The 109,545-nt window shown below is 36.7% G+C and overlaps 1 protein-coding gene and 2 long non-coding RNA genes across 6 annotated transcripts; 2 read left to right on the forward strand and 1 right to left on the reverse strand.

Annotated features, from left to right (window-relative positions):
• Window positions 1-6,993: 6,993 nt before the first annotated feature.
• LOC136849153 (uncharacterized) lies at window positions 6,994-19,686 on the forward strand. Its single transcript, XR_010856245.1, has 4 exons — window positions 6,994-7,109; window positions 14,213-15,072; window positions 16,169-16,275; window positions 18,064-19,686. It is a non-coding gene; the product is annotated as an uncharacterized lncRNA (long non-coding RNA).
• A 121-nt stretch (window positions 19,687-19,807) lies between these two features.
• On the forward strand, window positions 19,808-29,487 carry LOC136849154 (uncharacterized). The gene is made up of 3 exons (XR_010856246.1): window positions 19,808-20,075; window positions 21,234-21,323; window positions 21,935-29,487. It is a non-coding gene; the product is annotated as an uncharacterized lncRNA (long non-coding RNA).
• Window positions 29,488-44,556: 15,069 nt separating this feature from the next.
• Window positions 44,557-83,385, reverse strand: LOC136849155 (patched domain-containing protein 3-like). 4 transcript variants are annotated; one of them, XR_010856247.1, is made up of 5 exons: window positions 82,567-83,128; window positions 76,236-78,913; window positions 75,233-75,509; window positions 57,335-57,536; window positions 44,557-46,417 (listed from the first exon to the last, which is right to left on the reverse strand). XR_010856247.1 is itself a non-coding variant. In XM_067122234.1 (4 exons), the coding sequence occupies exons 2-4, from the start codon at window positions 78,873-78,875 to the stop codon at window positions 46,392-46,394; spliced, it is 2,943 nt and encodes a 980-aa protein (XP_066978335.1). In that variant the 5' UTR covers window positions 78,876-78,913; window positions 82,567-83,128; the 3' UTR covers window positions 44,557-46,391. The 4 variants fall into 4 exon arrangements, 3 of the variants coding, with proteins under 3 accessions (XP_066978335.1, XP_066978334.1, XP_066978337.1); XM_067122234.1 differs by lacking the exon at window positions 57,335-57,536; XM_067122233.1 differs by lacking the exons at window positions 44,557-46,417; window positions 57,335-57,536 and adding an exon at window positions 58,672-66,647.
• Between the last annotated feature and the right edge of the window lie 26,160 nt (window positions 83,386-109,545).

Genomic DNA, 109,545 nt, shown 5'->3' on the forward strand with positions numbered 1-109,545 from the left:
CTGAAAAGTTGTGATTCATCCCAGGAGTTGTTCAAGAATAATTTGTCACCTGTTATACCACACCTAGATTTGAAGACAGAATTCTTGTTTTTAGAGGTAAAGTGTTTCATTTTGCATTTTATATTTTCAAACTTAGCACTAGCATGCTAGTTGTTTGAATTTTTGGTAGATAATCAAGTTTATATTCTTCATAATGGCTTCTGTTACTAAAGGGATGATTGAAAGATACCATGTAAGCCAAGAAAGGTTTAGTGATACATGTAACAGGAGGATTAATATAAAAATGGATTATTTCTGTGCATGTAACAGTTTGTGGATATTGATATAAACTGACCATTGTACTGTACTTTACTTTGTGTATTATAGTTGGTTTAGGAAACCTGTTTGAAACTTTTGTAATGTTAATATGAAGCTCAGTAAAGTAGATACATTTGAATTGCCTTACAAGTCAGTGACTTGAATATATGGAGTATCCAGGAACTTGAAATATCTATTTCATTTTCTTTTTTTGAAAGTAAGATCCAATAAATTTTGTGAATTCCAAAACCTTTTATACTCTATTATGGGTAGATTAAATATCCTTAAGCATGTGGTAGTATTATTGCATGTGCATTTTTGCAGGATTGTCCTGTAATTTTTGGCAAGGGAAGAAATGTTGATTGAGTTTCATCAGGTGCCCTCTGTATATAAAACACACATTGGTAGGCCTTCTGTTAACTGCAGTGTGATGTGGCTACTGAACTGTAGAAATTTTTGTATCATAGACTTCATACACAGTAATTGTCTTCATAACCGGTGATTTTGATATTTCGAAGAGGTTTCTTGACTGGTAGGCCTCAATTCATATATGACAAATTACTTAGATAAGCAGCTTATTGTTGATGTACATCTGTTATGTTAGAGTAATGTCACTATATGTCTTGTGTACAATAATTGTCCATACTTAATGTTATATTTAAGTAGTCTGTCACCCTTGAGAGAGAAAGAGAGCTACACAAATCATGCATTTCTTAACTTTTAGTCTCAATGCACAGTACAGCATGCATTTTTCATTTTCCTTAATTTTGTTGTTTAATTACTGCATGCTGTTTTTTTCTTTTTATATCATTATTGTTTGAATAAAACCAGTTTTGCTTTATATTTTTTGTGTAAATATAAGTTGAAAAATTAAAGATGTTTACACAGATTAATGTTGTGATTAGTTTTATAATATAAAACAAAGTAGTTATTAATTTTGTTAACATGCTGTCCTCTCAAAATAGAAGAATGCTTGAACCAACATAATGCCAATAGGAATGCTTCAGGTGTAGCTGCTTCGCTATTTCTTAAACCTTTGTAGAAGTATATCGTATAATTATTACTCGTAAGATACTATTTTGTATATTCCAAAGACTTAGATATATTAGTTTTGTACCGATATTTCTTTGCAAGCACTGTACTACTGTATTATGGCATGTTACTGTATGTTTCAAAATAAGATAAAGATACCCAAATTTTTGTAAATTGCATTTCAACACTTTTGGATTAAAAGCAGAATAACCATTTCACTGAGAAGTGTTCATACTTCTGTTTAAACATGCTTTTCTCATCTTTTTTTTCTGTGCCTAGTCATGACATTGGTACAAATAAGAGGTGACATAAGTCTAATTTGTAATGACTTTACTTCTTGCAGAAGTGAAAGTGCTTTGTTAAATTCCAGCCAGAAACAAGCTTCTTTTGCTGTAGCAGAGCTGCCATTATTTCAAAAGCATTACTCAAACCTCGCTTCCTGAGTAGCATAAGAGTTATATTTATATTGTACATGAGCACTGTTTACATTTGTGAAAATCATGTTTATGATTTCTTGTGTGTATTTATGAATTAGTTCATCTCCACAATATTGATTATTGGTAATTAAGACTAGATGCAAAGTTATCACACAAAATTAAGAATTATGAACTAGTTTTGATGGCATTTGGCAAAGCATGTTTTTCGTTTCATTTCTGAAATGTATTATGAGTATGTTAGATGGATTTTATGTATTCTACTTCATTTCTCAAGTAAGAACATTTGGTTTTCCCCAAATGCAAGTGTGTTAGAATTATGTTGAAGAAGTATTGTCATACAAAGTACCAGATTTTATGGAAATATTTTGTTAAGGCATAACAGTCAAGAGGAATCAAAGCCTATTTGTTCCCACAGAAATACAAACCTAGGGCTTTTATATAGGAGTACCCTCGAGCACAAGCTGAAATTGGTCACTGAAAACTTGGTAATAAGATCTTTAATAGGTGTAGATTGGGATAAATGGGTGAGCATCCTTCACTCGCTAACCATTACATGTACACATACTTTTCTTTCAGCCATTGTAGAGTACAGATATGCTGCACTCTTCTGTCCCTACTTGGTTGTTAAGAACTTTGATAAGTACTAGATCATTACTTTTTAATTGTGTGTTTGTTCCTTTCTTTTGTTGTTGCCTTGCTGTTGGTTTTTAATCCGTATGGAGAAAAAGGTGAGCAACATTGGTGTGAGGAACATGGTTGTCCTTGTGTGCAGTTTATGTCACCTGTATTGAATAACCCTCATATTTACTGGGCTGCTTGAAGGAGGAAGTTGTGTACTAGGGATTTTTGAGGGAGTGTGCAGCGTGGATTTGCCTCAGTGGCTTAGGTTTGGGGAGAGGATGAGGAAGGATAAGAAACATTCACTGACTTAGTTAAAGGGAGGAGTTGGGTAGAGCAATACACCTCAGTGATGCTGTTGAATCCTTCAAATTCCTTCCTTCCTCTATCTTCCATGCTTCTTCCACCTCTAATGAGTGCTACCCCTTCTAGGAGGGATAGGCCTATTAAACCTGATTGTGACATTTCATCAGAGGACAAAACATCTGAGGGAGGTGCTCTTTCAGCAGCTGTCTTGCCCTCTTACTCACCAGGTACACAAGTTGTCAACATCATTGCAGTACCTGCGAAAGATTTGTCATACCTTGAATATTCCAGATAGACCTTTTGCAGCCTTCCCCGATAACCTGAATGAGGAAAAGGATGACACCTGAGCCTTCTGCAAATAAATAGTTGCTGATGTGTTCACAGCTCCTTCTGCAAATAAGTAGTTGCTGATGTGTTCACAGCTGCACTGGCTTTGTCAACTGCTACAAAGAAGGGGAATCCTCCTGGTACAGTAATTCTTCCTATAGCAGATCGTTTGGTAGGTGTGACTTCACCTTTAGTTGCAGCCTTAACCAGCCCTTCAGCGAGAGGAAGGAGAAGAAGCACTTTCAGCACTTCTTTGTTGTTGTCAGACTTGTCTTCCTTTCCTCATCCCCAGACCCTCTCCCACCACTCAGGTGGAAGAAGAAGCAGACTTCTTCCATACACTCTCCCCTCTTGGGGAAGGATCTGATGGGACTGTGCAGTCCCGCGCCTCTGGAATCGCAACAGGCCAAATTGAATCAGTACTTCAGGGAGATTATTTCACTCATTTGTGAGCTGAATAACTTCAGAGAGGCAGCCTTGGGTTTTTTGTATTTTTATTTTTCATTGGCATACAAAGAAGGGAGTTTATACATTGTACTTTAATCACCCCAGCCATCCTACTTAATCCCTGGGGCCAAAGGGAAAGTGAATGTGATGGCGAGTGAGGGATACTTCCCCATTCACCCTCATCTCTACTTATTAACTGCCTTGTTACCAAGTTTTCAGTGACCAATGCCAGCTCACACTAAAGGATACTCCTATATATATAAAAGGGTTTGGTTTGTATAACTATGAAAAATACAAATTCCTTTTAAAATTTGTTATGTTGTAATGATATTTTTTCATGCATTTTTGTCACAATATGAAGCAGACAAGGCAGTAATAGCTTTTAGTAACCTTGTATTTAGTAGAGTTTTATTTTTCCTTTTATACCTAGCTTTGCAGTAATGTTAAGAGTTATATTTGCTGTCTTTTGTGTCAGTACTTTTAATTTGTGATTTAAGCATCCTGAAATTATAATTTTCCTAAGGATTTTGTTAGAAAATGTATTTTATTGTATTAAACTGTTTATTAATATACTAGTCATTAACAAAATCACTGTTTCATTGTCAAAATAAAAGAGAGGGTAGTTTGCCTCTTTGTGGAAACAATCTTCACTAATACATGTGCACCAAGTACTTGTGAAAAAGTTGAGGACATAGTATGTACCACAAAATTCATCATAGAACAACTAGGGTATGCTCTGTCGATAAATAGCAGTTCAGCCCAGGAAAAGATGGAATCTTTTGAAATAATGAAGCATATAACATATTTATTGATGTCATACTCATTATAGTTCTACAATCACCTTGTTGATACATGCCACTACTGTGATGTTATTGCTCATTAGAACCACACACATATCTTTTACTTTGTTCTGAAAAGAAAGTGGAGGTAGCCACACAGCTAGCATCAACATGTTGATGTGCAAGGGGAGGGGCTAGGTCTTCTGTCTACCACCCCAAGATAAATTCCCCTTTCAGGTTAGCCCTGACCCCTCCTTGAGGCATCCAAGAATAGGAGCATATCTGGAGGAGAAGAGGAGAATAGGGGGAATGCCCTCCAGGAGATGTTTGTCATTTAACCACCATTGGAGATCTTCCCTCACTTCTTGGTTCAATGGAACAAGATGGGAGCGGGAGGTGAAGGTGGGCTGATCAAAATTGTTTCAGTTGCCATTAAAGAAATTGAAGATGACATCAAGTTTGAAGTGCCAGCTTCTCTAGAAACAAAATTACTGATCCAGCATGAACTAGACATTAACATGATGAGGCTAGGATTAACCAATTGTTGAGGTACCTCTGTAGACAAATAACTCTTGAATGGGTCCAAGCCAAAACCAAATTGAACACTTGTGAAACTTGAGGAGCTGTATCAAGGCTGAAACAAAGTGCTATGAATTGAGGGACTGCCCCCAAAACGAAGCGTAGAAATTACTGTGAAAACTGATGAATGGGTATGTAGAAGTATACATCTGAAGATCATATGAAAGTGATGTGCAAAGAATCATTGCTCAAAACTAGTTTTTTCCTGCTAAGGAAATTCACAGTAGAAGTTGTTTTCCTTAGCTGCATCTCCAAATTGGTATAGCCTTGATCAAGATTAAATTTAAAAGATTTACAATGTTGATACTCGATGGCCACTGAAAAGTTGCGAAATGGCAACTTTTAACAATCTTAAACTAGAGGAACTTTAGACAATATATTGCATCATGTGCTATACATCGAACTGAAAATCCTAGACTTAAATCATTTTTCATCCTTTGATGCTGTTTGTGAATAATTAATTATTTATAGTAACATATTACAGCTTATTTTCATGTCGGTAATCCTACAAACTTTATGGCCAAGAAATTATTCTGATTTCAGACTGGACTGTCTAGCCACCACCTGGATGGTGGAGGCAATGAGGAATTTAAAGGAGAAAATATCTATTGGTCTAATCAACTCATCTTGGTTGGTTATGCTGAATCCTGGGGTCCATGCTCGGCTTCTTAATAATTTTGACACGATGTCACTTTGACAACCTTGCGAAAGGGCCAGTGCTGATTTGAGTCATTGGAATCAATATTTGAAGTGGGCTAGAAACTCGGAAAGATTGCCCTTATAAAAATCAGTGAATCCCTCTCCCTGTTACCAAACCTTTGAATTTTATACGACTATTATAACAGCCTTTCTTTACCCTCTCAGCCTCCTCCGTTCCTTTCTGTTTTTTCTCCTTTTTACGTGTCTGGGCTGAAAAACTAAAACGTAATTTTCCTGTTGGGGGTTAGTGCCGTCAGTGCACCTCACAGGGTACACTGTAGGCATTACTAAAGGTTCTTTGTAGCATACCTGCAGCCCCTAGCTGCAACCCCTTTCATTCCTTTTACTGTACCTCCATTCATATAACCTTTCTTCCATCTTGCTATCCACCTTCTCCTAACAATTATTTCATAGGCAACTGCAAGGTTTTCTTCCTGTTCCACCTTGCAAACTTACCTACTCTCATTTTCTTTTCCAGCGCGGAATGACCTCATAGTGCCCAATGCTTGGCCTTTGGCCTAAACTATATTCCATTCCATTCATAAAGATTCATCCAGGGTGCATCGCAATGAGAGAAATCAAATGGCGATGGTTGGGCAGTTCCCAGGTGACAAGACTCTGGATATGATGGTCTGTCACAAGTCCATTGATATCACTGTCTTTGCCTCATATTTTTAATGTAGAAATTTGGGTATGTAGATATTCACCCTGCTAACACTTAGTGTTCATCTGATAGTTTAATTTTTTTTTTAATTAACTGTCGTACCCATAATGTACATTAAAAACTTGTTTTAGTATTTACTTTGCTTAATTGTTTGAGTGTATGTTTTGCGCATATCTGGTTGCATACTAAATGTCTAATGACACTAGTCAAAAGAAGTCTATATTTACTGTTGCCAAGAAAAGAACTGATATATAACTTAGATGAAAACCTTAGGAATTGGTGATCCTGTAGAAATCCTCTATAGTTTTCAAAAACTCATTTTCTTGCTAGGAAATACCAGATGGCTTTTAATATGCGCAGCATAAAGAAATCAAAAGTAAAATTCGCCTACACAGGCAAGTCTCATTTCAAATCCTTATCATCCCGATTATAATCTCATGATGGTCACACGCACTGATGGTTTATAAGTGCAAACGCGCATGTGTATGGACATGCAATTATACAGATATGTGATTGGGATACAGCCAGGATTACGTTTCCATACATTTTGACCCTCTCTCTTTCCCTGTTATTTATATTTTCCCTCTGCAATGATTTATCTATTAGCTGTTTTATTTTTTTCATGTAGTATATGCTTATATGTTCATAAACTATTCAATGGTCTCTTTAGAAATATCTTCTGAAAATCCAACTCCCAACGGAGATCGTTTACAAAGATGTTTAGCCAAAAACCAAAGTTTTCAGCCAATGAAAGAGGACGATAGAAACGTCGTGCATGGTGGAAGCCTCTGATTGGCCAAAGCAATTCCTATCTTGACACGACCGGAGTCCACCGGACCGGATCACCTCAGTGTACTTTTAAACACGAAGACCGACTGAAGTGATAAAAACAAAGGCTTATGAAATGAAGAAAAATGGATGCCGGTAAGAACAAGGCATTTAATTTCAGTTTTGTTTACTTTCTCGGGTGATTTCTCGTCTATGTAAGACGTTGAAGGTTTGATTAACCATTGGAAATCTTAAGGAAAGGAGTACTGAGGACACAACATTAACTTAGCATCTCTGAATAATGCTCGTAGGTTGTTAAGTCCCTCAAAGCTGAATGAGTTCAACCCCCTCAAAGCTGAATACTCATATTACATTATTCATGCACTGATTTTCCAAGTTTTCCCCAAAATTCTGAGGATGTGAATGGTTGGCTAGTTTAGGGTCCATAACATTTTGTTGTAAGGGTGGTTAGGCGTTGAAGGGATGAAGGGCTTGATTTGGACCTCTGGACTCCGAGCATCTGAAAGTTCCCTCCAATGCCAGGTTATGAGGAATTAGGAGTGGAGAGAGAGGATAATTCCCATAAAAGTGCAATTTAAAACATATTTGAGAACAAAATTTGAATGTCGCAAATCTCATGGTTAGTATTAAGACTGATGTCGAAAAACCTATAAAAAAATTTTGATGTATCAGTGTTTAACTAGTCATGGTAACCTTTGTGATCAACGGCTATATACTTGCTGAGCAAATATCACAAATTCTCAAAACTAACTCGTTAAATTGTTCTTTAAGGTATCAATGGCTATTAAAGTTCCTGTAGCATTATCGTCGCCGATTTAACGACAGGTCTGACTATAGTCAACGGGGTACGTTCAATTCGGGTAGTAAAAAAACTTAGAAATATCCTATTAAATGTCGGTATTCTGTCAATGTATGATATATACTTGCAAGCGAGAGGGCGTCGATGAGGTAATCCGTATCATACCAGGGTGAAACCATTTCTCTAAAAAAAAAAATCGTAAGGATTAGTGATAGTCCTGCTATTGAATGTAATTTAGCAATGTTCACATCAGTGAATTAACGCATAGGGCACAGAGTATATTGATTGAACACGTAGAGGTCATTTTGTGCTTTTATTAACGTGGATGCAGCAGTTTTTCATAACGGCAAAGCCATCGGCTAAATTTGACAGCACACTCGCACGCCCATATAGCCTACACCCTTGCGACTTCCTGGAATTTCATTCGGTAAAAGACTGACCCAAAGACTTCGTCCTTCCATAGCGTCAATTTTGACAGTTCCAAACTAACAGTTCAACAGTTTGATTTTGCATCGAAACTTTTACGCATGCTCTCTCTCTCTCTCTCTCTCTCTCTCTCTCTCTCTCTCTCTCTCTCTCTCTCTCTCGTGAACAAGATTCTTTTTGCAAGATTTGAGGCTATTTTCAGGGCTTCCATAACTGTGTGATACTTTACGGTCTGAAAGGATTTAATAGCAGATTTTTAACTGATGCATCTCATCTACCCCTTCTTTATCATCAATGGTAATTCTAAGCCGGCTGTCCGCGGTGAGCTAGACTATGGGAATTGACGTTTTCCTATGTTATTTTACTTCCTTTAGAAAAATTTAAAGTAATATGTTGTCGGCCGGCTGTAACTAAGCTGTCATTGACCTTTGAAGACTACACGACTTGTATTACCTAACGTGGGGTAGGTCTAAGCCGGCATTCTGCGGCAAGCCCCCCCACCTCCATAGCTAATACGGCAAAATTGTAACCAGTAAACCCCCCTAAAAATACCAACCTAACATACCCTAGAGGTGTTTACTGGTTACAATTTTGCCGTATTAGTTATGGAGGGGAGGTGGGGGCTTGTCGCCGGCTCTGAGTCTTCAAAGGTCAATTACAATATTTACAGCCGGCCGACAAAATATGACTTTAAATTCTTGTAAAGCAAGTAAAATAACATAGAAAAACGCCAATTGCCACAGTCTAGCTCACCGCGGACAGCCGGCTTAGAATTACCTCATCAATTACTCTCGTAGACAGAATGAGGAAACGAAATGGGCCAAAAGTAAAGACATTTTTCATATTTTCTAAGCCACACGAACAACCACTGTGCGTACACGAGTACATGCACACACCATAACCAGCCCTTTAGGATACTAAATGTATGCCTCCTGTTCCTGATCAGTATCCCGTGCGGTGTATTTGGAAATTTCTTTTATTGCAGTAAGCCAGTTTTCTTCAGCTAGTTAAATATGTTATTGGAAACCCTCTTTTGCGTGACTCTCAATAAGTCGTTCAGTCATTGCTCAGGGAAACCGATTTGAAGTTAATGCCAAGACGAAATGTTTCAGGGAGTTTCATTTATCTAATTTCATAATGGCCTGTCTCAGGCATGAGGTTGCTTTCGATATGCCCTTTATCTTCTCAGGTTGCCATTTAGCTGACTAAAACCAGGTACCCATTTCTCCATTTTGTTGTTCGTTGATAACTAACGGTCTCTCTCTCTCTCTCTCTCTCTCTCTCTCTCTCTCTCTCTCTCTCTCTCTCTCTCTCTCTCTCTCTCTCTCATATGTTGCGCCGTCTTTCCATGAGATGCAAACAAGATACCGAGGGCAGAGTGGTATGGCTAAACGGGGGAGAGAGAGAGAGAGAGAGAGAGAGAGAGAGAGAGAGAGAGAGAGAGAGAGAGAGAGAGAAAATGTGAGGTTCACCTTCTGAGACTCGCCTTTTCCCCGGCATTTTTATTTTGTGTCAATAGCCGAAGTCCAGAAGTTATTTTTGATAATTTAATGACCGTTTAGCCTCTCGGATTTAGCGCGTGGTATCAGAAGGCAAGCAAGTCTTTTGGGGTCGAGAATGCGAGCCCATGTCTTTATCAACCCTTGTTGCAACCCACCAATAGTTGCAATTTACTGGTGACGTTAACAAAGGCGCAGTGCATTTTTTTACTGAAAAATTACATAATTGCTTCACTCCCATATGTAAAACTCTTATTTATATGTTTTCATTAGAAGCTTCAAATCAGTTTCAAAAATCGCTTTTTGGTTTGTCAAAATTTTAAAAATTTATTTTGGGGCAATATACAGTCTTATATGTCTTCAGTTTTAATTTATTCGTCCATGTATTATTAAAAAAAAAAATCTGGCCTGACTTAACGTAAGTCCACCTGCCAGCAAAGTTCACCGCCATAGTTAGCAGTAACTATACAATTGTTCGGTTCGGGGGTCAGGTGGGTTAGTCACCGGTGAGGATAAAATAAGACTCTTTACCTCAGTGTAATTCTTGATGTATTGCTAAAAATACACAAAGTATTCAAGCTTTGCGAGCACTGCTGTCCTCATTGTCAGAGGGAACGTAACTTAATCACAATCTCTACATGGACAGAATATTTATATCGGGTGCCTGCTTTTGATCCTCTTGACAACTCGACCTCTCTGGTTTATTGCAGTTAAGCAGCCCATTTGCTCTTCCATGGGGGTTTAATGATCTTGGTTGTGGATCAAGACGGTCAAATATTTGGCTTTCTCTCAGTCCTAGGAACAAATCTGGATTATTAGCTTCCCTGCTGAATCTGGAGAGCTTGGTTTCGAGAAGGATGTGGCTGGCATTTGTCGTAGATAAATTAAGAGATTTTTTCCCCAGCCGCCGTAGTACTGAGTTAATTCAAGCTCCTTCCATAACCCCACAGCGTTTTACGTTACTTTTTGTGTAAAGCTTTTCTATCTTTTAAATTCATTCTGTGGCCAAAATCCCAACAATGCCCGTGCATTGATTTTGCGGCCTGCCCAACGAGCAAGAACCCGTGCCTGCACAAGGCTGGTTAAATCGAAAACGAGCGAACGAGCATGCATTATTTCTGTCATCATCATTAAAGGCTTTTTTGTGTTCCTGATACTTTCGAGATTTCTCCCAGCTTCCCCCACGTAAGCCAAATTACAATTGTTACAACAGACAAAGTATTACCCAGCCTTGTCCTTTTCATTCCTTTTCCCAGTTCTGTTATTGCAAAGGGATTTACGGATGGTACTGGGAAAATGGAAAACAAATTTGCATGGTTTTTGGTAACTTTTCACTTACTGTGATAAGGCAATTTTATCATTTTCCCTCTTTCCATTCGTTACTTTAATTTTTCGTCATTCAGATGGTAAATACGCCTTGCTGTTTTTTGAGAACATTTTCAAAGAACCAAGTTGATAGGCTAATGTATTTTCTTATGAAATTTGTCTAAAACCAGGTCATAAGTCAGCAGGCACTTAGAAAAAGACCTGCTGCTACCTCAACCCCCTTTAATATTCTAATTAAGGAAGGAAAAGTAATGAATGTGCGAGTTTGTATGCTTGACTCTACGATACACTTTAGTCTTGAAGTCCTTTGGTTCTCCTCCACTTATCTAAAAAAAAAAAGAGAGGATGTTGTCTGTCGTCTTGGGTCTTTAACAATGTGAAATCTGTGGAAAGCTCTTTAGAATTTAAAGCATCTAAGAATGAAATGAAAGTCTTCGTTATCTATTATAAATAAAGCAAAAATTTCATCTGCGTATTGTTGCATATTGATTTGATATGTTTTAATTAATACCTTACAAATTAGATATTTAAACATTTCAATGTATAAATAACCTAATATGGGTGGCGGGGGACGGGTAGGAACCCACTGCTACATCGAACGTCGTTTGTACATTTTACCCAATAAATTGAAAAAAAAAAAGAACTACCGCATAGTTTGGTCATTTAGCATATTTTACCCATTGGTATTGAAGCTATAAGCATCTTCATCCCCTGTCAATTAGATGAATTCTGGTTCTCTTATCTAATGGGATGTTTGTGAACAAGGATACCACATCAGAGCTGATCATTGACTTGAAATTGTTTTCAGTGGTTTTAAGACCAAAAAATTATAGTATGGCTTTAAATGAGCTTTGGAAACCAAACCCACCCGAGCACCCTAGACCTTAATTAGCCATGCTGACATTAATCACCGGTTTTGGACGAGAAATGACGTACTAGTGTTATTGGCCAATATCCTTTGAAGATTTTTTGGGTAGCAAAGGTATTTGGTTTTAATATGGTTTCATTTCGTACTGTTAGAGCTTGTGTCAAGTGTTCAAAAAGTGAAATTTTAAGTCGTGTAAACAACTGGGTATCTGTGGCATTGCGTCATGATAATTAGTCAAGGTACTCGAAGAGATACAAAGGTTAATTCAACTTTATTTATGCAGTTTCTTTGGCATAGGTAAGGTAAGTACATGTAGTGACTGGGACGTTTACCATGAGAAAAGGCTATAGACAGTGGCTGAGGGCAGTTTGAAAGGAAAATAAGAAATTGTTTTAAGTTCCCTTATATTAACGTGCATTCCACGTAGGCCTGTAGGGTAGGTCGCTACCAATGCGAAATTAAAATTGGCACAGTTCTATGGCCGGCTCTAAAACTGTAGTCTGTATGTTACTTCGTACTGTTAATCTTAAGTAAGAATTTTATTGCACAGATATAAAGGGAATGTTAAACCTACACAAAGTACTGGCACTACAGGGCCCAGTAAAACCACTAGGTTCTATTGCAGTTGGGTAAGGAAAGATATTTGCAGAAATCAATCATTACAACTTTGCATTTAAGCCTTAGTAATCGCAGGTTAACTGAATAAATAACCTTCAGTCTGGGGTTATGTGACTGAATCAAATGAATTTAATTCTTTGCTATTATCTAAGGTTCCTACCGTAACTGGCTTTATTAAGAAAGAAGTACACTCTTTACTTCGTGGTAGTTTGAAATGACAAAACTAAGCGTTGGTTCTATATAAGCTTTTATGTATTTTTAGTCAGGTAAGTGAGGTATATTTTGCGATTACTGCAGTGAAACTTTTCAACAAGGGAGTCATATGCAATCAGGCTATGGATGGTTACAAAGGAAGGCCCATTGCTTATGTTCACATATATAGAAAGTAAACTGTTTTATGTAAACTTATAGCAAATGGTATTAGTTAAATCTGATGGGAAATGGGCTGAGGAAGGAAATATTGGAGAATATAGGAGAGTAAAATGCTGTTCATTATCTTGAGAACTGAATTTATTGTACGTAGCTGGTGGGCTAAACTAAATCATTTTTGAGGATATAGAATATTTACGTTAATTATTCAGTTGTTACCCAAAAGTGTTGCGTTATTATCTGCTTTAGACTGGTTACTAGTTAGTTTTATCGGAGTGAAATGATCCCTGAATATATATAATACCAAAGAAAATATGAGCTTTATTTGACAAATAATTACTACTGCCCTACCGATTTGCTTCATAGTTAGGAGTGCCATTGTAAACATGGCACGTCATTAGCAAGTTTTTTCTGTACCTAGAGGTATTTATTTGTCTCTTGAGTAACTTAATTTTAGTTATGATTATAGTGAAGTTTCTTATTACTTTAAGAGTACTTTCATATACGCCTGGCTTGAGCACACTCCTGCATGTATGATTTGAGTTTTAATTGGTAAACACTCATATAAATTTCATGACTTACGAAGCTTGTGTAGATAGAATGTGTCACAGATAGCAAGAGGAACTGGTATTTTGAAAAATACCTTACATATTCCCAGGTACCCAATCTCGTTTGTGTCCGTATATTTCTAGGCTGGTGGGAAAATTTGTTAAAACTGCTTCATTTCCCTCGTTGTAGGCTACCAATTGCCCAACTAGGAAAATACCTCAAAGTGCCAAAGATTGGTTGAGTAAGTGATTGAATAGTAAACTTGGTATTATATTTTAATGTGTGGCATGGCATTATATTTTATATTACATTAAACAATGGAACAAAAAGTTGCTAAATCATGACGCCTGGATATTAGAAATGTCTTTCGAAGGTAATTTATGAAGGAAATGATACACTACCTGTCATTAGGTCAGTGTTTGTCAATGTGCACAGATTCTCAATGATTAGACATTCAAGATCATTTTAAGTATCAGAAATTGGTAGCAATAATTATCAGTTGCATCGGACATACTAGTAGTATTTAGACATTTTCCTCTTTTGTGATACTAGTAAGATGTCAGGAAGAGAAAAAATCTTACCAGTGCTAAAGCGAATGAGGGTAGTAACACGGCTCTTTACTGCAATACAACAAACTACATTTATTATAATCGCCCCTTAGCCATATAACTGAAGGAATTATACAGTCCAATTTCTCTGTAACCGGAGACGTATTCATATATTATTTGTTCCGGAACCATTTTACAAGTAAGTAATTAATGTAGATCGTTCTTTTTTTTTTCAGACAAGGTTTCTCTCAAAAGACCTACGGCCACTTCTATGCAAAGTCGTTTCAGTCCATCCATAAAGCCGATTCGATGCAACCCACGGTCTTTCGACAGATCATTTCAAGTTACTAAAAGTTACTGAATTAAACTGAAAAAAGTAGATATGATTAATGGCGATCAACCATGTTATAGTATTTAGTAAATTAGTAAACCTAATCCATGAACAGAGTAGAAACTCAGAAATGTCCCTCAATAAAGCGAAATAAAGTCCGCGTGCTGTTGTCGCAAATGTGTTTTGTAATTGGTGTCAGTGCGACGTTCAACGCTGGAGTAATCATTGTCATCAACCAATTTTTAGGCCCATTTGTTTTTTTTTTTTTGTGTTAGATTAATATCGCGAAATCATTAAGTAAGTTAACTAGAAATTTATATTTGCGAAATCAACACGGTACATCAGATAGTTTTTATATTGAGTCCCGAAAAAATTGAGTAAAAATTGAAAAATTGACAAGCTATTCATGAGTATTTTAAACAGTTTCAGAAGTCTAACTTACGTAAACTTCGATTTAGTTGTAAGAAATAAATGGTGGTTCCTATATCCCGGATGTGCGCTTAATATGATAACGTACTTACGACAATTTTGATGAGAGGAGTAATGAATGTATGAAGAGATCGACCTCATTGTTAAAATTGTTTTTGTGGAAACGAATTGGGTTGTGTAAAATCGGCTTTATGGATATATCGAAACTATTCAGTTTGAATCGAAACGACGGGAGGAAGAACCAGGAACCACTGCAACATCAAAAAATGTAAACTGGCGTCGAGGTAGAATGCTGTTCCACCTTCAAGACAGGACAGGAGTCGACCATTAAACTCGGTAAGTTTTATTTTTTCATTTGGTCACATGATCTTAAATACCTATTACATTGTCGAAAACTCAAGGGTCGTTAGGAGTGCAAAAGCATTTAGTCTACATTTGGTAAAACAAAAAGTATAAGTCAGTTTTACTACAAACACTGACATTCATGAAGGTTTTGTATGTAGTTCTGATTTAAAAGTATGAGCCTTGAGAGTAGATGGTTTATAAACTTTACACGAGAATTAGTTCTAAGCATTTTTTATCCGGTGCCATGTTAAAACAAAACGTGACTAGGGTATGGAACTGTATTCTTTCAAGTTACCTTTTACACATTAGTCTGTAAATAAATGCTTTCTCGATTCTGTAAGACAGTCAGCTTCAATTACCATTGCAGTGAATAATATAAACCGTATCCCATTTGTGATCTGATTTTTTTTGATGTTGAATGTTAGGTTTGTCATGCTTGAACATATTTTATAGATATTTTCAACCTATTAGTCTGGTTTGATTACAAAACCTATCTGCTAACATGAAGTTGATGAGGTACTTTTATGTAACACACAAGAACAAAAACAATTAGGTTTCTGGAGGTAATTAAATGGTGTTCCTCGTGAAGGTGTCCTTACTGACATACGTTGCCTGATAAAACCAGGGGTAGAGAACATATTTAGTAAAAGAGCCCTAGCATCTCGTTAAGACAGCATCACTCAGTATTCTTTGCTCAATACGCCATATTAATTCTTCAGTAATGTTGAATCCAACAGCCTGCCTCTTTTATTACACCGCTGCTGGAAAAGTTCAACGGTGTTTTTAATGGCACTTCTACCACAATTGATCCATCCTTTTAACTTGACTCTTTACATCAAGGTTTTAAAATAACCGAGTTACAGAGAGAGTGGGAACAATTCAGCTAGATGTAGTATTATGTAGTGGCATTCCTGAGTATTCTTGAAAAGACAGGCACGGTTCTAGGTCTATCTGTTCATCACATAGACTTGCTGCATTACTTGCCAAGATTTTCAGCCTCCGAATACTATACTAGGCCTGATCCATCTGTTAGGTTAGGGTTAAATTCAACGAACACTGTGTTAATATTGTATCTCTTATTTCTTAGGTTTGTGGGCGTTTTAAGTGTCTGGTCACGTCGAGTCATAGCAAGAGAACTTGAATTAAAGATATTTCCACGACAATAGCACAGTGTGGACACTTAACAGCTGAATGGTAAGGAAGTGTGTATCACTTTTTTTTTACTTAATCAATTCATATGGTTTATGTACAATGAATCAGAAAATAGCGATAATACAAACAAATATAGCTTGGTGTTTGTTGAGCGATCGAGATAGTAAAAATGGACGATAATGTCTCAATGATAAAAGTTTAGAGGTTGCACATGATAATGCACACTGATCCGTTGAATGAATCCTCCAAATATTCATGAATGAGGTGGAAATAGTTTGTAATTTTACTTTTCAATTTTTGAAATGAACCTTACGTCTGCAAATGCTGCTTTCTCAAATTTCCCAAATAATATGAGTTCACATATTTGGTTTATGAGCCTGATGACTAATTTGGAAAGAATGAATGTAAAAACCAGTTTTATTAGGGAACCAGAAACTTTTATTATACCATTATGTACATTTTATAAGAATCTAAGGTATTATTACAGTTTCGGTCAAATTCGGATATCTAATATATTTTTACTTGCTATCATATATTTTTGTCATGATTCATACGAAATACTCGCATCTTCCGCAAATTAAGAGTTACGGAGATATTTGCCGATGAATATTGTGCCTTGTTGTTATCGCAAGGATGCGTTTATGCTGCCATGTCAGTTTTTCTGCTGATGCGTTTTTGTTTTTTGTCAATGTATTGTGGGTAAAAATGCCTAATCGTCTTTTGTTTTTCGTTATGAATTATAAGTACGGTACAAATGCTGAAACCTGATTGGTTGCTTTGTTTCAAGAATATCCAATTAACTGCGATTTTGGAATAAGCCGGCTTTCTACAAAAGTGCGCTTCAGTTGACTGCCATGGATTCCGTCGTGCACGTCTGCAGTGGGTGTTCTCTGTCTTACTTTGAGGCTATTGGTCGTTTCCATGGACATTACAATGGAACTCCACAGGTTGTGAATACCTTTCTTCGTGAACATTTAGTACTACCATCTATTTAAGGTAAGTGAAGTGGTTAACAAAAAGGGTAACATTGCAGTTTCGGCCGTGAATTTCACCGAAACTGTAACTAGACGTTAGGGGTAAAATTTCGTTCCCTGTAACCCCTGTGGCAAGTGCGCGCAGCGCAATATTACCGCTTGCCAGAACATACGAACTTGCAACAATCATTTAAAATGTGCATAAGCCGCGTAGCGGCGTTGCACCACCCGAAACTGAGAGCGGTACCCATGGCGGCCATGTATCTCTAAATCTAATCATTTGCGGTAGAAATAAAGGTCAGATTCGTTGAAAGTACACTATTTAAGCTAGGGAAAATGTAATTTTATATCGGAAATGTGAATTTGACCGAAACTGTAAATTTACCGAATCTAACTTGTTTCAATGCTTCTGGTAACCAAAAAGTTTTCCATGACTACAGTAAAGTAATTATGATAAAAACTATAGAGTATTAAACTTTTCAATAAGTGTGACCTCATCTGGCGTGTTTGACAACACTGCATTTGAAAAGCCATTTGCGCAGGGTGTGTTGTAAAAGTTAATTTTCTTGAATTGGTAGAATTGCGCTGAGCTCCTGACATATGACTTATCAAGCTTCTTTTTCTAGCATATAAGTAATTTTATTAGTTACCTGCCCATAAGTATATTAATTTTACAATAGAGCTTATAGTGAGATTTTTTCACTTTGTAATTGATGTCACTTATATCTCATACCATACTGTGTGATGTCAGGAGGTATGTGGGGAAATTATATTTTGATCAGGTCATCAGGGAAGTGTTAGGGTACATCCTTTTATACGTAAGTAAGGTAATTTTTCTTATTTTTTTTCTTTGTAGACACATTGCTACAGTATTTACTGGTTGAAATTAAAGAACAAGAAATTCGAGGCATTTTGATAGTGTGTAAAGCAGGCGGAAGACGACTTAACACTCATGGAATCGATAAAAAACAAAAATATTGCATACTTAGAAAAATTATGGGGAGAAGACAATAGCCAAAATTACTGCTGCAAGAGAAAGAAGAAAAACTCAAGATTTTGAAGGCGAATATATTTTATGGTAAAAAAACAATGGTCAGATACAAGTAAATTACTTCAAGAAAGGTGGCATGGAAAATTATCATTGCAATTGCATAAATATGGAACACAGAAAATCAGGTTGCCAAGTTGCAAGTGCTGAGTAGACCCCGCCTGATACTGTCCTCAGCCGGGATCGCTATCAGGTGTATACAACCACACGGGCTGCCGAAGCAACTTCCACCAAGGCTCGGCTCTACAGGCCACCCTGGGAACCAGGCTCTAGTTCCACTTTGGCCCAGTAAAGGAAGTGTTAGATTAGTAGTATTTATCTGCCAGCCACACGATGAGACATACCACCTCTCACCTTGGCTCCACCTCAGATGTCTCGATTATATCAAGCTAGAGACAAGCTTAATAGGTTTTTTTTCCTTTGCTGCTGTGTGCAGACCCGTTATTTTGCATCTGGGTTTGCTAGATAGTAGTTAGGAGCACTGGGAATCTAGTTAATCCATTCAAGCATGCCACTAATTGGATGACAAGTCTTTTGGTTGTCTTATAGAGCCAGGAATCTATCTTACATTGTGATCCTGTCGAGGTTTCACTGGCGCACCCTCGGTTCATCACACCACAAGAACGGGTTTGTGGTTTAGCTGTTCGGGGGGTATACCCAACAGTTAGGCCAGGCTACGATCAAGTCTTATTCCAAGGAACACACACGTAATGCCAAAGATCTCTATTGCCATTTCCACCGAGTACACGTTCCCCGCCATCCCCTTTCACCCAGCACCCTACAAGAGTAGCTGGGTATTGACGTTATAGGTATGGCCTCTACACTGCAACAGGGTACCTTCTCACCATCAGTGGCTGGTAAAGGCAAGCTAGTCATCAGAGTGTAGCCAACAGAGAACCCCCTGCTTCACTGTCTCAAAATAGTCCTATAGGATAGCCACTCTTCCTAAAGGCTTTAGATCACAGTGAAAAAGACAGTGCTCAGAGGGGATACCAAACTTCTACGTGAGGCGTTACTTTAAGGGATCATCAGCCCTCTCCACCCAAGGATGACAATGGCCACTAGTATGGATCTCGCCACCTGTGGGTCGAACCCCTCTGCAAGATAACACAGATGTAAGAATCAGTACATCCCTGCACAGTATACTCAGTAAGACTCAGGGATTGCACCCAGCAATTAGTGGAGTTGGCAATCTATTATTCTGCAGGTAAGCTAATAGCTGGAGAAATAATATACCTGAACCATAGTTACTCCTGCCATTTACTTGCACTTTGTCCTTGACTAGTTGTGCTAAGCTTACATGATTGAAGGTGTGTTGGTCTGCTGCCATTTACTTATGAATTTGAATGCAAGATAAGTGTGTGAGAGACCACAGGTTAAGATATTGTAACTGTAATTAAAATTGCATTTTGCATCGTCGACCACTTGTCAAATTTATATACTACTTTAAAATAGGATCATGGAGGAAACCTGTTAAGAACAAAAAATGAAAATTAACGAAGTGGAACCAGGTTGAAATAAAGATAGAAAATTGAATGTTTCACTGCAAATTTATATACACTTAGGATCATGGAGGAGTGACAATTAGTGGAACCAGGTTGAAATAAAGATAGAAAATTGAATGTTTCAAGCACGCGCCGTCACAATAACTAAGGAGATGTGGGAAGGAGATAAAAAGGAGTGTTATGACAAAGGAGTTTTTAAGAAAATACTTGAAAACTGGTGAGACGACCTGCCTGTTGAACCGAACGAGGGCTAATAGGAAGCACTCCCTAAAACAAACAGGAAGGGGGAAACCTTCAAAACCTGGATTATCATGGGTGAGTTTTGAACTATTCAGTATTATGATATTCTGTTACAGCTTTTTAGGAGACATTTCATAGAGGGTGTAACACTTAAACTACTCTGAATGCTACTAATATATGAATATAAAAGTCGTTCATCAGGAAACTTTGTAAACCATAAATAGTAGTGAAAAAAAGATGAAAAGATTTACAGGTTGCAGTTGCATTTACTGGTCAGCACGAATAAATGAGAGACTTTGAAGGAAATGTGATTCAGAGTACGGAATAACAGTACATTATCTGGTGAGATGAAAGGCCGTTCCATTTATTAAGTGGCTGGGTATTCCCAGTTGAAGGTGCTTTGTTATTTTGCAAAGGATATGTAGTGGTTTTCCCACCTTTGAGAGTATTAGTTGCTGTACATATACCTCTCATTTATAATAATGTCAAGTTCCAAAAATAAGCTGCTGAAGATACATTTCGTTTTATTTTAGATAACTTACGAAAGTGAGCAATTTTAATATTGTATCAGAGGCAGAAAACGGCTAGGTAAAATCGTATTGAAGGAACAACTGTAGGAAAAGTTTACATAGCTGTTCTAGTAAGAAGTTATGGTGCGTGTCAGATTTGGGTACTTTTAAAAGCTACCCTGACTTGATAGAACTCAGATGTAAAAATCAATTAGAAGTATACATGTAATTTAGATGGTACAGCTAGCCTTTGCAAGTAAGACTAATTAATTTGATGGAATCAATTATGATATTAATAGGTCATAGCCCCATAGAGAAGGGTGGCTTTAGGTACATAGTCACTTTGCAGTTACTTTGTACAGCTTCAAGAAACCTATTGGATCAGTTGAAATTTTATGAACTTTTCTTACAGTAAACTTAAGGTTTAAATGATAAAGTATAAGGATGTATGTCTCTTTGCAAAATATGCATTGTAGACCAATTTCTTCATTATGAATATTCAGTATTACTGAAGTTAGATAAAATTTCAGAAAGATTTTCTTGATAAAACAGTACAGATTTCTACAATTACAAAGACCAAGTCTGCCTCCTTTTAGAAACAGACATACGTACAGGATGTCTGAAGCTTACTGTATAACTGTAGCTGATAAAATCCTTATTTTGATAGCCCTGCAAGCAAAAAGACTTCAGTTTTCCAGTGTTATCTTGTTTCTTGACTTTCCAGGTGATCTACATCCTGCAATGTTTTGGAGGAAGCTACGGACAAATTTTGATTAAGTCATTGGAAGTACTTGTGCATCGTTTAAAAAAAGGGGTAGGTTGTTTAATGAAGATGAAGTGTAGTGAACATGTATTATTTGGGTGGGTTACAGCAACTCAAATAGAGCTAAACCGACAGATATACAGTAGTGGTTTGGTTTTACAGAAACTCGAAAGTGTTGTATAATGAAAACAGTGATTTGGAGGAAAATTATGAAGTTTATGGACTATCATTGCTAATATCTTTTAGATTACTTGGAGGATTTAGAAAGAGAGAGAGATGGGTGGGACATTGTTGGTGCTAAAATATTTTACCAGTTTAAATAAAAATGTTGAAATGGGCTACAAAATGTTATAGTCAGGTCCAAGTAGCAATAATAATAGGTTTAATTAAAATATGTAACTATTTATTGTAATATAAGTGAAACTTCAACTAAGAAGCTCTGTCACTTTTAGAAATTTGCATTGTGATCCGATTTTCCGTTACGTAAAATTTCTTGTACCAGATTAAAATTTTAGTATTTCTTTAAGATGTCCTGGACAGAAGCAAAGTTAATGTTAGTCTTCAAAACACCTTGTTCCATCTGTGCCCTGTTCGTATGTGTTAATACTTCGTAGGCTAAAAGATCTCTGTGACATATCATTAACCCTTTCTCACCTTTACAGGGAAGTGGTTACAGCTCAAGCATAAATGGGACAAGTTTTGAATAGGCTTCGGTCTCACTTCGAAATTCCACAATTATCGGCTATGAAAGAAGTAGTTTAACTTCGAGTCGACTGCAGTTTTATATACCAAATCTGTACAGTGTGCCATTGTAGAAAAAAATGTTCTCGTTAACTTAGATGAAAAGTGTCATACTTTAGTAGAGAGGGATTACAGTCTTATCTCCTTTGACTTTTAAAACTTGGATAGATTTAGATTTATAACATTAGGCAAGTTAGTCACCAAGGGCCATAACAGTGCCAGTTGGCCCAAAACTGAGTCAAGTTCATCTTTGCATCTTGTAATTTCTAAATACGAACTGTAGAAGTCTTTAGAAAACAAGGTAGTTTACTGTGATTCAGGTTACATAATTTATTTCGACCTGCTGTTGGTTCAGTATAACAGCTGTCAGTTATTTTGGTATGTGCCAGGGTACATAGTTTATTATCCACTTGAACTTCACTTATTAGTTATAAAATAGCTCAGTTTTTCAGGATGTATATCGATAACTTAATTTTCTTATAGTTTAACAACAACCCTGAATACTTCAGAATACACAGTCTTCTCGTAAGATTCACAAGTTTCATGTGTTAATTACTGCAGCATATTTTGGAATACTTTTCTGTGAGCACAATATACTTTAGGATGCATAGCTTTTTAATGTAAATTTATCAGTTCGATATCAACTGTAAGTAGCTCACTTTTTCCGGATATGTAGGTGATTTAATTTTCTTATTCAATATTAGCTATCTGGCATGCTTCATGCTGTATGCTTTTGGCATTAGATTCATAACAGTTTAAGATCCGCTATAAAATAAATCCAGCTTGTTTCAGGATACATATCTTATAAGTTAACACAACTATGCTTCAGGATCCACAGTTTTCACTTAAATTTCTTATCAGTGTCATCTGCAGTTAAGTAGCTTAGTACATTTCAGGACACACTTTTTTTACCTGCAATTCTCATTAGTTTATTATCTGCTGTCAGGCAATTCAGGAAGTTTTAGGTTACGTAATATTAAATATGAATTTATCAGTGTAATATGTCATCAAATTTGAGATAAAACTAATAAATTTTGAAGTACAGTATGTCCTATCTTGAAAGTACAAACGTGTAAAAGCTTCAGACTGAGATATCTCTAATGCTTTAAACAAAATGTAGCCATTTTGAGCATCTGACATCCATTAACTTTGTTTTAATATTACTGTAAGGTAACTTATTTTTTTAGGATACATACTCACCTGGGTTTTTTTCAGTATCCAGAGGTCATTATTCAGTGTATTTTTGCCGAGTTAGGAAGGTCGCGTGAGATTAATGGTAGGTTATGCATATTAATTGCAGTAATTTTCCTGGAGCTCAAAAATTATTAGTAGCAAAAAGTTCATTAGTTAGAATAACTGGTTTTATGGAATATCTTCGTGTTGGTCAGTATAATTAGGAATAGTTTTGTGGAATAAAGGTGTGAGGTATGAACCAACATAGAATAGGTAACCTTTTCGGTTAAAGTTCTGATGATTTTTTATCTTTTCCCTAAGCCTTACAGATGTCCTTAACTAGCTTCCAGCGTAGTAGGGACTTCGAAGTTAAGCTTCTCATATGCACCTGGTAGCCTTCATCCATAGTTTGGTTCAATTATAGCTTTTTATTGGAGTTCCTTTAGAATTAATTTTGTATCTTCGAGGTCTTGCCTTATTGTGATAGTAAGCATTGGTACACCTACTTTTAAAATTTAGGTTATTGAAAGGTTTTGTCTAATGCGTTAGAGATATCTCAGCCTGAAGCATTTACACATTTGCACTGTTAACTTGGGACATACTTCAGAATTTATTTTATTAATTTTATCTCAGATTTGATGTGAGATGAAGAAATTGTCATAATTTTCAAGGAATTAAATGATTTTTTCTGAATTCTGTACAAAGGTTGCCATGAAAGTAATGCATCTTGCTCAACTTTAAATATACATCAACAAAAACTTAATACCTGTACTGTAAATATTTGAGAATATTTAATTAAGAGCATTATCGTCATGGTACGTCTACATATTTCAAGACACTGCCCGCATGTGAAGGTTTCAAACAAAGAGTCACTTTAAGGTTAGAGTGGTATTGTTGACAATAGTTTTCTTGATAAATGATTTAACAAGTAAACTAAAGAAGCTCAAAAGTGCTGCCGTAAAGGGAGTATGGCACTCCTGATTGTAGTATTTTAGGTAAATGAATATCATAAATCAAATTGTATTTCTTACTTCAAAGAAAATTTGGATTTTCTGAAAATATTGTAAGTAAATGAATCTATAAGTAAACTGAAATTTAGAATGTTGCTTTAGAGGAACTTATTTTCAAGAATGGTATTTCATGTAAGTGAATAAGTATTTTTGTTGCACGATTTAATAAGTATTCTCAGCCATAAGAAGGGTTTATTCATCTTCATTTACTTGATAGATAGACTTTCTGGAAAGAATAGAACTATCTTTAGTATTCATTAGTTTTTCACGAGAACATTAACTATTTTTTAGACTTGTTATAAGAGAAATTCTTTTCTTAATAAACTACTTAGGAATTTGGATAATAACAGTGTAATTAACTGAAATTATTAGTTAGGGACTCTTGTTATAAATATACTTTTTCAAGGAATGACTCGCAACGATGCCGTGCAAACAAGTAGCCATGTAAATTGTAAGTCATTTCATGCACCAAAGAAATTTGGTTAGTTATCAAAAGTGAGATCATGTCAGAAGGGTTGTCTCAGCTTAGGAACTAAATCAGTTTGGGCAATGCAGTTACACCATAACAAGGTATATCTCGGATATTTTTTACCTTAACATAAGCTGTTTGAGAAATTCACATTCATTGTTTCTAAGTTATCAGTTTCGTAAATTTTAGACTTCCCAATGCAACAGTGCCTTGAAATATGGAGATTTTTTTTTTATGTTAATGTAATACACATTTTTTATTTTTTAGTTTCAACATATTTCATGTAATTCCAGTCGAATTCAAGTAGTCTGTGATCAAATCAAGATTCAGTTCAATGTTATTGTTAAAAATTGAGCTTTTAATATTTAAAAATTTGGAAAATTGTAATACCAAATTGAGCATTGATTTTTTTTTTTTTGTACAAGGGCTTCTGTATTTCAGCGTTTGCTCAGTTCTCATAAAGTCTTAACCTTCATTCTTTTAGAAATGGTAATCATTATAGTAATTAGTGGCTTTATTATTTCTTTGCAGGAGACGGTCAGGAAAATTTTAACAATACAGTATTCAGTTTCTCTTAGTTTATGGTGTACCATGTAAACATTGAATTTGAATTTGGAGAGTCATAACTAAAATGTTCGCTAATGGCAGAAATCTCTAGTGCCAATATTTTTTAATGTTATTAGCTATAGAAACCGGACAGAGAAATGAGATGTCTTTTTCTAAACTGATATAGATAACTAAGACTTTGTTCTTACTACTATACCTCTCAATCATCCACTCTGACTAGGCTACCTCTTTATGATTTTGGAATCACACAGTACACATACAAGGGAATTTCTAGTGTCTCCTGTTAAAGCTGTTATATAGAAACACCAAGCATATTTAATGCACAACTTAGAAGCTGGAGAAATGCTCACTTTTGCGCTGCAGGAGCAGTTCTGATCACTTAAAGTTTAACACTTGCCAGCGGAAAGCCTGTGTTTCGTGCTGTAATGAATCTCTCTCTCTCTCTCTCTCTCTTCTTCTTTGGAGGGGTGGCAGAGCTCTCGGCTAGCACGCTGTTGGCCCAGCGTTCGAGTCTCCGGCTGGCCAATGAAGTATTAGAGGAATTTATTTCTGGTGACAAATTCATTCCTCGTCATAATGTGGTTCGGATTCCACAATAAGCTGTAGGTCCCGTTGCTAGGTAACCAACTGGTTCTTAGCCACATAAAATAAGTCTAATCCTTCGGGCCAGCCCTAGGAAAGCTGTTAATCAGCTCAGTAGTCTGGTTAAACTAAGATATACTTAACTTTCTCTCTCTCTCTTACTATACCACCTCTACACATTTTGTGCCTTTCCTAAGGCTGTACTTAGTTCTCCAAAGTGTCATTTCATACTGCATACTTTGCTGGAACTCTGTTTTACTATACCTTCTCTACACATTTTGTGCCTTTCCTAAGGCTGAACAAGTTTTCCGAACTGCATACTTTGCTGTGTACGTCTTACTATGTTTTAAATCTTCAGTGTCTGCTGGAGACTGGAGGAGTCTTGGACAACTAACATTCTCTGCTCAATCCAAGTTTTGCACACGATATTCCATCAAGGTGTTTTTGTCATTTCTCCCATACACAGGGTAAAGTAGCTCTGAACATTTTCACGCTTAAATTCTAAGTTTAAACACACTTTAAACACTTACAGTTGTTTAGCTATTCCAAGATCATAGATATCTGTATATTAGATTGTTAGGCTATGAAAATGAGGTAATTCTTGGGATGTATAGATATTTTCGTTTGTCACCAAATTCCTAAAGGAATTCTGTAGTTTTTCGTAAGTTTTGAATACATGTTTTGGAATATTATTCAAGTTGTGAATTTCATCTTTTAATTTTTGAGAAGGGAGATTTTTTGTTTTTAGTGCTATGGACAAAGTGAGAACTGGAGCAGTGTCTGTAAAAGATAAACATTAATCTGTAAAACTGAACAGTTTAAAGACAACTATGAATTGCTCATCATAAAGGGACGTAGGTTGAAGTACAGAAGTCCTCACTTATACTGTATATAAATGTACTGTGTAAACATAAAACTGGAAAGATTGTAGATAGAAAACTGGAAATATTTTAAAATAAAGGACCTCTGGGGTCAGCATTGCAGTGCCCCGAGGAGGGAGTGTCCTCAGCGGCAGGTATAGCCAGTCGGTTATCTTTGAAACTGACCCAAAGGGCTGTTTTCTAAGCTGGGAGTTGATTGCTGAGATGGGAAAAGCCTTAGATACTTACCTTGTGCTTTCCCAGACCGGTTCAAATTTTCTATCAGTACTGAAGAATTAACATGTTAAGAACCTTTCAAAGTCAAAGAAATAGTTTATGTACAGAGAGTCCTAGGAGGGTTGGTAAAGTTACTACTGAGACAAGAATTTTGTTCACTTTTCTGTCTGTGATTTCATACATAAGCAAATACTTGCTTGACATCATTTAGTGTTTTATGATCTAATGTAGCGAGCCTGTAAATTTTGTATCAAAGATGTGTAATGGCCAAAAAACCCAGTACATTTGCTCTATTGAATGACACGTATGAAAATCTGGTTTTCATACATTTTGGCATTTTTTCTTTTTCTTTGAGATTTCTGCTAGATTTTCTCTAACATCTTGTTACAGAAAATGAATCTTGTATTTATTTTCGTAGAAAACGAGAGGCAATCAAGCAAAATACGTGATTATGATGTAAATATTTTCGAATGTATGAACCATTGCACTGTTGACTTTGTAACGGACAGAATTGTTTCTTAGATCTGTGTAGAAATTTCCTTGTAAATATTTGCCGATAAGGGTATTTGATCTGTTCAGATATTTATATATGAAATCAACTTCTTTTTTTTAGATAATTGACTGAAATTGCTTCTTGTGGTTAGATGCAAAAAGTGTTCCTTGATTACTTTCTAAGAAAAGTTTTCATTTCGGGAAATTTTTGTTCTGAATTGTCACATTTTACCTGTAAATTAATCAGTAGTTTTCGTTGCTTTAAACACTGTTTCCTGGCCAAGTCTATGTAAGTTTAATGATGTAATATTGAAAATTCTAACTTGCAGAACATCATTACCATGATTGGAGAACTTATTTTTTGGGGTAGAATTTCACTTTTGCTGATGTTCTATTTGATTGGCTATATCACGAACTATTTGTTTTTTAGGGATAGTTTACATAAAATTGTTTCACTAGATTATTTTCAAATGCTGAATATCATTTATATCCTGCCAGATGTCATAAAAAATCCAAAGTAAGTCTATCAAAACATTTTAGAAATTAAAAGTTACCTTTTGGAAAGCTAAAAGTTATCCTTTTGATCAAGTATATGACACCACTTTTAATTATATTTCGGACACATCGCCGTTATTCCAAAAGGGGGTACCAGCTTGGGGCTTAAACACCTTTTCGTCTTAGTCCCGATACTTTATTCGTGTATCTGACATAAAGAAGGGATAAAATGCCACGCTAGCCAGCATTAGAAGTCTGTGTGAGACTTGCAAGTTTATAACATCGTCAGTAATTAAAAAAAAACCGGGTGTGTGTTAATACCAGAGGCATTTTTATCTAAATCTTTGGCCTAAAAGTGGAAGGAACTAAGCCATTTGACAAATGTAATGTGCAATAATGTAGTCTTTGATACTCCGGAAAGGCATGCTGGGAAAAGATTAGTTTTAGAACAGTGGGGGTTTCCTACCATTTTTGGGATGAGGTAAGGGTTTTTTTTCTTACCCTTCCAATGGAATGCTTAATTGATATGAAAGTATTCCACTGGAAAACTTGGCAAGATATAAATGAATTAGATACTATGGAGAAGCTAGTTGCTATTTTCTTGCAGAAGTTAGAGAATACTTTGTCAATTTCTGAATGTTGACGTCGGTTTATGATAGTTCATGGATTTTGGGTGTTCACAGGTTTCCTCTGAAGGTTTGTAGACAATAGCAGTGTTTTGATTTACCGAGCTTTGTGTTGGTTGTTAGAATTGGAGCTGCATACCCCTGATGCGAGGTGCTATGTGACGGGTGGTAGGTTATTCATTGCTTCAAAATGGTTTTGGCGGGCCTTACTGTGTCATGTAATCTTTAGAAGTCACTAGAATGCCAACTAGTTTTACACTTAATATACCTTATTTTGGATGACGTGATTTAAGACAATGGACATGTGGGTTGGAAATTTTCCAAAGTTTTACTTTGATGCACAATCTATCTTAAAAGAAGTCACTGTAATTGTGTAGAGGTTTTCCTGTTGTTGATAATAGTAATGTTATTCAAGTCCTGCTGACGATATGTGGTTTGGGATTAAGTTTTTTTAAGGGTTGTGTTGTAATCAAGTTCTTGCTCCTGATGCCTCTGAATTCCAAGTGTTGGATTATGATTTTAAAGTTTTGGAATATGATGAATTAAAGATTTAAGTTTAATGTTTGTACAGTATTGCTAAGAATAATTTGTAATTATTTTGGTGGATAAGAGTAGTGCTTAATGTTTTGTTAGTTCGTGATGATAAATTTTGGTTCACAGGAAAGCTTGATAATGTCTAGCTGTGATTGCCAAAGGTACACCAGATCTGCTTATTTATTAGGTCGGTAAAGGATTCACAGCATTTTGATTAGTCTGGTTTATCCAAAGTAAACGGTTGGTTTATGACAGTGAAGTATAAAATACTGACATAATTACTTCGTTACAGTGGTGCCGGACATTGAGTTGGTGTTTGTTTTTGGTAGTCTGATACGCAGATGCTATTTGACAGCAATTCGTTGATGACAATGGCTTAGGTATCCAGCAATATTCTCGTGATCATTTCGGACTATCTTACTGGCGCACGATGGTGGACTTAGGGTTTACATCATTAGTATTATTTGAGTACGTTTTAAGTTCATAGCGCTGGATAAGTTGCCGGTGTTGGAAAAAGCCCAGGATTCTGAAAAAAAATCATCAATTCGGGTTCAGGAGGTCTTTGCTCTTACTAGATTTTGGTTAAGAAATTCTGTTTATGATGGTTTTAGTTTTAGAAAGTCTGAGAGTCTGTGATACTCGCACATTTCGTTGTCTGAGGTTTCAAGAGGTTTTTTTGATACTGTGCATTCAGGAAGTTTTTGGTGACACTTTTTCTTTAAGAAAGTCGGTTATTTTGTGAAACTTAAAATGAGAAGTTGGTTTGTAGTAGTTTTTGGTTGAGAAAAATACTGGTTTTGACATTCTCTCGTAAACTGTTTGTGATGCTTTTTACCTTCATGTAGGCTGTTAGAATTGTTACTTTGGGTTTCAAGTTCTCTGGAAATGTTAGTATTCTAATAGTTTGATATATTTTTTGCTAGAAAGTCTGCTGGATTGTTATTTTTTCTGGTAGTTTGTTAGTTGTTCTTGCCACAAAATTTAAGTTTTTTTCTTTTTTGTCTTGGAAGTCTGTTTTTGTGTTTTGAGAGGCAAAAGTTTGTTAGTCTGTTATTATTTTTGGGTAGGAAGTCTGTTAGATGTATTTTTGGATGTTAAAGTCAGTGGTTTTTGCTTAGAAAGTCCGTTAGATTCTGATTTTTTATGCTAAGAAATCCTTTGGTTTTTGATGGGTTTTGCTAAAAATGTCTCTTAATCTAGGAGTTCTTAGGATTCATGAGGTATTGGGTAAAAATGCCTTTATCTCGTGAATTTAATGCTCAAAATTTTGTCTGAAAAAAGTCACTTCGAAAGTTGTTTGCCTGGAAAGGATGTTTGTTTAGTGTGTGTATCTTAAAATTTTTGCATAAAAGTTATCAGTTCAGTGTTTGTTTTAGGACAGGTTGTTGCCTAAAAAGTGTCAATAGGGAGTGTTTTTTGACATTGTATTCTTTGCTTTTTTTTATTAAAAAGTTTATTAGCTTTGGATTGTATTTTGTATTGAAAGTGTACTAGTTTGGAATTTTTTGCCTACAGTGTGTGTTAGTTTGGAAAAAAAGTGTGCTGATTCACAGGGGGCTTTTGTTTTGCCTGGAAATGTTAAGACTGAGTTTACTTAGCGTGTGTTTTTGTTGATTTGAGATCATTGCTCTTACCAGATTTTGTTAAAGAAATTCTGTTTATCATGGTTTTAGTTTTAGAAAGTCTGTGATACTCGCGCATTTCGTTGTCTGAGGTTTCGGGAGGTTTCTTTTGATATTTTGCATTCAGGAAGTTTTTGGTGACGCCTTTACTTTTAAGAAAGTCAGTTATTTTGTGAAACTTAAGTTGGTTTGTAATAGTTTAGGTTGAGAAAAATACTGGTTTTGACATTCTCCCTAAACTAATTCTGGCAGTTTGTAATAAACTCTAATTTACGATGTTTGTGATGCTTTTACCTTCATGTAGTCTGTTAGAACTGATATTAGAATTGATGCTTTGGGTTATAAGTTCTCTGGAAATGTTAGTATTCTCATAGTTTGCTATATTCTTTGCTAGAAAATTTGCTAGTTTGTGATTTTTGCTGGTAGTTTGTTACTCTTGCCATAAAATTTTTTTCTTCTATGCCTTGGAAGTCTTTTTGGTTTGCATTTTTTGAGGTAGAAATCTGTTGGTCTTTGATTATTTTTGGGTAGGAAATCTGTTTGATATATTTTTGGGTGGAAAGTTAGTGTTTTTTGCCTAGAAAGTCTGATTCTGATTTTTTATGCTAAAAGTCCTGTGGTTTTAGGAGGGTTTTGCTTAGAATGTCTAATAGTCTAGTTCTTAGGATTCGTGAGTTAGTGGGTTAAAATGCCTTTATCTCCTGAGTTTAATGCTTGAAATTTTGTCAGAAATAGGTCAGTCCGCAAGAGTTTTTTGCCCAGAAAGGGTGTTATTTTGGTGTGTACTCTTGAAATTTTTGCATAAAGGTGTGTCAGTTCATTTGTTTTAGGACAAGTGTTGCCTAAAAAGTGTGTCAGTTGGGAGTGTTTTTTGACATTGTGTTAATTCTTGTTTTTTTTTTTTTTTTTTTTTTACTAGAAAGCATATTAGCTTGGGATTGTATTTTGCACTGAAAGTGTACTAGTTTGGAATTTTTTGCTTACAGTGTGTGTGTCTGGAATAAAGTCTGTTGATTCAAGGGAGGCTTTTGTTTTTCCTGGAGATGTTTAGACTGAGTTTACCTAGTGTGTTTGTTTTTGCTGATTTTTTAGTGACAAAGAATTTCTGGCTTAGGTGGTGTCAATTGAGGAGGGAGTCTTGCCTAGAAATTCAGCCAGTTCTGGAGTCTTTTATGCCTAATAGAATTCACAGGAACAGAATTTGAACGTTCTTATGGATTTTTTGGACACAAAGAATTAGTTCAATAACCTAGAAAATGTATAGTTAGTTGCTGTTCTTTCTTGACTAGCAAACAAAAATCGCCAAACTGATTTGACTCCTTTGATAATAGTAGTACCTTTCAGCACTATAACAAATGTAAAAATCTGGTAAAATTACATGGTTTTTAAAGGTTTTTATGACGTGTTATTTAAAGAGATAGGTTAAAAGGCCAACATTTAGAGTATCAGTTATTGAAGCTGGTTTGTCAGCAGTTTAGTATTAGTGTTTTGAAGGCAAGTCTTGATGTTTGATGTCTAGATTAAAAGCAGTAAATTTCCCATAAAGTTTTCCGAACCAGTAGCCGTTTGAAATGGCAATGTTCTGTGGCCCTGTACTGGAGGAGCAATTCAAAGTCGCAGTTTTTGGTGTTTTGTAGCCCTGTTCCAGTCAGTCTGAAACAGTAATCTTAATGTGTAGGTTTGCTCTAGTGAGCAACATGAAATTGCAGTTTTCATGCCCAATTTAATCAGCAATTTTAATTTATAGGCAATATCTAGTCACGTGGCCCTTATCGGGTAAACAAAGCAAACCGGAACTTTTAACGTCTTGTATTTGGTGAGCAACATGAAACTGTTTTAAGTCTTGTAGCCTTGTTCCGGTGATCAATATAAAACAAAAAGTCTCGTGAAAACTGGAAGCTGAAAGATTTGAGAATAGATTTCATATTCAAAACACCCGAGGGAATGTTTCAATCAGGTGCTGGACATTCCTCCCTAATTACTTAGCAATGGGATGAATTTTGTAAGGTACGTCACACAGAACCTAAACTGGCCTGGTGGTCCACGTGTAAGGTGAAGGTTGACGTTAGTCCGACCTGCTGTCCTGCTGGGGGAGGAAGAACGGGGCAGGAGGACATTAGCTTTGCACGTCTCCGACCATTTACCCGACTCAATCACTTACATTGAATGGTGTCGGACCATAAGACGATTTATAAGGCATTTGGGTCACTTGTCTGCTTTTGGAGTGTCTGGATGTGTCTTGGTGTAATTAATTGCTTTTGTTGTTACAAAGAATGGGGGATGACTTGTAATTTTGAAATAAAGTTTATTAACTTTTGTTTGGTTTACTTGTGAAATTCCCGTAATTCTCTTGTTCAGAAAGACATCTGGTAATATAAATGAATATTTTGTTTTGCAAATAAATCTTATAGGCAGTCATGTAAGCTGTTTATGAAAATAGCACCAAATTAAGCATGTAACTTTCAAAAGTTTTGACTAAATTGAATTTAAAGTCACTCGAGGAATTTAAGTTCTGGATTAAATATATTGGTGCTTGTAAAGTTAACAGACCAGCTCAAAAAATGCTGTTTAAATCGGCAATGCAGCTAAATTTTTTTATATAAGCAAAAATGCAAATAACCGCAACACTGATTTTGCAACAAAATTGAAAATCTGCAAAGTTGCTGTAAAAAAAAATTTCATTAACTATGTGCATTTGTATAGTGCTGCCCATTTTACGCGTTCTCTGGTTAAAATATGATCCTCTGATCATGGTAATTGGTGTTTTGTTAAGTTGTGATTAAACGCATTATATCATCAAATTTACGTAGGTAAAGGTTGCCAGGTAAAGGTATTTGAAGGACGAAATCTAATGATCAGTCAATCAAGTGAAAATTGTCAATTTGTTTTAAAAAATTCAACTTAATGGGAGTAATTTGAAACTAACAAAGTTTGAAGTCACTCATATAGGGCTCCTCTTCTGTACATCGAGTGGCGTGTCACTGCAGCATTTTTTCTGACGCAGTTAATTAAGCATTTTGCCGTCAGATTCATTATTAAGTTGCCAAAGCTTGTGGCAAAGTGGAAATCTCAAGGTTTGTAACACGGTTATGAACATGGCACAACACCAATCTTGCCACCAGTATTAACATAGCTATCAAATTTGACGTTTGAAGTGCCATGGAATAGTCTGAAGCCACTGAAATTAAATAAGTTTCGTCAGCTCCGTTTTGAAAAGAAAAATTTTTCTATATAAATGTCTATGGATCAAATAGCCTTATCAATTAATATTTACAAGTAAATTATCCTATAAGATCTTAAGTCAAGAATTCTTTCAGGTACAATCTATGGCAATGGCTCTTACGTTCGTAATATATTTATCTTCGTCCCTTTCGCTTATTGTCCCTCGGTTTTCTATGAGGACTGAATAAGACTCATTTTTATAAGAAGACGTGAGAGAGAGACTCAAGTTCTTGAAATCTCAACGAAAACGGGAAGCAGACTATCGTTATAGAGGAACTGGACTAGGGATTTTTTTTTGCCATTATGCTTAGAGACGAAATTCTGGTGATAAAAATCTACAAGGCTTTCACTCCATCTTTCGTTAGACACCACTTGTCAATCTAGCTTGCCTATGACATCACAGACATAAAGTGAACGTAAGCCAAGACTTGTCTCAGAGTTCCTTTGCCCAACCACCCCTTTGGGCTTCCTGTACATACCGAGTTTCTTTGACATTTGAATGGGTCTAACATTCCTCAGTGCATGAAAAATTTGAACACGTCTGGGAAGCATAAGGGAAGCTTGTAAGGCTTTCCCATCTCAACAATCAACTGCCAGCTTAGGAAACAGCCCTTTGGGTTGGTTTCAAAAATAACCGACTGGCTATACCTGCCGCTGAGGACACTCCCTCTTTCGGGGCATTGCAATGCTGGCTCTAAGGGGTAAAAAAAATTTAAAGTTTTTTTTTTATTGCTACCTTTAACCACCCCAAAATTTGGAATTTATTTTTTGGATTTAAATAAAAGAGTGTCCGGTTATTTGATGGTGTTTATTTCCTCACTTTATAGTTTATACAGACTTATCACCTGACTTCATGTGAAATACAAGGAACCATGTACTTTTCATTGAAAGCAAATGCTTTAGTGGCATCAATAAGTTTCTTGTCAGAAACTTCATATCGTCAGTTTCACCTGATTCTCATGTGTCAGTTTCCAGTGAAAAATATGCAGACTTCTTTCTTCAATTTGTTGTTTTTCGTCACGACAGCTGCTTTGCCATTCTGTGGCATTTTCAAACGACTACTGACTTACAATTTATTGCTGAATATGACTAAGTTGTCGTTATGTCAGCACAGGCTCTTGCTCATAGAGCAGCCTGTAAACTTAAAATCTGGATTTACAGCCTTTTTGTTTCTCCATCACGAGGGAAAGGTATTTAGACCTAAATGATGGTTGGATTAAAAGGATGAACAACTTTTTGAGGTTGAAGCTATACGTACAATATACATTAATGAATACAGGGTAGAACTGTGAATAGTGAAAATGAATATTCTATTATGATACTTGCACAGAATTTACGTGTATATTGTGTGGCTACCTGCAAAAATTTATGTGGATGTTTGATGGAAACTTACAAATATGATAATGTATAACAAAGGCTATATTTGTAACAAGTGTACCTATGATGGTATATAAAAGACAAATATCTAATTAATTATAACTGAACAAGTGTACACATTATATATCAAATTACAAAAATAATATGAGTGTGAATATATACTGCACAGCACACTAGTTACCATTTTTCGTTCGTGTCCTTAGGTACACGAGATGTTAACCTGTTCTTCCCTGGAGCTCTCTTGACGGGGTGGTGCGTTTGGCATTTGGGGGCAAGCTGTCTGGTCACCTTTTGCTAGCATATACCTCTATCTACTGGAGGGGAGTATGTGACCCAACTCTTGCTGCATGTTAGTTGGTCTCCGAATGGCAGTGATTACCACTTCCAATTTTAAAAGGCAGCCTTAGTTGTTTTCCTTATGAATGATCTGGGTGCCTTTGAGCAGTTCTTGTAGGGATGGCTTCCTTTCGTAGGTATCTGCAGTATAGAATATTGATGTATGGCCCCTTTGTTTTTATGGGCCATCATATACAGTACTCCAAAGGCTTGTGGTAGTGTCTCTGATGTAGTTTTTGTGTTGTGAGGTTTACACATCTCTAGGCATGTGAATTTATATATTACATTAGTGCATAAATCATTTGGTACAATGGGAGCAGTGCTGGTTTCCATTACTAGGGCTGTCCAGGCTAGATTTACTATATATCCTTAGGTTTATCTTCTGGTAAGAAGCTTTTGGTGTTATGCCTCTGGTAATGATCCGTTGTACTATGAGCCATTCTTCCTTTACGCAAACCCATAATGAAGGCAATGATAAATAACCAGGCTTTCCTTTTTGTAATTGTTATAATTTGGTAACAATTTGTCAGTTTTCATTTTGAACGCAGTTTTGTTAATATGGTCTGTACATCTGTTGTTTGTTATTCGGTCAAGGCCACTATTTATATGATGCACAGTGGGTGAGTGCTCTTTTGACATAGGCACTCACTTCTGACTTTTTATAGGCAACTGGGCATCTTCTTGTGCATTAAAACAACTGCCAGCACTTATTGGTGTGTATATAAAGTAGCCCTGAATTGTCCTCCTTGTTGTTTCAGTGAAGCATCAAGAAACAGCAAGATCTTCTGCTGGCTATGCTCTGTGGTGAAATTAAGCACCAAGTGTTTTTTACGGGAGCTGCTAATTTCCTGGCATCATTAGTTTCTTTTATAGTAACAAAGATATTGTTGCTGTATCACCCTTAGATCTTAAGCTTTCAGTGTTCTGAGAAGGTCCTCTCTTTAATAGTATTCATGAGCATGTAAAAAAAGAGCCCTAGTTATCCCATGCCACAACATCTAGCTAGTATAGTTCCCCTCCATATCACCTTCTCCATATCAGATATCCTCATGTATGCAAGGCAGATCATTATTAGACTTATATACAAAATCAAGGATGATGTTGATCATTTCTTTAATGGGAATGTTTGTAAATAAGCTTTCCACATCAAGTGAGGTGATGTTATCTTTAGGTCCCTTTTCATGTAGGAGGATGGTAAACTCTACTGTTGATTTCAGAGTATGCACCAGGTAAGGGGCAACTTTGGTCTTGGTTGCTGCTATGGGTTAGTAAAAAACCACAAACCTGGCAACCTCCCTTAGGCCCATCATCTCTTCAACGACATCCCAAACAAATGATTTGTTAGTGCCTTACATACCAGGTACAAACTCTGAAATAAGTAGTAGGGTTCAACGATCTTTGATGTGAGAAGGGGCCTGAAGATTACATCATCTCACTCACTGTGGTAAGCCTATTTAAGAACATTCCCGCTGAAGAAAACCTTGCAATTTATTGATATCCCAGTTAAATAGCAAAAAAATGCAATTCAAAGCTACTGTATTGCTAGCAGAAAACCTTGCAATTTATTGATATCCCAGTTAAATAGCAAAGAAAGGCAATTCAAAGCTCCTGTATAGCCAGCAGAAAACCTTGTAATTTATTGATATCCCAGTTAAATAGCAAAGAAAGGAAATTCAAAGCTACTGTATAGCCAGCAGAAAACCTTGCAATTTATTGATATCACAGTTAAATAGCAAAGAAATGCAATTCAAAGCTACTGTATTGCTAGCAGAAAACCTTGCAATTTCTTGATATCCCAGTTAAATAGCAAAGAAAGGAAATTCAAAGCTCCTGTATAGCCAGCAGAAAACCTTGCAATTTATTGATATCCCAGTTAAATAGCAAAGAAATGCAATTCAAAGCTACTGTATTGCTAGCAGAAAACCTTGCAATTTCTTGATATCCCAGTTAAATAGCAAAGAAAGGCAATTCAAAGCTCCTGTATAGCCAGCAGAAAACCTTGCAATTTATTGATATCCCAGTTAAATAGCAAAGAAATGCAATTCAAAGCTACTGTATTGCTACCAGAAAACCTTGCAATTTCTTGATATCCCAGTTAAATAGCAAAGAAATCCAATTCAAAGCTCCTGTATAGCCAGCAGAAAACCTTGCAATTTATTGATATCCCAGTTAAATAGCAAAGAAATGCAATTCAAAGCTACTGTATTGCTAGCAGAAAATCTTGCAATTTATTGATATCACAGTTAAAAAGCAAAGAAAGGCAATTCAAAGCTCCTGTATAGCCAGCAGAAAACCTTGCAATTTATTGATATCCCAGTTAAATAACAAAGAAATGCAATTCAAAGCTACTGTATTGCTAGCAGAAAATCTTGCAATTTATTGATATCCCAGTTAAATAGCAAAGAAATGCAATTCAAAGCTACTGTATTGCTAGCAGAAAACCTTGCAATTTCTTGATATCCCAGTTAAATAGCAAAGAAATGCAATTCAAAGGTCCTATATAGCCAGCAGAAAACCTTGCAATTTATTGATATCCCAGTTAAATAGCAAAGAAATGCAATTCAAAGCTACTGTATTGCTAGCAGAAAACCTTGCAATTTCTTGATATCCCAGTTAAATAGCAAAGAAATGCAAAAAGCTACTGTATTGTTAGCAGAAAACCTTGCAATTTATTGATATCCCAGTTAAATAGCAAAGAAATGCAATTCAAAGCTACTGTATTGCTAGTAGCAGAAAACCTTGCAATTTCTTGATATCCCAGTTAAATAGCAAAGAAAGGCAATTCAAAGCTCCTGAAAACCTTGCTAAACAATTTTATTGAATTTATTGATATCCCAGTTAAATAGCAAAGAAAGGAAATGCACTGTATAGCAAAGCTACTGTATTGCTAGCAGAAAACCCTTGCAATTTCTTGATATCCCAGTTAAATAGCAAAGAAAGGCAATTCAAAGCTCCTGTATAGCCAGCAGAAAACCTTGCAATTTATTGATATCCCAGTTAAATAGCAAAGAAATGCAATTCAAAGCTACTGTATTGCTAGCAGAAAACCTTGCAATTTATTGATATCCCAGTTAAATAGCAAAGAAAGGCAATTCAAAGCTCCTGTATAGCCAGCAGAAAACCTTGCAATTTATTGATATCCCAGTTAAATAGCAAAGAAATGCAATTCAAAGCTACTGTATTGCAGAAAATCTTGCAGATATCAGAAAACAAAGCTACTGTATTGCTTAAATAGCAGAAAACCTTTATTGATATCCCAGTTAAATAGCAAAGAAAGGCAATTCAAAGCTCCTGTATAGCCAGCAGAAAACCTTGCAATTTATTGATATCCCAGTTAAATAGCAAAGAAAGGCAATTCAAAGCTCCTGTATAGCTGCATTTATTGATATCCCAGTTAAATAGCAAAGAAAGGCAGAAAAAAATCTTGCAATTTATTGATATCCCAGTTAAATAGCAAAGAAATGCAATTCAAAGCTACTGTATTGCTAGCAGAAAACCTTGCAATTTCTTGATATCCCAGTTAAATAGCAAAGAAAGGCAATTCAAAGCTACTGTATAGCCAGCAGAAAACCTTGCAATTTATTGATATCCCAGTTAAATAGCAAAGAAAGGCAAAGCTACTGTATTGCTAAGAAAACCTTGCAATTTCTTGATATCCCAGTTAAATAGCAAAGAAAGGCAATTCAAAGCAGATCCCAGTTAAATAGCAAAGAAATGCAATTCAAAGCTACTGCATTGCTAGCAGAAAATCTTGCACTTTATTGATATCCCAGTTAAATAGCAAAGAAAGGCAATTCAAAGCTACTGTATTGCTAGCAGAAAATCTTGCAATTTATTGATATCCCAGTTAAATAGCAAAGAAATGCAATTCAAAGCTACTGTATTGCTAGCAGAAAACCTTGCAATTTCTTGATATCCCAGTTAAATAGCAAAGAAAGGCAATTTATTGATATATCCCAGTTAAATAGCAAAGAAAGGCAATTCAAAGCTACTGTAATTTATTGATATCCCAGTTAAATAGCAAAGAAAACCTGTATTGCTAGCAGAAAACCTTTTTTTGATATCCCAGTTAAATAGCAAAGAAAGGCAATTCAAAGCTACTGTATAGCCAGCAGAAAACCTTGCAATTTATTGATATCCCAGTTAAATAGCAAAGAAATGCAATTCAAAGCTACTGCATTGCAGCAGAAAACTTGCAATTTATTGATATCCCAGTTAAATAGCAAAGAAATGCAATTCAAAGCTCCTGTATAGCCAGCAGAAAACCTTGCAATTTATTGATATCCCAGTTAAATAGCAAAGAAATGCAATTCAAAGCTACTGTATTGCTAGCAGAAAACCTTGCAATTTCTTGATATCCCAGTTAAATAGCAAAGAAATGCAATTCAAAGCTACTGTATTGCTAGCAGAAAACCTTGCAATTTATTGATATCCCAGTTAAATAGCAAAGAAATGCAATTCAAAGCTACTGTATTGTTAAATAGCAAAGAAAAATCAAAGCTTGCATAGCCAGCAGAAAACCTTTTATTGATTGATATCCAGTTAAATAGCAAAGAAAGGCAATTCAAAGCTACTGTATTGCTAGCAGAAAATCTTGCAATTTATTGATATCCCAGTTAAATAGCAAAGAAATGCAATTCAAAGCTACTGTATTGCTACCAGAAAACCTTGCAATTTCTTGATATCCCAGTTAAATAGCAAAGAAAGGCAATTCAAAGCTCCTGTATAGCCAGCAGAAACCTTGCAAATTGATATCCTGTAATAGCCAAAGAAATGCACCTGTACTGCAATTTCTTGATATCCCAGTTAAAAGAGGCAATTCAAGGAAAACCTGCAATTGATATCAAAGCTACTGCTATTTGCTAGCAGAAAACCTTGCAATTTATTGATATCCCAGTTAAATAGCAAAGAAAGGCAATTCAAAGCTACTGTATTGTTAGCAGAAAATCTGTATTGAGTTAAATAGCAAAGAAATGCAATTCAAAGCTACAGAAAAACCTTGCAATTTATTGATATCCCAGTTAAATAGCAAAGAAAGGCAATTCAAAGCTCCTGTAGGCAATTTATTGATATCCCAGTTAAAAAAAAGAAATGCAATTCAAAGCTACTGCATTGCTAGCAGAAAACCTTGCAATTTATTGATATCCCAGTTAAATAGCAAAGAAAGGCAATTCAAAGCTACTGTATAGCCAGCAGAAAACCTTGCAATTTATTGATATCCCAGTTAAATAGCAAAGAAATATTGATATCCTTGCAATTTCTTGATATCCCAGTTAAATAGCAAAGAAATGCAATTCAAAGCTACTGTATTGCCAGCAGAAAACCTTGCAATTTATTGATATCCCAGTTAAATAGCAAAGAAATGCAATTCAAAGCTACTGTATTGCTAGCAGAAAACCTTGCAATTTCTTGATATCCCAGTTAAATAGAAAAAATGCAATTCAAAGCTACTGTATTTTGCAATTTATTGATATCCCAGTTAAATAGCAAAGAAATGCAATTCAAAGCTACTGTATTGCTAGCAGAAAACCTTGCAATTTCTTGATATCCCAGTTAAATAGCAAAGAAATGCAATTCAAAAACCTGCTTGATATCCCAGCCAGCAGAAAACCTTTTATTGATATCCCAGTTAAATAGCAAAGAAATGCAATTCAAAGCTACTGTATTCAAAGCTACTGCATGCTAGCAGAAAACCTTGCAATTTCTTGATATCCCAGTTAAAAAACCTTGCAATTTATTGAAAGGCAAAGAAATGCAATAGCAAAGAAATGCAATTTATTGATATCCAAAATAGCAAAAATAGAAAATGCAATTCAAAGCTACTGTATTGCTAGCAGAAAACCTTGCAATTTATTGATATCCCAGTTAAATAGCAAAGAAAGAAAAGCTCCTGCAAGAAAAACCTTGCAAATATCCCAGTCCAATTCAGTTAAATATCCCAGTTAAATAGCAAAGAAAGGCAATTCAAAGCTAGCTAAAAAAACCTTGCAATTTATTGATATCCCAGTTAAATAGCAAAGAAATGCAATTCAAAGCTACTGTATTGCTAGCAGAAAACCTTGCAATTTATTGATATCCCAGTTAAATAGCAAAGAAAAGGCAATTCAAAGCTCCTGTATTGCCAGCAGAAAACCTTGCAATTTATTGATATCCCAGTTAAATAGCAAAGAAATGCAATTCAAAGCTACTGTATTGCTAGCAGAAAACCTTGCAATTTCTTGATATCCCAGTTAAATAGCAAAGAAAAGGCAAGGCAATATAGCCAGCAGAAAACCTTGCAATTTATTGATATCCCAGTTAAATAAGCTCCCCAAAATAGTGCAATAAAGCTACTGTATAGCAGAAAACCTTGCAATTTATTGATATCCCAGTTAAATAGCAAAGAAATGCAAAGAAAAATGCAATTCAATTTATTGATATCCCAGTTAAATAGCTGCAATTGCAAAGCTGCTATTTAAATAGCAGAAAACCTTGCAATTTCTTGATATCCCAGTTAAATAGCAAAGAAAGGCAATTCAAAGCTACTCAAAGCCTTGCCCCAGTATAGCCAGCAGAAAACCTTGCAATTTATTGATATCCCAGTTAAATAGCAAAGAAATGCAATTCAAAGCTACTGTATTGCATTGCAATATTGATATCCCAGAAAATCAAAGAAAACCTTGCACTTTAGCCAGCAGAAAACCTTGATATCCCAGTTAAATAGCAAAGAAAGGCAATTCAAAGCTACTGTATTGCTAGCAGAAAATCTTGCAATTTATTGATATCCCAGTTAAATAGCAAAGAAATGCAATTCAAAGCTACTGTATTGCTAGCAGAAAACCTTGCAATTTTGATATCCCAGTTAAATAGCAAAATAGCAAAGAAATGCAATCAAAGCTTGATATATCCCAGTTAAATAGCAAAGAAAGGCAATTCAAAGCTCCTGTATAGCCAGCAGAAAACCTTGCAATTTATTGATATCCCAGTTAAATAGCAAAGAAATGCAATTCAAAGCTACTGCATTGCTAGCAGAAAACCTTGCAATTTATTGATATCCCAGTTAAATAGCAAAGAAATGCAATTCAAAGCTCCTGTATAGCCAGCAGAAAACCTTGCAATTTATAGATATCCCAGTTAAATAGCAAAAAAAAGGCAATTCAAAGCTACTGTATTGCTAGCAGAAAATCTTGCAATTTATTGAAATCTTGCAATTTATTGATATCCCAGTTAAATAGCAAAGAAATGCAATTCAAAGCTACTGTATTGCTAGCAGAAAACCTTGCAATTTCTTGATATCCCAGTTAAATAGCAAAGAAAGGCAATTCAAAGCTCCTGTATAGCCAGCAGAAAACCTTGCAATTTATTGATATCCCAGTTAAATAGCAAAGAAATGTAATTCAAAGCTACTGTATTGCTAGCAGAAAACCTTGCAATTTATTGATATCCCAGTTAAATAGCAATGAAAGGCAATTCAAAGCTCCTGTATAGCCAGCAGAAAACCTTGCAATTTTTTGATATCCCAGTTAAATAGCAAAGAAATGCAATTCAAAGCTACTGTATTGCTAGCAGAAAACCTTGCAATTTATTGATATCACAGTTAAATAGCAAACAAAGGCAATTCAAAGCTCCTGTATAGCCAGCAGAAAACCTTGCAATTTATTGATATCCCAGTTAAATAGCAAAGAAAGGCAATTCAAAGCTACTGTATTGCTAGCAGAAAATCTTGCAAATTCTTGATATCCCAGTTAAATAGCAAAGAAAGGCAATTCAAAGCCCCTGTATAGCCAGCAGAAACCCTTGCAATTTCTTGATATCCCAATAGCAAAGAAAGGCAATTCAAAACTACACTATATACAACAGCAAAAAACAGTGGCCATTGCTCTAATGCAAAGGAAGAGTGCCTAGATGCCTATAAAAAGTCAGTAGTGAGCATGCATGTCAAAAGAATACTCACCCACTGCAATTCTTGGAGTGATTTAAATAATGAACTTGACTGAATTTGCCAATTATTAACAAACAACAGATATACTGTGCAGACCATATTATCAAAAATAAAATTGACAAATTTTACCCATCTATTATGAAAATTAAATAGCAGAGCCAGGTTATTTATCATCACTAGCATAACAGGTTTGCATATAAGGAGAGGTGCCACACCCTACAATGGATCATTAATAACACCAACAGCCTCTTACCAGAAAATAAGCCTGAAGATCTATTGTAAACCTAACCTGGTAGTAGCTCTAGTAATGAAAAACAGCACTGCTCCTGTTGGATCAAAAGGAGATACTGTATGCACAAATGTAATGTATAAATTCACATGCCCAATGGAGATATGTAAATCTCACAATGGAATCTCCATAAGACACACTATTACAACACTCTAGAGGTACTGTATATGCTACCCATAGGCCATTCATCAACAATTTATAGACACCCATGATGTGAAGCCATCCCTACGAGAACTAGCGTAACTGAAAGCATCCAAATCATTGATAAAGAAAACAACTAGGGCTACCAATTAATAGTGGCAGCAGTAATATTCAGCAAGAATTAGATTACATACTCCCTTCTAGTAGAAAGAGGAATACACAAGCAAGCAGGGACAGACAGCATGCCTCCGAATACCAGACACACCACACCCATCAATAAACATGAGAGCTCCCAGGGAAGCACAAGTAACATCTCGCATGTCCCTGAGGCCTCGCCCAACACGATCCAACTAGTGGGTGATCTCTGACTAAGTTCTTTCAGATATGTTATATATACACACATACATATGATTTTTACAAATATAATATATGTATACACATTTAAATTTTTTTTTATAAATAATTAGACATTAGTATTTTATGCACCATCACAAGTACACTTATTATAAATATAACGTTCATCATAAATTAACAATTTTGTAAGTTCCCTCAAACAGGCACATATACATTTTTATAGAATACTGACAAGTTTTCACATAAATTTTATGCAAATTGTATTGCAATATGAAGATTCATTTTCATTATACATTCACAATTCTATCCTGCATCCCATATATGCATGTTGTACCTATAGCTTTAACCCCAAAAATGGGTTATCTTTCAATCCCTTGACCAATCACTGTTTAGGTCTAAGTACTTTTCCCTCCTCAAGGAGAAACAAAAAGGTTGTAAATCCAGACTAAGTTTACAGGCTTTCCATGAGCAAGAGCCTGTGCTGGCATAATGACAGCTAAATCATAAACTACAATAAATTGTAAGTCAGTAGCCACTTGAAAATACTACAGATTGCCAAAACAGCAGTCATGACAAAAACAATACATGGAAGAAAGAAGTCTACATATTTTTCACTGGAAACTGACACACGAGAATTGGAAAACACTCGGACGTTATGAAGTTTCCTGCAAGAATCTTACTGATGCTACTAAAGCAATTGCTTCCAATGAAAATTGTTTAAAAGAAAAATTAAGCTCTTGATGTATAATGAGTTTCTATGCAAGATGGCAGCAATCTCTGCTGGTGGGGGTGTAGGTGGTGTTGCAGCTTCTGCAGGTGCTCTTTGTTCTTCATCAAGCTTGTTCTCTGCTGGTGGTGAGAGACAACAGACTGACACTATGACCTCCCTTCCATCTGTGTGTGGCACTTTGTCATATAGAGGGTTTGCATGGAGCAGTGTTATTCTAGGAATGGCTCATACTTAGATGTTATCACAGCCTTCCTCAACAGTACTCTTTTTTCTGAGGTTGCAGCCATAATGGGAGTGCTTGTCCAATGCCTTTTGTGGGATTCATGTAGCATTTGATTAGCAGCCCCACACAACATGGATCTAAGACTGACTCCTACTCCATGCTCATGTAGAAATTGTTGGTATGTGAAAAGAGGTGAAGGCTGCACCACAGTCTGGGTGGATGTATTCTGGCAACTCAAAGATACAGAAAAGAGAAGACAGGCACTCAACAGTCCTTCAGAGGTCTTGTCTTATGCAGGGAGGGCAAATACTGTATATGAGTAAATCAGCTACACTCATCTACCATAGTAAGGATGTAGCAGATCCTGCTTTATCTGGCTGGAAGTGGTTCTTTGAAGTCAATGGAGTCTCTCAAAAGAGTGAGCAGCTTTGATTAATGTTCCACTCTGCTTGATAAATTGCAGCTTCACTTCAGAGCATGTAATACTTTGGGATTATTAACTTGACATCTCTCAATGAGAATGGCCAGTTCCGGCTAGCAATGCACTCTGTGCCACATTTGTCTCATACCAGTGTAGACATAGCAGTTTACCTTTCCAGTAGCTGCAGATATGTTGTGAGGTCCCTGATACAATGTGGAAGCCAGGACGTTACGAGATATCAGACCTGAAGCAGTATAGTTCAGATTGCCAACAGAGGATTTTTTTGTTCTGCACTGATTGTTGATCAGTAATTAGTTGAAAGTGTCTGCCAAACAAAAATTGATGCCACTTGTGCAGTACCTTTACAGTAACAAATGCCTCTTGTTTGACAACAGAAAGATGTTCTACAGAAGCAAGCGATTGTGAGAAGAAGACATCCTGGTCTGCCGTTCTGTGCAGCTTGACAATTGCCCGAAGCAATTTTAGCTTGTCTGGATTTAAACCAGGATATATTGCTTCAATATATGCCTTGAAGTTGGAACTCCACATATCCCATTCATCTGGTGCTGTTGACAACTCTGGGTCAATGTCAAGGGTGCCTCGACTCAAGAACTTATCCGTGGTCTTCAACTTGGCTTATCTTGAGATGTTCAGGTGTTCAGTTAATTAGTAAACTATAATGTACAGCGAAACATCTTCAGGTGTCTTCCACATTATACAGAACTGAAATAGAAAGAACAGCACATTACTACTTATTACATAATAGTGCGAGACACAAAACACAGTCAATAGCATAACAACTTTCATCACAGTTATGTCACAACTTATGTCATCAATAACATAAAAATCAGTTGTAGACATAAGACAACATTAACATACATTCCTGTCATGTCCATTCGTCATTTACTAGTACCTGTATTTTTAAACTTGACTTTTTAATACCCTATTCTATTGGACCACTCTATCAATATTCCCAATAAGGTACTCACAAATCTTTCACTTTGGCTTTAATACAACTTTCTCTGTTATCACAGCACTCAGAAATGGACTTCTTTCTAGCCTTTTATTTATCTTTTTTACTAACTCTTGAGTGCTTTCATACAGGCCATAAAGTACTGCTTTCACCAAAATTTAATCACCCATTCAAGAAACTTTTCCTTTTACTTTTTAATACTTTTACATACCCCTTCTATGAGTCATCTATGACTTTTGTATAGTTTATCTATTTTCTTATGTCTTTGAATCTGATATTATTTTACCTACATGTATTTTGTATCTCATTACGTTTAGATTGAAACATCTAATGACTCACAACTCTACTGCAGAGACAGGCAGATGATAGGCAGACAGAGAGAAAATGAGAGATTCTTTACTAGCAGGCATTTATCACAAACTGCAATGAAATGTAACAGACAAAGATGACAGATGAAAAAGTCTTTATCAAACAGTGTTTTAACACACTACCAGAGTAGATGGAAAGAGATGGTGACTTACAAGCTAACAAAATTTCCTAACTACAAAAATCTCTTAGTTTTACAAATGCTTTTTTTTTTTTTGCTGGTCTTAGCAGCAAATTAAAATCAACTCTTGACTTCCAAATGAACTTGTCATCAGCTGCCTCAAACTCTTTGTCAAAGAGACCCACCCCTTCTTGCTGCTAGCACCTGCAGCTCAAGCTACTTTCCTTAGACAAGAAGAAGGAAAGAGGAACATGAGTCCCTCGAACAGAAATCTTTTATGCGTTGCTTCAGTTTCAGAATAGTTATTAATACATGAGGTGGTCAGAGTGAACTTTCACCTGTGATTCAGCAGGTGATAGATAAGGTTTACCTAAGTTACAAAGAATTAGGGTACTTTTAACAAACCTGCTATCAATTAGGGGAATATCTCAAGAACATCAAAGCTGGTCAAGCAATCCATGTATTCCTCTTTCGAGGCACCATACAGAGAAAACAATGGCTTTATATAGTACAAATAAAAAAAAAAGTCAATTCATTACTATCTGCAGGAACATGGAAAGGACTAAGACACTATAAGCCATTAACTATACTGATGATGGTTAGACTGCACTAGCAATTGCCATATGAACAAACTTGACACCTACCTGGCAAATTGCACAAGCAACTGTATATGCACCTCCAGATTCAAGTGGGTGATGTCTAACAGCCAAAGTAAAAAGACAGCAGAGTTAGACCTACATGTTCCACCACTATCACATAAACACATAAATGTTTCAAACATGATTGAAAGCATGGTTTTTATCTCAAAAATGGCTTAAAAAAGTGTGAGTTTTGCTCTAGAACATAACCTTGTTGTATGAATAGATTCTTTACAAAAGACTGTGGTCTAGCAACAATGACTATGCAAAAAATGAGCTATACTGACTTAAACCCTCCAACATCATTAAAGTTGTTTGGACAAGACAAAGTATATGATTGGAAAACAGCTAATGGTACCATACAGCTGTATCCTTTGACTAGATATAAAATTCTTGGTAAGGAAGCCTGAGGACAGGACCTAAATAATGGGCTCTGTCTCTGGGGAGAGTAACTGCAGGTGGACTCCTATCCTCAGTAAAGCGGTCATGAAACTCAGACTCCAAGGTTAGGTGCCTATGAGTCTCCCTTGCCAGGTTTATAAGAGCCACTTACTTGAATACTCAACTACAGGACAAGGCTTGAAACATTCCAAAGTCTTAAGCTCCTCTATCTAAATTCCAGAGATGGTTGCTAACACTTTCTGCTCTCAATTCACTAACAAGTAGGGTTACTTTGAATTTCTCATATCTTGAAACTGTCCTCAAGCCCTAGCAAAGTCTAAGAAATTCCTGAGATTGTGAAGCCTTAGCTGTATTACAAATTCTACTCTACAATACCTAGACAATATACAGCCACTGTAATAATGTGCAATGCCTCAGATGATGCTGTTTCAGCTATTTTGATCAACCAGAAGACTAGTACAGTAACAAAAGTGGTGAAGATAAGTGGCTGTTGCTCAGTTATCTTTGCCTTATCGCAGTTGGTTGTGGATGACTTGCAAACCTTTCCTCATCACCAGTAGCCTGTTATGTCACTCAAATTTGTTTCACAAAACTGGATATGACAGAGATCTAGGGGATCCTAGACTGCCAGGTTTCCAAGGAAGCCTGAGTTTGCTAAGCCTAGGTCCATCTCAAAATATCAGGCCTTAATCTTGCATAAATGGACCAATGGTTACATCCAGGCCATTAACAAATTTTCACTTGTGGAACTTGCTCACTCTTACTAGATGACTGGGTTTGAACCAAAACCAATGAAATTCCAAGCACAAACAAGGTAGACGATGGGCAGATTCATGGTGTTTACCCTTGTATATATGCCACTTACATTGCTCAAGTCGAAATTGGTCTCGTCTTGCGGGCTGGCCAAAAGGAATGCTAACCATGTGAATGTGTCTGTACTTCTTCCATCAAGCACAGCAGCATTTTAGCAAATTAAAAGATCCATATTGAATAATTATTAAATGTTTTCTTATATGACAATTATAGAGAGAGTGTAATCCTTGAAAATTGTATTTGTGTTGTGAAACAAATGTTGAGTTTCCCCTTATATTTGGTGAGGCATACTTTTCCCCCATCCCCTGTGCCTTTTGGCCCAACCGCTGTGCCTTGTCGTGTTTATACCTTCTATTTTTGTAATTTATTGCCACTTTGCTGCTGAAACTGTGATTTGTAGTTTTAATATTACTGAGTGTCTTGTCTGTACCATTATTGTGAATTTTTGAATTAAATGAGATACGTAAAAAAGAACTGTGGGACCTGCGTGCTCCCCAAGCCGTTTTTGAATCTTTGTAATTCCTTTCTCCTGTGTTATGTGAGATTTTGAGGAGATAATGTCTCAAACTGAGGGGCTCATGGCCCAAATACTACATGGTGCCCAGACCACGGAAGAAGAACAAAGTGAGGACGAATTTCACGGTTTACAGACAATTCGACAGAGATAGAAGAACTTACACTGGCGTGACTGAGGGGGGAGACATAGCTGGTTTGTGCTGTGGAAAATTTAAGTGGTGCCCAGAAAGGCGAGCCTTCATGACATGAAATGATAAACCTAGTCAACTTTTACGGCTCCAAGAAGGCCTATTGGGAAGAAATAAATCAAAGGGTGCAATGCATGTTCAAGAATCCTGAAGAAGTTAAAAGAGGAGTACATGAGGCCAACACTTTTCTCCAAGAGGTAGGAAAAATCCACGTTACCACAGCGGAAACCCTAGAAAGGCTAGGTAAGGACAGACTTGTGCTTTCTAATAAGGCTAGTGAGGGCAGTGTAGTTTCTGCTAGTGAGGTTAGTCTTGAGGCACATAGCATACAATTGACTAAGCTTCAACTGGTTAAATATGGTGGGAAAACAACAGAGTGGAGGCCATTTTCGGACCAATTCAAGGCTATTGTTGATGACAAATCTATGCCTCTTGTCTCCAAATTTATGTACCTGCACTCTGTATTGGAAGGTGAGGCAAAGTGTGTGACACAGGGCCTAACCCAGACAGCAGATCATTACAAAATAGCCTGCCAGCTGTTAGAAGAGAGGTATGGAGACCCTGATGAAATCATCAGGGGCCCACATTCAGGGCCTTATGCAACTCGCCTTGTCTAGGAAATCGAAGTCTGATAACCAAATCACAGCGTTGTGGAAATTACAAGACGAGTTAGTAGGCCACATCCGCAGTTTAGAGGCTCTTGGAGTTGGAGGGGACCAGTATGGGTGGGTATTGGTACCCATGATCTTGTCCCTGCTTCCCCATGAGATGTGGTTGGATTGGTCTCACAGTGGACGTAAAGGAGGAGACCTGGGGGGGGTGCTGATTTTCTGTAACGAGAAGTTGAAGGGCGCGAAAAGCAGAGGCTCTTAAGGGGCTGAATCACAGAAAAATCGAGGATCCCGGCATCGAAAAAAGGCTGAAAAAGCTCAGCCAGGGTTCAGCCCCTGCCCTTCAGACATCTTCAGAAGAAAGTGCTTCAAAGCTGCAGTGTGCATTCTGTAGAAAATTACATCCCAATGAAAAGTGTTATGGTGTAGGGAAGCTCTCAATTCAAGAGAGAGAAGAGGCCATTCGAGAGAAACTGCTGTGTTTTACGTGCCTAGCCAGTGGTCACTATGCAAAAGGTTGCTGAGCCAAGTGTTCTAGGTGCAAGGGTGGCAATCACCCCGCCCTTGTATGTCGGAAGTCTGATGACAGAACCTCTGTAACACCCACTGATAAAACCCCTGAAGTGGAGAAAGTGCAGGGGGAGAGTGATTCTGTTACACATTGTGGGGGTAGCACCTTATGAGTCAAGGGCTGGGGTTATTAAGAAGTGCTGTGTATTACAAACTGCAAGAATAAAAATAGCAGGCCATCAGGGTATCACCTTGGCCACTGTAATGTTTGATATTAGATCAGATCGGTCCTACATTTCACAGGAATTGGTACAAAGAGTCAACCCTAAGTGGCTGTCCTCTGAGTATTTATCATTTTCTGCCTTTGGTGGGGGGTAAGGTCTCCAAGACAGATTTATGCAATATCTATGAGGTTATGAGTTTGGGGGCAAATAACCACAGATATAGTTTTAAGGTTGCAGAGATTAATGTAATTTGTGCCCCTTTATGTAGGACCAAGATGGACCCAAAGTGCTTAGAGCCTTTTGCACATCTTAATCTAGCTAATGAGTATGGATCCAACCAAAAAATAGATGATATGTTGATTGGACTACATCTGTATAGTATTGGATACTGATGATTCCTAACAACGTTATATGTCATGAGGGGCTTATGGCCCAGGAGACTATTTTTGGTAGGTCCGAAGGTAATTGTGGTGCATGTGCACAAATGTTAGTAATTGATATTCTACAGGAGAATAGTTTGAGTAATTTTTGGGATTTAGAATCTGTAGGCATTCAGGCCCAAGAAACACAGTCTGGGGCCCTTAAGCCCGACCCTATTATGGTTCAATTTGAGAATTTGGTAAGTTATAAGGAGGGCCATTATGAAGTGGCCCTTCAGTGGAAATCTGAGTCTGTAAAGTCATAGTTACTTAACAATGAACACCAGGCCTTGAGAAGGTTGGAGGTTGAGTTGTAAGTTAGGTAGGGACCCTTGTCTTCAGGAACAATATTATAAGGTGTTTAAGGAGTATGAAAGAGAGGGCATAATAGAAGAAATCCCACCCCATCAGTTTAAGGGTGGGTATCCTGTATTCTATTTGCCACATCGCCCAGTGGTGCGAGAGGCAAGCCTCACCATCAAAATAAGGCCTGTTTTTGACGGGTCAGCACATGGCAGCAATGGGGTGTCCCTAAATGACTGTTTAGAGGTGGTCCTTCCCTCAACCCTGATTTAGGAGAGGTTTTATCGAGATTTAGAAGGTGGAGGGTGGCCTGGGATGAACTATTACCTAAGGCTATGCAAGGCAGAGTTAAGTTGTGGGTTGTAGGATTTTCTGTGCTTGAATCATTGAGAATTAATCATTACTTACTTTCAGAGTTACCCTGGAGAGATCTTCCTGACAACTCCATGCCTTTGGTGATGCCTCAGAAAGGGTTTATGGTGCTTGTACATATGTGAGAGTGCCTGACAAAGGTAATTTTAAGGTATCGCTGGTTGCTGCACGAGGTAAGGTAGCCCCTATAAAGAAAGTTTCCCTTCCTAGGCTTGAATTACTTGGTGCCCTATTGTGTGCTAGACTTATTGTATTTGTGAAGTCCACATTGCGACTGGTCCAGGAGGTTTCTATTCAATGCTGGACTGATTTCATGGTTGCCCTAGCTTGGATTAAGGAAGAACCAAACCGATGGAAAACCTCTGTGGCTAACAGAGTTGTGAAAAATTCAAGGGTTGACCCCTCCTTCTTGTTGGCAACAGTGTCCTGGCAAAGACAACCCAGCAGATCTGATATCTAGAGGTGTTTATGCGGAACAACTCACGCAGTCTGATGTTTGGTTAGTGGGTCCTCCTTGGCTTTGCACATCATCTCTCCCACTTCAGGAAGACTCGAGAGAGGGGGGTTCCCCCCAGAAGAGCAACGTGAAGCTGACACTGTTTGTGTTGCAGTTGAGTCTGATCAGCCCTTCTTTGAATTCTCTCGATGGAGCTCCTTTCCGAAGGCACTCAATGTTGTAGATTGGGTGTTAAGATTTGTTGGCAATTGTAGAGCTTCCTCCCTTAAAATTGGTGGTCCCTTCACTTATGGGGAGAATTAACAAAAGCCAAGGTAAAACTGCTTTACTTTGCTCAAAGTGAGGCCTTTACAAGAGAAGTAAACACTCTGACTAGGTCTCAGCCCCTCCCAAAGGGGTCCTCCTTGATCAAACTCAATCCTTATCGAGATGAGGATGGTTTACCGAGAATAAAGGGGTGCTTAGAGAATGCTGAATTGAATTTTGAGAGTAAGCACCCTATCATTATTCCTGGTACTCACATTGCTTTGTTGTTGGTTTGTTTCCATCATAAGTTACGTAAACATGCTGGTGTTGCTACACTTGTTCCCCTTTACGAAACAGTTATTGGATTATTTGTCTTCATCAGGTTGCAGAGGGTTTGCAGAGAATGTGTTGCTTGTTGTCGTGAAGCCATGGCCTGTTCTCGGCCTGTGGTTCCCCTTCCTGGGTTAAGAGTTAAATCTGCCCCTCCTTTCACTGTTACAGGTCTAGACTTTGCTGGTCCCTTGTTTTGAGTTGATTTTCCTTCCAAGAAGTTGTATATTCTTCTTTTTACCTGTGCTGTTGTTCGAGCTGTCCACCTTGAGCTTACCGAGTCCCTTTCGGTTGCTGACTGCAATTTGGCAATTCGACAGTTCTTGGCTAGACGTGATGTCCCTTCAGTGTTCTGCTCGGACAATGCTAAAACCTTTGTGGGTGCCTCCAACCTGTTGAAGCAACATTATGGCCCTTTGGCACCCCAATGGAAGTTTGTTGTACCTAATGTGACATGATGGGGAGGCTGGTGGGAACGCCTCATTAGATCGGTGAAGGTTGCACTGAGAAAGACGGCACAAAGACATTGTTTAAGAGTGAACTAGAAACCACACTCCATGAGGTGGAGGCTTGTATCAATTCAATACCCTTGACATTTGTAGGTGAAGAACCTGATGTTGCTAATCCCCTTACCCCATCTCAATTCCTTATTGGTTGTTCAGCAGGTTTTCAGTTAGAACTGGCAGATGAGCCTGCCTCAGGTGTATCCTCAAAGGATTTGAGTGTGAGAGAGGCTGTGCACCTGAGTCAGTCATAGAAATTTTGGAGAATCTGGCAATCAGAGTACAGTATCTTAGAAACCTGCCTTGCATGGTAAAGGGGTTCAAAGCAAATTGTAATTTAAAGAAGGGTTCTGTTGTAATTGGTAGTAGAGAAGAAAGAGTGCCAAGGTTGATGTGGCACCTTGGAGTTATTACTGAGTTGTAACCTGGTAAAGATGGAGTAGTGAGAAGTTTTGAGGTTAAAACTAAACGTGGATTTATAACTAGACCTGTGTAAAACTTGTATAATTTAGAAATATCAAATGTCAGTGAGAAAGAGTTTGTATTTCCCCTGATGAAATAAAGGACAGTCCAATTGCAGAGGATCATGTGGATCCTGTTGAATCACCCCAAGTCTAATGTAGGTAAAACCTGAAGGGGGAGGTCTATTAAGGCACCTGTTAAACTTGACTTGTAAAATGTTAAGGTTATTGAGATCATAGTGGAGGTCCCTATGATGACAGAAGTGTTGACACACTCCTGCGGTGGGGAGGATGTTAAATGTATGTTTTTTTGTCCAAGAGAACATTCCTGATCCTGTGTTCATGCTAGATCGAAACATTTGATTTGTTCTCAAAATCTGCCCTTTTTAAAAAACATATATTGAATAATTGTTAAATATTTTCTTATATGACAATTATAGAGAGTGTAATCCTTGAAAATCGTATTTGTGTTATAAAGCAAATGTTGAGTTTCCCTTTGTATTTGGTGATGCATATTTTTCCCACATCCCCCGTGGCTTTGGGAGCAAACCCTGTGCCTTGTTGTGTTTATACCTTTTACTTTTGTAGTTTATTGCCATTTTTGTTGTTGAAACTGTGATTTGTGGTTTTAATGTTATTGTATCATTATTGTGGATTTTTGAATGAACTGAGATATGTAAAAAAGAACTGTGGGACCTGCGTGCTCCCAAGCCATTTTTGAGTCTTTGCAGTTGAGACTGAGACAGGAATAAAGGAAGAGAGATATGAGTTACGAATTTCCTTTCTTCTGTGTTATGTGAGACTGAGGAGACGCTGTCTCAAACTGAGGGGCTCATGGCCCAACCACTATATATGTTATAAAAGTTTCATGGCAGGGGAAGAGCATTCTTCTGTTTCAGAGCTTTTGTGACTGCTATTGGCTCATAAGCAATGATGTCATAAACTTCATTTTGTTTATTGCCTTTGAGTGGCAGATAAGAGGTGTGTCATGACTATGTCATATGTTTTGTTTTCTTACTGGCTGCTTGTGAAGGCACCCATGCACCAGCTCTGAGGTGCATGCCTTTGCTTTGTCTCATTCCACAGATTTTGTGGCTTCTGTGGGTGTCCCTGCAGTCTTGAAAGTGCTGCTTCTGCTGCGTATGGTGGTGTGTATTTTGTGGATGGCCCCACCACCTCTGAAAAGGGCCAGGGAGGTGCTAACCCTTCTAAAGAAGGGTGAGTATGGCTTGCATGGTCTGCCTTGCAGGACATAAAGAATACAAGGACAAGGAGAAGAAATGTGACTGGGGTCCACAAGGTCATAGCCAAGCCCTGCCATGAAATTGACTAGCTGACCTTGATCTGATGTCATTAGCAGAGGTCGGCTGTTGAGTTGAAGGCTGCTGCTATGAAGTTCACAGGTCTGTTTAGGATTGCAGAATTTAATGCATTCAAGGGTTGGCTGCTTTAGTTCAAACTATGGCAAAGGATCTCCAACAAGAAGACTCATGGTGAGGCCTTGGTTGTTTCTGAGAAAGGAAGAGGAATTTTGGCAGGCACTGAAAGTCTTGATGAAAAAGGAATACCTGTACCTTATTTTTAGCCAAATCTACAGCACTGACAAAACTGGTCTAATCTATTGCTCCTTGCCCACTAAAAACTTGGCTGATGAGAAAGAAAATAATTTACCTGGTCAAAATTTTCCAAGCAACATGTGTCTGTTTTATTATTTGCAAATGCTTCTGGTAGTCATTGTTACCAGTGGCATTTGGACATGTGAAGCAATCCTGTGCCTTCCGTGGGTTGACAGAAAGTCTCCCAGTGATTTGGTATCATTTGATGCAGGTTTGATTCGCTGCCAAGATCATCTCTAGTTTCACACACTTTTATAAGGTACTCAAAGGTAAGGTACTCACTGAAGTCTGCTATCTGCAACTTCACATATATTTGTATGGACAACACTATGAAGACCTTGGAGCACACATGGAACTGTATCCTGAAGGGGGGAGAAAGCATGATCGACTTCAGAGGCTTTGATGCCGACAACTTTCGTGCCCAGGAGGTAGAAAGCATGATCAACTTCAGAGGCTTTGATGTTGACAACTTTCATGCTCCTTAATATGAAGACTTGTAAATCCTCCTTGCATGGTTTTCAAGTCCAACCCAAGTAAGCAGTTTCAAAATTACTCAATGCTAAATGTTTTTATACTTTTTATATCCAGTATACTACACTGTTTGGTTTTTATTTTCTAATCAATCTTCTATGCCAATGTACCATAATGATACTCTTGTTTTATGTCCACAGAAATTTTTTTATGACAACTGCAAACCTCATTATCTGCATGGCCTTGGATGTATTATGTGGATGATTAAGATAATATAATGTACTTGTATGGGTCTATGGATAAGTGGGACATGAACTGATCTTATAGAGGCTCAAGTCCTTCACACCATAAAGATAGAAAAACAAGACCAAGTGACACATGAAACTAACAATGAGTACACATTCAAAAAAGAATCCAGTGCAAATGCAAAGAAACAAAAGCAAGTCCACACTGCATAATGGCTGAAGAAAAAGTGGCTAGTGTTAGTGAGTGAGTGAGGGTTATTTCCTCACTCACTTACCTTTACCACCAGTTAAAGACCCTTGTTATCAAGATAAATGGCCATCCTAGCTTGCACTGAAGGGCATCTCCTACTATAAAAGGCAATGATTTGTATTTCCATAGGAACTAACAGCCTTTTCTTCTTTTGTCTCTTGGGTGGAACATATATCCTTGAAGAAACACTGTCAGAAAAAATGGCAAATTTTCTTGTGTGGAATTTGCAAGAAGTAGTTTGGATGGTAGTAAGGTTATAGAAGATGGCAAAAGAAAGGACCCCAACAAAGAGGTTGAATACCTACTGTCCTTTCCTTTCTTCCTCCTAAACCTTTCCCAGTGAGGAGAAACCCAGTCCACACATTCCTCACATTTGGAAGAAAGGACACAGACTTTATCTTCACCACTGAGAACATCACTTACATTGTCTACAGATGTGGGAGATAGGAAACAACCACAAAGCTGTCCCAGACCCTCACATCTATGTTGCTCCTGTTTATTCTCTAAGAGAGTGAAAAACACAGCAGCAGAGATGACAAAAAAGAACAAGACAAAATAAAAAAATTTTAGAAAAACAAAGCAACAAGGAAAATAAATTAACATACTCCCATTCAGCAGGTGAAAGTGGAACCAGCAGCTAACACAGCGTGGTCGAAAGATCAACTGGTGATTTAGATGCTGAACACTGCTGGAACCCACACCATCTCACTAGTGGCACCATACAGCTAACCTCGCAACTATAGCCATGCATCCATTCAACTATGCATGAAAGATGTTCTTCCACTTAAAAGGTGTTGGTTTGTATACCTAAGAAAAATAGAAATTTTGAAAAATTTTATTCATGTTAAGCCTCAAAAAGACATAAGCGATACAAATAACTATAGACCTATCTTCTTAAGCAGCTGTTTATGTAAAATTGCAATTGCCACAGGTTGGATCCCAAAATTAAATTCACTGGCTCATTTAGATCACACCAGCTAAAGCTTTGAACAAAAATCAATAACTGCCAATTTCTTCTATACAGTATATAAAAGCCATTTGATACATGAAAATATCTATTGTTTACGTGGACAAGACCAAAATTCATAAAAACATCTTATTGTACCTTCGAGGTACATACATATAATGTTTACTCTGATGGAGTTGAAATTATATTTTAGTGGGACCCTGTTTATCTTGGGAAATTGATGTCTTGTAATCCAGTTACCTGTTGGAGTTAAACATATTGTCTACATGAATAACTTTGTTACTTCATACATGACATCAGTCTTGCGGCATGGAAAATGAATTCCTAATTTGGCCGTAACTAAAGTTGTCTTTATGGACTCCATCTGCAGAATTTAAGATCCCTATTGAAAACACAAAAGCTATTACATTCTATAAAGATGTCAGATGGAAACAAAACTGAAATAAAACTAAGATGCCTTTTTCAGTGACCACCAGTGTTAAAGTAGCCCTTAAAAACTGTTGCCTTACAAATTCTTTTGCACAACAAATGATGCTTTCACACCACAAATTACACAAAGTTAGTGGAAATGTGAAATATGCTGGATCACTGCCTATGTGGACATGGAAGGAGGTGAAGATTTTGATAATGTAGCCAAAGATGCAGCTACTATGACCAGATCCGTCAGTGATTAAGATCTCCGAAATGTGCCTGGTAAATTAAAACAGACCAAACTGATCACTGGATTGTATTCTTCAAACAAAAAGTTATCAACTGCATCACAGTACAGTATTGCAATTTCATCTCTTCTTCAAATTATTCATACTCATTTTACCCAGGGACGTTTCATGAAAACCTCACATGACCAAATCCCTGAATGCTCCAATTTTCACACACCAAGAAAAAGCTTTGGCTGTCTTGTCTAACTCATTTATAATGATTATAATGTAATGTAACAAAAAATCACATGCAAAAGAGGAAAAGGACACTAAAGAACAATTTTTCCTTTTTAATGTGATCTTGAGGGTGTGGCAGCTGTATCAGAATTGTTAATGTCTGACAGTAAAAGAGAATGACATTGTGTTCTCACATTTATTACTTAAATATATATTTCACTGGTAAACTGTCTAAAACACCCAAGGAAATCTGATGACATTTAAAATAGAATAACCAAGACTAATTTATATTAGCTTGAATTGCAACTTTCAATAAACTTTATGAAAAATAGCCCTGTCTACATCATATATAAAATAACACTAGAAATACTACTACCTTATCAACACAACTATACATTCTATCATGCAAGAAGAAACAATGCATGGGACGGTCTCAGTTGCATGTCCTGACAGTAAAAATTCAGACAAAAGGGGAACTAAATGCGAAAGATCTAACACTAATTAACTGCCAACTTCAGACGCCAAGTCTCATTTACTCCTGTAAATCTATTACCTTTCAAGTTAACTTGTCCACCGACTGGTGGGGTGGATATAATTAAGAGATGAGAAAGGCAAATCATTGTCTGATACAGACAAAAAGGGGATCTGGCAGCTATACTGAAAATAAATCATCCAATTTGTAATGCACTCTTAATTTTCTCTGCAGAGAGTAGATGGGAACTTTAATAACCATACTTGTTTAGTTCATGAAATGAATTCAGTCACCTCGAGAATTTACTGATTGGTATAAAAATAAGACAACCATATGACGTATCCGGATGCATTTTTGGCATACAGTATCAATCCACCTGACTTTCATTCTCTAGTGAGCTAATGGATTGGTTTGTACACTGCAATTTGTAAACCAAAGACAAATGTAACCAAGTCAGGAGGTAAGGATGAATTTGCCTTGACAATGAATGATCCTTTATGCCCAATATGTCTTGAGTATACAGTACATCCCATTTTGGGAAATTAGTCTTGGATAATGTAGCACAAGCCTTCTATCTGCTGAACTTTACAAAAATAAGGCAAATAGGAAATAACAAAAGCAACAACTTAAAAGTTTTGCCAATTATGTAAAAAAAAATGAGGTAATTATGTAAAATAGTCTAAATTAAGCTAAGGAAAAAGCCAAGAAAAAGGCTCAGAGGAAGAAAGTCAAGGTATGCTAATACTGGCTTCCTCAGGACCACTAAAAGAGCATGTGTAGTGAAATGATTTTAGTACTGTTTTGGCAAATGGAACAATTCTCTGGTACCCCTTGACCTTCAGTATTATGGAGGATGCTTCCATTGCTGCAAAGGTTTTCTCGATATCAAACCTCCCAATAATGAAAACAAATGCCATCTCAGATAGCCCATTTTATCTAGTTGGAATCTTTTTCCACAGTTTTGTTAACTTTTGCAAAGGTTCTGTATAAGAAGGTTGTTCCAAGACCTGGGATCTTGAAACTTCACAGGGAATCTTCGATTGGCTTTGGAGTGAGTGGGTGTCCATGTGGTCACCTAAGTGAATGATCGGAAAGAAGGCTCTCTTTAGAAGGCCTTTAAATTGATCTACACAAAAATCCCTTTGCATACATTCTTAGATTCAAACTAGTATGGCTAAGACTTGGATACTCTGCATCATTTTACTAAATGTTCTGCAATTTTCTATGTAAAAAGGAAGACAAATCTAACTGGAGCTCTAGCAACAAAGGCTGTGTTAAGGCTGCTTAGTCAGTCCTATGGCAGGAGCCTAAAAATCTTTCCTACCAAAGGTCTCTAAATGAAGCAAACACAGTTCACTGGGTACTGTATGTGTTCAAGCGGACTGTACGACAGCAGCTTAACTTTAGATTTTTTTCTCCAAAATTTATCTCAAGAAATCCTTTCCTCTGAATTTTGTAACAGGACTTAGCACAAGTTAGTCTTTCTTTGAGTCTGATTTTCATGAAATTTGTTGTGAATGAAGAGGTCACAGATGTAACACAACCTTGACCTGTACCCTTAATGCACTAGGCAGAAAGCTACTTATTTTTCCTTCAGAAAAAAATAAGTCAGCAACTAATGGAATAACAGGAAGCTAGTAATTCTTATATTATTATTAGTTATTTGGCACACTTTACGTATTTGAAAAAGGATGGTTGCTGACTACTTGAAAATAGCAGCAATACTACTGGTAAAGACAGAACCATCTGAGATGTTCTCTTGACCAAAATCTGAAATACCAGGCAGAACTTAAACTGACAGGCAGCACAGGTCTATCAGCAGAGAAGTTCGGCGCTTCTGTCTCATCATTAACTGGATTATCGAGGTACATACCAATGCTTCCTCCATTTAAACTTCTCTGTACTACTTCAGGTAATTGAAAGGAATAAAACACATTAAATGAGCAAATAAAGTGGGGGAAAAGTCCTAGTTACATAGCTCTGAGAGGTAGGCTGTACCAAATACTGATGGTGCACTAACAGCATCTAGAGCACACATGAAATTGATAAGAGGTTGCATATTGCTTCCTATATATACTAGCAATTGTTAAAGATGTTTAGCAAGTTGTTACTTATAAATAGATCAAAATATTGTCCATTCAGTGAAAACATATTGTTTACTTGATACTATATATCATAGAAAAACCTTTTAATGTATGTACGCTTATCATGGTAGCATGGTTTGATAAGCAACAACTACATGACATACAATGAAATAGACATGCACTTTTTAATCTCAAGAAATTTTGCCTGACAATTCTCTACGTTCTTAAAACCTATGGTTGTCAACAATTCTCAAACTACTGCAGATAAGAACCACTACTAACAATTCTACCTTACTTCAACAGATAACAATGTCTTGAGCTAGCAATATAAATTGCTACATTAATCTATTTTGAGAGGTACATCTGGCAAGCAACACCCAGTTCAGTGATTACAGAGATAAACAAAAATCAAACATGTAGCATCATTGTGAAGCGTAACTTATTTCTGGCATTTGATGGAGGGGACATGGAGAAAATAAGGTTAAAAATCATTTTTTATGCATTAAAATAGCCAAAAGAACATTTTCATAATATGAACAAATAGTCTTCTGTGAGGATAGTGAACATGGCAGTGTATATACGTGTATTAAAATGCTAGTAAGGCTTATGAGACGAATCTTGTGTACAAAAGTAATGTACAATAGCATATGCAGTAATCTAAATCTACTCAATGCCATATACAATTATACAATATCTTGGCAAATCAATAGCACAGTAAAATTACAGTTGGCCCTGCATATAAGACTGTTTGGTATATATTTTTTCACTTACATGATATTTGCTCCATAAGTTAATCAAATTAATCTTGAAAAGATCATGAAATTGCTATAATTATTGCTGGTGACCGAACTTTTGGAAAGCATGATCTTTGAAGCCATCAAAGGCAGACAACACCATCAGAAAGACTTTGTAGTGCTCTGACCTTTCTTGATTTCACACTGATCCATTTTAATACAACAGCCAGTCATTTCCACAAGTTTAGATGATTCAATGTACTGTGAATCTTCAAATACATTTTGAACAATTCTATTGTGATTTTAGAGACGAATTAGTATAGCTGATTAAATACAGGCATTTGAAGTGTTGTGAACATCTTAAACATGTCTTCCATGCATAGTACAAGTTTGGAGAGGTTTCCAAGACTTAAAAAAGCTTGGATTTTAAATGAAGCTAAAAAAAAAAACATGTTGAATAGCAATGAAGGACTAAGTGCTAATATAATGTCAAGGCACTCTGACTTACCAAATGAACAGTACTGTTCCTATCATCCTTCAGAAGAAGGATGCTGTTCTTACATAGGGTCAGAGTGTCTCACTTTTGTTTGCCCAACAGACTGCTGAACTTCCTAGCATCAAATACTAAACTTTATTTTTAATTAAGTCTTGAAAATATTTTGTGCATCCAGAGGCTAAAGGTTATGTTTCTCATAGGCCTATCCTAACCCCAAAGGAAGGTTATCTTTGCTAAAAAACAATCAGAACCTATGTAAATGATCCTGAAAGAATTTTATAATTTATACTTTGTTAAAATAGTCAATAAATAAACAAAAGTATCATAAAAAACCAAATATATGCAGCCACAAAGAATCTTTCCAGTACATGTATCAGCAATGCTTACTATAGCAAAACTATGGTCATCACACGTTTCTGTGGTACTCTTTATTTTCTGTTATTTTAGAAATTATGTTTGAGCAATGCTTTACACAGAGCAACTCCTACTGGTGTTTAGTTTTCCTTCATCAGATAAAAAATCTGTTGTATATACCAGTCCAATACTAAAAATGGCTAAAAAATTTCTGATGAATTACGGCTGAGCAGTTTATACTGTACATGTTCATTTGTAATCTGTTCAAGTTTTCTAGTTCATATTAAAATCAATGAACTTATAAAACATAAAACAAAGTATTTTAAAAAATAAATGAGCGGAAAAGACGACAATAATCAATATGCTGTACCAGCCAAAGCCACAGCACTTCTGTGCATGGAGCCAGTTGAATGCATGCCATGCAACCACCAAAAGAAAGCCATAAAAATTTTGCTTATCAAAACTGGAGTGTCTTTGAGGCAAGAGCATCTTTGACACTAGGATATACAGTACTGTACAGTACTGTCTTACAACCCAGGCACAGAAGAGATGGAGAAACTCTTATTCATCTGGGTCTACCACATGAAGAGGAAGTAAGAAAGCATTCACCCGGATGATAACGGTGTAGGTCTTGCCTTTCTTTACCAATTTCAAGAATAACAGCTGGGGGACCAGATTACGAGGGAACATTTACTACACGTCATGGCTGGCACAAGGACTTTTAAAGGTACTTTTCGTGAAATTGCAAGAAGCTGCAAGTACAGACAAGGAGGCTGCCAAGATGTTCCAGGAGATCCTAAAAGCGACAGATTCGTGACAGTAGTTACACTGCCAAGTAAATACTGTACTGAGCATGAAAAAGACAGGCCTCTTCTGGAAGATGTTCAGCAAGGCTTTCATCACCCAGGAAGGAAGGCAGGCACCAGGATTCAAGGCTTCTAAGGACTATATCACTCTTACATTGCTTGCCAATGCCAAGGATCTGAAGCTAGTTCTCTTTTAAGCTTATTCAGAAATTCCACAGGCAAAATGGATTTACAGAGGAACAGCTTCAAGAAATCTAGAGTCAAACATGAAGACATGGATGATGACAACCACCAACTATAGCTACGTGGCTGGCTATGTTTTAGAAGTCCTTGAGCAGTGAATATGAAGGAATATCATTCTGAACAGGTTCTTCCTTATTGTAGATAATGCTTCAAGTCATCCCACCATGATGAGGGACTGTCACAGTACTGAATTGCAGTTTTGCATTCCATCACATCTCCCATCTAACCTATGAACTAAGGAATCATCTCAGTGCTCAAAGCCTAAAATCTTGGCATACGATACTGCTGTTTCTCAAGGTTAGCCCTCACAATATAGTCAAATAATTATGGAGGAGGAGGAACTTCTGAAAAGGTGCAATTAACTTCATTGTTAATGCTTGAGATGAGGTCTAACCTTCTAAGCAGAGTGCTGTCTGGGGAAACATGAACTGAAGGGGTCTAAAATTTCTCAGGTTTCTCATATGGGAAAGGTACTTGTACAGACATTGTCCCATAAGCTCAGGTTTGACAAGGTTGACAAAGACCTTAGCAAGGCGCCTGAGATTAATTGTTATCTGTTGACTGATGAGTTGATAGCAATTAAGCAGGAGTATGCAGCAAAACCCAAGGTTTATATGGAAAGGGCAGAGGAAATTGATGGTGTTAGATTTCAAGTACAGTACTGTACCTTTGATCTGCCTACCAACCTAGGGATGCCATTACTTTATGAAGGATTCAATCACAATACTTAGCGGAGCAGTAATACAGTCTGCTCTGTTGTGGATCTATGGCTTTACGTGAAGATGTTGGAAGCAGCAAAGCAACATGCCATCTAAGTAATTGTTTCATCCTTCTTCAAACCTGCTGCTTCTCGTCATCCTTTCTCACTCATTGACTTTTTTCCTGCCAATTCTGACTCTTCATAAACTTCAACAACACTGACACAAGGTCTCTCTCCTAGTTTACCCTCCATGTCTATCACTATCCAGTGGAAGTTCCTCTCCTCACTTTCATCAGGTCTATGTCACCCATAAACCCCAAGTCTTCCAACACCCACCCATTTTCACTGGAGAAGATAGTTTTAGTCAATGAAGATTAACAGCACCTTAAGGGCAGGAGGACGTAATTTACAACTTCATCTAGACTGGGCATGAATTACTATATGGTGAATATCAAATGTTTTTACTGATTCTGCAATATTCCTAATGTACTCATTTAATTTTACAGTAAGTATTCCACCATATTAGCAGTCAAAAATCTATTGATATACTGTAAACTGAAGTGGTGGGGTGAGTAATGATCAATTAGAACATGAACCTATTTATGCATAAGAAATATAGCTTGGAATATTTTACGGCTGGTCTTGATAAAGAAAAGTCAATCATATATTCATAATAAGTAATCCATCATATCAGACGCCAAAATCCATTGACTGATATAGGCTGAAGTGGTGGGAAGAGTAATGATCACATAGAACATAAACTGATTTCATACATAAGAAATGCAGCTTGGGATACTTTATGACTGGTCTTGATGGAGCAAAGTCAATCATATACATAGGGACAACTGTATATGTACAGTATTACGTAAGTTATTATTTCATGTCTTGACTTTACACAGAAATTACCCTGAAAAGTATTCCTGTGAATTAGAAGTCCCACTCTAAAAATATGCTTAGCCAATTCAAACTATTCCAAGTTAACAAGAAGCAAATTATGAATCCTCACTTTTTAACAAAGCTAAAAATGAAGCAAAACTAATGAAGTTTAACTATTAAGGAGGTATATGACGTAGCCTATGGTATTTCCTTTAGTGCTGACAATATACAAAGCTTGCAACTGCATCCACATACCAAGTCAACAATAACAAAAAGTAATGGATATCGTATAAAAGAAAAATTCATAAATAAGATTTCATAGACCTTTCATTAGATTAATCTTTATCACAAAAACTTCGGACATCAAAACATCCAATACAGAGTTTCTAGAAGCAAAATTATCTTGGCTTCATTATCGATAATGTTGCTATACAGTAGAGTCAAAGGAGGAAACTTCCTATTAACAGATAAGAGTAAGAACAGTGAATTTTCAAGAGACAGAATCATCTTTTAGAACTCCCCATATCAGTTTTCTACTCTTTTATGATACCAATAATAGTGTGAAAATGATTACCAGATTTATACAGCCAATTATTAGAGCCTCAAGTGCTAACTTCATTCACCGGGGGCAAGTATGAAAAACTGATATTATTCTTTGCAGTAATTCCACTTCTATATTAAATAAAATACAGTTATGATAATGGCAATTCCTTAATCATAGGAGAAAGTACCCAAAAATATTATCAATTCAATGGTAATAAAAAGGTCTGAAGTCTGACAAAATACCAAGAAACAAGTGTTTTTGCAAGCTCAAAGGTTTGCAATTGCAGTGATTTGACTTGAAATAATTAGAAACAATTACAAATTACTATTCATTCAATAAAATGAGGAATAAGCTTAGATCTCTTGCATAATTACTCTACACTAATTAAAGGAAAAATTATCTTAACAGACTCTTCCATCTATGACCCGTAACATCTCACGTCCTTACCAAAATGTTATACCTGTATCATCCTTATGAAGGACAGAGAAATTTAGAATACTATACATACACTGTACAGTAGACTACAGGAACTCCAACTAAAAGCCATAAGATTAAGCTCTTTGATTCATAATTCAATGTATAAATCAAGAGGGTAAAATTTCCAGAAGAACCACAGGGGCTTTTAAAGTTTTGAAACTTCAACTGGAAAACATGAACTTTCAATACATCTACAGTATTTTGATTTCAAGACATGGATGGGAATTGGTTACAAACACTTCATAAACTAGAAACATGCATGCATGCCACTTGGTTTCCAATAAGGCTGGCTGTGAAAGAAGTAATACAATAATTAAACTTGCACAATGCAATACGTTTGGTAGTTTCCTATTGCTGGGTCTTAACAGTAATTAGGGCAGAAATATTTCTTAGATACAAATATCACTTTTAGAATGTTTTATATCCTGCTCTAGTTGGGGAGATCAAATCATAAATCCCAATTCAATCATATGGCAAGTCACCTCACATTCCAAAAACCCTTCTTTGCCAGCAGACCAGAAATGTGCTCTATCAGAAGGAATATATGAAAGCACTAAACTTCGCCTTAGCATACAACTGTTTGATCTACAAGTGTTTCCTTTAACAAAACTTTTACCCAAAAGTCTGGTTACGATTATATTCCTCTGGTCATTAACTCATCAATAGCCTAGTTTTGGAAAATCCCCTCAGAAGTCAGCTTTACTTAGTTGGGAGGAACACTGAGCAATGCACAGAACATCGTTTACTTACAACTTGAACATGACATGATCCAGGATTGAGTATTAAGTCTCTCAGCATTGAGTGATCATTGAGATGATACCTCATTCCAATTTCTTTCAATACTTGCACTTATTACATGATTATCCTACGAATTTGGAAAGCTAAATTCATTGTCAATCTTCAGGAGAGTTGTCAAACAACTGTATCACTGTACCAAGACTCTTAAGTAAATAAGCACGATATCATTAAGTGCTTTAAATTTGGTACACATTTAGAAAATATCTACCAAATACAGGCAGTCCCCAGTTATCGGCAGGGGTTCTGTTCTGAGAGTGTGACAATAAGTGAAAATCACTGATAACCGAAAATCTGCGATTTTTGGGTCTTTTTCGTTGATTTTCGGTTACGGCGCTGAAAACTGCAGATTTTCATCGCTAGACAAGTGCCAAAAAAAATCGGATCACCAATAACTGGGGACTGCCTGTATAGTAAGTGTGGCAAGGCTTGGCTCTTGAAATGACTGCGGATATAAAAAAGTGAAGTAACAAAGGTACAAGGTGTCAACAGAATTGCAAGGTATTATGACTTGTCCAGTCAACTGTGTCAACAATATCTCAGAATAAAGATACAGTAATCTTTTGGTAGGGCAAACTGTATCATCTATGGCTGCCAAAAAGATAATACAGATATAAAAATAATCATGACAGATGGGAAAGCTGAGCCAACAGACCCACCCACCACCCAAGTGATAACGGCAAAGGTCTGGTCACTGTTCACCAATCAAATGGACAGAGTTGGAGGACCAGATTACAAAAGGGCATTTATTGCAAACCACTACTGGTACAAGGACATTAAAAATCAAGCTGATGTTTGCATATTAACATCACACAAATACAAGTGATGATGAGGAAGTTGTCATGATGTTCTCCGAGATCCAAGCACCAATGGATAAGGCTTCATGAACAAGCAAGTTTTTAACATGGTAGAGATTGGCCTCTTTTGGATGGAGATGCCTACCAGATGTTTGTCACCAGGAAAGAGAGGAATGCATCTCGTGTATCATCCATCCCTAGATCCGCTGCCTTTGTTGGCTCCAAATCCCGCTTCTTTCTAGTGACCTGGAGAGACAGATCTCTGCACAACTGGAAGAGCCAGTAAAGGTGCTCACAAAGTTCTGCTGGTATTGATGCCATCAAGAACCAGTTGTCAATACACTTATGGAGTCTTAGTCCATCCCAGTGCACCAGACAGCCACTGGAATGAGAGACCTGGTGAACACTTGAGGGGGAAGGCATTAGAGACAGTAATGAAAACACTGGCTTTTTAATATGAAACCGAAATTGTCCTTGTGTGGGCTGTTGGATTACAAAGCTTATCAAGCAATTCACTATTTTATCCTAATCAGCTTGCATTTGGTTTATAATCCTACTGTGTATGAAATTTTCATAGTGCTTCTTTAGTTTTGGAGCACATATCTTCTTCAGGAAAAAAGGAACATTTAAAAAATTAACCAGGTAAAAGAATTCAGAACTAAATGTACTAATAACAGATAGAGTGGTTCGTGGTGGTAGGTTTCTGTTTCCTAATACTGTATTAGCAGTTATGACTTGGATCATTTGACAGATGGTCTTGTTTGTCACTTTTTCATAAGTTGTATTTTAATAGAGATCTTTCACATTCACAATTGATCATTGATCCCATTTTCCTGCTGATAGCAACCAGATTCACTGAACAGCAGCACCAATATGCAGTAAATGTGCCTTGCTGTTGAACTTCTCAGTTCCTGAGGTTCTTTATTCCTCACACTGTTGGACTGTGGAACACTCTCCCTGAGAATGTTGTGCATTGGAACATAAAAATTTCAAGCAAATATGCAATGCATTACTACAATATTATTCTCCTTGCATTTTAATGCATTTTTATTTATTTTCTGATTCATTACATTTTTTCTTTTTAATAAGTGAGATCTCTTCTCTCTGTATTTCCCTTTACCTTCTCTTACTTCCTAATGAAGACCATATTCTTTGGAAGCATGAATTTCAAGTCAGCTGCCCCTTTGGGCTTGTTCCATAAGAATAGGGTTCATCTTCTGAATAATAATAATAATAATAATAATAATAATAATAATAATAATAATAATAATAATAATAATAATAATAACAATAATATCTATGAAACATCGATCTGAAATTTAAAGAATGGCAAGAGGCGTACTAAAAGTTTAAGACAGCTAAAACCAGAATGGTTTGGGGTAATTATACCGAGACAAGGCAACCAAGTGTTAGTTTGCTATGGTGGAGTATATATTTGTGTTCATATATGTCACCTGGCTAAGACTCCATTACAATACAGCTTAGATTCTTTGAAGCATGAGGATAATCTTGGCATACACATGTAGAATGTAAAAGGCATGCAAAAAGAAACAAGCTTTCCACCAAATAAGGATGTCTAATGCTGAGACAAAAGAACTGAATAAGCAGTATAGTTAGGGTATACTTCCAAAATTAATAAGGACCATGAAAGTACCCAATAAGAAATTAACTAAAAATGGCCATGGGTCAACAGATTCAGAACCTGCATCCTCAATCAGGTGGGTTTATTTCTCTTAAGATTCAATGTGGATTGGATTGACATAAGGAACTGAATGAATGGAAACCTGTTCCACATGTTGTTTAGTGCAGTTCCCTTCAACGCCAAAGATGTTCAGAGAGCAAAATATGAAATTATGAACTGAATAATGATGTACTAGAGTAAATCATGGATAAAGATCAAGAAGTTACCTCTCTAAGTTGGGTAATAACCGAGCTAATTAAACACGGTGCAATTTGTTCATATCCAAAACAAGTCTGGTTGCATGCAGTTTGAAGATTGTTATTATCATCAAATAGTTTAACCACACAACAGACTTAACATTCTTGTCTAGCCTAAAGAGGTTACTCTTAAAAAACTATACTACTTAACTACAACGCTGCTGAAGATTCTGACAAAATTCTTTTGAGGATTCATTCCTAAACCTGATATTCAATGTTGGTTGAAAACCAGACATTCAAATAAAATTTTTTGTTGTAGGGGTTATTTTGCATTCTTGGACTGTGTAGGGTGGAATATTCATTATATACCCACAAGTTTGCTCAGTTAAAAGATGGGATACTTTTACTTCAATGTGGTGCTCTTTTTGGAAAGAAGAATGCCTAAAGAATCAGAGATGGGAACAGGTATATGGATCTGGCCTTAGTGTTTGCTGGTTTGGCAGCTTTATAAGCAACTTCATTTCCCTTTGTGCCTGTATGTGAAGGGCTAAATAATATTTCTATACATATTTCAGCTACATAAAGGTTGAATGAAAACTTAATTTGTTGCACAAAGAGACTTAAGGTAATAAAGTTGAAGGGCTTCTAAAAAACACTGTTGCAGAAATTTAAGACTTTTGTGGTAAAATATTTCAATAATCAAAGTTACTGCTTATATTCCAGACACTTCTGCTTTGAAAGCTGAAACATTGCAGGGTAAATAGAGCCAAGTTCTTTCATTACGAGATAAATAATTGGAACTGTCAGTATAATTGTATAATGTAGGCCTTTACGTGTAATATTCTATATACTGCATGCTGATTTTAATGTCTATGGGTGCATGCATAACTTTCATATAGATGTTATCTATTGGCTGTATTTAGAGTGATCATGATTTTGTGGCCAAAAATCACATAAATACCAGCAGCGGTCACGACTATAAACTACTTTCCTCATTCCTTTTCTGTCCTCAGTTTCATGCAACAAGAATGATGATCTGCTTTCACCATTGGAAGCCTTTCATCACTACCTGCAGAGAGCTGAGGACCTTACAAGTGACAACTCCAGACTATTCATCTTTATAAGTCAGCAGGAGCAAATATCAACGAATAATTTTTGTCAACTAATGCAAAGTCTGGAAGACAGGAGCAAGGAGAGCCAGGGGAAAGTAACAGAGCATTAGATTTTGGCCTACAATACTCAACTTTTGTTCTTTTTAAACAATATGGATGCATCTATAATTCTGAATGAGAAATGCTAGCACATACGGTTAAACTTATACTTATTAGGGTTAGTAGTCATGGTAAGCCAAATTTTAACTTTGGGCACTATCATTATTAGGCAGTCTTACCAGACCACTAATTCAAAACATCTGACTTTCATAAGGCTGAATTACCTTTGGGGCAAGACGTTTGGAGTCTTTATCCATTTCTTTTTCACCTTCACATTCCAACCTTTAATGCATGTCATTTAAGAGATGTAGTCTTCCAGGGTGACATCCATCTAAGTCTTGACATGAATGGTAACTTGAGCTTTCTGATAAACCAAAAACTTACAAGAAAATGGACCTCAGGTTTTTCACTTCTATGAGTATCCTTAACAGAGTCATGACATCTCCCCTGCAAAGTTTCCAAGCACTCTTCTGGATCTTCTAAACACTTGCAAACAACCTGGGGCACTAAGCAATTCAGTCTTCCACTTAAATTGCAATCTGGGCTAATTATGAGTAATGGGATTACTATGAAACAAACTACATTTTCATACCACATGATCTGAGTTCCTATCTCCAAGCTCTTGTTCTCATTACCTTACATCCAGATTACAAGAACTGTGAGGGAGGTGGTTGATACTTACCTATGTATCCAGATAAGAGTATGCACAGACTATTGCTCTCTATATCCAGTAAAATGCCTGCTGAGTCTGGTGACATTCAAGACCATGAACGTGAGCTAATTATGACTGATGGGTTAGTATAGATGAATAGTTTTCTGTCATAAGACTCAGCATTTTACCAAGGATAGCCTTGACAGCACCTAATGTCTCTGTACAACATAATGTTCTTCATATACAACTTAATAAATTTCTAAAAGGAAAAGAGAAAAGATAACAAATACTACTTTTCCAACTCAAACTACAATGGATATGAAAACTTAATAAGGAGTGGCGCAAACAACTTGCATGCTAAGTCATACCAAACAAAAATTGTATGAAATAATTTTTAATTGATATTGTATACAATTCAAAATACAGAAAAACCTCACAACTAAAAATACTACACAATATAATCTATATTTAAAAGATACTGTTTCCTAAAGAAATCTGGATGACCACACATACACACACACACACACACCATTTATAGCACCAAAAATTACTAAAATACAGTGATCAGGATAGACAAAAAGTCCCTATAAACCATGCAACATTATAAACATACATCATAAATGTTTTGTACATATTCAGTCAAAAAGGTTACAGATGGAAATAACTTCCATTAAAACATCATCAACCATGTGTTGATGCTCCTTTGCTAAGTACATGACTAGTAATATAAATTATACTCTTGTACGATACAAAAATTTAAATGAATTCAGGCAAGAACATTTTTACTCTACCTACATTTTTAAATGCAGTAACAACATTCCATATAAGCCATTCAAAACTAATTGAAAATGTAAGAATACATTTGGAAGTATACTCCATAAGAAAATTATACCTATGCCAATAATAATAGCACCAAACATTTCAGAAAACAAAGAAAAATTCTAACAACAGAATTGCTGTACGTCCAAACGACCCTATGAGCAATGGCTGCAATATCAAAGGCAGAAGACAGCCTTAACTAAATATTCTCACTTTTACATACTACTGTAAAACTGTACCAAAAGTCTAAATTGAAACTGAAATTTACATTAATCATGTACAACCCAAATTAGTGCGTGTCTAATAATCAAGCAAAAACTATCAACAAGAACGCCACATTCGTCAGCAGAATGGACACTTTTGCAAATATTGACAAGAACTTTTCTCTCTGTCTTAATGAATTTACTAATAACTAATGCAGAGTGAAGAACCAAAAAAGGAATACAATTACTACAGTGCAGCAACACCTCAACTAGACTTCTTTACTTATCCACTGTTTCATCAAGATGATTTTTAGTTAAGCTACTCTTTTAGATGTGATGAATTTTTTGATAAATCGTTTAAACTGAATGGTGAGTGAAATATGTAAAGGTTAGTGTAGGTTTTAAAATAAGAGTAATAACTGTTAGCTGTGGATATATACTGGAAATGTTCAAGTGTACGCTATACAAAAGTGTTTTGTTTCCTGATAGTAGGGTTACAACCCCAAAGCATCTGATGAGTTGAGGGGTTCCAGTATTTAAAAAGTTACTTGTTGACCATAAAAGATTTATATACTGAAGAGCCAGGTAATTACTTTAATCATGATACTGGTTACAAAGAAATACACAGCTAGAGCACCTTACAATTTGACTATATAATTCTTTTCAAAATATGTAATGTGAACATGATAAGTCCTGTAGCATTCATGTGCCAAAAGTTACCCTTTTGCTGGCACAAAGCGCAAAACAAACGAATAATAAGTCATTCAATAACAAATGATGTATTACCCCAACTTATTATACTACTTAAACTCTACTGAATTATCAATAGTCCCAACCAATGTCACATAAAAATAGGGAAGTATGTATTTACTAATTTTGTAACAACATGCTAATCTCTTCCTCTATCTTACTTACAGCACCAAGAAAATGAAGTATCAGCCAATAAAATGATTGTTAAACACATAACAAAGTACCAAAGAAACCATTCTACAGACATATAGGAGAGAGAGAGAGAGAGAGAGAGAGAGAGAGAGAGAGAGAGAGAGAGAGAGAGAGAGAGAGAGAGAGAGAGAGAAACCAAAACCTGGTAGTCTTTTTTACATCTACAACTATGTAAGCTAGTACTACTAACATCCATACAACACTTAAATCATTGCACATTGTGCCAAAAATTCAAAACATTTTAAAATGAGACCTTGAGGAAATTGTTGTCTATGGGAAATGGTATGAAATGAGATTCTTGAAAGTGGACAGATATTTCTTATGAAAAATCTGTATGAGATGATGATATAAAGTTTTACCGGGGAAAGGCTGAGGTTCTACAGTACTGTCTAACTAAAGAAAGGTACTCCTGGTTTGAGAAATGAGATATTGTCTACATAACTAAGTACAATAAAAAATTGACGGAAAACTTTTTTTCCTTCTGTACCCCTGACAAACCCCAAAACTTTTACTAAGTTTTAATGGAAGCTTAGTAGTCTGTCCTTTTACTGAAATATTTGTGAACAATATATAAAGAAGTATTAAGCCTAATTAAATTAATAAATAAAGCCTCCCTGATACAATATTTATTAACATGCATATACAATACTGTACATGAAAAAACAATAATTCAGTTATGCTATGCAGGAAAGACCTTCAATCCAGAAACGAAGTATTAGGCTTAGAAAAATTCTTTGGCTAAAAGATTTCAATTAAGTAACAAATTCTATATAAAATGATGGAATAACTATGTACAGAGAGAAAATGAGATTACGAGCAAATGTTTATAAACTACAAGCAACCGATGGAGAAATCACAAATTTTGAAGGTACAGTAATTTGTATTCTTCCCAGGCATATAAACCAAAGCCTTTCATGTAGGAGCATTCATCAGCACGACCTGGAATCATTCACTGAAACTTGGTAAGAAGGAATTTATTTCTGGTGATAGAAATTCATTCCTCGCTATAATGTGGTTCGGATTCCACAATAAGCTGTAGGTCCCGTTGGTAAGTAACCAATTGGTTCTTAGCCACGTAAAATAAGTCTAATCCTTCGGGCCAGCCCTAGGAGAGCTGTTAATCAGCTCAGTGGTCTGGTAAAACTAAGATATACTTAACTGTTGGTGGGTAGGCGAGCAGGGGGTAAATCCCTGCTCACCAGAAGTCACCACGCACTTTTTCCTTTGGATTTAGGCACTAAGCAGGCATGTGATAAAAGGCTCTGGTTTGTATTACTTTAAAAATGTTTAATTTCCAATGGAAATACAAACCATCACCTTCCACGTAGGTGACTCGCTCTCTAGGCAGGAGGATGGTCTCTCAATTGACTGGCAAGTACGTGACTGATTTTGGCTCACACTGAGGAGTACTCCTAAACACAAGGGCATGGTTTATTCCCACAGGAACAAATATGAAACACTACAACTTGGTATTCTCATTACTTTTTTCATTAACGGGATCTAATAAAACTGCTACTGTTTCAGATCCTTCATTATCACTAATACTATTTAAGTTGGCTCCTTTTAATTTACTCTTACCATTTTCCATGCAGCCATTTGCATCAACATTTTTGACAGGGGTCAGACTATCCGTTTCTGTTGGCTCTGCAGAAGCCATCTTTTCATCAGGGCTTCTGAGAGCAACTTTCCCTTCTACATCAGAACCTGGAGCCTGAGTATTATGATCCATCTCTTCTCTTTCCCTCGTGGGAGAAGCTACAATGCTTGAATAAGATGCTGGGCCAACCATCGAAAGGAGCACAGGCAGGAAAACAAGCCCATGGAACAAGCCATACAAGACTACACCAAAGAAAACCTGCAAAGGAAAATAATGGATGAAAACATGGGTCAGCATATTACAAGATGCATATTATTCATAAAATATTCATTAAATTTATTAAAATATATTCCTTATTTTTATGTTCTTTCAACTATGGATGCACAGTAAAGTATTGCTCATACATTAAGATACTTATTAGCTTCATATAAAAAAATATAAATGGTAAATCTTTCTGAAATGCAAAAAATGCTTATTCATATTCTACAAAATTTAAAATGAAATGTGAGATCTTCCTACAATGCACTACACCTATATCATAACACGAAGTGCTTGCAGAATGGTTAGTATTCACTAGTCGTGTTACTATGCAGTGTCAGAAGCAAACATTATTGTAAGTTTAAATTAAGGTATGATTATCAAGGTATCTAGTGCTGACTTAGGAACACTACAGATGAAAGAACAAAAGACAGGTACTAGGTACCAGAAGCCAAATTCATATGGGAAGAAACAAAATACTGCATCTGGAAATCAATCATACACTTTGTAATGATACACTCATTCCCAAATTTCCTACTCACATTCATAATTACTGTACTGTATAGGAAACTCTTAGGAATCATGCAAAATTTGTCCAACAGTTCATATAAACCACTGCAAATATTCTGAAACACAGAACTACCATAGTTTTTCTTTGTTATTTACACCATTAATGAATTTTTTACTTACACTGTAATGTTATATTACACATAAAACAGTGCTCACCTTGAAGAAAGTGATGAAGACATGGGAGTCAGAATTAGCCAGGAAGATGAAGGCCAGGAAAGTGCTGAATCCACCATTTAATACAGCCGGACCAATGGTTGCAACTGTCAGTCTTGCACGGTCATCTCTTGAACCTTCTTTTTTCATGAATGTATGACCAATGTGGGCAGCATAATCTACACACAACCCAATAGCAAGAACAATGTCTATGCAGGACACAGTGTCAATAGTAAGACCCCACCAATGCATCAGTGCCCCTACGTCAACAAGAGTCATGACAACGCAAAGCAGAACCATTAAACTCATGTACAAATTTGCAATAAGCACAAGAGTCACTAGAAACACAACCAACATAGCCAGTCCCATATTTGTATACAATTCTTTCTCAATGATCTTATCAGTTTCCCATCCACTATATATTCTTGCCCAAGCATTAACTTCCCCAGCAAAACCAATTTCCTTTATTAGTGCTTTAAGGTTATCCATTGCCTCAATCTGCTCTCTTGCTCCAGAAAATGGTCGATGTCTGTATTCTATACTGGAAGCCAAAATGGGGGGAGCAGGATCAGTACAATTTATAATTCCATCAAACCTGAAGTTTCTGATGCGATGTTTTGACCCACTTGGGGAGTGTAAGAATATGCTGAGTTTATCCAAAAATTCTTCTTCATTCTCATCAGGTTCAGGAACCTGAATCGCCTGCTTTTCCCAGTAAGCCTTGTATTTCGCAAACCAGCTATCGACCTCACTAATGGTATCGCTTGCTTCCAGGCGATTTACAAGCTCCTCAATTTTGGGCATCTCCTCAAAGTAATTCATCCTTCCAAAATAGATTGTCCCCATTTCTCCCGCAGTAGGGTAATACTGTTCTTGCTTCATGAAAAATTTGAACAAGTATGAACTCTGTGGCAAAAACCATATTGGATTAAATTCTTGCCTCAAATTGCTCAAGCCCCATCCTGATACTGCTAAAATACCTATTGTTATAAGGATTACAGTGATTTTTGAGGGCAATTTAAAGAGATATTTTGCATATACATCATGGAAAAATGTTTGACACAAATCCTTTTGACTACATTGGTTGGGAGTCCAATTCTTGGGTTTCCAGAACCATACAAAACCATGGCGTTTATCTTCTAAACGCTGCTGATCAAGAGCAAACCAAGCAACAAAGAATGTTGCCTGGAATGCATAAACAGCTGCAATTCCTACAGCAGCATAGAGACAAAAGGATCGCAGGGCTGGTAGAACAGTACCACTTCCTATGGCAAAGGCTGCAAAATCTGTGACTGATGTCACAGTGATTGATACACCTGCATGTTTGAGAGCAAGTCCAATACGTTCACCCAACTTCTCCTTTTTCTCTGATGGACTGAGATTACTCCATGCTTGCATTATTACAAACATATCATCAATGCCAAGTCCAAGGAGTAAAAATGGTAAAATATTGTTCACAGGACCAAATGGAACTCCAAATGCTGAACATATTCCATATGAAGTGAAAATAGACATTCCAACACACGATAAGCCCATCAGAGACAATACAGGTCGCTGCTCGACTAGATTGAACTTTCCAAGCATGACTTGGACATACATGAACATGACACCGAAACCTAATGCAAGGTACTGAACATCCCCCATAATAGTTGCTTGACTTATCATTCCAAAACTGGAGGATGCCATCAAAAAAAGATTTATACCCTTGGGTCGCTCTTTTTCATCCAAAACCGCCTTGATAAGCTCCTTTTCCCAATCAAAGCTGACTTTATCTACCTCCATGCCAGTTCCTGTGTCATCAACAAACTCACCAGCATCAATGGCTGTAAGATTAATGTGTGTTATCCACATCTGTCTTGAAGCACCAGCTTTAATAATTCTTCCCTTATCATCCCGTACAATGTCTCCCAAAAACTCGGTGAAATTTGTTGGAAAACCAAAAACAGCACTTTTTTCTTCCAAGTTAACATCATTAATGATTTCCTCAGGTGTCAGGTCTTCAATGTAAGTCCTATCATAACCCCATAGTTCTAAAATACTATGCTCCATACATTCTTGATCAATTTTGTCATAAAAGCCACAATAAGTTTCTCTGTCCAGCACAGTACTCCAGTCGGTCTCTTCATTTTGTCGCTTTGCTCTGGGAACTGCAACTGGCTCAGAGTAAAACCCTGAAGCAATTTCTTGAGACACACTCCTCCTTCTGCGACTAAAATAGTTGTTTGTTATCGTTGGCATCTTGGCGCACACATCACTCCATGAAGCTGCTGGCGTAGAAGCATTGGCAACTGCCTCATGGATTCGCAGCATTTCTAAAATAACACTTTTGTCCAGAACATTATCTGCCTCATAAATAGCAACATGCAATCTGTACTCTGCTGGAAAGTTTTCTTTCTGCCAGGCCATTACCCTCATAAAATCTGAATCTTGTGGAATCCATAGCTTGAATGGACGCTCCTCTACCGTAAAATTAATCAGACCTATTGAACACAATCCAGTCAATGCCAAGCAGGCAATAATAAAGGCAAACGGCCTTTTAGATATGGCTGCTCCATATGTATGAAATGCATTTTCTAAACCAGTAACAATGCCAAAGCTTAGCTTTCCCAATATATTACGAGATTTTGTCTTAGCTGCTGCCATCCTGTTGTCCACAGTAAGTCAAGCATACCACAAGGTCCCTGAAAAAAAAAAAAAAATGACATAACTAAAGTGGTAACTCCAAACAATAAAATAATTGTTGAAGTATGGCAACAGACAAAATGTATATATACACTAGCATATACTGTAATAATTAATAGTTCCAAAAATGCTCTTATCAAATAATAATACTATGTTCATAGTTTCATAGTTGCTTGTAAAAACATATAATTCTATTCCATTCCAAATATCTTTATAAAGTATGATGAGATTTTATGAAAAGAGCAAAGCCAATCTAAAATAAATATAACCTCATAAAAATCACCAAAGATGATGGATATACAATCATATGCTGTATACACAGCAAAGAGAAAATCATTTTGTTTTTTACAAATCATGCATAAAAGGACTGCAGTATAGATCTGGTTTCACTCCAGATTTATGGCTAAATACCAAGTCCTGGCAGTTTATTGAAACAAAATCTCTCACTGACTGATATTTGAATTTTATAATTACTGTGAAAAAATCTAGAAAGCATCTTCATTTTACAGTGCTTTTCATTTTCAGGGAGGATTTTATCCTACAACAATTACATAACAACAGCATAATTCATGACGTATTGCAGGGGTTAATACAGTAGGAGTTGCAACAATGTGATGCCACAACTCGCATTTTCATACACCTTTACTTGCTTGAGACCTTGATATAGCACTCCATATCTTTTTAACACCTAATCAGAACATAAATTAGAAACTGCAGAATGAACTACCAGAGCCTAAATGAAAGAGGCTGGCATTACCTGCTAAAAGTAACAATGGCATCAATACATCAAGCAGACAGGTAAAAGCTCTTATTTTATACTTGTCCATCTACTACAAGATCTGACTAGCCAACGAATATTTCCTATCTAATGGTCTAGTTTGTTGTTTAAGAGTTAGCTTGTCTTTCAAAGTTAAATTAACAACTGTATTCAGCTTGGCTGTACTTCATCATTCATAGTTAAGAAAGTTTAGGTCAGTTTTGCTGTGAAGGTCAAGGTGAAAAATAACTACCAATACTGCACTGCTTCAATAACAGATGGATGTGTGGTATTTTTGGCATAAGACTGTAAGAACTGGGCAATTGATGGTGTGAATACAACAGTGGCCAATGTATTCTGGGTGCACCATGGTACAGGTACTGTACTTTGTCCTTATGAATCATTAGGCATAAATGCATTAGCTTAAAAACATCAAAGTACTAACACTCTGTAAAGAAAAATTATACATTTTTCCATACACCATGAATAAAAATTTTTTCATATACTGTACTGGCATTGAAATGACTCCACTCCCTACACTCTTGGACAATAGTTCCTGAAATTTTTAAATACTGAATTTCTGGCATAACTAAAGAAGTAGCACATTTCTTGAAACATTATTGTGTTAAAAATTCATCATAAACAGTACTTTACTTAGGTTCGAGCACTTTAATTATTCAGACATTTCTCTTACCAGTACAGTATTCATTTAAGCAAGTAGGTGCTTGTGAAATAACAGATAAAGCCTGGGAAAGTAAAATGAGGTGGTGTTGCTAAGTAATTCACAGGAATGTGGTTACTTTGGATAAGTAAGCCTATGATATGGCCGCAGAGTGTAGAAGTAATAGAGGTAGGCAGAAAATCAGATGGGATGGCATTAAAGAGAGAGAAAAGTAATCAATGAGAGTAGAACATACAAATACCCAAAATAGAATTCTGTGGAGAAGGAAGACTCAAGCAGCCAACCCCACATAAACATAGGATTAAGGTCATATGAAGAGGACGACATACATATATTTATTCAGATGTTCAGGTTTATTTCTTGGATAATTGGGGATATTCAGCAAAACCTCCACTCAAATCTATTTTGCTTCTCCGATTCGAGTAATGGCACCACTATTTATGGCCATCACATTTAATGACCTTAGGTCATGCAGTGGCAATGTAACCAATTTTCTCAGACCTTTCATACTGCCATAGTCTACCTACCACAGCTTTCCAGTCATGGTTCCATGGGTACGGTTTCCTTCACTGAGGGTAGGCTTACACTCAAGAACATCTTTTACCTAAATTTTTACTTTTAAATATAGATATATCTATTAATTTAAATATTCAGGGAATGTTGTTCATTTATTATTATTAACCATCCAATCCACTATACCTTGGAAATAACTTACACGTAATGGGGATTTATGACTGAAATGTGCTTCTGCGTCAGCCAGGATCAGGTATGTACTAAAGTTTTAAACTATACAATAAAAATAAATATAAAAGCATTATGCACACAGCCAGAATTACCAAAGAGAATAAAAAAGGAGGGGATATATTATGGGACACTGACTGTCTGTTGTTCAAATTATACTGTACAGTACTGTGCAGCACTTAAAGCTCACAATGTATACCCTAAATGCACGTAGGCCAATGAATATACAGAAACTGAAATTTCCTTAACATAAATACTGTATCAAGTGCACCTTAAAATAGGTGTGTGTATTCACCCAACTATAACATTCAATCTAATTTCACGAAGTTGTCAACATCATTCATAGCCTGAATCTGATTTCTGGTCCCCCTTTTTTTTTTTGTCATTTTTTTACATATAGCAAATAAGCCTATAAAAGACACCTGCATTGCTGTCCACTTGTTACATTATGCTATTATAATAGGCCTAATGCAGGATGCTATTTAAATGTGCAAATATTCACATGGAACAAACACTGCAGGTTTCCAAAGGCTAACTGAATATGCTAAAATCATACCAAACATAAAACAAATGTGAAAGCAAATTTCTTAACAAACACAAAACAAACACGAAATAAAATTTTGACTTAGGCCTAACATAACACCCCACACAGTAAGAGAAAGCTTTTCATTTACAAGTTTCCATTTGAAAATTTGTTTGTAGTTTTATATCCTTTTTCATACATGTGAAAAGGGCAATGTAAAAAAAAATTCAACAGCTTAGCCTAATTACCTATTAGCTTCCCCGGACAGCAACCTCAGACAAGAAAGAAGTCCTTAAACCTAAAACAGAAGGCTATGCAAGGTTGCTTGGGCCCTGAGCTTCCTTGGGTTACAGGATAATACCAGTAACACGACCCTAATCCGTTTACCTTTGCTGTAAGCTTACCACTATAAATAGGCCTTCGCCTAAGCCCATCCGCCCTTGACCCCTTAGAAATGAACCGACAGTGGGCTAAAGCCTTTACAAGAAAGGTCAACCTGGGCTGTTTGGTTTCGGGAATACCTTCTCTCCTAATAAATTAATCCAATGATATAGGTTTATATCACCCTAAGCCAAATATTAAATAGGTCTTGGCCAGGTCTGTCAGTCCTTGTGACCCCTTAGCAATGAACCGACAGTTGGCAGAGATTATAACAAGAAAGGTCAACCTGGAGTGCCTTCGTCGCTGACACATTAACCCACTGATATATTCACGTGTTTATTACTACTCAATAAAGTTTTGGACAGTGGTCCCCTTGATTTCCTGAGCACCCTAAACGACAGACCTACCAAAATAGGAGCCCGGAGATGAGATGCAGAAGGAGCCGCTGCTGCAGCAGCTCACCTTCACCAAAAAATCTGCTTTGATTGTAAACAAACTACCTAAATTGCCCTTATTTCCAGGTGTACATGAATTGGGTTTAATCCTCACGTCAGAATGCGATACTCACTTCCTTTCACAGATACTGTTTTCGTAAAGTGACTTGATCCGACACCGTGTAAGTCCACCAGTTAGCTGTCACACTGAGCAGAGGTAAAAATATTCGTTGCTTACTCGCCCACTGTTTCCATCACACTGGAGCTCGTTTTCTTTGGCGTATAGGAGGCTGCTAAGGGCTGCTGCTGGGAGGAAGCCGGGGAGGAACAACAGTTGCTGATTGGCTTTTAAGAGCGGCAACAACGAATACCTATTGGGCATCAAGGACGGCATCACCTCTTGCAACAAAATAAAAAAATTGCTCTTTATTCGTTGATAATTTCCGTCGCCGGGGAAGGACAACAGTTGCTGGATGGCTTTTGAAAAGCGGCAACAACGAACACCTAGTAGGCATCAAGTCAACATCACCTCTTGCATCAAAGTTAAAAATTAATTATTATTCATAAATTGGTCCTGAGACCTTTATGGTTTTCAGAAATTATGGGATTTAGTTAGAAGATTTAATATTCACTCGTTGGTTACTCTTTTGGTATGAGTGTTAAACCACTCAGCTTTCGGTTACGGGGCTTCGTTAATCCCCAATTCCCCATCGTTCGTAAATCACAGATAAACAAACAGTTTCGCCCAAAACATAGGCCTATGTTTCGTATACATAGGCGTGACATTTAAGACTGTCACGCTGCAAGAAGCTAATTATGAATCAAATATGTAGACCATTATAAAAATGCACGCTGGAATGATTGCAAACGTGAGCTTAAGAAGTTAAGAAAGTAAGAAAAAAAACTGATGATCTACGAAACAGTTGTAGTAGATGGACTTGGTGCATTCCCGTGAGAGCAGTGCAATGAAATTAACATGGCGTGTAGGCTACTCTCATGATTAACATTTCACCGTTGTTCCTAACACTTGAGAGATCCATCACACATTTTATTCTATTTGTTTTCAGACACTTTTCCTTCAGAGAAAAAAAATTACCAAAATTCCAAAGGAGACCAAGATCGACTTATTTTATCAAACATCTTTTGGTTGCGAAGTGTTTTATCTATCAAACACCAGCATTCCAAGTGTAGAAATTAGAAACAAATTACCTGAAAATCGAAAGAAAAAAAGGGGACTAATATAAATCATTATCGATAATCAGAGGAAACAAAGCAATATGCTAATAAATGAAAGGTTTTATTTATTTGTTTCTAAATGCAACGCTGAGTACCCTCTCAGTTGCAAAGTAATTAATTACTTTTTATTTATAAATTGCCCCTGAAACCCCTACGTAAACTTTTTAGGCAGTGGGATTGCAATAACCTACCACAAGTAGCTAATTCCAGAGAAGATATTTTCATATTCTAGAAAACACCGCACACATTCCCATCTGGTGGCTGTTGCACCAGCGAAAGCGGGATTAGCGATACACGCAGAATAAACTGATGGGGAAGATTCTTATTCAAGGCACGACCTGCGCTGTCTTCGTTGATGCAAAAAGCAAGTCAAAATGGTCCACATATTTGATTCATAATTAAGCTTCTTAGTTCTTCCAGTGTGGTAGTATTATCCATCACGCCTTTGTATACGAAACATAGGCCTATGCTATGTGCGAAACTGTTCGTTTTGCTATAATGCCAATGAATAGCAACCTAAAGATAAAATGTTGACATTCATTTTCTTGGTTAAGAAACTCATTTCATGACAAAACAACTGCAAACTTTCCTGTTACATAATCTTGGTTAAGAAACTCATTTCATGACAAAACAAATGCAAACTTTCCTGTTACATAACCTTCCAGCTTTTATTTTGCAGAAGCCATAGTAATTCGGTAACCTGATCTATCATTCGGGTCTGAGGGCGTCACGATAAGCTCGATGGAACCTGTTCTAAATATAGGGCAGTTTTCGTTATACCGACGCTCTTCCGTATCCTTTTCAGCTGGGGATATCAGCGTTCGAGAAGAGGCTTTTTGTTTATTTTAGGGTAGGCCTATATTTTGTCCTGCAAGAATACGAACAGCACACGCACGCGCACATACACACACACATATGTATATATATATATATGTATATATATATATATATATATATATATATATATATATATATATATATATATATATTTATATATATATATATATACATGTAAATTTAAATTCTCTTTTCTTTCACTTAAGAACTTCTTTCTGTCAGAGTTAAACTCGGTTAGGGAATGGTCAACTTTCTGCCATAAAAATACCGTAGTCTGCGAAAGATTAGAGCACATGCCTTCACTTTCAGAGGGTGGGTTTTCAACTTTCTTCTGTATTCCCAGTCCTTTCATTTGGCTGTTTTTAAGAGGCGGGCTTGCAGTAATTTAAAAAAAATGTCTCTCAATTGCAGCTTTTCTCGTAGGGTTCAGCAAGGTCCTCTTCGGTAAGAGTCAAACTCTTTATGACAGAGAGTCACATAGTCAGCTAAAAATATCTGACTTTCAATCTTTCATATTTGCCTCATTACAGTTCACTTATTTTTATTTTAAATGCTACGTGTTTTTATTTTTTTTTAGCTGAAGTGATGATAAATAAAACCATAATTTGCTTGTCCGTTTCTCCAATGTAGTCGGTTTTTTACGTTTATTTTATTTTAGTCTTTTGTATCTTCACTTTTGTACTTCAGGTCCTGTGACTTCTTACATTTTCCTCCAGTCCTTTGCGCCCCAAACTGTAACAAGGATGGGTATGAGGCCATATTTAAATACTCTACAGCCATACGAGGTACCTTGTTGGCTGCAAGTTACACATATTAAATTTTTCTATTTAAAGATTGTGGTCTCGTATGTGAGGTAAACACTGATTTAGTTAAGAAATCAGCGAAAAATCAGCCTAATATCCAGAGCTTGCGGTACTTGAGTGCAATCACGAAACGAACATCCAGTATTTCAACAGTTTCTCCGAGGTCTTCGAACTATTTAGCTTTTCAGGATCCGTTTTTTTTTCTTTTTACTTTGTAACAACATGCAATTGAATAATAGCCTACAGCTTTTTAGTTTTGTGTAAAAGGAAACTATTGTGCCGGCTTTGTCTGTCTGTCCGCACTTTTTCTGTCCGCCCTCAGGTCTTAAAAACTACTGCGTCTAGAGGGCTGCAAATTGGTACGTTGATCATCCACCCTCCGATCATCAAACTTCATCCGCCCTCCAATCATCAAACATACCAAATTGCAACCCTCTATAGCCTCAGTAGTTTTGCTTTCATTTAAGGTTAAAGTTAGCCATAATCGGGCGTCTGGTAACGATAAAGGAAAGGCCACCACCGGGCCGTGATTAAAATTTCATGGACCGCGGCTCATACAGCATTATACCGAGATCTATACCGAAAGATACGATCTACTTCGCTAGTCTTGATTATACGCTGCACGGAAAACTCGATTGCGCCAAAGAAACTGCGGCCCATTATTTGCTTATTTATTTATTTTTTTTAGTCTGTAACAACATACAATTGAATAATAACCCATATGCAAATGTCTTGTACAAAAACAGGTTGAACCAATTACACTGTGTTACGTAAAAAAAAAAAAAAACCTAAGTTCCTTAAAAGATGAACCCCGATTTTTGAGGAACGGACTACCTTCCTAGTCGACCATTTACAAATAAAAACATTGCTTTGGATTCATACGGAAGTATAAGTTGACGCCGCTGATTGCTCATAATTTCCGTACATCAGGCTGTCAAGTAGACCCTCTCTTAATGGATCCCTTTGAAAGGTTCTTATCACCGTCCTTATCGATATAGGAGATTGGGCACTCGAGTTTAATCTCCTTGTAAATGTCTTTTAATTGGTATACCATGTCTGTTCCATTCGATACCGACGTTGTACAATCGAATTACAATGAAGGAATCATTGGCTTATTGATTTATTAAAAGCTTTTATTGTGTAATCAATTACAATGAATGAATCTTTGCCTTATTTGATTTATTAAAAGCTTTTATTGTGTAATCGATTACAGTGAAGGAATCATTAGCTTATTTGATTTGTTAGAAGCTTTTATTTATCATAGATTGAAATAGACGTTGGTCGCGAAAATAAAAGGAAATAAAGGTGCTTTCTAAAAAAAATATATAGCTTTGGACGAGTAACTGAATAATAATTTTTTTTTTTTTAAGAAACTGAGACTTAGGACCTAATATTCCAAGTTCCAAGTGATGCCATTCCACCCTCAAAACATTATTATAGGTCTTAACAAATATTCTGAAAACCAGAAACCTGTAGCTAACATAGTTTCTAAAAACAGGTCAAAGTAAGCAAAATGTTTGGAGGAAATAATAATTAACCCACCAAGTTTTATAATGATCAGAGAAAAATATCGAAAAATTGTGTTTTGGTCATTAAATTGGCCTGCGACCTTCCAGGAAGTGAGACAAAGTTAAAAAAAAATCCATGGAAATGATTACAACTCTCCAAGATACCAACACCCGCCTCCCCCCCACAAAAAAATTGCTCTCAAAGAGGAATGAAATGCTTACCTTCAAATTGGCCCATGACCTTACAAAATAATACCTTTGACACAGTGTCACCTTACAAAATAATACCGTTGACACAGTGTCATATTCAGAAGACTAGAACTCTCTGATTAAAAATGTTTAAACTTTAAAGTGACATATGACCATGAAATATATATTAAAAAAAATATTTAAGGGAGAATAATCTGTAAACCCAAGGTACTTGCCTACCAGGTTTTATCGAAACTGAAAAAAAGAAGAAAAAGAAGAAAATAATAATAATGATATTCTTCTTTTTCTTGCCAGCTTGTTCCCATTATTTTATATGGGGTCGCCGTGATGCCTTCTTTAGAAGGACTTTGATCTGGCTTTGGGGTAGACTTTGTAGTCCCGATCGGCTGCCCTGCCTGTCATCGCTTAGACCCCGGTATTGTGTACATGTATTGTACCAGTTCACCAGCACTCTTTCGATATTAATACTACAAAAACAATACTCTGTAATAAAGTCTAATAATGATGGTGATGATGATCATCATTACTGAAAAAATGCTTCACCTCTGTCAGAAGTCAAATTCCGCAACGGTTTACTATAATAATGTGCGGAGAATATTTTTAGACATTTAAAAATGATCGAAGATAGTGGCTGAACAAGGCTCTTCAAAGCTCCGGTCTGCGTTGTCAAAGGCTTAATAAGGAACTCTGCATTATATGGCAAATAGAAAATTGTGGTTGTTTATTTCCTCGGCATTATTATTATTATTATTATTATTATTATTATTATTATTATTATTATTATTATTATTATTATGATCTTACATAGAGAGCTTCCATTAATCCCCTTTTTGAGAAAGGAAGAACATTGCAAGAGAGAGAGAGAGAGAGAGAGAGAGAGAGAGAGAGAGAGAGAGAGAGAGAGAGAGAGGAGTTGAACTGAACGTAAATTTCTTTCTCTCACAACATCTATTTCAGATCCACTGCAATAGATTGGAATGCCATCTAGAGCCATCTCTTAGCATCGAGTGCCCTTGAACGCGGGTTCGTTACTTAAATTCTTGTTAAAAAGACTCTAGTGAAAGGCGGGTACCATGCAGGACCTAATGGCAATCCTTGGTTTGGTGACACATGCGACGTGAAAACATGAAAAGCATCTTTTTTTTCTTTTCCAAACCCTGAACAGCACTTGGGCCCTGCTCGTTGTGCTATTACACGTTCCTTGTACGAATAAAAGCGAGTATTCATAAGACTTGCAACAAGCCATAATAGTCTGATACAAGCAGGCGTGGACCACAGTGAAAGCTGAAAGTCAACGGAGTAGGCTTAAGTTGAAAACAGGCATTTCCATAGTCTGATACAAGCAGGTGTGGACCACAGTGAAAGCTGAAAGTCAACGGAGTAGGCTTAAGTTGAAAACAGGCATTTCCATAGTCTGATACAAGCAGGTGTGGACCACAGTGAAAGCTGAAAGTCAACGGAGTAGGCCTAAGTTGAAAACAGGCATTTCCACTCTGTAAGAAATTGTAGAAACAATATAAATGCTTAAAGTTGTGTGCACTCCTGCGTGAAATGGTGAACATTTCATTTTTCGCTAATCTTCCTCCCTTTTGCAACGTGATATTAGAATAATCACCTTGTTCAAGTTACTAATTCGTAATATATTTGGAGTTTTATGCAGAAACAGAGGAAGAAAGCAGTTCAGACGATGTATGTTTAGTATTTTATTTCATTTTTCCTGTGAAGCTAACAACTACCACCTCAATATTGACAATAATAATAGTAGGTCAAGAAAATTATGTTTGGTTGAAAGGAAAATTACTTAGTACCTTGAAAGGCAAACCATCAGAAAAAGTAAACAGTCCTTATAACTGCTGACAAATGATCTGTGTAATTCAAGTTATGAATGAAATCGTTTCCATTAGAACAATCTGGCCTTTTGCCAAACCTAGGCCTAGGTGATAATCTTATGAGGAGTCCGTACTACTATGGCCCGCACCCAAGCAACAGCCAAGAGCAACGCTGAAAGGCCCATAAAAGCTTACGCCGATATTATGTTTACACATTGTCACGGTATCTGCTTCGATATCGAAAGGTTAAGCTCAGTCAAGGGACATGAGCTGCCTGAGGGCAACTTAAGAGGGTGCTCAAGAGCTTATATTAAGGTCACGTGCGCCGACGAGAGTCGAAGAAACGAAGAAAGAAGCACTACCAGTCGACTACATGTCCGCTTTACAGTTTTTAATGGGGGATTATCTTCATCTTGATTTGACAAAGATGGGCTATTATTCCTCGAAAGGGGACATTTTCGTTTTAGGCGAGCGATTGCTTATGGGAATAACTTGATGTACAGAGAAAGCGAGCGAATCATTTCAAATTTAATGCTCGTTCATATTTGCACGTCTGCTTCGCGAGCTTAGACTCAAGTTGTAGTGCCTTTGTGTTTAGTCTCTCTCTCTCTCTCTCTCTCTCTCTCTCTCTCTCTCTCTCTCTCTCTCTCTCTCTTGTATAGAAACATTTTTTCAACCTACCATCTGCCTCTTTCTCGCTTTTTCACATAAAGGGACTCTATACTCTAGAAGTTATTGGTTGTGTTTAGCAAGGTTCATATGAATGTCCTCTCTTTTAAATATTAGTAGTAATAAGACCATGATCAAGGCCACCGAAAATAGCTCTATCTTTCGGTGGTCTCGGTATAATGCTGTATGAGCCGCGGCCCATGAAAATTTCAGCCACGGCCTGGTGGTGGCTTGTCCTATAGCGCTGTCAGACGCACAATCATGGTTAACTTTAACCTTAAATAAAATAAAAACTGCTTTGGCTAGAGGGCTGCAATTTGGTACGTTAGATGACTGGAGGGAGGATGATCAACATACCAATTTGCATCCCTCTAGCCTCAGTAGTTTTTAAGATCTGAGGGTGGACAGAAAAAGTGCAGACGAACAGCAAAGCCGGCACGATAGATTTTTTTCCAGAAAACTAAAACTACAAATCTGTCTGATTGTCTACAACAATTAATGAAATAAAGCACAGTATGCCAGTGAGCCATTGTGTTGAGGATTAATGGTTCCCAAACTGAAGTATTCAGCCAAATCCAGTTAAATTTGAACAGTCACTTTTCACATATAGTTGCACGAATTTCTCTCTTTTTCCAAGAAGCAATTCTTCCCTGATATTCTTTTCAATTCAGCTCAGACATGAAAGTCACTGAATGGGAAAAACAACGTCACTTCAAGTTTTACCGCTTTTCGGAAAATGCAGGGAACGAATTGACAAAAGTTACGTTATTTATCATTTTGGACGGGACGTTCCAATGCTTCAAGGTAGCACATGATTAGAAATTGAAAGGTGATTGTAATATTATCTGAATTATGTTTGAAATTATTGTATCTAGAGAAGTATTTGCAACCTGTTTTAGGGATGACGTTTGTCATTTCTGTGGCCTTAGGACCTTGAAAATTTGGCCGTCATAATCATTTAAAACAAATAGTCAGAAGCCCATTGGGCGCCCTCATGCCAAATTTCATGAAAATCTAATGAAAAAGATTGATGTAAATAACAATATAGACGAAAAAGATAAATTTCAAACGAATTATACTGGCTTATCTGCAAATTTTAAGTCGATACAGTTTACACTAAAGCATTTGGTTCCTGGACTATCCAGTTGATTCTTGTGACCTTGATGTGCTATTGTTCTGATTTTCTGCTAACGCGCACAAAGGGGTCATCGTGTCTCATAGTCGGGCGTGAAAACTTTTCCTTTTCCATTTCATTTAATTTCGTTCCATTCTTGTCTTTGGCTCTGCAACTTATTACTTTTACTTATAGATATTTACGAATTTTATCATCACACAGACAGACACACACACACACACACACACACACACACTCTCTCTCTCTCTCTCAAGTTCCACAACCTCAAGCCACACGTTCCAAGAGAGTATGAGACAAACACACGCATATGTTTAAAGACAGATCACGGCTTATTATTAAAGGGGAATGAAACAAAATTACCGAAAGATGGAAGAAGAAGAGTTTAAATTTAAGTAAAAAAAAAAAAAAAAAAAGAAAGGAGATTAAGATCACAGCTTCCTCTTAAAAAGGTAACTGAAACAATAGTATCGAAAGATGGAGCAAGAGTTGAAGCTAATGTAAAAAAAAAAAAAAAGTCAAAATATCTTAATCTGGTACAAAGGGAGGGCAAGCATCACTAGGGCACCTCTGTCATCATCCCGAACATCTGTTGTAACTTTGGCAACCCCCGTAATGCATTTCCAGCTCCGAAGGCGTGCGTATGCATAAAGAGGATCAAGGGAAGGTTGGAAAATCTTGAATATCGTAATAGACGAGGAAACAGAGAATATCCCAAAACTAAGCGGGTCTCAATCAGTGAATACGTAAGTCATACTATGATGCTGAATTCGTACTTTGTTTAAGAAGGTTGGTTTCTAGTTAAGCAAATCATAATTTACAGAATCCCACCAAAACTGGGTTTGTTCTCATGAAGGGTAAGACTTCATTTCAATTTGGTCTTATATCCATTTGAATTACCTTATGAATACTGTTACATATATACACATACATTATAATAACATGCATCATACCCTCTGTTAATCTTTGATATCTTATCATGGCCAAATTTTCATGTTCTTTTGCACTCTTGTTTCAATGATTTTCCTACCAGTGCTCAATATTCGTTGACAAATGTTGATATTCTTTTCAACAAACACACCCACACACACATATATACGTACACACACACACACACACACACACACACATATATATATATATATATATATATATATATATATATATATATATATATATATATATGTGTGTGTGTGTAGGAAAGGTGAAAATCAAAGACCTGGTACCAAGCGCTGTCGTGTATCGCGTACACTTCTTCGGGGTACAGAGAAGTGTACGCAATACACGAAAGTGCTTGGTACCTGGTCTTTGATTTTCACCTTTCCTGTGGTTGTCTACGTATATATTTGTCACGTGTAGTTTGGTGACTCATTGGTTATATATATATATATATATATATATATATATATATATATATATATATATATTATATATATTAACCTCCTTAACTTCCTGATTCCTTCACACTTTTTCGATGCGCTTGTCTTTAGAAAGCCTGAGTCAAGTGAATAATGTTACATCTTTCTAATATACAAAGTGAGGGTTCTTGTCTTGCCACGGAAGTGGTAGAAGTGGATGGGTCTTAACACACCCACTAATTTATTCTTAATTTTAATTTCACCCTGTAATGTGTCCATGAAAGACTGGGCGCAATCAAAGTTACTTACGTCATTTGATCGTATCATAAAAGCTTCTGTGTTAAGCGCCTTTTCATGCACTGGTTACTGATTAAAAAGGACATTTATTTCCATAAAACGTCGCGAGAATATTCATGTTCGTGTTCTTTATTTGTTGTACAACATTTCCTGAAAGTTTAAGGTGTTGCTACAGACTTACTTAGTTTTAGTTTTCTGTAAAAGAAAACTATTGTCCCGGCTTTGTCTGTCTGGCCGCACTTTTTTCTGTCCGCCCTCTTGCCTCAGTAGTTTTTATTTTTTTTAAGGGTAAAGTTAGCCATGATGGTGCGTCTGGCAACGATATAGGACAGGCCAGCACAAGGCGGTGGTTAGAGATTCATGGGCCGCGGCTCATGCAGCATTATACGGAGATCACCAAAAGATAGGTCTATTTTCGGTGGCCTTGATTATGCGCTGTAGCGGCTGTACAGATAATTCGATTGCACCGGAGAAACTTCGGCACATTTTTTACTTGTTTTTTTGTTTTTTGTTTTTGATATCGTGTGATCACAGTTTCTTAATGACTGCAGTGTTACCACTACCCTTTGTCAGATTCTGTCGAGTTAAGGCTCTAAGTCATCTTGGCAAGATTAACCGGTCCATATCTTTCCTCCTCATCCTCCTCTTTCTCTCTCTCTCTCTCTCTCATGGTTTACGTTCCAAACTTCGCCCAGCAGCTGCAAAAGAACAACCATTGTATAACTTTCAACAGCAAAGAAGTGTTTAAGTTTAAACAGAAGTTGATATCGTAACTAATTACATTTGTTAATTCTGACATCAGAGTACTGTGCAAGGAATGGAGCTCTTAGTTAAGATGATTCATGCCTCAGCAATTGATAACTTAATCACGGAAAATGAAACAATATTATCATACTTCTAGATTATAATGAACCCATAAAATGCAGGACTTTTTGTTTTGAAAGTCCCTTTCATGTGTCTTTGTACGTGGACGCGTTAATGTTATGTCTGTGCGTGCGTGACTAGGAATTCATGCGACACACACCCATCCGCGTGCAACATTTCATTAGGACGTAGAAAGGAGGGGCAGCCGTGTGTTCTTGTCAAGTGCCATATCGAAAATAAAAACTGATCAATGTTAATTTGAATAGGAATTAAAAGAGCGATAAATATTTATGGCGCAAAAAGTCTAATTTCAACGGTTGCTCTTATATATTAGCCTGGAAAGCTACCCTCTTTGTTTGTTTATATTCAAAGCAAATATGGCAACACACGCAGTGAATTCTTTCAAAAGTCACCCTTGACAGGCTCTGATTTCTTTCATGGAAAAAGGCAGTTTAGCTCTGAATTCGTCCGTGGAGTTCGAGAGAAGAGCTAGACATCAGATGGGAATCTCGACTGAGCATCGCTTTTTCACCTTTCCATCAGACCAACGCTACACAGAGACTTTGGTTTGCCGTCGTCTATTGGCCTCCGCGTTAAAAATAATAGTTTAGCCGCGTCATAACTATATTCCTAATGGAACGCGCTGCCATTTTCATCCTGTACGATCAGGGCTGATGCGGAGCAATCGAGTGTTTAAACCCGGTATTATTAATGGGACGTGATCGGTGTAATGCAGGGCGGATTACAGAACAACGGGAGCTTTGTCACAACTGTCACTCGAGTTTCTGAATTTTCATGGGCTTTTGTTGTCGTTGTTGTTGTCTTTATTGTTATTGTTACTGCTAGTGTTATTGTTGGCATTTCCCTGGCTGCGTTTCGGCGGGTCTTTATGGTCGTAGTTACTGTTATTGGCGTTGTTATTTTTCAGTGTTAGTCTTGTTATGTGTTAGCGTATCTCTTTCAGGAAAGAAGTCTGCTTGCTTATGTATGTTATACATTACAGGTAGAGGACAAACAGAGGTAAAACCTGACAGAGATAATGAAGAAGACTGATTAATTGATTTGTTTCAGTGATATCGCTAAAGAAGAAGAAGAAGAAGAAGAAGAAGCAGCGGAAGATGAGTTACAAACAAATAAGACCCTTTATCTTGATGTAAATCTTGATATATTATTAAAGATACACTTAAAATCCTCAAACTTTACGAGCAATATTGTCCTCACCGTCAGAAAGAATACTGACAATTCAATTATGTTTTAAGGAAGCAACGGCAGCCTCTGGAGAGCTGGTTATTTCCTTCATCCAATTATCAGAAAAATCCTTTGCTGCCTCAAAATTCCGGAGCTCCATTACTTTTGCAGTCTCCTCTGATGTCTTTATATTATCATTTCGGAATATAAAACATATGAACAGATAAAGTGAAAATTGGTTATGTTGGGCTAGGCCTAAGTGAAATGTTCCTCGCTGAAGTATACACTTTCTTGAGTTTTTTTTCAGAAAATCATCGGCAAGTATAGATAAAATTGAAAGGGGAGATAGAAATATTAAGGAAAAACTGTGATATATTATTATTACCCAGAAGATCAACCCTATTCATACAAAACAAGCCCACAGGCTTCCAAATAACATGGTGTTCATTTGAAAGAGGTAACAGAAGGTAAAAGGAAATAGGAAATGCTAATTAAGTAATAAAACACAGGTTAGGTGACCACAAAGAAACGTGTTTTTGGGTCTAGGGAACATGTGACTCTCTTCGCGGCCTTTTCTGTAGAGCTGCTGCCAAGGGACCGTAAGCAACACGTGGATAGGTATCATAGCCTCCGAACTTTCTCTCTTCGTCCCCTATGGAAGAAGTGCCAGGAAATTCGTAGTCTGGTCGCGTATGGTTGACCAAAGCTGTGCTTTGTCAAGCAGTGATGAAAACTATATTTTATTTTCGTGCTAGATAGAACCTCTTTGGATAGAACACAAAGAAAAAATAAGAAAATAGTAAACGAATTTTCTTTATGTAAATTAGAAGCAATGTGAAATTTTGTATGTCTCAGTTATGAAGAAAAGTTGTAGATGAAGCCCTCATCGTTTTCCACTATCAAAGGTATATTTCCACAAATGATGTTGCAAACACATCCACACACACACATATATATACACATACATACATACATATGTATGTATGTAAATATAAATATATATATATATATATATATATATATATATATATATATATATATATATATATATATATATATATATATATATATATAAGGAATAACGCTGTAAAACTGAGAACAGCAGGCAACGCCAATGACGAAGGAAGGAAAAGAACAATGCAAGAAACGCAGTGGACCCGTTGAGTTATGGTACACTCAAGAAAAAAACGGCCATCGTGGCGTAGTTCATCCCAAAGGTCACTCGTCTCTGTCTCTTTATGGTTTTGCATAATCTGTTCTGATCTTCACTGGAGTCTGTCCAAGTCTTTCGAGGTCTTCTGAGTCTGTCCAAGTCTTTCGAGGTCTCCTGAGTCTGTCCAGATCCTTCAAGGTCTTTTGAGGTCTTTTGAGTCTGTCCCGGTCTTTCGAGGTCTTTTGAGTCTGTCCAGGTCTTTCGAGGTCTTCTGAATCTTTCCGGGTCTTTCGAAGTCTTCTAAGCCTGTCCAGGTCTTTCGAGGTCTCCTAAGTCTGTCCAGGTCTTTCGAGGTCTTCTAAGTCTGTCCAGGTCTTTCGAGGTCTTCTAAGTCTGTCCAGGTCTTTCGAGGTCTTCTGAGCCTGTCCAGGTCTTTCGAGGTCTTCTGAGTCTGTCCGGGTCTTTTGAGGTCTTCTGAATCTGTCCGAGTCTTACAAGGTCTTCTGAGTCTGTCTGGGTGTTTCAAGGTCTTCTGAGTCTGTCCAGGTCTTTCGAGGTCTTCTGATTCTCTCCGGGTCTTTCGAAGTCTTCTAAGTCTGTCCAGGTCTTTCGAGGTCTCCTAAGCCTGTTCAGGTCTTTCGAGGTCTTCTAAGTCTATCCAGGTCTTTCGAGGACTTCTAGGTCTGTCCAGGTCTTTCGAGGTCTTCTGAGCCTGTCCAGGTCTCTCGAGGTCTTCTGAGTCTGTCCGGGTCTTTCGAGGTCTTCTGAATCTGTCCGAGTCTTACGAGGTCTTCTGAGTCTGTCCGGGTGTTTCAAGGTCTTCTGAGTCTGTCCAGGTCTTTCGAGGTCTTCTTAATCTGTCTGGGTCTTATAAGGTCTTCTGAGTCTGTCCGGGTGTTTCCAGGTCTTCTGAGTCTGTCCAGGTCTTTTGAGGTCTTCTCAATCTGTCCGGGTCTTACGAGGTCTTCTGAGTCTGCCCGGGTGTTTCAAGGTCTTCTGAGTCTGTCCAGGTCTTTCGAGGTCTTCTTAATCTGTCCGGGTCTTATGAGGTCTTCTGAGTCTGTCCGGGTGTTTCAAGGTCTTCTGAGTCTGTTCAGGTCTTTCGAGGCCTTCTGAGTCTGTCCGGGTCTTTCGAGGTCTTCTGAATCTGTCCGGGTCTTACGAGGTCTTCTGAGTCTGTCCGGGTGTTTCAAGGTCGTCTGAGTCTGTCCAGGTCTTTCGAGGTCTTCTGGTCTTCGAAAAGATGTTGCTTAGAAATGGAGAAGTCGTAACTACGAGAATTGCAGAAAGAAGCACAAAGGAAAAGACATACTTTTCCATTGTCTGTTTGAGTATAACAGCTTTCGCACTGTGCAGCGTGCAGATTTTTCTTTGTAAAAAAAGCTTCTTTTCACTAAGACGGGATTCAGTTTTACGGATTTAGTTTAAGTATTTACGTAAAAAACAACTCTCGGAGACCATACGAGTTGTTGAAGGCTGTAGGTTAATAATAATAATAATAATAATAATATAATAATAATAATAATAATAATAATAATAATAATAATAATTCATTAAGCCTTCTCAATTTAGGAGACTCAATATACGATTAATTCGCCCTTTAAACAGGACATGCTTCAGGAAGGGTCTGCTTATTGCTATTATTATTATTATTATTATTATTATTATTATCACCTTACTAGGTGGGTATCCTGAGTGTGGATCAGGGCAGCAAACCGCCTCCTAAGGATCTGATCTCTTCATACCCCGATTTTATAGGATTAAATCACTCTTCTAACAGCCCTTGTTACGGCCAGTCTTACACTTTTTCTGGAGCAAGCCCGGTTCGAGGTCTGGGCCTCCAGTCTCTTTCAATTTCCTCCTGAGATCCTTTGGGATTAGTCCTAGTGCCCCCTGAAGGATAGGTACTACTTTCTTTTCAGCTGGCCACAGTCTCTTGATGCCATCTTCAGGTCTTTGTACTTTCCTATCTTTTTCTCTCTTCTCTACCTTAACTCTCGTGACGTATGGTGTGGCTTCATCTATCTGTCATTATTGTTATTATCATTTATTATTATTATTACTATGCATATGGATCAACGCTTGAAAATAGGTTTCCTAGAGCAGAACGCACTTATGTGAAAGGTACAGGACCCATATTCATTACTTAGTAATCATATAAAACTAGCCAACTTTGAATGCCACTTATTTATATAAAAAATGATTTACTGACGTTTTTATCTGTTTCTTTATTATTTTGTTAATTCATTTTTCTTTCTGAATAACTGGCTTTTCTTTCTGTATTTCCTTGTACCTTTTGTTACTTCTTTCAAATGAATAGCATATTCTTTGGAAACTTGAATTTCAAGTCAGTGGCCTCTGTGGGCTTGTTCCACATGAATAGGGTTCATTTTCTGAAAAATAATAATAATAATAATAATAATACATCCCAATGAGAATTTTTCACAGTACGATTTTTAGTACATTTTAACGGTGACCATCATTTAATCCCATGTTATTTATGTCAAAATTTCCCATAATGTTTTTAGTATTTGGCCTGGTATTTGACTGCACCATGGCGATTAATCATAAATAACGTCCATTAGGGAGATGAAATCTATATTTTTCCCCATTAAGGCGTAACGAATGTCATTCCTGCAGCGCCTGCACGACATAGAAGTGTTAAAGTATATATATTTTGGTTAAAATAAAAGGAAACTCTCGCCTCATGAATAAATCTTGAATAAGGGAAGAACTGTACAATTGCAGAGAAAATGGAGAGCTGATAGGAAGGTGTTCTGAGGGAATGCCTATGTATAAAATATAAAAGGTTTGAAAGAGGTAGTAGAAATGAATCCTCCTACCCAGGAAATGAGAGTGTGTGAGAGATGAAGGTAAAAGTCACAATGTGTGTGTGTGTGTATGTGAGTGTGTTTGTGTGGGTACCGTAGGGAAGCGGTGATGTTCAACACGCAGCTGAGGAGCCTTCTGTGTAGGTGTTTGAAATGGTTAAAGTTGTGGTGTGTATATATATATATATATATATATATATATATATATATATATATATATATATATATATATATATATATATATATATATATATATATATACAGGACATACATACATACACATACATATTATGCCCTTCTCTGATCTGTCCGCAATCCACCACAGGCAGGTACCTACAGTATACCAGGTACACATTTACTGCTCATGTAAGAAGAGGTATGATCTGTTTTAAATGGAACATCCCCAGAGCATTCACAAGCTGTGATGACTGTTTTATATACATATATATATATATATATATATATATATATATATATATATATATATATATATATAATATATATATATATATATATATATATATAATATATATATACATATATATATATGGATATATATAATTATAATTTATATACATATATATAATATATGAATATATATTTATAATATATATATATATATATATATATATATATATATATATATTATTTATATATGTATAAAATGGAAAATAAGAGTGGAATATAAGAGAATTGCTTCTCCAATTCACGGAAACCGGAGGCAAAAAGGGAATTCCGAAGCTCACTGAAAATGATGGAACCGATTCATCTCTGTATTGTCGTCTTGCTTTGTTGCAAGTGGTTGGAAGCTTTCGTATTTACTTTGACGTCAGCATGAAGAAAGCCCTTATGAAATTAATAAACGAAGAGATAAATGGGCAAATAAGTAAACAACTATATGAATTAGGTAACCAGACATTTATAGGTAGATGGAGGAAAATAAAGATATATCAGTTAAACGGAAATACGAAAAATAATATTGATAGATGCGAAAATACGTTGCTTGTTGAATAGCCAGACTGACAGTCATATAGACAGATACATAAATAGATAGAGACAGATAGATAAACAGGAAGATAAATAGATCGAGAGATAGACAGGGAGAAGTATAAATAGATAGAGACAGATAGATAGACAGAAAGATAAATAGATCGAGAGATAGATGGACAGAAATATAAATAGATAGAGAGATAGATAGATAGACAGAAATGACAGAAAGATAAGTAGATCGAGAGATGGATAGACAGAAATATAAATAGATAGAGAGACAGATAGATAGACAGAAATGACAGAAAGATAAATCGATCGAGAGATAGACAGAAAAATAAATAGATCGAGATACAGATAGACAGAAATATAAATAGATAGAGAGACAAACAGATAGACAGAAATGACAGAAAGATAAATAGATCGAGAGATAGACAGACAGACAGACAGAAATATAAACAGACAGAGAGACAGATAGATAGAAAGATAAGCAGATTGAGAGATAAATAGAAGGACAGAAGGACAAATAGATTGAGAGATAGAGAGAGAGAGAGAGAGAGAGAGAGAGAGAGAGAGAGAGAGAGAGAGAGAGAGAGCGGACAGACAGGCAGAAAGATAGACAGAAAGATAGATAAATAAACAGAGAGAGAGAGAGAGAGAGAGAGAGAGAGAGAGAGAGATAAAAGATGAGGGAAAGAACAAACAGATAAATAAATTCCATGGCTCTTCCAGGCAGTTTCCTTGTGCTAAGCAACAGCATCTAGCTTGGGTATGCAAAGGACTACAATATATAGTAATAAAAGTCACTGGGAGTTAAGCGTTGCATGAAACTCGCTTTTGTGACGCCATTTCACCCCAGTGTGGAAATTTTATGGCTTGGAGAAGTTGACTTTATGTCTTTTTTTTTTTTTTTTGCTTTGCGTGCGTTCTGAAGATGATTTTTTATTTTCTATTCTTTACGATGCGGTAATGGTATCTGCATGACTTATTCATTCTAATTTCTTGTGGTGTTAAGATGTTCTAAGGCAATAGAATGTGTAATTTTTATTAATGCATTTTTATTTTTGTTTGCGAAGATAATACAAAAACTTCATCGCTTATGGAAATGAGTTTTACATATTTTGAAAAATTTTTTTTATATTACGTAATATTTACGTAACTGTACGGAGTTATTTTCCGGAAGGTTTTAGCAGTTGCTTTTTAATCAGCTTATAGGATCACCAACTAGCTACCTGGGAACTAAAGGCCATCCTTACCAACTCCTACATATATGTACACGTGCACACACACACCCACACACATATATGTATGTGAGCATTTATCTAGCTATCTGTATGTATATATATATATATATATATATATATATATATATATATATATATATATATATATATATATATATATATATATATATATATATATATATATGCAGAATCTACTGGTTACTTTTACCAGACACATATGCAATTCTAATAGCCACAATGCCCTCTTAACTTCTCGAATTCTTTGCGCTTTTTTTTGGATGTGCTTGTAACTACGAAGCCGTACATCCAGACGCAAGAAATTGAAGACTGTGATTGCCGGTCGCGGGACACGAACCCGCGCCTTCAATTTCTTGCGTCTGGATGTACGGCTTCGTAGTTACAAGCACATCCAAAAAAAAGCGCGAAGAATTCGAGAAGTTAAGAGGGCATTGTGGCTACTAGAATTACATATAATATCTCTCTCTCTCTCTCTCTCTCTCTCTCTCTCTCTCTCTCTATATATATATATATATATATATATATATATATATATATATATATATATATATATATATATAAATGGACACGCTTATTACTACAATGCCTATGACTCAAAATAAAGAAACAAATGAAGAAAATTCTAACGCCCGTGGCAGGATTGCCCCTTCTTTTGAAATTAAGAGATCCTAGTGGCCATTGGGGTTCGTCTACTCTGCAGTAAAACGTCATAAACACAAGCTTGTATCTTATCGCCCACATACCACAAACGGGTTAAATGCAAGTCGACGATTTATGGTAGCCCTAATCAGTGCTTTATAAAATTCTCCAATATTTGACAAAGGTTCGTTCTCCACTTACGGTCGCCGACTCGTTTTCAACTTGTTTATGATTAGTATGCGATAAGTTTCTGACAAGTTTTACTGCATCGTGGACGGACCCTTGCAAATACGTAACTGTCTGATAAAAAAATGACTGTCAGATTCTCTCTCTTTATTATATATATATATATATATATATATATATATATATATATATATATATATATATATATATATATATATATATATATATATATATATATGTATATATATATGTATACATACATATATATACATATATATATATATATATGTATATATATATGTATATATGTATATATATATATATATATATATATATATATATATATATATATATATATATATATATATATATATATATATATACATATATACATGAAAAATTCACACACAAAGCAATACAAAAAAGAAATAGGTCAATGACATAATTGTAACTTCAGTTAATAAAGAAAGGTGAAGACTTCAGGGTACAAGAATATGTCCATACCAAACTTGGTTGGTTGGGATAGAAAAAATATCCTCTTTAGTTATCCGTTTTAGAAGTTTATGAACTAGAACAGACTTATTTTTTTATTAACGTACTTATGTTGCAAATTAGACTTTAAAAGCATTCCTGAATATGTTACTTAGCTCCAGCTAGTTTTTTTTCCTTTAAGAGAAAACTATTGTGCCGGCTTTGTCGTCCGTCTGCACTTTTTCTGTCCGCCCTCAGATCTTCAAAACTACTGAGGCTAGAGGGCTGCAAATTGGTATGTTGATCGTCCACCCTCTAATCATCAAACATACCAAATTGCAGCCCTCTAGCCTCAGTAGTTTTTTTTTTTTTTTTTACATAAGGTTAAAGTTAGCTATAATCGTGCGTCTGACAACGATACAGGAAAAGCCACCACCCGACCGTGGTTAAAGTTTCATGGGTCCCGGCTCATACAGCATTATACCGCGACCACCGGAAGATAGAGCTATTTTCGCTGGCCTTGATTATACGCTGTACAGAAAACTCTATTGTGCCGAAGAAACTTCGCATTTTTTACATACTTGTTTGTTTGTGACTCGGAATGCAAAACGACCAGGTGTTCGTTTCCTCCTCCTTTTTTGCTGAAATGTATTTGCAAGTCAAGAGGTTCAAGTTACGCAATCGGTACTTCAAAAAAGCCGGTTTTATTCCGTGCAGCTTTGGGCTGGCATAATCCCTTCATTTACGGTTACACAACCCGAACTTTACAGGATAAAGAAGCTCTGTATGTGCAATGCGTTAACTCGATCGATGTGATGTTTGCACAGCTTTTCAGCAAAGTGTAAAACTGAGCGCAAGTTGTCGGCAAAATGTTTGTTTATCTTGATAGTCAGTCTTCGGCTTCCTTTTCCGCCTTCCTTGGTTGCTGCTGGTTTTGCAAAGACCGGGAGCTTGCTTTGGTGAATTTGAACAGCAAAGCTGGAATGTCACCTTTAACGCCCTGGTTTTCTTGATCAATGCGTATTTTTCAAAGCGTATCACAAAGACTGCTTCCCCTAGTCTCATCCCCACCTTTCAATGATATTGTCAGGGACTCAGAGCGAAAATCTGAATAAAAACAAAGATTTTCTGTCTTCAGTGAAGACGCCTAAAAAGATGAAAAATCTCCCTTTCATCATCGTAAAGCCTCCGATGGAAAAGCTAACAAAATTTACATAAGAAATTCCACTCTTCGTGATTTTAGAATCAGCTAACAAAGTCTCTCGATATAACTGACCCAAAGGTATGTTTTTAGACTGCCAATAAAGCGGTAAGTACGCAGGTAAAATGATTACAAGAGACTATAGCATTTGGTCTATTTATATCCGTGAATGACTTGCAGAAGTACATGAGATCACACGAGCACAGAGAATTTTCTTTTGAAAGAAACAAAATGCTTCGTCATTAAATACGTTTTTGTCAGTCCTGTGTGCACCATATTATTGTCTGTCAATGTGTGTGTGAGAGAGAGAGAGAGAGAGAGAGAGAGAGAGAGAGAGAGAGAGAGAGAGAGAGAGATTTCCTTTGAAAGAAATTAGAAATAATAAAAAATTCGTCACAAAAAGTGCTGTTGTAGGTCCGGTGTATACCAAATCACTGTATACAGTGTTCGAGAGAGAGAGAGAGAGAGAGAGAGAGAGAGAGAGAGAGAGAGAGAGAGAGAGTAACATCCTGTAGAAGGTGACAAAGGGAGCGGTATCGTCACTCTCATATGACCGAACTGACTCATCGGTTGGACTCGTCATCAAGGCCTAGACTAAAGAATACATCCTGTCAACATCCCGTGGTGGTTATTCACAGCCTTCATGAGAGCATGAGAAAACGATCGCAAGTCTTCGTCTTTACAAGGAAATAGTTTTTAGGAAGAGAGAGAGAGAGAGAGAGAGAGAGAGAGAGAGAGAGAGAGAGAGAGAGAGAGAGAGAGAGAGAGAGAGAATCACAGAAACAAGAGAAGAGCTAAGAGCAACTAAGAAATCCTACTGACGACAAGATTACGTTGTCATTGCACGAGAGAGAATGTGAGGTCACGAGTACTATTGATGACTAAAAATAATGACTACATTCCAGGCTAGAAACATTAGAGAGAATGATAGTAATGATTACTTTAAATAACTAAAAATTATAAATACACTCGATGCTAAAATGATTAAAGTATGATTAGCGATGAACAACAGAATAGCTGAGAAAAGAAAGGAAGTAGATGCTTTGAAGATTGTTACGGAACTTGGGGTTATCAGAGGAGGAAAAATTAAGAGCATTTGACATTTTTACTGAATGGGTTTTGTTTTTTTAGCAAAACAAATGGCTGAGACTTCCAAGTGGGCGCGAAAGAATAGGGGCGACATCTTTTGAGGGTAACTGGATTTAAAATGAACGTATTCAGGAGAATTTAGAGCTTAGCTATAAACTGGAGAAAGGACTGGTGTAAGTGATGATTTTAACAAATACGTTAAAAGACATCAATGGGATGCAGAAAACAAATGACAAGTTAGAACAGGACATTGGAGAAGTAAAAGGATAAAGAGGGTTATGTATCTGGAGGAATGGAATATAAAATTTAAACCAAATGCTAAGTGTTTGGACCTATGAGGCCATTCAGCGCTGAAAATAAAGTTGAAACAATTGTTAGGAGAGGGTGGAAAGTAAGATGGAAGAAAGAGGGTATGCGAACGGAGGTATAGTAAAAGGAATAAAAGGGGTTGCAGCTAGGGACCGCAGGGACGCTGCAAAGAACCTTAAGCAATGCCTACAGCGCACCGTGTGAGGATAACTGGGAGTGGAGAAATGCCAAATTGGGCAGTAAGTAGAAGGCATGTCATGAGAACTTATTAAATGACTAGGAAAGTTACTGAGAACCAGCAGTTACAATTTTGGCAATTCAGCTAGAAGTGAACAAGGTGGTGGTTTACCACTCTGAGAATCAATACTGGAGATAAAGTACAGTACAGATACAATGAAAGACATACAGAATTTTATTTTTATTCTTTCTCCGTTTTTTAGCGATGTCATTTCATGGCATTAAGAAGTAAACTTATAGTACAATCTTCATGATTTTCACACCATGCATACGTATGTGAGTTTGTGCGTTGTTTGTAAACAGCTAATGTATGTACTCCTCACATGTATGCTTTACACACCCTTCGGATTCTTCTTTTAGAGCACGTAGCAGTATTACCATGCTCGAGCAATCAAAGCGCAAGAATTCACGCTCAAATACACCGACTGACAACAGGATAAAAGGAAAGTCACAGCGTTTGATGTCTCTTTTCATCTCCACGCAAGAAGGAGAAAAATCTTTCCATATGAACATTATTATTATTATTATTATTATTATTATTATTATTATTATTATTATTATTATGAAATATATGTTACCTTGTGTCTTTTTGAAAGGTCTACGCAGGACACTATAGGTGCATATGGTTTTAACATATACAATTTATTTTTACTGCTATGTGGCTTAATATGATTTAGTGGAATAATGGTGGTTACATCAAGGTTGATATGTATGGACCTTGGGTTAAACATTGTTTGGGACTTGTCTCAAACACTCAACATTCGTTATTTTTGTTTTAGCTAAATTCCGTTTGCTAATGTTTGTAAATGATTTTTTTCCCTTTCCTGTTTCTAATTGGTTTTCCTCCAAATTGGAAACTAAACACGTATAAACAAACAAAAACGAGAATCAACAACAACGCCACCTATATAAGTACTATCAATTCTATTTTATACCCTACTGCTGCCTTGAACTCACATAACGTTCTTTTATGATACAAAATGACAACGTTCTCCCAGTTACCTACCATTATCGCTCTCATGTTCTTTGAAAAGTGTCGGAAAGTGCCCACATCTCATTCAAGTAAAGAGTCTCTCTCTCTCTCTCTCTCTCTCTCTCTCTCTCTCTCTCTCTCTCTCTCTCTCTCTCTCTCTCTCTCTCATTTTTACCATTCTTCGTTTCAAGAGCCAAGTATTCTTTAAAGTTCTCTTGCTTTCCTTCATTTCATTATCTGTATTTGTTTATTTTCTTCTGATCTTTCTTCTGCTCCTCATTTTCCCTCCCGCGTAAAGCGATACGAAGGTTTGAACTCAGGGTCAGATTCTTTTGGGTGCTCGTAAGTGAGTGCCGCAATTATGGCACTGCCTTTTGTCCCCGGAGAGCAACGCTGAACCGCCTTGGCACCTTTTGAATCAACGAACACAAAGGCTTCGTGCTCACGATGCCTTTCTTTCCAATTGAGAAATCTCCTGTTTCATTGGCTTATTGCACGTTATGTTTCCACTTTTCTGTAATTCAGATCATCATATTTCTATAGCTTCGTTCAGGATACTCTTATCTCTCGATGACTTTATTCTGAAGGTGTACTGCCTGATCGGATAACATTTTGGGGGGTTATTTGTATTTTTCGCTTAAATAGAAAAAAGTCCTTCGTTGTTTTACTTGGTAAATATTGAAATATTTTTTCTTATTTACATGCAAGAATATAGGATTTAACTTGCTCTCTTAAGATATCTCATTGGTGACGTATTTTGTTTATAGAATCTCCTGTAGGTTGCTTGGTATTTATATACAGTGGAGCTGTGAATTAATTTCCTAAATGATAGTGTTCATTAAAGGATTCTGTGAATATTTACTTATCTTTTGAACGATCGGAGTTTATTGACAACATGGAACAGATGTACACGGACAGGATTGCGACAGTCAGGTATTACTCATAGTCACTAAATAAGTATTAGACCTGGTGACCTCATAAGCGTTCAGTGACCACCTGAGAATGGGAGTGATACTTGGAAAAGTAGCAGAAGGTGTATGCCCCGAAAAACGCTGATGAAGCAAGAAAGAGGGTCCAGGGATGACAAAGAGAATCATGCCCATTCGCCTGACGCACTGCTATTCATTCCACAGCAGAATAGAGACAAAAGACGAAGCCTTCTAGAGGAGGAAAGTATTATGCCAGTAGATTAAGCCATTTTAAGTTTTCAGGAAATAAGAAGGAAAGAACTTTCTGGCAAATGCATCATTAAAAACATATATTTGATGGATGAGGGAAGAATAATTCAACACAGCCGCTGTAGCCTGCGGTGAATCCCAAGCTTCACACCAGATTCTTTTGCCCTTCAACGCTTTACACTTAACACTTAAGGGACACCTTTACCACAAGGCCAACTTAATTCTATTCTAAACCAACCTACCTCAACTTGGGACTTGGTGCAAACAGAAGAGAAAGATTTTTAGGCAATTTAGAATGTGTACGACGGTTGAATCATTGTTAAAAGGTTGTATGAGAGAAGTGGTCGACTGGAGAGAATCAGCGATGAAAAGAAGGGTATAGACTAGAGAACGGTGTTATGACAGAGCACCACTAGAATTAAGGAAGAGTGGACTTTGCAAAGTCAACAAAAACAAATTTAGATCTACTAAAGGTAGACAGGATTGAACCAAAATTTTAAAAACTAAGAAAGATCCAGATTTAAAACAAAATATTCTCTGAAGCGCTGCACTGAGGAAGCCATTAGTCAGTCTGAAGAGTACCATAGATGAGTGAGCTTTCAAAGTCAAGGGTGAACGCTTGTCTCGGCAAGTTTGAATCTAATTGGTCTGTAGTTTGTAGAGCTATATATATATATATATATATATATATATATATATATATATATATATATATATATATATATATATATATATATATATATATATATATATACCAAGTGTGTGTACCTTTACATGTATTCTCATGGATGTATCTGCAGGTTTTGCAACAACTTTTAAAAAAGGCCAAACACTGGAATCTTCGTTTTCAGGCATCTCGTGCAAAAGGAAAAATTTCTCAGGTAGTACTGCATAATTCTAGCGTAGACGGCAATCTCCTTCGACACATGTAGCCCTCGGTCAAAAAAAAAAAAAAAAAAAAGCCCGGGGTATGGGCGTCACAGGTAGTGGGGTTAGGGTCACCAGAAGTGAGACAACAGGATCTAAACTGGTTGGGAGAGAGATAAAAAACAAAGAGCCTAAGTCGATTGAGGATAAATAAAACATTAATCAGCAATAGTAGTTGTCACCTAGTAATTGGCAAGCAAGATAATTGTAAGGTTTATCCGTGGTGTTAATGCACCCGTCAAAATTCAGACTTAAGACCTTTTGCGCATGCGCCTTCTTAATGGCGTCCTTGAAAATTAATAAACAGAAGCTACTTGCAATATTTATTCATGGTGTTCATATAACCATCAACATTCAAAAGTAAGACCACATGCGCATGCGTCTCTTCAACGGTGTCCTTGGAAGATAAACAAAACAAAAGAATGGCACGCGTCGCAAGAGTAAATGGCCATCAACATACCACTCACTACAAATATACGCTTTGTAAGATAAAAAAGATACAAAACTCTCAGACAGGCAAGAGTCAAAAGGCTTCATATTACGTACGGACTATGTGGTAAATCTAACATGTACGTGAGAGATATTCGGTGAACAATCAGCCAGATACGTTTCACGAAAGAATACTCGAGGATGCAACCCGATCCCATCTTGGTGAAAAATCAATTCCAAAAACACGACCCTTCCCATATAATCTTTTTGATAATGCATTTGTCTCCTCTTCTCTGATGTCGACAGATGATAGTTTCGTTGATATTCTACCTGATGCAGATCAAACGCCTGTTTTGCAATTTTAAGACTTTTAAGCGCGAAATGACAAGATGCCTTAAGGGTTTGGAATAGGAAACAATACGAAACTTTGAAGTTTTTCGCTGCAAAAGCAAGCAAACACGAAACTTAAAGCATATGACTCTAATTTCTGCATAAATCTGTCCCAATATCTCGCTCAAAATATGTGAAAACTGTGCAGGTTGGATTGCTTTCGGTAATCCAGTTATGGTTGAAAATCACACAATCACGAGACAATACGAAATCTTAGAGCTTCTGATAAAACAACGCGATGCGTATTGACTTTCTTCTTGTGGTTTCAGTTCGGTGACTTAAACGAAACTCCTTTCATAACAAGCCGCAAAATGCGGTAATCTCGTATATCGTCTACTCTTCCAGGCGAGTACTATTAAATAACCAAAAGAAATGTTGCCGCTCTCGGCATTACGTACGTGTCCTTCATTTTCTTTTTTTATTTTTTTTTAAATCGCAAGCTTTCATTGTTTTTTAAACTTTAAGGTGAGGAACGGAGGTAGGAATTTCGTTATTTTTAGGATGTCGTTTTCGTCTTAAGGCGAGCTGGATATTTTTCCATACTTTTACTAAGACTTGTCATGGATTGGTGCCTTTCAGAAATCATATCTCCAATCAACCGAGCTGGCTCCTTTCTAGCTTACTTTATTTATTATTTTTTTCCCCTGGAAATTGAAACATTTCCATAGAAAGTCTATAAACAGTCTACTTTGGCAGTTCGAATCCCATAATGACCTGTTTCTGAGACAAATGGTTGTTGCTTAAATCTTTCATATCAGTGTATCACTCTCTCTCCCTCTCCCTTTCCTCCTTCTAAGAAAACGCCTTAATTTTATACATACATAGACACACACACATATATATGTATATATATATATATATATATATATATATATATATATATAAATAAACATATCTGTTTATATATATAATATATATAT

This window comes from Macrobrachium rosenbergii, chromosome 20 (genome assembly GCF_040412425.1).
Source record: "Macrobrachium rosenbergii isolate ZJJX-2024 chromosome 20, ASM4041242v1, whole genome shotgun sequence".
Lineage (NCBI taxonomy): Eukaryota > Metazoa > Arthropoda > Malacostraca > Decapoda > Palaemonidae > Macrobrachium > Macrobrachium rosenbergii.

Coding starts and splice junctions, on each gene's coding strand:
- LOC136849155 (XM_067122236.1), bottom strand. CDS start 78,875: ATGGCAGCAGCTAAGACAAAATCTCGTAATATATTGGGAAAGCTAAGC. Junction 75,510..76,235: donor TCTTCATCACTTTCTTCAAG/GTGAGCACTGTT, acceptor TTTCCTTTGCAG/GTTTTCTTTGGTGTAGTCTT.